This window comes from Pipistrellus kuhlii, unplaced genomic scaffold (assembly GCF_014108245.1).
Source record: "Pipistrellus kuhlii isolate mPipKuh1 unplaced genomic scaffold, mPipKuh1.p scaffold_m20_p_6, whole genome shotgun sequence".
Lineage (NCBI taxonomy): Eukaryota > Metazoa > Chordata > Mammalia > Chiroptera > Vespertilionidae > Pipistrellus > Pipistrellus kuhlii.
In genome coordinates, this window is record NW_023425562.1 from 57,882,073 (window position 1) to 58,025,502 (window position 143,430).

The following is a 143,430-nucleotide window of genomic DNA, read 5'->3' on the forward strand; positions in this document are numbered from 1 at the left end:
ATGTGGGGATCAGACAGGTAAAAGGATGCATCCCCAAACATTTAATTTTAAGGACGGGGACAGCCTGGGTGTTTTCTCCCCTTTCTGTCCATGGAAAAGCCCTGGGTGATGGGTTACAGGAGAAAAACCCAGCCCCTGTCGGTAGAAGGCAGGAAGCAGACGGCACAAGTCTGAGTCAGGAGGCTGTGAGCGGGGGTTTTGGTGGTGACAGCGGAGAAGCCATTCGGGTGGCCCATGGAGCTGCTCACCCAGGGCAATGCCATCTCTGAGCTGGTTCAGGGAGTGGGGGGGAGAATGAAGGAGAAGTCTTGTTCAATTTTGGCCCCTTTTATTCTAGGGCAACCATATCCACTGTCTTAGCTAGCCTGCATTCTCTAAAAAGCAGGCCCCTTCTCCCTCCTAGTCTCTAGCTTTTATCTTCCAGAAATGCCTACATAGCCTTAACAGGAAATCAATCAAAACTCCATTGCCTGAGGCTGGCAGATTCTACCTAATGGAAGTAGGCGGTGGCTTGACTGGTCGGGCCTGAAGTCTTGGGGTCCTCAAAGATCACTGATAAGGGTTCCCAGCTGTCAACAGCCAATAGGGCTGTCCTGCCTCTGGAGTTGCGTGAGTGGGACCTGGGCTTGGTCCTCATGCCTGGGAGAAGCAGCAGAATTTCCCAAGCCAGGCTGCCCACCAGCGGGGCAGGGCCCTGGGGAATAGAACCCGCTTTCCACGTTGAGTCAGTAACGGTCATCAAGCACATCCTAGTGGTGACACCAAGGGAACCAGAAGAGGCAAACACCAGGCTGCCGGCCACGGTGGGGCAGGCCTGGGTGGAGATCTGGGTAGAAATCAGAGGAGGGCCAGGGTGTGGGGAAGGGGTCAATGTGAAGAGCAAACTCAGAAGACCACTGGGAAGAGCAGGGCTGGGGAGGGAGGCTATAGTCCCCTCTGCCCACAGCCAGAGGGAGAGGAGGGAAAATGGCAGGAAGGTGTGCCCGCGCCCTCTGCCCCCGGTCACATTTAGGCAGGTGGGACAGGCCTCAAATCCAGCCATCTGTCTGCTTCCTTCAGGCTTCTTTAATTTTTTTTTTGTTGTGCTTTATTTAATCTTACTTTTCTTCCTTTGTCTGTCTGTCTGTCTCACACACACACCCATCTATGCACATCCCACAAACCCTCATCTCTACATATGAACTGTGGGCCTGGCCCCACCCCAATCTCTAGGGTATTCACTATAGAAGCCTCACACACATAAACATGCACACACATTGCCCTCATCACTCAGACCGCTCCATTTTTCTTCAGAGGTCTTGTGACCTCACAAAGAACTGGAAAGTTCAGCCTGCCCCTCCCCCTGCTCTGGGCTGCCACCAGACCCGAAGGCCCCACCTGTTTTAGCTCTGCTTTCCTGTTCTGTCTTTGGATTAATAGTTGCCCAAATTTGCCCTGGCCAGTTTGGCTCAGTGGATAGAGTGCAGGCCTGCAGACTGAGCGGTCCTGGGTTTGATTCCCTGTTAGGGCACATAACCAGGTTGTGGGCTCAATCCCCAGTAGGTTGCATGCAGGAGGCAGCTGATCAATGATTCTTTCATTGTAGATGTTTCTCTCTCTTCCCTCTCCCTTCCTCTCTAAAATCAATTTTTTAAAAAGTTGCCAAAATTTATTGATTTACTAAGTGCCTAATACACGCCAAGTTTCATCCTGCCCACTTCACACGCTGCCTCACTTGGGAAGGAGATAGGCTGCATGTAACAGAAGCCCCACACAGCAGCTGAACGAAACTGAAGTATGTGTTCCTCACTTAGCAAGAAGGCTCTGTGTGTCTCAGCGACCCAGGCTCTTTCCTGCCTCACTGTCCTTGTTTTGTGTGTGTGTGTGTGTGTGTGTGTGTGTGTGTTTTAATGTGTCCCAGGAATGAAACAGCTCTGGCCACCAACATAGGCATCAAGCTAGGAAGAACTAAGGACTGTACATCCACTCTGCCCCTGGCTGATATAAGAGCCACACCAGCAATCAGGTATCTCCTCGTCCATTGCCAGGGAGGAGAAGTCTGGTGCACGGATTCATGCATGGGAAGGGGAGTGGTCCCTCAGCCTGGCCTGCACCCTCTCACAATCCAGGACCCCTTGGGGGATGTAACAGTGCACCAAGCAGCAGGCGGCCAGGGCGGAGCCCGAGCTGGCACTGCACCACTCATGTTCATCCCGGCCTGCTGCACCTGCCACCACTGCTCAGTAGCACTGCCATGGAGTAGGGGGAGGCTCCCGCTGTCATAGCTGCACTAGCCTGCAGTGAGCCTGGCTTTTGGCTGAGCGGCTCTCTCCCTGTGAGAGCGCACTGACCACCAGGGGGCAGCTCCTTCATTGAGCGTCTGCCCCCTGGTGGTCAGTGTGCACCATAGCAACTGGTCGACCGGAGGTTCTGGTTGTTCAGTCATAATGGTCACTTAGGTTTATATATACAATATATATATATATATATACACACACACACACACACACACACACACACACACATATATATATATATATATATATATATATATATATATATATATATAATTTTTTATTTTATTTTATTTTTTTTTGAAGAGAGGAAGCGGGAGAGACAGAAACATTGATGAGAGGGAAACATCGTCAATCAGCTGCCTCCTAAACCTTCCCTACTAGGGATGGAGCCTGCAACCCAGGCATGTGTCCTGATCAGGAATGGAACCAGTCACCTCTTGGTTCATGGGCAGATGCTCAATCACTGAGCCACACCAGCTGGGCGGCTTTTTAAAATTTTTATTTTATTATTATTTTTTTAAGGAGTCATGCCCCTGTGGCTTTTTTTGTTTGTTTGTTTGTTTTTAATTGATTGTAGAGAAAGGAAGTGGGGAGAGAGGGATAGAAGGAGAGGGGAAGGAGAGAGAGAAAGAGAAACATCACCACATCCATTGGTGGCCTCCCGCACTTGCCCTGACCAGGGATCAAACTCTCAACCTGGGTATGTGCCCTGACCATGAATCGAACATGCCACCTTTTCGGTGTATGGGATGACACTCCAACCAGCTGAGCCACACTGGCCAGAGAGCACATGCTTTTGATTTTAGTGGCATAAGCTGGCTGAGGGGTAAAAAGTCAGGAATGGCACCTGAGACTGCCTACTTATTTGGACACCACCTCATCTGGGTCCCCCCACTGACCTCAGCACAGTGGTTCAGACCAGCTTCTCCCTGTGGTTTCCTCCATGCACCTCACACAGGCCAGCCCCCCAGGGGCCTGGGACTTGGACTGGACTCACTGCCTGAGGAGCAGACAGAGGCCGGTATACTGGATTCCAGATGCCAGATGGCCCCCAGTGACCAGAGCCCTTTGCCAGCTCTCTGCTGTAATCAGCGGGCAGACATGAGTCCTGGCTGAGAGTGATAGGGACTTGGGATCAGGAACTGAGCCAACATCACCCCAGCCTTATGGCTGCGGCCCCACACCCTCTGGGCCTGTCCCTCCATCCACACATAAGTTTGTGTGTTGTACTTGTGGTCAAAATGCCCACATGCCCTGCTCACCCCACAAGACTCCCTTCAGTGGCCCCTGCCCAGGCCTATGGCCAGAAGGGCCCAGAGTGCATGCCCTTGGAGGGTCCTGGCGCCCTGTCCTTCATTTTTTCAGTTGTCAAGGACTGTGTTTGGGTTGGCTCCAGGACTTCCTTGTGCATAGCCCTAGCTGAGTGCCATAGTCAGGCTGGATCCCCATCAGACATCACTACCATAGGCTGACCCTGGGTGCAGAAGGGACACCTGAAGACTAATGGGTTGTTTGGACAGGAAGGCTTCCCTCAGTTTTGGTCTGAGCACATGTTGAAGGATAAAAAGGAGAGGAAAGAGCCTTCCAGGCTGAGGGAACAGCCAGCATGGGGGATGAGGGATGTGTGTTGGTTTTGAGAAATAGAACACTGGGAGACATCTGGGGAGGCGCCAGCAGTTCACAGGCCAAGAGGTAAAGAAAAGGAGTATTTGTATGGGAGAGAATACTGTAGGCTGGCATTGAGACCCAAGTCACCTTGTGGGGCCCCAAACACCTCTCCATCAAGCCCCCACTGGGGCTGTTACTCCATGTAGGGCTTTGGAAGCTGGCATGAGGTGTGCTCCTTTCAAGTTTAAGGTATAAGCCTCTTCACCATGCCTTTGATGACAAGGAGGGAGCTTGTTAGAGGTGGGAGTGGGAAAGGAAGACTGGTCAGCCTAACAAACCCTATGGACTTCACTGGGGCCCAGCGAAGTGACTGACCTGCCAGGGACACACAGCTGGTAACACAGCTGGGACCAGAATTTGAATGATTCTACTCCAAACGGAACCCTAGTTTTAACCCACTGCAGGAACCACAAGTCAAAATCACACCCTAAACCGCACAAATATGCATATTTCCCCCCAGTTATAATTTTCAGGAATCTGCATTTTATTATTTTATTTATTGATTTTTTTTTTCAGAGAGGGAGAAGGATAAAGAGCCAGAAACATCAATCAGCCGCCTCCTGCCTCCCCGCTCCCCAACCAAGGTACATGCCCTTGACTGGAATCCAACCTGGTACCCCCGAGTCTGCAGGCCAACGCTCTATCCACTGAGCCTAACCAGTTTCGGCAGGAGTCTGCATTTTAAAAATCAATTTTTATTGATTTCAGAGAGGAAGGGAGAGGGAGAGAGAGAGAGAGAGAAATATCAATGATAAGAGAATCACTGTCTGGCTGCTTCCTGCAAGCCCCACACTAGAGATCCAGCTGCATCCCACCCCAACCAGGAATGGAACCATGATCTCCTGGTTCATAGGTCCACGCTCAACTACTGATCTGCATTTTATCTGACGTCCCAGTGATTCCCACGCATATCGGTCTGTTTGAGACTAGGGCTCCACGTTCAGGGCCCACCAGCCTCACAGCACAGGGCAGGCCGAGACCCTGGAGTGTGAGCCCCGCCCTCTGGCGATGACTCGGCCACCAGCCTCTTCAAGGTCCACAGGACGGGTCCCTGCGCCCCCTCGCGGCCACCGGAGCCAGTGGCCGATCCCCGCATAGCCCGTCCAGGAGTGACGGGCGTGGGCAACGCCGGGAGCTCGGAGTCTTACGTGGGATTAGGAAGGTCACCCGCGCCGGATGTCCACAAGTGGGGACGCCTGGAACGCCCCCGTCTGGCGCAGGGAGCACCACACCCTACGCCCGTCACCCTCGTGCACGCGCCCGCGCCTCTTGTGCGCAGGCGCCTACAGGCCGCGCAGCCGCCATTGCTCCCCCGCCAGCGAAGCGGCCCGTTAGGAGACTGCGGCCGCTGAAAGAAGGGTAAGTGCGACGCCTTGAGGACAGCGGCAGGGGGCTGATGGGTAGCATACTCAAGGGAGGACACCGCCCCCCATCCCCGCTTAGCCCTGGCCGACTGGAGCAAGGAACTACAACCCCCAAAATGCACTGTGCTGCAGGGTTGCGCGAGGCAGTGACGTAAAGGGTCTTTGCTGCAACCTTTTCTCCGTGGGGGAGGGGGGGGACGCCACGGCGAGGGTTGATGACGCGTTCTTCTTCTGGTTAGAAGGTCAACGGAGGTCAGCACCAGGTCAGCGGGTTCTGAGGGCGCCTTCGCGAGCCTTCTTCCTGTCTGACCAATTTAAGATCGTGCCCAGCCAGTGTTGCTCAGTGGTTGAGCTTTGACCCATGAACCGGGAGGTCACGGGTTGGTTTCCGGTCAGGGCACATGCCTGGGGTGTGGGCTCCGTGCCCAGTAGGGGCGTGCAGGAGGCAGCCCATGGATGTTTCTCTCTCTCCCTCTCTAACTTCCTCTTTCTTAAAACAAAACAAGTTAATAATAAACATATCTTAAGAATAAGAAAAATAAATAAATCGATGTTCTATTTATACTTATCTACAAATATCTGCCTTTGAACCCTGGCTGGCTATTGAGCCAGTCAGACACCATCATGATCATCATCATCATCATCATCATCATCATCACCATTGTTTAGTCTTTATTTTGAAATCTCAAATTTTAAGAATTTTTAAGTAAAGCACTCCCGTGCCCTAGCCATGGTGTGGACCCGCCCATGGGAGGGTCACAGGTTCCATTCCTGGCCAAGGGCAGTGCCTGATGCAGGTTCTGTGCCCCCCACATCCTCTAGGGCACATGAGAAGGCAACTGATTGATGTTTCTCTCTCACATCAAAGTTTTATCTCTCCCCTCTGTCTCCCTCCCCCTCCCTTCCTCCTTTTCACTTTTTCTAAAAAGCAATGGAAAAATATTCTCGGGTGAGGATTAAAAAAAACAAAGAACTCCTGTATCCCCTGTGATAACTAAGTTAGTTACAGATGTGATGCCCCTTTACCTCTATGTTTAGAGGCATATCAGTGTGTATTTTCCTTTTTAACATATTTTTATTTATTTCAGAGAGGTAGGGAGAGTTAAAAACATCAGTGATGAGAGAGAATCATTGATTGGCCATCTCCTGCAAACTAGAGATCTGGCCTGCAACCCTGGACATGTGCCCTGACCAGGAATCCAACCATGATCTCCTGGTTCCATGCTCAATCACTGAGGCATACCGGCCATACCGCCAGTGTAAGTGTGTATTCTCTAAAAAGAAGGACATTACCCAGTGTTCAAAATCAGGAGGTAGTGATCAAAACTATTATCTAACTCATAGTCTGTATTTAAATGCTTCCAGTCGTCCTAATAATGCCCTTTCTTGAAACTGCCTTTCTCTTGGCTCAGGATCCCACCCAGGAACATACTCTGCCTTCTCTTTAGTCTCTTTCAGTCTGGAGCAGCTCTCCAGCTTCCCTGGACTCTCATGACTTTGACACTTTTGCAGATTTCCTGGCCAGTTATTTTGTAGAACTGAATTTGAGATTGTCAGATTTCTTCACCCCCAGGCTGTTATGGGCAGAGGTGGTGCCGACTAGACTGTTCCTCAGAGGCCGGGGCTGTGTCTTGGATGGGTGAGGAGCAGTGACCACCCACACCAGCCTCCATACATACTTCCAGACCTTGCTAGGCCAGACCCTTTCTGTGGTTGCCTCCCCTGTCGGGGATTCCACCCTCATCTCACTGCTGTGTTTGGCTTCCCTGTAGCACCCACCCGGAGCCATGGTCCACGCTTTCCTCATCCACACCTTGAGGGCCCCTCACGCGGAGGACTCGGGCCTTTGCCGGGTGCTCTACTCCTGCGTCTTTGGTGCCGAGAGTTCACCTGATGACCCACGGCCACACGGTGCCGAGAGGGACAGGCTCCTCCGCAAGGAGCAGATTTTGGCTGTGGCCAGGTAAGCGCACAACCTAGTATAGCTCTGTCACTGGTGGAAGTGGGGGATCCCTGTCCTCACTGGGTGCTGCGGGACGGGTCCTTAGATCTCTTGGCAAAAATAATTTTCTGAGGCTCGCCCAGGAGAGGGAGTCACTTTCATTTATGTGGAATTACATCCCTGCATTCCCAAGATCCCATTTCCCTTCACCCAGTCCAAGAAGATGGGCAGCTGGGGGTTCAGCAGAGCTAGAAGCAAGGGCCGTGTCCAGAGTTTCTGTTCCAAGTGGAGCTGGGTCCAGCACACCATTAGGCTGGTTACAGTCCATTAGTCCATTGGGGGAGGGGGGGTCCCCATGGCTGTGAACCGTGTGGGCAAATGCGGGGAGCCAAGAGCAAATCCCCTGCAACAAGAGTCCTGAGCGAACTGAGAGACAAGAGAGGGGACTCCTTTATTTAGGAGCTAAGTATCTTTATATATATATATATATATATATATATATATATACACACACATATAAAAATATTAAAACATTTATATATAAATATATATACATATATAATATATATACACATATGTGTGTATATATATTATATAGACATATATAATATATATACACATATGTGTGTATATATATATATTCATTGATTTCAGAGAGGGAGAGAGATAAAAACATCAGTGATGAGAGAGAATCATTGATCGGCTGCCTCCTGCACGCCCCCTACTGGGGTTGAGCCAGCAACCCGGGCATGTGCCCTTGACCAGAATCGAACCTGGGACCCTTCAGTCCACAGGCCGATGCTCTATCCACTGAGCCAAACCAACTAGGGCAGGAGCTAAATATCTTAAATCTTCCTGTGCTTGCAGTGGCCACACCTACTCTGACCAATGAATTGCTCCTAGCTGTAATTGACAGACTAGACTTTATGTCACCTATACTTTTCTGGGCATGCTCTATTCCTCCCCTGTACAGACTCTTCCCCCAGAGATCTGCGGGGAATAGACCGGTGGCTTTGCAGCTTCCTGGCAAAGCTGCACAAATGGCCCGCTCTTACCATTTGGCTACCCGCCTGCTCCTTTCCTGCTAATTAATAACTGGGTTCATTACAATGGTACCAGCCCCAGAACCTCATTGAATTCATGCCTGATTGTGATAAGTTTTCTGGGGAGCACAAGAGACAGGGGGACTAAGAATCAGAGAGGAAGTTTTAGAGTAGCATTTTCCAAAGAGTCTTTTATAGTTGTTCACAAGTGTTATGTGAAAAAGGGTTAAAGAAACTATTAATGCCTTTATTATTGTTATAGTTAAGATTTATTGAACCTGAAATATGTGCTAAGCATTTATGTCCTGGCATTTCATGTATATGAACTCATAGGTACAGTTATTATCCCCATTTTAGTTACATTTGAATCAACTGAAGTAGGGAGAGTTTAAGGAACTTAACCTACACAAGGTTATGCAGCTAGAAAGCAATGGAGGTGGGATTTGACTATAGGCAGCAAACTCCAGTATAGATTGGACATGCTCTGCAGTGCAAGAATTTTCACTTCCTTCAGTGTGCCTGTAGGTTTCATACATCTCTAAGTAGGAGAGAGAAAATGGTACAAGGGAAATCCTTATGCTCAGAGCCTTCCAAAAGCCTGGGATCTGGAGTACAGTTTGGGAAACACTGTTCTGGTTGGAGTGCCCATCCCAGACTGAGTCAGTGGGTGCCAACATCTGGTCTCTGAGCATTCTGGGAGGAGGGTTAACACTCTGAGACAACTCTGGGTCAGACCTCTGCCATCCTCTGGTTCCTGTGGACCTCTGCCCCCTTCTGTGACACAGAAATCCAAACGTTGCCTTAAGACCAGCCTGTGCATGGCCCACATTGGAGGGCAGTTCAGGGAGCGCCTGCAAAAGCCTGGATGGCCAAGAGAAAGGTCTTCCCTTTCCATTTGGAGAGGCTTGCGGGAGGGGAAGTGGGTGGAGAGTTTGGACAGCCCACGTTGGACGTGGCTTTCACACCGCTTCTCATTGTTTGCTTCCCTCTATGTTGAGGAAGCAGGTGGGTCAGGATTTCTTCCCCTGGTGCCCTTTTTCAGCCCAAGGAATTCTGTTCAAAACCTGCCTTCTCTTGGCCACACTGAGTGAAATGGTTCAGGGCCTGGAGTCTGCAGTCTAGATTTCTGTTCCAGCTCACACTTCCCTCTCTGTGGCCCTGGGCAGGCCACTTAGTCTCTTTGGGGCTCAGTTTCTACATCTGAGTGTGGGGATAACGGAAGCTCCCAGCTCCAAGGAGGGACCGGGGGATGACAGAAGGATGACAGAAGTCGGTGACCCGCCCTCTCTCCCCAGGCAGGCGGAGACCATGTGCCGGCTGCAGCAGCAGGCGTCCGGCAGGCCTGCCGCGGACCTGCAGCCCCAGCCCTCAGATGAGCCGGTGCCCCTCCACGAGGCCCCCCGGGGGGCCTTCCGCCTGGCGGCAGGGGACCCTTTCCGGGAGCCTCGGACAGCGGTGTGGCTGGGCGTGCTCTCCTTCGGCTTCGCCCTGGTGCTGGACGCCCACGAGAACCTGCTGCTGGCAGAGAACACACTTCGGCTGCTGGCGCGCCTTCTCCTCGACCACCTCCGGCTGCTGACCCCTGGCACCAACCTCCTGCTGCGGGCTGACCGCATCGAGGGCATCCTCACCCGCTTCCTGCCCCATGGCCAGCTGCTCTTCCTCAATGACCAGTTTGTCCAGAGTCTGGAGAAGGAATTCAGCGCTGCCCTGCCCCGCTGACCCCTCACTGAACGGGGCTTTGCGAGAGGGCACTGAGGAAAGACAAGGGTGTTGAGACACACAGCCTGTTAAAACTTGGCATCTACCTCCTACCCAGCCTGCTCCCAGCTCTGGTGTGCTGCCACACCCGGGACAAATGGATGGGACAAGCTGGCAGAAAAGGGGGCAGGGCAGAAGGTAGAGGGGAAGAATCACAGAACATTCTGTGCCTGGAGGCGCTTCATGACTTATTCAGACTGCTATCAAGGGCAGCCCCTATTGTCCTTGACTCCACTTTCTCCCATCCCCAGCGGCCAGGCCTCTGCAGTGACCTGCTCCCAGTGCTGGGTGGTGAGGATCAGCGGCCTGGAACTCGGCCCATGTTCTTTTCCCAAACCCACAGTCACCACAACACAAACGGAGTCTGCTGCACCACACTTCACAAATATGTCAGTCACTGCCGGGGACTCTCAGAGACTGACATATTTTGGGCTCAGTCCATGCTCGCCAAGCAGCCTCAAGATGATCTTGGGCAATCCCTGGTCTGCAGGGAGAGAAGGTGCCATCAGGTGGGTACAAGAAATCTGGCCTGGACGATGTTATCTTTCTCATTTTGATTTCATCACTGACCCCCGTGGGTCAGGGACCCAAGATCGTGGTGGTTCTGCTCAGTGTTGCTTGTGCCAATAAAATGAAACTGTTCTGTAAAGTAGGTCAGAGAGTTTATTCTTTGGCCAAGGAATTGAGAAGGATGAGTTGTGCTCAAAAGATCCCTTCTCCCCAATTCTGGAGAGTTAGAAAAATCTTTTTATTTAATTGTTTTTATTTTTATCATCACCATTAATCTCCTCTAGGCCCTCTTCCACCTCTATTCCCTTCCTTCCCTAGGAAAATCTTAAAGGGTTTGGGAGCGGGGAGTAGTTAGGCAGGCTCAAGGAAGGGTGGAGGGTTCTGGGAGCATGCCCAGTTCCCTAACATGCTTGGAACACGCCTAGCCATACATTGCATGTATCATTTTAATGTTACATTTCCATCCCTGGCATGAAGGAAAGTTTGTCAAAGGTAACGTGGGAAGGGGTTTCAGATGCCGTCTTTGAGCCATCCGGCCAGGGCACAGACCCGTTTCTTTGCTGTGGTCCTTGGGTTCCTTATCTGGTTCTAGGCTGCAGGCTTGGCAATCTTCTCTTGAGGAGTTCAACCTCCTTGTGTCTCAACATCTGGTTGACACAGGAATACTGAGTCTGGCTGTTATGTTAGGGAGAATACAAGAAAGTTAATGGAAGTTTAAATAAAGATTAACGATGTGGCACAACCCACTGACCATTTCACCCTCCATTCCTGTGGATTGAAGTGGTGCATATCCGTTCCTCTGGGTAAATGCCTTTCTGTGTGGCCTGAGCTGGGTGTCAGCGTTCATGGTTAAGGATGCCCCCAAGAGGCCTCTTGAGAGGTCTCTGCCTCTTCTCTGCCGCAGCACCTCTGTCTCCTTAGGTGCCTCCTTTGAGGGTAGCTCTTGATTGAGGATTAAACCCCCCCCCCCCAAAAAAAAAAACCACAAAAAAACAAAACACAGAACAAACCACCACATTGTTCTGGCCCATGGATTTTATCAGACAGCCCAAGAAGTCACTGGCCTGAACCAGGCAGGTTAAGCACCACACTCATCTAAAGAAACAGAATAGCCGAAACCGGTTTGGCTTAATGGATAGAGCGTTGGCTTGGGGACTGAAGGGTCCCAGGTTCGATTCCTGTCAAGGGCATGTACCTTGGTTGCGGGCATATCCCCAGTAGGGGGTGTGCAAGAGGCAGCTGATCGATGACTCTCTCTCATCGATGTTTCTAACTATCTCTCTCCCTTCCTCTCTGTACAAAATCAATAAAATATATTTAAAAAAAATAGAAAAGCATTTTTTAAAAAAATAATAAAAAAAATAAAGAAAGAAACAGAACAGCCCCATGTATGAAAGCCCTCCTCTCCGGTCTGTAGAGGCTCTCCTATGGATGAGCCTCCCACTTGGATTCCGCCCTTCCCTCCCCCACCCCCAAAAAAGGGAGCTAGCCAGTAGATGTACTCACAACTTCCTCAGTGCTTTTTATTGCCTCATTTTTAATGCAAAGTTCACCAGACATCTGGGGGAAGCGAAATAAATTAAAAACAGTAAAAATGGTTTCAGAGAAAAACCATGCAAGGGACATGAGAGAATTATTTTTTTTAAAAAGGGTGGTAAAAAAAAATAAATAAAAATTAAAAAGGGTGTTGGGGGCTCTCTAATTACTATTCTCAGTAATTAGATTCAGGAAGATATCACTCCCGTAAAGCAAAGACAGGAAAAGCAGAGAACAAGAATGAATCCTCAGGAAATAAATGTTATTGCTTACATTAAAAATTAGCCCAGCAGGAGTAGCTCAGGGTTTGAGTGTCGACCTATGAACCAGAAGGTCACGGTTTGATTCCCAGTCAGGGCACATATCCGAGTGGTGGACTTGATCCCTACTGGGGCATGCAGGAGTCAGCTGATTGATGATGTTCCAGTCTCATTGATGCTTCTCTCTATCCCTCTCCCTTCCTATCTCTCTAAAAATAAATAAAACATATATTTAGAGAGAGAGAGAGAGAGGGAGCCAACTGATACAGCTGGCTCCCTCTACTTCCCTACAGGGTGCTTTTGTAGAGGCTGGAAAGAAAAAATACTACATTTCCAAGACTCCTTTGTAGCTAGAGTTATGACTATAACCCAAGGTCTGACAATTAGGTGCCCCAGCAGAGATTTGGGGGGTAGAGACCATCTTCCTGCCGTCACTTCTGCTGACAGCAAGGACACAAAGATGTGAGGCTCTAGAGCCAGTTTCAGCAGCCAGACTCAGTATTCCTGTGTCAGCCAGATGTTGAGACAGAGCTATGTGGAGCTGGGGGTGGCAGCAGTGTCCTCCTCACTTCTGACCATGTTTTACTGCGATAGCAGCCTCCAGACTCTGCTGCTCTAGCCTCCTCTCAATTTTGCAACCAACTAACTTCCTATATTAAATTCCTTCCTGTGAAAAAACTATGTCAAGTGTTGGTGAAGAAGAAGAGTGAACTATAGCACCTTGAACCATCAATATACTGCTGGTAGGAGTGTAAAGTGGTACAAACACTTTGCAGAAATGTTTGAAAGCTTCTAATATAAAGCTAAACATGCCCTATCCTATCCTATTTTCCAGCACTTTTTAAATAAGTGCTAACTCCTCAAAAAGACATATATATGAATGTGCATACAGTTTTATTCCTAATAGCCTGAACCTGGAAAAGCCCAAATAGCTCATTAAAATACAGAATGAATAAACACATTGTGATATATTCATACAATGGACTATGATTCAGCATGAAAGCAAATTCCTGACACTTGCAACAACATACATGGATGTCAAAAACATGTTGAGTGAAAGATGCCAGACACAAAATAGTACATGTTATCTGGTTCCATTTATATTAAATTCAGGGACAGATAAAAGTAAACTGTGGTGATGAAATCAGAATAATGATTGGGGGTGTAGATTAATGAACAAGGATTACAAGGGAACTTTCTGGGGAGATGGAAACAGGCCAGATCTTGATCAAAGCGCTGGTCACACAGGTATTCACTTGGATAAAAATTAATCAAATTGCACATTTAACATTGATGTATTTCATGGAATGTAAATTATGCATCATATTAAAAAAACAAAACAAACAACAACACTCTTGCATGCACAAAATACCTAGCGTGGTTTCTGTTTTCTTCACTGAGCTCCAGATCCTGGGGGAAGGGCCCTAAGACAAGAGACAGCAAAGAGGGGCTGAAAGCAGGCAGGGCACCAGCAGTGTGGTAGGAAGCTGGGGCCATGGGAAAAGTCTGCATTGGAGGAAGCCTGGATTTTGGGGATTCTGATATCTAACTTCAAAGTCATGTCCTGCTCATGCACTCCTTTCCGTTTCCCACCAGCCCCGACTTAAACATCTGTTGCCAAGCAACTTATGCCAGTGGTTCTCAGGAATGAATAGCATGATGGCAGCCCCTGAGTGGCTGATGAGGAGGCCATGCTGACCACAAGGGCTGGACAGCTCTGGAAGAGCTGGATGCAGCAGGGACTGGTACCCATGGGCTGAGATGGTCCAAGCCCCTTCCTTCCTTCTTCTGAGACCACTGAGATAGGGCTCATACCATAGACCCTGTCATGACTTGAGCCATCTCATGTGGCTTGTCAAAGCAAGGAGCACTGAAGCCAGAGGAAAAGAAAATACCAGAAGAAAAGACACCAGAGTATCACTAGCAGTTTCTTCTGGGTGGTGGCATTTTGAGTTCAGATTTTTATTTTCTTCATCCAACATGTCTGTTTTCCCTTATATGAACTATATGAGCATATATTAATTCCCCCCCCCAGCTTTATTGAGTACATATATTTACTAACATCTGTATTAAAACTAACTGATGAAAACACAAAAGTTTAAAGAACAGCAGTTTAGAAACTTACCTGAAATGAGATTGTAAAGGCAGGGGTCATATTTTGTTTTTCAGTTATGAATGGTTCCCTGAAGGGACTCGGACATGAGAACATGTCCCTTTTTCGGGCCCTCTGGCACGCTCTGTGGGCCTGACTTGGTTGTCTGGAGGAAATGTGAGCTGGTTGCTGAGTCATCACATGTGAGCCACATGAGCCACAGCCTTCCTTGGAGCACTGGCCTGCAGACCTGGCCACCTGCCTGGGGATGAGCTTTCCTGGGAAGGGGGGGTTCCAAGGCCCTCATTGGGAGGGCATATAGATCACTCTGGATTTGCCCTTCCAGTAATAAATGGGCAATAATAGGGTGGTATGCAATCAACAGTAAAAGATAATATAGCCAGTTCTATTTGACCCGAACACTTGCCATTTTCTGTTTGTTTTAATAATAGTCATCTTAATGATTGCTATCTGCTATAAACTGAGTGTTTATGTTGGTCTGTCCTCCCTACCCCCAAATTCATATATTGAAATCTAATCCCCAATGTGATGGTATTTGGAGATTTGGAGGTGTGATTTGGGTCTTTGGGATGTGATTAGGTCTTAAGAGTGAAGCCTCCAGGAATGGAATTAGTGCTTCCTCCTCCTCCTCCTCCTCCTCTTCTTCTTCTTCTTCAATTGTTTTTAAGGGTTTTTTTTTTAATGATTTTAGAGAGAGTAAGAGAAAGGAGAGAGATATAGAAATACGAATGATGAGAGGGAATAATTGATCGGCTGCCTCCTGCACACCCTCTACTGGGGATTAAGCCCAAAACCAAACCCAGGCATGTGGCCTGACCAGGAACCAAACCAAGACCTCCTGGTTCATGGGTCAACACTCAACTTCCAATCCGCACTGGCTTGTTCTTCTTTTAAAGAAGAACCCAGAAATCCCCCTTGCTCCTTCTGCTATGTGAGGACACAGTGAGAAGACTATGCCTATGAACCAGGAAGCAGACCTTTACCAGACACTGAATCTTGGACTTCCAGACTCCAGAACTGAGAAATAAATGTTTGCTGTTTAAGCAACCCAATCTTTGATATATTTTGTAATATATATATTTTCTATTGATTTCAGAGAGGAGGAGAGAGAGGGAGAGAGAGAGATAGAAATATCAATGATGAGAGAGAACCATTGATGAGCTGCTTCTTGTATGTCTTCCCCCCACCCCCCACAGGGATCAAGCCTGCAACCCAGGCATGTGCCTTTGACTGGAATCGAACCTGGAACCTTTCAGTCCACAGACAGACACTCTATTCACTGAGCCAAATCGGCTGGGGCTATGATATCCTATATAACAAAAGGCTAAACCCTAACTGGTTTGGCCCAGTGGATAGAGCATCGACCTGCAGACTGCAAGGTCCCAGGTTCGATTCCGGTCAAGGGCATGTACCTTGGTTGTGGGCACATCCCCAGTGGGGAGTGTGCAAGAGGCAGCTGATGGATATTTCTCTCTCATTGATATTTCTAACTAACCTTCTCCCTCTCCCTTCCTTTCTGTAAAACATCAATAAAATATATTTAAAAAAATAAAAATAAAAGGCTAATATGTAAATTGTCCCCTCGGGAGTTCGACCACTCACTATAATGAGCACTGACCACCAGGGGGTGGCACAGAACAAAGGAAGGCCCCGGCTGGTGGTTGGCAGCCAGGGGAAGGAAGGCCCGGATTGGCTCTGATCGCCATCCAGGCCTAGGATCCCTACCCGTGCATGAATTTCCTGTATTGGGCCTCTATCTTTTGTTATAACATCCCAAATGGACTAAATATCTCACAGTGTTTTTGAGGAAGCTGTTTCTTTTGTTTTTTAATGTCCTGTGAGGTCCAGCAAAAAATAGGTAATAATTGCATTTGAAAGCAAGTCACCACACTCCTAATGCTCTGCCTGCACGGATTAGATATGAAGTCACTCGATTTGGGGTCAGTAGCAGGCAGGAATAATTTTGGAACCAATCAACATTCACCCTGTCTTGGCTAAACAAGGCAGAGCTGGCTTTATTACAGTTAGTTCAGTTTAGGTGTGATGTTAACATTTTGTAAATGCTGAATGTTGTAAAGTATACACAAAGTTACAAAGTAAGAGGCTAAAATCTCTGAAAAGTGTTCAGGCATCTTCCTACGGTTCGGTTTGGGAGCACTGCTTTAGAGACAGGCATGTACTCAGGCATTTGCGTGTGATCTTGGCCAACACTTTTAACCCCTCAGGCGTGTGTCTTTTTTAAGTTGCAGTATAAAGTGTAATGACCTTAAGCGTACATATGGACCAGCCCATGAACCTAACATTCACATCAAGATACGCAGAATGTCCTTCCCACCAGACGGCTCCCTTGTACCCCACCCTCAACATCCTCAGAGGTAACTAGCGATTTGATTCTTTTTCACCTGAGGACATGTTTAGAGAGAGGAAGGGAGAGCTAGAGGAAGAAACACTGATGTGAGAGAGAAACACATCCATCTGTAGTCCTCCCCACGTGCCTGCCAGGGAACGGACCAGGCAACTCTCCCCACCCGCCTCGTTCACAGGATGACTATCCACCAACCGAGCCACTCCTGGTGGGCTGATTTCTATTTAATATGTAGATGAGTTTTGCCTATTTCTGAACTTTACCTTGTGACTGGGGACAGAGAGCAAGGCTTGGTTAGCCATAGTGCCCATTCATCCTGTGAGTCAGCCATGTTGTGTGTATCAATAGTTTGTTCTGTTTCACTGTTGCATGCTATTCCATGTGAGCACGCCAGAGTTTCTCTCTCCAGTCTCCTACTGATGGATCTTTGGGTTGTTTCCAAAGTTTGCCTATTGCAAATAAAGCCTCTATGGCCTGGCTGGTGTGGCTCAGTGGTTGAAGTTCAACCTACAAACCAGGAGGTCACAGTTCCAATCCTGGTCAGGACACATACCCGGATTGCGGGCTCCATCCCCAGAGGGGGGCGTACAGGAAGCAGCCGATCCATGATTCTCTCTCATCATTGATGTTTCTACCTCCCTCTCCCTCTCTGAAATCAATGAAAAGATACACTTTTTTTTTTTTAAAGCCACTATGAACATTATCTATTGTGTATGTTTCTAGGTGGATGCAAACTCAGGAGTGGTTGCTGAGTGATAGGGTTGGCTCATATTTATAAACTTGAGTATGAACGGCCAAACACATCCCCAAGTCTTTATATTTCTTTTCAAATCAGAAAGCTCCCCCACACCTTTCTATCTGGTTATTGTGAAAGATGTAATGGACCCTAAGATATGGACTTGAGGCCTGTACCTGGAACACAGTAGGCGCTCAAAAGTGCTGGCTTCTGTCTCAGCAGGTGCCCTCTGCCCCATTAGAGGAGGGACAAGGCGGTTGGCAAGCACTCCGGGAGGTACCCACGGGGACCAAGACACCTTTCCCACACGCAGAGTGCCAGGTGAGCCAACCTTGGCGCTCAAGCCCTGCGCCTGGAACCTGCTCCTCCGGGCCCGGCATGAGCTGTTTCCTGGTTGGGCTCTCGCATCCAAGTAAACTTTGCGAGTCACCGGACACTTAGCTGAGCACTAACTGTGTGCCAGGCCCCGGGCGTCACCCCTTAATTTACTCCGCGGGAAGAGGGGGTGCTTCGCGGAGGAAGCGTGGGAACAGAACTGGCCTCGGACCAGGAGGGGGGCCGCCCACTGGGTTTCCAGCCAGACTCTGGACTTCCCCTGAAAGGTGCTCGAGACGCACAAGGGAAGGAAATGACCTGCTCCTTGGAGCCCCAGCAAGAACCTAGGTCGGTCCGGAGCGCGGGTCCAGCGGATCGAGCCCCCGAACCCAGGCGGAGCGCCCGCTGCAGCCGCCCAGCGGCCCGGGAGCCGGGCGCAGCCCCGCCCCCGCCGCCCCCGCCCGGCCCTGGCCCCGCCTCCCCCCTCCCCGCGGGGACAGTTCCGGTGTGGGTGGCGGCGGCGGCGGATCGCCGGGTGCTGGCTCCCCCAGGTAAGATCCTCTGGGATCAGCTCGCTCGGACGCCTTTCGGAGAGGTTTCCCAGGAGGAGGCACGGCCCGGGTTGGACTCGGCGGCCGCCGGGGCGCACGGGGTCCGGGGCGCGCGGGGTCCGGGGCGCGGGGTCGGGATCGGGCACCGAGCGCGCAGGGCTCGGGGCGGCGGGGGCTCAGCGCGCCGCCGCCAGCACCAGGGGGTCGGGGGGGAGGGGGGAGGGGGGTGGGAGGTGGCGCGGGGCCTGCGGTCAGCTGGGCCGGAAGGAGACGGCCCGGGCCGCTGCGCTCCAGGCGCCCGCAGGCTCAGGGTGACCCCCGGGCGGGGCCTACCGACCTCGGGAGCTAGGGCCCTCCTCCAAGACCTGACTGCTTTCGGTGGTGACAGCTACTCAGAAGAGCAGGCCTTCCCGCCCCCCTTGGAACTTGGGTCCGGCTCAGGAATCTGGGGATCGGAGCCGAGGCCGGGCGGCTCACCCCTCCTCCGCGCGAGGGGATGTTTCTGCAGCGACTCAGAGCCCGGGGGCAGGAGGGCCGGACACTCCCTTCGCAGCGTGGGGCTGCAGCACTCCGCCGCCCGTCTTCTCTGAGGCCGGAAAGACGTACCAGGAAAACAAACAAACAAACAAAAAACTCACAAGACAAAACACCCCCAAAACAACCTTCTCCATGTAGATGCAGTGGAGCCTCAAAAACATCTGGAAGGAGAGTCAGCGGCCTGAGAACCTAAATGTTGCATCCTCCCCGGCACACCTCACCTAGCGCCCTGCGCCCTTTTCTTCCCCTCCTTCCTCTCCCCCCCCCCACCCCCCCACCACACCCACACACACACACACTCCGGCTGTGACCTTGGTCCCTCCCTGAAATTGAAGCCGGGGACTGTGAGTCTCGCTGCGGGGCCTCTAATCCTGCAAGGTGCATGGTGAACTGCAGTGAGGCAGTCAGTCCTAGATTCACATCTGCCAGGGCCACGGGTCAAATGGGCAATTTGACATCACTTCTTATCTGGCATTGTGACCAAGATTAAATGAAAGCAATTTAGGATATGCCTGCCTGTAGGGGGCCCTCAATAAATGTGAACAAATATGGACTTTGTTTCTTTAAAAAAAAATTTGCTTAATATTTTTATTTGGAATATTTAGGAATGAACTCAGAGCCATGATTAAGATCTCAAATGTTTTGTTAGAAGTTCTTTAAAAAAATATTTTTCTTTACTTATTCTTTTCTTTATGACTTACCCTTTATATTTAGGACTTATTTATTTGGAGTTTTCTGTTACCCATTGTGTAAAATTAGGATCTAATATTATTTTCTCACAGAGAGCTAGTTTTATGAATAATGTCTTCTAAACAATTTAATCACTATTTAGTGACACTTTTATCACGAATGTCTGATTCTTGTACAGTTCTCTTATTTGTACTATTCTCTATTAATATATTTTATTAATTTTTTTTACAGAGAGGAAGGGAGAGGGATAGAGTGTTAGAAACATCCACGAGAGAGAAACATCAATCAACTGCCTCCTGCACACCCCCTAGTGGGGATGTGCCTGCAACCAAGGCACATGCCCTTGACTGGAATCAAACCTGGGACCCTTGAGTCCACAGGCTGATGCTCTATCCACTGAGCCAACCAATTAGGGCCTTATCTGTACTATTCAGCTCCTGCCTCTGAGGGGAACCTCTGGTAATCACCATACTGTTGTCTGTGTCTGTGAGGGGCTTTTTTTTTTTTTTTTTTTTTTTTTTTTAAGATATTTTATTGATTTTTTACAGAGAGGAAGGGAGATGGAGAGAGAGTTAGAAACATCGATGAGAGAGAAACATCAGTCAGCTGCCTTCTGCACACTCCCCACTGGGGATGTGCCTGCAACCAAGGCACATGCCCTTGACCAAAATCGAACCCGGGACCCCTGAGTCCTCAGGCTGACACTCTATCCACTGAGCCAAACCAGCCAGGGCTGTGAGGTGCTTTTTATTTTTTCCAATGTCTTTGGTTTCTGTTCTTGCTTCAATATTAGTCTTTTTTTAAATATATATATATTTTTATTGATTTCAGAGAGGAAGGGAAAGGGAGATAGTAACATGAATGATGAGAATCATTGATTGGCTGCCTCCTGCATGCCCGCTACTGGGGATTGAGCCCACAACTTCTGCACGTGCCCTTGACCGGAATCCAACCCAGGACCCTTTAGTTCGCAGGCTCTACAGCACTGTCTCCTAGTGGTCTCACTCAAGCCTGGCCTTCTCCCCGGCCCCTTCCCTCCCTGAAAACCCATCTGGACATCCAATAGGATCTCAAGCTTCACTTGTTCAAAAGGGAACTCGGGAAACCCCTGGCACTGCTCCTATCCCTAAATTCCCTGGTTGGCTTAATGCACCATCCATCCACTCAGCGCCCAAGAAGTCATCCTTGATTCTTCTCTCTCTCTCACCTCCCAAGTCCACAACACACCAGGAATCCAGCCATCTCCATGGTTACCATCCTAGCCATACCATCCTCCGTTCGTCCCCTGCGATGGTCTCCTGACTTGTCTCCATGCTTCCATTTGGCCTCTCCACAGTCCAAGGTCCTCACCATCGCCAGAGAGGTCTTAAACATAAAACAAGTCCTCTCCCTTCCCTGCTCAGAACCCTCCAATGGCTCTCTGTTCCACTCTAAATAAAACCCAACATTTTCCCTATAACGCTATATAAAAGCGGCCCTCCTTGACCTTGATCTCTGCCCCTCCCCTAGCTTTCTAAACCTGGACCACCTGGACCTGCTTTCTCTCCTTCAGACATGCCAAGCTCGTTCCCACTTTAGGACTTCTCACTTGCTGTGCCCTCGGCCAGAAACACCACTCTCACAGCCAGGAAAGGGGAGCTCAGCTCAAGTGTGGCTAATGCAGAAAGGCTTCTCAGACCATCCCAGTCCAAGCAGCATACCCTTCCGCATCGGCTCTGTCTCAGTACCCTGCTTTATTTTCTTTGTAACCTTTATTACCACCCGGGATTCTTACTTATATGTACGCTAACTGATTTGTTATCTATCCCACAAAATAAAATATAAATTGGATGATGGTAGAGAAATGCATTTCCCTGCATTTCTCCCCAGGGGGAAGGCAAATAAGAAATGAACGAGTGCATCTACAATTGCAAATTGTGTTAAGTGCTATAGAAGGGACTGGCAGTCATTGCTTGTATTTGAGACCCTTGTACATTTCAAGCTTGTAAGGCAGAACTGCTGTATTATCAGAACAAACTCTCTGAGCCATTTTAGGGGTGAGGACAGGTCTGGAAAAGGCTGGTAACTTGCCGCAGGTCAACAGTGAGTTCAGGGAAGCGGAACTCAGCCTCCTGCTCATAGAACATGTATGGAGCAAGCTGAAAGTGGTAGGCCTGCAGTCATGTTCTGGAAAGAACCTCATCTTTTGCTCTTCCACTAACTAGCAAGCCCCCTTCTTTTCTTAGTACTTAATTTTCTTTACCTTTCAAGTAGAATGGGTCCTGTTATGATCGTGTTGGGCTGCTGCTTCATTTTTCCTCAGTGTGCTTCACAGTAGCAGCACGGTCTAGTCGGAGCCCTCCTGCTGTTGGCAGCTAGGGGCACATGCAGACTGGGGACAATGGCGAGGAGCCAGACCCTTCCCAACACTGACCAGCTTGCAGGGCAGAGATGGGCCCTCTATCTTCTGGATCTGATGTTTGTGGTCATCAATCTGTTTTTAAGCAAATTCCTTGAGGGCCTCTGAGACTCAGGTACAGTAACTGTAAAATAGGATGGTTGGAGAGAAAAGGCCAGAATTCCAGAGCTGAGAAAGAATTGCCTTTTGTCCAGTCCCACTTCCACTCCCGCTGTCATGTGTGGTCTGTTTTCTTCCAGTCGTTTCCCCTCTCTCTCAGCCCCATTGAGTTAGAGCCCTCGTCTGCAGAGCTGGAGAGGGATGACGTTTGCCGAGGAGAAGACTTTCGAGTACATCCGCCGCAATTACCGCAAGTTTCACCATATTCCTGTTCTGGAGATTCTGCCTTACTTGTCTTGCCTCACAACCAGTGACCAGGTGAGCCGGGCCATGGCAGCAGTCCGGCTGGGGGCAGGGCTGCGGAATTCAGAGCCAACTCCCCAGCCAACTCCTTCCTTCCTTGTTGTCTAACCCACTTCCTGTCCTTGCCTCTCTTCTAACTTTCAGAATGAAGTGCGGTTCAGGGTGGCCTTTCCGCCTTCCCTGGGCTCCCTCTGGTGTTGTTTTGGTGCAGTGCCCAACAATATGGCTGTGGCTGCCTCAAATTTCTGGGTTCTGGGCCTCTTTCTTTCTTTCTTTCTTTCTTTCTTTCTTTCTTTCTTTCTTTCTTTCTTTCTTTCTTTCTTTCTTTCTCTCTCTCTCTCTCTCTCTCTCTCTCTCTCTCTCTCTCTCTCTCTCTCTTTCTTTCTTTTCCTTCTTTCCTTTCTTTCTTCTTTCTTTCTTTCTTTCTTTCTTTCTTTCTTTCTTTCTCTTTTCCTTCTTTCTTTCCTTCTTTCTTCTTTCTTTCTTTCTGATAGACACATACTTATTTAAAAAAAAAATATATATATATATATATATTATTGACTTCACAGAGGGAGAGGGAGAAGGATAGAAACATCATCAATGAGAGAGAATCATGAATTGGCCATCTCCTCACGCCTCTTAGTGGGGATCAAGCCTGCAACCCAGGCATGTGCTCTTGACCAGAATCCAATCCGGGATCCTTTGATCCGAAGGCCTATCTACTGAGCTAAACCTGGCCAGGGCCCCACACAAACTTTTATCAGAACCATTTTTCCTTTTCTTTTTCTTTTTTTAAAAGCTATTTTTATTGCCTGGCTGGCATGGCTCAGTGGTTGAGCATCAGCCTATGAACCAGGAGGTCACAGGTTTGATTCAAGTCAGGGCACATGCCCGGGTTGAGGGTTCAATCCCCAGTGTGGAGCATGCTGGAGGCAGACTATGAATGATTCTATCTCATCATTGATCTTTCTATCTCTCCCTCTCCCTTCCTCTCTGAAATCAATAATATATATATATATATATATATATATATACATACATATATATATATATATGTATATATATATATATATATATATATATATATATATATATTTTTTTTTTTTTTTTTTTTAAAGATATTTGTATTGCCGAAACCAGTTTGGCTCAGTGGATAGAGCGTCAGCCTGCGGACTAAAAGGTCCAGGGTTCGATTCTGGTCAAGGGCATGTACCTTGGTTGCGGGCACATCCCCAGTAGGGAGTGTGCAAGAGGTGGCTGATCAATGTTTCTCTCTCATCAATGTTTCTAACTCTCTATCCCTCTCTCTTCCTCTCTGTAAAAAAATCAATAAAATATATATTTTTAAAAAAAGATATTTGTATTGATTTCAGGGACAAAGGGGGGAGGGAGAGGGAGAATCATTGATTGGCTGCCTCCTCTACGCTTCCTACTGGGGATTGAGCCCACAACCAAAGGCATGTGCTCTGACCTGAAATTGAACCATGACCTCCTGGTTCATAGGTCAATGCTCAAACCACTGAGCAACAACTGTGAGTTTTTGTTTCTGCTATCTGGTTGCTTATTTTTATGTGGAAATTCAGGTGGGTTTAAAGCTCTGAAGCTGCTGCTTCATCTCAGAATCTCCCCAGTTCCTCCTCTTCCCTAGTCTGTATTATTGGCCTCTTCTCTTTTCTGTTATGCCTTTCTTCATCTGCGGTTTCCTACACACCTCTCTCTCCTTTGCTAATCTAAACCCTTTTGCCGTGGAGGCTGTATAAACAAACCCCAGGCTTTGGCTTCGGACTCACTGGGTTCAGATCCTGCCTCGCTGCTGAAGTATCTTCGCTGCCTTACTCTGCAAAGCCTCAGCTTCCCCGTCAGCAGAGTAGTCATAATTGCATTAAACAAGATAATTCATGCCGAAACCGGTTTGGCTTAGTGGACAGAGCGTCAGCCTGCAAACTGAAGGGTCCTGGGTTCGATTCCGATCAAGGGCATGTACCTTGGTTGCGGGCACATCCCCAGTAAGGGGGTGTGCAGGAGGCAGCTGATTGATGTTTCTCTCTCATTGATGTTTCTAGCTCTCTATTGATCTCCCTTCCTCTCTGTAAAAAATCAATAATATATATATATATATTTATTTATTTATTTATTTACTTATTTACTTATTTATTTATTTTTTAAGATAATTTATGCAAAGCCCTGAGCTATAGAACCCAGGACACAGTACGAGCCTCTCCTGATAGCTTGAACTCAAACCCTAACTTTGCCCTGGGCTCTGACCCCGTGTCAGATGGCTGCCTCCCTCTTGCGGTTGGGGGCCCTCCCTGCAGCTGTCCCCTCCAGAGTGGGAAAAGGGCCAGGGCCGCCTGGCTTGAGCAGAGCCACGGGCTGTGTCTTCCAGGACCTCCTGCGGGCCCACCTGGATCTCAATGGGAACCGGAACACCATTTGGGATCTCTTCAACAGCCTCCAGCGGCGCAGTGGCTGGGTGGAGTCCCTCATCTGGGCGCTGAGGGCCTGCGAGCTGGCTGCTCTCGCTGACGAAGTGGACCGCGTCTATCAGAGCAACCTGCCCAGTAAGCCCTGCTGCACTGGGAGCCCCTGTGTGTTCCCCTGCCCTCCACTCTCCCTGTCCCCTCACTCCTGGGCCTCCCCTTCCTCTGTCGCCCTCCCTCCCAGCACTCCGGGGCAGTCGACAAACCTGGGTTTAGATCCCAGCTTAGCTACTTAGCTGTGTCCCTTTGGCCAGGTCTCTAATTTCTCGGAACCTCAGTCTTCTCCCCTGTAAAACAGGGCTCATGGCAACATGTACCTCCTGGGCCTGTGGTGGACACCCTGGGATGTCAGCATGTGGGGTGCTTAGGGGGCTGAGCACCGCCCTGTGCTCAGCAGATGGAGCCTCCTCTCATTTTTGTGGCTGTCATGTTTGCTCCTACCCCTGTGCTCACTTTCTCCCGTCTCCTCTTCCTCAGTTCACCTTCTCTCTCTCCACTCTTCTGTCTTTCCCTCCCTTTACTGTCTCCTTTTTCTCCATCATGGGTTTCTTCTTTCCCCCATTTCTTCCCTTCCCTTAGTCTTTTAGGTTACCCACCCAGACACCCACTCAGTACCCCCTGTCAGGCCAAATGCCCTTAGTGTGTTTTGTGAAGTCAGGGTCTGAGGGACTGAAACAGGAAGAAAAGGCAAGCCAGCTCAATTTATAGTTCAGCCTGCTGAGGCTGAACTATAAATTTATAGTTCATTCCTGAAGCCCTGCCTAGATTGATAGCCTTACAGTATCATGCTGTTTGTCTTCTCTCATTTTTCTCTACCTTCTGTCCCTCCCTTCCTTCCACACATGTCTTTTTATTGGTGGAGATTAACAGTGATCCCCTGTGCACAAACCGCTGTGGTGGGGCCAGGGGTAGGTGATTGGGGGAAAGGGGAGGGGTGGAGGAGGAGGCAGCATCAGGTAGAGGGCTCGATGGTGGTGACAGCCACCCACCGGGGGAGAAAGCCACTGAGTCCCAGAATGCCTGGGGACAGTGAAGCTGTGACTGCGACCCAGTCTGGGTGATGTGAGGCCAGAGAGCACCCCACATTCTAACCTTCCGTCTTGCCCCACCTTCCTCTTCTCGTCCTCCCCAACCCCTGCCTCCCTCCCACTTCTGCCTTTCACTCAGTGAAGCGTGTCTCCTCTGAGGAGTGCCAGCCATATCAGGGCAGCTTCTGGAGCTGTGGAGGCTCTACAGCCGTGGCCCTGGGGGTCCAAGAGCCCCTCTCCTGCCACTGCTTAGGTGCTTAGGAACACCTCCGATCCCCCCTTGACATCACTGTCTGTCCTCCAGTGAGCCAGAGACGCCCCCCGGCCCCACCGGAGCCGCCGTCAGTTCCTGCTGAGACACCAGGGCCCCCCACACCCGCTGTGGCTCCCAGTGCCTCTCACAACAGCTACAGAGAAGAGCCAAGTTACCCCATGCCTGTCCAGGACACCCAGTCGCCAGTGTCCCCGGGAGAGGTATGTTCTCACGATCTGCCTTCTGCCCCTGCTTGTGTGTTGCCATCTGCCTACTTCTGCTCACCCAGCCTTCCAGAAGCCCTCTCCTACACCCCATAATCGTGCCTAATCTCTGCTCAGAACCCCAGGGCTCCCCTAGTAGGGATCTGCTCCAGACCAGCTCCCAGACTGTTGGCCAAGGCTTCATTCTATGGCAGCCCAATCCTCTCATCAACCAGTTGTACGGTCACCGTTTGAGGTCTTTGCAATGGTGCATGTGAGGTGTTGAGAGACTAAGGGTTGACCAGATGAGGGGGCGTAAGGTAGTAGGAGGTGATGGGGTGCATGGTGTAGCTGTAATTATTGCCAATGAAGTGAAGTTTGGGGGAAAGATGACTGATTCTATTGGGATAGGATGAATGGGCAGTGGGTGTTCTGGAGACACCAATCCGTGGATTTGAAGCCCAAGACAAGGGTCGGTGCAATGGCTTTCCAGAGGGAGGACCTTTCTACAAGAGCGGAGGGATAGGTAGGGACTCCCCAAGGGATAGTGTGTGTGGGTTCAAAGTCACCTGTTGACAGAGGGTCTGGCTGTAACCGAAGCCAAAGCAGCGGCTCCCTTGTTTCCTGTGGCCGTGGCGTGGGCTGGCCTCGAGGAACTTCTCCCAAGCTCCTGGGAGGAGCAGCTGCCTAATTCACATTTTTCCTCCTGCAGAATTCAAAGAAGTTCCCACCGACAGCCAGCTCTGGGGCTGACCTGAGGAGACCCACTGGCCCCCAGGAGCCCTCCTCTGACATGGCGTCCCTCAGCCCTCTGACATCCAGTGGGCCTCAGGAGCAGGAAGTAGAACTGGGCAGTACCCACGTAACAGGTATGTATAGAATCTGGAGTAGAGGGCCTCTCTGATCTCTAAGTGTGGGTGAGCATTAGAGCTGTTCCTCGGGCTTTCTTAGACAAGAGGCAAGGGTGGGGATAAAGGGAGTTCACCCCCGGGGAGAAACCCAGTTCCTTAGAGGGTGTATTGGTTAGCATTAGCTGTATAACAAAGTCCCCCAAAATTTAATAGCTTAAAATCTGACCATTTATTTAGTTCATGCTTCTGTGGGTCAGCAATTTGGGCTGATACAACTGGTTCAGATCTTGGCTGAACTCTCTCTTGGGTACACATTAGCGTACACATAAGCTCTGCTTGTAGCTGTTGTCTGGGGCACCTTGGTTCTCTTCCATGAGTCTCTTACCCTCCAACAAAAAGCTCGTTTAATGGCAGTTGAGCAGAGTTCTGAGAAAGAGAGGGCTCTTGTAGCATAGGTTCAGAATTGGCCTGGTATTCCTTATGCCTCATTGTATGGGCAAAGAAAGTCATAAGGCCAGCCCAGAGTCAAGGAGTAGGGGACATTACGTTTTTAGGTGATAGGACTGACAAAGTCACATTTCAGAGGGCATGGATACAGGTAGGAGAAGAGAATTGGGGCTATTTCTGCACTCTGCCAAAGGGACTGTATAGGGACCTGCCAGAACCCGGAGGACAGTGCAGAAGGGAGAGTGCAGGGCTAGGGCTGCTGTTGACAGGGGAGCACTTAGGCACTGCCCTGCCCTAAAATGGTCTCAAGCCCCCAGAAAATCATTAAAATTTCTCAGCCCCCAGAGGAAGTATGGCCTTCATCGCCAAAGGCCCAAATCCTCACACTAGACCTCAGTATTCCCCCTTAGGTAGGTAGAGCTGCCCACTGTGACTGTCCAGGCTGGCATCTCTCTGCACCACTATTTCCCAAGCTGTGTTCTACATGACACTGTTGCCTGGCTAGCCCTTGGTGCCCCTGGGACAGCCGTGAGGCACATGAACAGTTAAAGGCTCAGAGAAGCCATCTTAGTGGCCCTAGACTTCTGTCACCTCATACCCTGCCCCAGGCACCCATTTGCATTTTGCAGTGTCAGCCAGCCAGAGGCAACGGGCACTTAGATTTCATTCGTGTGTGGACAGGTTCCACGAGGTTCTGAGGTGTTATATTTGGGGTGGTGGGCACATCAGAAGCACTCCTGGCCTTTTTCAGCTGTAGGGTGTGGGGTGTGCATTCTCAGAGTTCCATAGAAAATCCTGACAAAACTGCCCTATGGATGATCACCAGCTGTTCCCTCTGCTTCCCCCAGGGCAGGCCCTCCTCCAGGGATGGTTTTGTGCCTGCGATCCCTCCTCTCCCCCCCCCCCCCCACCTCCCCTCCCTCCCACACACCTAAGCCCTTAGGCCTCCTAGGAGATTTGCACACACTGGGGGTTTGCTGGGCCTCTGGAACCACACGACTGGTATGAGCTCTTCTGCTTGAGCCACCCTGCTGCCCTGGTCTGGGATTGTCCTGCTGGGGTGGGGCAGGGAGAAAATATGGCGATGGGAGGAACATCTAGGGTTCCACCAGACTAGGGAGGAGATGGAAAAGGCAGACACTGGAGGAAAGGGTGTGTGAACCAGACCGGAGAAGAAGAAGCAGAGCAGATAATTAATGATATTCAAGCCCCTAGAGCACGTGTGTCAAACACAAGGCCCGCAGGCCAAATCCGTCCTGCCAGGCCTTGCAATGTGGCCCGCACCGCGCTGTCATCACTGCACTCCGCTGCGTTTCCATCATAATGACAGTTTATGACTGTTCAGTAAACCATTCGGCCCGCAATTTAGGCTGGATTTTAGATTTTGGCCCCTTCTCTGATTGAGTTCGACACCCCTACCCTAGAGGCTGTTGGAGAGATGGACCATTTCATTTTTGTGAGAGAACAGACTCAGTGCTATAGGTCAAGGACTGAGGATAGACAGGACCAAGATGTGCCTGTAGCTGTTGGGCCTTCAGGCCTAGGAGCAGTGACCAAAGGGACTGGGTAAGAAGTTGGGAAGCCTTGATGCCAGAGAGATGGTGTGAGCTGGGGCAGAGGGACCCTTTTCCAGCTCTCTGATCCCAGCCCTCCCGTGGGTTTGTGTTTCTTCTTTTGTTTTATCACCTGCAGACAATGTCTCCAGCATGACATCATCCCATGGGCCTGTCTCTCCAACTGCCTCCTTCCAGCCCCTGGCCCGTTCTACCCCCCGGGCAAGCCGCTTGCCTGGACCTGCAGTGTCACCTCCGTCTACTGGCACCTTCTCCTCCTCTGCAAGGGGTGCTGAATCGACTGCCTGCTCCAGTGGAGTAGCGGTACCCACCAACTCTGTGACCACCAGCACAGCACCTTCCAAGGTGCCCCGCCACTCAGCACTTACCAGCACAGTGCCTTCCAAGTTGCCCACCAGCTCGAAGACCCCTGGTATAATGTCCTCTAATGTGCCCACCAGCCTAGCACCTTCCAAGTTGCCTGTCAGCTCAACACCTGCTGGCGCAGTGTCACCCAAGGTACCTACTGGCGTGGTGCCTGACCACAGGATGCCCACGAGCCCGGTGTCCAGCAAGGTGCCTGCCACCACAGCACCCACCGTCAGGAGTAGCAGCAGCATACCCTCGGAGGTGAGTCCTCACCCCTCCAAGCAGTGATCCAGGCCCCTTCCATAGTCCTGTTCTTGGACCCTCGCCAGTCTCCATTCTGGTCCAGAGCCTCTTTTTGAGGGCATAGGGTCAGCTGAGAAGGAGCCCCATTCAGACCCCACACCATGTCCTTTAGAGCAGTGGTCACCAACCACTGGGGGTCCGTGAGGTCTGAAAGGTTGGTGACCGCTGGTTTAAGGAAACCTTTGGAGCAGTGGTCGCCAGCTGGTGGTCCACGGCTGCTGCTTTAGGGTGATAACCATCATGAGAGCTCTTCAGGGTGGATACCTAGGAGAGTCAGTCATGGTGGGCCACCCCCACTGGTCACATGCGCTCATCCCTTTAGATCTTCCAGCTCCCCGGTAAGCTTAGTAACTCAGTTTTGCAGAAGAGGAAGCAGTGAGAGAGAGCGGAATGGCCTGTCTGCCTCAACACTTTGCTCTGCCCCTCCATGACCAGGGTTTTACAGACAGCAGCCCCATCCCACTTAGCCTGGGCAGCTACTCTGACCCAGAAGCCCCCCGCAGCTGCCTCTTCCAGCCCCCTATCACCCTCCTGCTGCTCTCTGCCCAGAGGAGCCAAGCCCATGCGGCTGGCCGCTCCATGGTCCTCAGGCCCAGGCCAAACGTTGGTTCAGGATGGGGCTGTCCACACCAAGAGCTCCCGGGGGTGGGGTTGAATTCACAGACAAGCCAGTGAGGAGGGACAGGGCTGCTCTGGAAGAAGTTGCCACTGATGCTGCTGCAGGGCCTGGGTCTCCTCCCCTACTGCTTTCCTAAACTATCGGTGGGTTGACTCTCTAAGGGTGACCTCATGTGTACTATGGGCTGGGAATTACAAGGTTGAGGTGCTAGTTCACACCCTGGCCTAGGAATGGGGCTGTCCAACCTGGCTTGCGATCCCCAGTTCGTTCCATATTCTCTCTCTCTCTCTCTCTCTCTCTCTCTCTCTCTCTCTCTCTCTCTAACTAGCAGATGCCAGTGTCTCCAGCACCCACAAGTGCCACTGCTAGAAGCAGCTCACCTTATGCAGACAGCAGTTCCAACAGCTGGGTCTCAGGGCCAGAGCTGAGCAAGCCAGGCGGGCTGTCTTCCCGGATGGAAAGCCAGCCGTTCTCCGGCTGCTCCGCGGATCTCGCCATCAGCAACAACACGGAGCCAGGACCTGACAACGCCCCGGAGGAGAACGAGTACACGTCAGCGGACATCGTTAGGGTCATCCATGTCGCTGAGGGTCCCAGTGCTGACCTCCTGGCAGGCAATCCCGGGCTTCACAATGCCACCCAGCTCACGGAAGAGAAGGAATTGCCTTGTGATGGGTCGGCTCAGAGGGCTCCGTGGCTGGGGATGGCTGCTGTCGGGGTGCTCCTGGCCACAGTCCTAGGTGTTGTGCTGTACCGGCGGCGCCTACACCAATGAAGCCCTCTGCCCTTCCCACCATGCATCTGCTCTGTTCTCATTTATATATCTTCCTGAGCATGCAGCCAGTCCCCCTCTCCTTGTCCCTTCCTTGGGTCTGGTATCGCTGAGTGCATCCTGGGAGGCAGCTTCCTTACCATCCTTGGCTTTCTGGGCTCTGGGCGGTCCTGTGCCCCCCAGACCTGCTGCCCAGCAATCTGGGTTGTCACCCTTGTCCTCTGGAGGAGGTCCCTCCATCCAGGCCTTATTTATGTTTGCCATGGATCAGGAGGCACTGCTGAAGAGTGCAAAAGGTTAGCCAACCCTAACCCCCTCCTGCCCTGGTCCCTGGCAGCTGACGGGTATCCAGGGAGGGGGACCCACAGGACCTCACTCTGGAGGCCATTGCCCTTGAGAGCAATGAGAGAATGCTGGAGCTGTGTTTTATCCCGTCCCTGGCGTTCTCTGCCCATGCCAGGCAAGGGTGGGGAGGAACTGGAGGACCCTATAGACCCTCGGGAAAGCCCCTTTCCAGTCTTCTCACCCCCTTCTCCGCCTCCCCTTCCTCCTGGTCCCCATCCCCATGCAGGTTGGGGAGGGGCCCTTTGGGGCAGGCTCAGGCCGAAGTTTGAATTTCAGCTTCACCCCTTCCTGGGCTGTGTGGCTTGGGCAAATAGATGATCAAACTGCTGTGGTCTTGCTCTCCCTCATGGACTGTGAGTATCATGGCTCATCCTTCACTGTGTTCTAATGAGACTGAAGCATGCAGGTGTGTGTCAAGTGCCTGGCCCAGAGCAGGTGGCCACTAATTGCTTCTCCCACCGCTCCCCTGCCCACTCTGATAGAGATGAGGGCATGCGAGGCAGAGTGCCCAGAACGTAAGAGTAGCCTAGACCTTGAATCCACTCTGCCTCTCACTCACTCTGTGCTCTTGGGCAAGGTGTTAACTTCTGTGCCTGTTTTATTAGCTGTGAAAGAGGGATGAATAGTAAAAAATAAATAACTAAGTATATATACATATATACATTTCTCCTACTGTTGTTGTGAGGATTAAATAGAATAGTTCCTGGCATTTACTAAGGGTGGGAAACATGTCATCATTCAAATGGGAGGGGCTGGAGCACCTGGCTACAACTTTAGAGGCTGACTCAGACCCTACTGCCTCATTCCCACCCTATTTAAAAAATTTTTTTTAATTGATTTCAGAGAGGAAAGGGAGAGGGAGAGAGAGAGAGAAATATCAATGATGAGAGAGAATCATTGATCAGCTACTTCCTTCAATGACCCCTACTGGGGATTGAGCCTGAAACCCAGGCATATACTCTGACCAGGAATCAAGCCGTGACCTCTTGACTCCATAGGTCAACACTCAACCGCTGAGCACCACCAGGCCCCTCTTGGTTTGTTGGTCTCTGTGGGTGGCATCCAGTTCAGAGTGCAAATAGTACTGGATCGCTGTCTTAGGAGGAGGGGACCAAAGTGTCTTCCTTCATTGGGTGCATATATTCTTTCTGATTGGTGTTTTGGGTTTCTTAGCATATATTCCTAGAAGTGAGATTACTGGGTCAAATGGCAGTTCCATATTTAATTTAAAAAATATTTTTATTGATTTCAGAGAGGAAGGGAAAGGAAGAGAGAGAGATAAGATAGAAACATCAATGATGAGAAAGAATCACTGATTGGCTGCCTCCTATGTGCCCCTCATTAGGGATTGAGTCTACAACCTGGCATATGCCCTTGACCAGAATCAAACCCGGGACCCTTCATTCCCTAGGCTGACGCTTTATCCACTGAGCCAAACCGGCTGGAGTCCATATTTATTTTTTTGAGGAAACTCCATACTGTTTTCCATAATGGCTGCACCAGTCTGCATTCCCACCAGTGGTGTACTAGGTTCCCTTTTCTCCACATCCTCACCACTTGTCATTTGTTGCTTTGTAGATAGTAGCCATTCTGACAGGTGTCATTTTAATTTGCATCTCTCTGATGATCAGTGACTTTGAGGATTTTTTCATATGTCTCTTGAACATCTGTATGTCCACTTTGGAGATATATCTATTTAGGTCCTTTGCCCACTTTTTAATTGGATTGTTTGACTTCCTGTGCAAGGATGTTTCTATGTTCATGATAGCTTTAAACTGCCATCAATTCAAATGTCTATTCACAGTAGAATGAACATGTAAATTGTGGTAAAGTCACACAATAGAATGCTAGTATACAGCCATGAGTATGAATGAACATAGGATGCACAACCATATGGACAAATCTCACAGACCTGACATTGAACAAAAGAAGTAAATATATACAAACATATGCTTACTGTATGATTCTATTCATATAAAAAAACATAGAAATAAGGAAAACTGATCAATGGCATTGAAAGTCAGAATGGTCACCTTTGGGAGGTATAGTGTCACTGACCCCTGCCAGTCAGGGGTCCCAAATTGTGGTTGCTCTATACTGTGTCTCATCAATCACATGAGACAGTATCTGGTAAGGCAAGACAGAAACTATTCCTTAGCCAAGGAATAGAGAAGGATATTGAATGCTCTAGTGATTTATTATCCCTAATTCTAGGGAATTAGGAAAGTAATAAAGAGTCTGGGCCCTAACCAGTTTGGCTCAGTGGATAGATAGAGTGTCAGCCTGTGGACTGAAGGGTCCCAGATATGATTCCGGTCAAGGGCATATGTACCTTGGTTGCAGGAACATCCCCAGTAGGGGGTGTGCAGGAGGCAGCTGACCAGTGTTTCTCTCTCATTGTTTCTAACTATCCCTCTCTCTTCCTCTCTGTAAAAAAAATCAATAAAAATATATTAAACCAATAGAGATTAAATATATATATTTATATTAAAATTAAATATATATTTATATTAAAAATTATATATATATATATATATATATATATATATAGAGAGAGAGAGAGAGAGAGAGAGAAAGAGAGAGAGAGAGAGAGAGAGAGAGAGAGAGAGAGTGTGTGTCTGGGGAGAGATAGGTGGGTTCAAGGGCAGGATTTTTGAGGAAGGGTGGAGGGTTCTCAATTTCCAAGGGAGTATATGCAGTCCTCAAACAGCTTGGAACATGTCTAGCCATATATTGCATGTCTCATTTTAATGTTAAATCTTCACCTCTGAGTGTGAATTTTAGTATGCTAATTAAGAAAATTTCATCAAAAGGTAGCTTGGAAGGGGTTTCAAGTGCTATCTTGGATTTTGAGGGCATAAACTGTTTTTTTTTGTTGGTGGTCCTTGAGTTCTTTTTGTTGTTGTTGTTGTTGTTATTGTTAAGCCTCCCCCAAGGATATTTTCCCATTGGTTTTTAGAGAGAATGGGAGGAGGAGAGACAGAGAGAAACATTGATGTGAGATAGACACATTGATTGGTTGCCTCCGGCACATGCAATCAAGCCTGCAACCAAGATATATGCCCTGGATCAAAATCGAACCCAGGACCCTTCAGTCCAAGACCTACACTTTATCCACTGAGCCAAACTGGATAGGGTGGTTCTTGGGTTCTTTATCTGATTCCTGCTGGCAGGCTTAGCTAGCCCTGGAATTCCCACCTTCCCTTGAGTGCAGCCTGCTTTTGTCAGGGGATGAGTTGGAGAGAATACAAGAAAGTAGAAGTTTAAAGATTAACTATTGATGTGGTTGCACAACCCAGTGACGATAGAACTGGATTTGAGAGTTGGTTTCACACATACATTCACTTTGTGTTCAGACTCCCTGTTGGAGATATGGAAATAAACTGAGATCAGCCAAATGGAACCAACAGAAGCTATTTATTCAGATAGTCAGCTACCATCAAGTGCAGTTAGCAGGGAGGGACTCAAAAGGCAGGAAGTGAAAAAGCTTTCTGGTGAGGAAAGAGAGGGAGGCTCTGACATGCTGAGATTGGAGGTGTTTGCCTAGGACAGTGGTCAGCAAACTCATTAGTCAACAGAGCCAAATATCAACAGTACAACGATTGGAATTTCTTTTGAGAGCCGAAAAACCAACTTCTGCTCACCGGCCATGAAGTTTCAATCACACTGTACATGCACGCCTGCACGTGATATTTTGTGGAAGAGCCACACACAAGGGGCCAAAGAGCCGCATGTGGCTTGCGAGCCTCAGTCTGCCGACCACTGGCCTACGACACTGAAGGGCCTGAGACTAGAAGAGGGGCATTTCTGTGGTTGGTTGGGGAGCATGTTTGGCTTTCTCTGGTTGGTCCTGAGTTGGAAGAGAGGAAGGGGAGTTGCTGGGATTGGGGAGAGGCCGGCAGACATTAACCATGAAGTCCTGACCATCCTGATCGTTCTGGGCCCATTACTACAGAGGTTGTGGTTTGGCTTTCCAGGTTGGTTACTGTGAAAGTTTCAGTCAGAGGTCTTTGTTGCATACGGTCTGGCCACTGACCACTTGATCTCGGCAAGATGATGAGGTCTTGGTTTTTGTCTTCTTGAAGGAAAGATTTCAATCAAGAGACAAAGTATAGCAAGGTAAATAAGAATTTATTGGCCACAGCAAAAACATACTTAGGACAGTAAAACAAGAAAGGATATAGAAGAAGTAACAGGAGAGCCTAGGCTGGGCTGCTTAGGCTCCCTGAGAAGTCAGAGAAAAGGGGACCGTTGAGATAGGTTCAGGGGATTAGCATGTCACTGCTTATTGCTCCCCTGGTTGCAAGTGGACCGTAGAGGGAAGAAGAGGGAAAGGGAGTAGCATGGGCTGCTCCCCTGCCGTTACCTCTCTTTTGCACGTGGAAATCTTAGGGTAGGTCTCAATAGAATGTTCGTCAGTTTTCCAGGGTGCTTTTTCAGGGCTGTGGTCTCCACTGATTGGTCGGCACCAGCAGGGGTCATTAGTCGATGCAGCTGGTCTTGAGGCAGCCACTGTTTCACTTGTCTGATTTTGTTGCTTTTCTGGGCCTGGAGTTGGAATATAACGTGGAACCCGATGTTATCTTTAGGGAGGAAAAGATCAGGGGTCCAAACCACATGACCAGTGAGATGCTAAGGGAGGGGAGGTTAACCTGGGGGCGAGGTACTTGCTTTCCCAGTTTTGCTCCTTGCCAGGCATCCAGGGCTTTCTGCCCTGGAGAGTTTCTGTACCTGGCCCATCGTCCTTGCTCTGCTCATGTCTAAGAGCCTATAACACATTGTGTATTCAGTCTCTCTGAGGGAAGAGCGTGAGCCCTGAGAAGGGCCTCTACTGCTTAAATAGGAGGGGCTGGGCACATACACACTGCCTCCAGCCCTAGGTCTCTTTAGTGGTGCCGCCGTGAGGCCAATGGCTAGAGTGTTCTGCTCCAAGTCATTGCTTAGCTACTACACCTCTAAGGTTCCTTTTTCCTCTAAGGCTTGGCTGCAAGCCCAGCTCCTATTGGAAGATTAGACCCCTTTCATTTATCAGCTTTCCTAGATTGCCATGGCTCACCCCGAACCCTGCAGTGTAAGTCCCCATCTCTTTGCCTGCGTTTTAAAAACCTATTGAACACTGTGGACAAAAAAGTGGCCTCATACTAAAACTGGAGAAGCTCAGAGGAGGCCTGCATGGAGTCTTACCAACTCAGAGACAGAAAGTAACCACACAGATGGTCTGAAATGAAAGCTTTCTAACTAAAATCCAGTTATGGCGTGTAGTCATGTCCTAGGCCCGGATGGTCCTTTACAGGGGTCAATCTTTACCTTTACTGGGCCTGTCTGTTGTCTTCTTTATTTATGAAAACACTAGAGGCCCGATGCACGAAATTCATGCAAAAGCAGGCCTTTCTTCCCCTCGTTGCTGGCACTGGCTTCTGGCACCGGGCCCGGGCTTCCCTAGAAGCCCCAGTTTCATCGGGAAGGACACCCGGTCTAATTAGCATATTATGCTTTTATTATTATAGGTACCTTTGGAATGTCAGGGTAATTTGCTTTTTCCAGACCCCTCAGGGCACAATCACTAAACCAGAAGACCACAGATCCCTTCACTTTTATTGTTAGTGTGTTAATCATGATAAATATCCTATACTCACCAATGTAGGGAGGCTTTGCCTTCTCCCACCTCCCCAACCTGTCACCAATGGATTTCATGTAGCCCCCTGATCTGCTTCTCAGCTTCTCTTTTGATTCTGAGGTTTAAATTAAGTGGCAGAACTGCCATTTCCCGGAACATTTTCTCAATTCCTTGATATTTTTGTTACCAGTTTGGCTCAAATAAACTCATAAAAATTTTCTACAGGTTTGAACATTTCTTATATGGACAGTACCTTCCTTCTACTTAATGCAGTTTCTGTGAAAAACAAACAAACAAAAAAACCCAATAGCAACAAACAAAAAATAAACCCCCTCCCGAAACCCACACCTTTTTTTTTTTTTTTTCTAATCCTCACTGGAGGATATTTTTTCCCATTTATTGTTTAGAGAGAGTAGGAGGAAGGGAGGGGGAGAGAGAGAAGGAGAGAGAGGGAAGGAGAAACATTGATGTGAGAGACACATCAATTATTTAGTTTCAGTTGGTTGCTTCTCACATGGGGCCGGGGATCAAAACTGCACCCAGGTAGGTGCCCTTCGGCTGGAATAGCACCCTTGGGTTGGAGGGCTTGTGCTCTAATCACTGAGAAAAACCAGCCAGGGTCACACCTTTTTATTAAAGTAAAATATACGTACTGAATAGGTACAGATAAGGCAGGGGTGGCAAAAAGAGTAGAAGTGGGGAGAGGAAACGGGAGGGAATGGGAAAGGTGAAGTAGGTGAGGAAGCTCTGGTTTCTGGTTCTGGGTCCAACTCCTGGCATCCTTTACCTTCTTGAACCCATAAACCGTGAGGCTGGACCAGGTGATGTCAAATCCTCCCTCTTGCAAAGCCCTTGAGTGCCCTTGGCACAGATGGACGCTGCAGTGTTTCCTCCTCCTCTTGTGCCTCCTCCCCCACCTGGTGCTATTGCCTTGCCATCTGAATGGCTGATTTCCCAGCAATCAGTGCTGTCTTCTATTTAATCAGTTCTTTTGTATGTAACATAAGAAGAAAGAAAACCCCTTTTATTATAACAAACAGCTGGAAATCAGCTTCTTGCTGGAGGCCTAGCCAAAGGAATTTGGAAAGAGAGAAACTGGTAATTGCTAAAAGAATTACTCTTTTTTTCTATTTGCTATCAGGATATCCTTAGAATTGTGAGTCTAGTGATACTCTTTTGCAGGAAACAGAGGGCAGAATTCAAGGATATAAGCTAGACTTCTCTGGATATACCTTGTCTTATTGACTGGAACCATGTTACTATTTTATCTATACTAATAAAAGGGTAATGTGCTAATTAGACTGGGTTGAGGGGACACCTGACTTCCTTCTGGACAAAGCCATGGTGGCGGAGGACGGAGGCAGAGGTGGTTATGGGCTATCAGGCCGGCAGGGGAGCAAGCAGTTGGGGGTGATCAGGCCGACAGGGGAGGACAATTGGGGGTGATCAGGCAGGCAGATAGAGGCACTTAGGGGTGATCAGGTAGGCAGGCAGGCAGGCAGGCAGGCAGGCAAGCAGTTAGGAGCCAGCAGTCCTGGATTGTGAGAGGGATGTCTGACTGCTGGTTTAGGCCTGATCCCTGCAGACATCCCCTGAAGGGTCCTAGATTGGAGCGGTTGCAGGCCTGGCTGAGGGACACCCCCACCTTGTATGAATTTCATGCACCAGGATTCTAGTATAAATTAAGTAAACATATTTCTTTAAAAATTGAATCAAAATGGTTTAGGCAGATGGCTGATTGCTCAAGCCTTGAATGTGAGATTCTTCTTAGTGGTTCAGGATACTTCAGGCCTCCCCCTGATTCCCACATGGGGGCCTCTTCTCAGGTGACAGCTAGCAGACCAGCCAACATACATTCCACAACCCCCTCCCCGATGACCACAGCAAAACATACCCAGTTCCTTCTCCAGATTTCTCAACCATGTGATACATTCCTCCTCCTATGGTGAGGAAGTTTCCTTACTTTGTACCACACAGGCAGCTGCCTCCTTTGGCACCGGCAGCATCAGCCCCACTGCCTTATGATAGCTGTGCACAAAACAGGAACTCAGTGGCTCTTTAGGTTTGTCAGGTTGATTTGTTAGCTTTCCAGAACCTTAGCTGCCCTAACTTTTGCAGTGTTTGGGAGAGTTAGGCCACTGTGCATACCTTATCCTTCAGTATTGCTAGGTGTTTTGGATTTTTATTTTTATTGATTTTAGAGAGGGAGGAAGGCAGAGAAAAACATCAATTGCCGGAAGCCAATTCCAGCATGTCAGCAGGGCTGAATCATTTGGGAACAGCTAAAAAGCATCTCCCCCAAACCTGAATAGGATAATCATTTGCTGCCAGACAGCTCAAGGCATCATACATCTGCATGTTATTGCCTCCTGTTGGCCAAATACCTGAACAGCTGTAGGCTATTCCCCAACCTAACAATGTTTCTGTAAACCCTACCTTTTGAAACCTTACCCTTTGAAGTGAATGTCTCCATATTGCCTTAGGTCAAATTTGTGTTAATAAACAGCACAGGGTCCTGAGTCAAGGGTAAGTCTTTAGCTTCTTTAGCTGACACTCCTCTGACCCCCAATGCCTTTCCAAACTATCTTTCGTCTTTGAACTCCTTCTTAATGTATACACAGCTCCTTTCTCCAGATTGCAGAACCCTTTGTAATGCTGGAACAAGAACTCCGGCAATCAATGTGAGAAATACAACAACAGTTGCCAACGTATTTACTATAACCCAACCTGGATAAAACTGCAACCTAGGTATGTGCCCTGACCAGGAATTAAAGAATCAAGTTACCCAGGGCAATAGCAATGGTAGTACTATTAACAGAACTAAGGAAAGAGGAACTGTTTAAAGGCAAAGAGGACAAACCTGTTTTCAGAAACTGGTGATCTTTCAGTGCATGGAACAATGCTCCAACCAAGCCACATCAGCCAAGATCCATGTCTTTTTTTTTTTTTTTTTTTTTTTTTTTTTTTTTTACAAATTATTGGATTTGTTCAGAGTTTATAGTTCAGGTCTCACTTATTTAGCTTTTTTTAATTATTGATTTTAGAGAGAGAAAGAAGGGGAGAGAAACATTGATTTGTTCCATTTATTTATGCATTCATTGGTTGATTCTTATATGTGCCTTGACTGGGATGGAACCTACAACTTTGGCATATCAGGATGATACTTTAACCAGCTGAACTACCAAACCAGGGCCATATGAACTTTATAATTTCAAATTTAAGATATTTCAGACAGGGACAATTTGACTTTTCTTTGATTCAGACACTCAATCAAAAGTATTCATTAAAGCCCTAGCTCAGTGGTTGGCAAACTCATTAGTCAACAGAGCTGCATGTGGCTCACGAGCTGCATTTTGCCAACCACTGCCCTAGCTGGTTTGGCTCAGTGGAAAGAGTGTTGGCCTGAGGACCAAAAGGGGCAAATACCTCTGTTGCAGGATCCTCCCCAGCCTGGATCCTGGTCAAGGCACAAGGCACGTGCTGGAGGTGACCAATCAATGTATCTCTCTCACATTGATATTTCTCCCTGTCTTTCCATTCTCTCTAAGAAATCAATGGAAAAATATCCTTGGGTGAGGATTAAAATAAGTAAATAAATACATTCATTAAGAACACTGTGGGAGGCCTTCTGGGCACAGTGACAAATCATGATACAGGGTCCTTGACTCATGGAATTGCAGTCTAGAGGAGAGATGGGCAAATGAGAGGGAAGAATCAAATTACCCAGGGCAATAGCAACGGTGATACTATTAACAGAACTAAGGAAAGAGGAACTGTTTAAAGGAAAAGAGGACAAACCGGTTTTCAGAAAGCAGATGCTTTTACAAAATGTTTATTTAGGAGTGAAATATTAGCTATCAAGCTTTCAAAATTGAAAGAATTATATCTTCATTGCTGTTAATATAACAGAGATGCAAGTAATTTTTATACACAGATGAATTTTCTGCAGTATCTGAGGAACAAATTCTATGAAAAAAGGGTTCATGGTCAGTTACATTTGGAAGATAACTACATATCTGTTTCTTCTTGAAGATTCAACATGGCCTTCAGCATATTAAAAGCTTTAAGAAATTGCTCTAACCCTAGCTGGTTTTGGCTTAGTGCAGTGGTCAGCAAACTCATTAGTCAACAGAGCCAAATATCAACAGTACAATGATTGAAATTTCTTTTGAGAGACAAATTTTTATTTTTATTTTTAAAATATATATTTTATTGATTTTTTACAGAGAGCCAAATTTTTTTAAACTTAAACTTCTTCTAACACAATTTCTTCAAAATAGACTCGCCTAGGCTGTGGTATTTTGTGGAAAAGCCACACTCAAGGAGCCAAAGAGCCACATGTGGCTTGTGAGCCGAAGTTTGTGGACCACAGGCTTAGTGGATAGAGCATTGGCCTGCTTCCTAAAGGGTCCCAGGTTTGCTGGCTCAATCCCCAGTAGGAGGTGTGCAGGAGGCATCCAATCAATGATTCTCATCATTGATGTTTCTCCCTTCCTCTCTGAAATCAATAAAAATATACTAAAAAAAAAATTGCTCGAAACTTTATCTCTTATTTCCCAAGCTTATTTGAGCAGACATTGCTTTTCTAACAATTATTAAAGTGCAAAACTATTAGTGGTTACCTAGTAATAGTATTCAAGTCAGGGATATTCAGTCAAAGATAGGCTTTGTTCTTGAAAACTAAGAAAATTTCAGTCCTTTCAATACTTGGGAAGGAATAGCATTTTCCATATCTAGGAAACTCTGAGGTCTAAACTTGTTATTTCATCTTGAATTTTCTTTCTTTATTCTTCTGAGACAAGTTGAACTTATTTGGGAAAGCGGGCAATAGTACTTTTATATTGCTTGTGAGCTCTGGTGAGGTCATCAGAAAGCCACATGCTAGTTACATACACACACACACACACCTCATTATCTCTATCCTTCATTTTTTTTTTTTTTAATGTTGGATATTTGGTTCTTTTTTTTTTTTAATATTGATATCTTACAGAGAGGAAGAGAGAGAAGAGAGAGAGAGAGCTAGAAAGGTTGATGAGAGAGAAACATCGACCAGCTGCCTCCTGCACACCCCCCACCGGGGATGTGCCCGCAACCAATGTACATGCCCCCAACCAGAATTGAATGCCCCTTCAGTCCACAGACCGAAGTTCCACCACTGAGCCAAACCGGATTCGGCTCTATCCTTCTTCATTTTCATGGTCAGGGCACAGGCCTGGGTTTCAGGCTTGATCCAGCATGTGAAGAGGCAGCTGATCAATGTTTCTCATTGATGCTTCTATCTCTCTCTCCCTTCCTCTCTCTAAAAATCAATGAAAACATATAAAAAAGATAAACTACTATAATACCCACAGAAAAGGAAACCTCTTGATTGCTAATTTCATTTAGAGGCTTTGATAAAACAAACACACACAACCTAAGCTTAGTCATGGATTTACTTTGCTCCAAGGCAAATCTTCAATTTCTCTTGTAAAAAAGTTTTCTTTAAGCATAATACACATACAAGAAAACTTTACACATCAAGTGGACATCTTAATGAAATACTACAGAGCAAACATACCCACGTAACCATCCCCCTACCAAAGAAACTAAACATTACTAACATCTATAAGCCTACTTGCTACCTTCTTATTAGTACTTTCTCCCCTTTCCCCAAGAGCAACCATTATCCTGACTTCTAATATCATTTATTTATTTATTTATTTATTTAAAAATATATTTTATTGATTCTTACAGAGAGGAATTGAGAGGGATAGAGAGTTAGAAACATCGATGAGAGAGATACATCGACCAGCTGCCTCTTGCACACCCCCCACTAGGGATGCCCCCTCAACCAAGGTACGTGTCCTTGACTGGAATCGAACCCGGAACCTTTCAGTCCGCAGGCCAACACTCTATCCACTGAGCCAAACCGGTTTTGGCCTTTTAATTAATTAATTAATTAATTTATTTATTTATTTATTTTAAATTAAAAATATTGTCGAAACCGGTTTGGCTCAATGGATAGAGCGTCGGCTTGGGGACTGAAAGGTCCCAGGTTTGATTCCGGTCAAGGACATGTACCTTGGTTGCGGGCATATCCCCAATAGGGGGTGTGCAAGAGGCAGCTGATCGATGACTCTCTCTCATCGATGTTTCTAACTCTATCTCTCTCCCTTCCTTTCTGTACAAAATCAATAAAATATATTTTTTAAAAAATTAAAAATATTTTATTGATTTTAGAGAAGGAAGAGGAAGAGAGAGATAGAAACATCAATGATGAGAATCATGGATCGGCTGCCTCCTGCACACCCCCCACTGGGGGGACCGAGCCGGAAACTCAGGCATGTGCCTCTGGCCGGAATCCAACCCAGGACCCTTCAGCCCTCAGGCTGACGCTCCATCCACAGAGCCAAACCAGCTAGGGCTATTTTTATTTTTTAAATATATATATTTTTTATTTCAGAGAGGTATAGAAACATTGACGATGAGAATCATTGCAATATCCTTTATGAATGTTAGCCTTCAAATAAATGGAATCACATAGGATACATTCTTTTGTGTCTGGCTTCTTTTGCTCAATTTATTTGCATTGAAAAAAAACTTTTTTTAAAAATGTTTATTTTTTATTGATTTCATAGAGGAAGGGAGAGGGAGAGAGAGAGAAACATCAATGATGAGAATCATTGATTGGGTGCCTCTTGCATGCTCCATACTGGGGACTGAACCCGAAACCTGGGCTTCCTGAGGAACTGGAATTTCTAGTTAGGAAACTGGGGTTCCAGTTATTCTACTCAACCCACAAGAGAAAAGCTCATCTTTCTTGTTCAGTCTGCTACTAGCAGTCATTATGGGAAAATAAGAACTATCAACCAAGAGCCATTAAAATCTCCTAGGGGAGGTACTTATGAAATAAGTAGAGGCCCATTGCATGAAGATTCATGCAATAGGCCTTCCTTCCCCTGACTGCCGGCACTGGTTTCCCTCTGGCACCCAGGACCCAGGTCTTCACTCCAGCCCCAGCGAGGCTTGGCTTCTCTGCTCCCACCACAGTGTAAGCCAAGCCTCTTCAGTCTTTGCTCCATACCTGTGTAAGCAAATTAATCTACCATATTTTGGGTTAATTTGCATACTCCCTCCTGACTGGCTGGAGGGTATATGGAGGTATAGTCAATTTGCATGTATCTTTTATTAGTGTAGATTAGCAAGTAAGATAAACCCACAGTCCTGTTAAACTTGACAGAGTGAGGGAATGCCTTGAAAGTGGGGGCAAGAGGGGGCAGGATCATAACAGGCTTGTGTAACCTCTGCGAGGAGGAGCACTTGGAAGGGCCTTTGGTAGATGTGAGAGGTTGGGATCTCCATACTGGAGGAGACCATGTTCTGGCCCCCAAGAGAGAAGGCAATAAGATGTTAACACCCCCCCCCCCCCCCCCCAAGGCGGCTCCCAAATCTTTCTATGTGACCTAGTGCACTAACCAGAATGGGGGACCAGACTCTCCTTAAAAAGGACAACCATACTTCCCGGTTCCCACATTCTCTCCACTACAGGAGAATGGCGAAGGATTGATAGCCCACCTCGTCCTCCCAGTTGTCATAGAAACCAACCCCATCCCATCCTTCCTTCTGGTCCCGGGAACATTCCTCCATCGCAGGCGGAATGAATGAAGGGGGTTTAGCTCAAACAAGCCAGTGGCGGTGCTGGGGGTGAGGGTGGGTGCTGGGGGTGAGGGTGGTAGGGAAAAACAGCGCAGAGGGGCTGGGGTCCCACACGGCCGCGGAGGAACCTGGCGAGGGACAAAGGCTCCAGTCAGCCGCAGTTCCAGCCCTTCCGTCTGCCCACAGACGCCGCGGGGCACTGCCTGGCGTGGAAGCGCGCGGCGGCATCCCGGGAGAGTTCTGGGTTCCCGGGGCGCCCACCTCTCCACCCGGGGTGGGGGTGGGGGCACTCCACCCACGCGTCCATAGGGCGCCGCCGCCATCACACTCCCCTGTCAGCCACACCGCCTTTTCCTCCTCCGCCGATCCCGGACCCCCACCCCCGGCCCCCTGCGCCGCCCCCGCCCTGAGAGCCTCTCATTGGACGAACGTGCAGTCAATCCGTCTCGAGTCAGGGAGCCGATTGGACACGAGGCCTTCGGGCTTCCCCCAGCCTGCTGGGATTGGCTTGCTGCGCGTTGTCGCAACGGAAGAGGCGGCCGGCCGAGGGTGCGCCTCTGCTCTGGCTGGACTCGCCGAGGAGGCCACCGGGGTCCGGCGCTGAGGGGCTGGCGTGGGCGGCAGCAGCGGCTGCTGCGGATGGGAACGGGCCGGCTGCGTGCGTCCATGGAGCGCCCCGGCAGGGCCGCCGCTCCCTCCGCCCCGTCCACCGGGGAACCGGCGCCCGAGGAGCCAGATGGGCGGGGGCAGGAGCCGCTGCGGCGCCGGGCGAACAGCACGTCGGTCTCCGCGGCCGGGACCTCGGCGGAGGGAGCGAGGCGGGACCGACCCAGCTCGTACAGCAGCGCCGCTGCGGCTTCCCGCCAGCGCCTGGAGAGCCTGAGGAAGAAGCGGCCGCGTAAGTGCCCGGCGGCGGGGCGCCCTCGCGGCTCGCCCTGCCCCCTCCCGGCTCGCGGGCCGCCGTTTTTTCCCGCGCGGCGGCGCGGGGATGGGGCCCCCGCACGGTGGTCCCAGATGGGTGCGTGGGCAGAGGGCGGGTGGGAGGCCTTGGGGGCCTTTGCAAACCGGGGCTTCGGAGTTCGGTCCTCGGGCGCGGTACTTGCTTGTCGGATGGAGGGCGCGTTCCCAGACCCTTCCTTCCTCCCTTCCTCCCTCTTAGCTCCTTGGGCATTCTCCGACCGAGAGGCGGATGATTTTATCTTGGAGAAGGCTTCTTTGGACTCATTTCCCCTGCCGCCCCTCCCCCCAAACCTTTTGGATCCCCAATGTCTGTGTGCTGTGGATTTTCAAAGAGCTGCTCTCCAAGACGTTAAATCTTTTTTTTTTTTTTTTCTGGAAATTTCGCGCTTTAATGGAAAATGCTTAATTGACCCTTGAGTTGCTGCAAGGCTAAACCTGGATTCCGTGTAATAAGGTTTGGCTGTGTATCTCTCGCGGCCCCCCCCCCCCCCCCCCCCGTGAGAATTCGGGTCATCTTTCACCCAGGTATCTCCTCTCTATTCTTTACATCTGTTTGCCGATATTCACAGTTCAGGGTTGAAGCATTCTGAGCATTAAGGCTTTTTTGCTTTTTGTTTTTTTGTTTTGAGGGATTCTAATCTTCCTAAGCTCGCCTTTGGGAGTTACACACGCTCCTCCCACAGAATCGTTTTCTCCCGTTTTATTATTCATTGCTTTTCCCTGTGTTCAGATCCAGCCCAAATATTTTCTCCGCATTATTCGTCTTCAATTCAGGCCGTCTGTCTAGCACCACGGTTGCAGTTGAAAGTATCCACTGTCCTGATACTCTTAATACGAGCATTACAATATAGTAGCATTTTACCTATGCTTAGACCTTTATCTTACTGTTGTAGCCAAATTCCTATTTCAGGACATCAGCTTGTTTCAAATGCAGATTATGACAGTGAAAGTGGCAGGATGAGTGAGGCTTTTATTGGGTGGTCTTGTACCTTGGTCCAACCACCCAGTTGCTTTACTTTCAATTTAATATGATTTGGATGATTAAATGTAGCCTTAATTTGCTATGAAGAGTTTGGGGGAGTTTTCAGTTATTTTGTCTTTTCCTATCCTCTAGATTTGGAACACATCTGCTTTCAACCTATTGCCATTTTTTGAGTGAATTTACCTGGAGTAAATCTATTTACCGTTTTTAGAGTCAATTTATTTTAGAGTCAATTTGTGTTTTGAGGAACACCTTATTTTTAAGCAGTTTATATAAAACATTCGACTCTTAATGGTTTTGTGTATCATTGGATATGGATGCAAATTCCAGAGATCCAGCAAGTAAGAATCATAGCCATATAGACAGCTGTTTGTGGCCATGGGCCACAAGGATTCTAAGTAAGTATGTTTTGAGTGTTGCATGGGTCAGGCACTCTAAAAACTATTTATTTAAAAAAATATATTTTATTAATTTTTTTACAGAGAGGAAGGAAGAAGGATAGAGAGTTAGAAATAGTCATCGATCAGCTGCCTCTTGCACGCCCCCTACTGGGGATGTGCCCTTGACTGGAATCGAACCCAATCGAACCCGGGACCCTTCAGTCCACGGGCACTCTATCCACTGAGCCAAACGGGTTTTGGCTAAAAACTTTATTTTTTAATTAAAAAAATTTTCAGACACTCTTCTGAGAGTTTTAATAACTCAGTAGCCCTTGCAACTCTGAGGTAGGTGGTAGTATTCCATTTTACAGATGAGAAAACTGGTGTCAAATGGCTAGTGAACAGAAATCTAAACTCAAGTATTTTAGCTCCATAGCATCTTTTCTTGACCTCCATGATCTACAGATTGGTAGCTTTTTCATTACTCTTAAGAGCAAGAATAATCGTGATCTTCTGTGCTCAAGGTTTTCTTACTTGAGGTGAAAATTTCTAGTTATAGCGTACTTCCATTTTTAATTCCCCTGGTCATAAAAAATGACCAGGGGAATTAAAAATGCAGATTCCTTGGGTTCAGTTTTTAAAAAAAAATATATATTTTATTGATTTTTTTACAGAGAGGAAGGGAGAGAGAGAGAGAGCTAGAAACGTCCATGAGAAACTTCCACCAGCTGCCTCTTGCACACCCCCTACCGGGGATGTGCCCGCAACCAACCAACGTACATACCCTTGACCAGAATCGAACTTGGGACCTTTCAGTCCGCAGACCGACGCTCTACCACTGAGCCAAACTGGTTTCGGCCAGTTTTTTTTTTTTTTTTTTGAATCCAAATCTTAGGTTATAAGAAGCTCCTATCATTCAGAAACAGGTCACTCAAAGTCCACTCTGAAAAACAATGTTTTAGTAGACAGTATTGGGAGTGGGGTAGCATTATATAAGGTGGTTTTGAAACTGCTTTTAGGAACTAAGACAAATACTCACGTTGTAGGATTTACTTATTTTCGTCTACCGTTTGGTGCTGTCAGGTATTGTTGAAGTATTGTTCTTCCTCCCATTTGCTCTTTCTGTACTATGCCAGAATGCATCTGTTAGAGGGAGAGGCAGGCAGCATGTCATGTCATACTGCTGAACCCTCTAAGAATATACAGTTGATTCTGGAACAACACGGGCTTGGACTGCATGGGTCCACTTACGTGAGGATTTTTTCCAGAAATACTTGTCAGATGCAGAAGACTGACCTGTGTATTCATTGATCTGTGCCATTTTACACTGGGGTCTTGAGCATGCTCACATTTTCGCAACCGGAGGGGGAGGTCTTAGAACCATTCCCTCTTAGATAATGTACAATAGGACAACTTATGTTTTTGAGGAGTCAAGTTATATGGATTTTTGACTGCATGGGGGTCAGCATCACCCAACCCTCATCCCCCTCTCCCGCATGTTGTTCAAGAGGCAACATTGGCCTGGCTGGTGTGCCTCAGTTGGCCGAGTGTTGTCTTGTGCACCAAAAGGTCACCAGTTTGATTCCCACATTCAGGATGTGGGTTTAATCCCTGGTTGGGGCGCATGTGGGAGGCAACCGGTCGATGTTTCTCACATCAATGTCTTCTGTCTCTCAATCTCTTTCTAAAATTAATAAAAACTTTTTTTTTTTTTTTTTTACAGAAGCAACCATATTTTGGTCTTAACTTTTGAGAAAATATAGTAAAGACTAAATCTGTATTTATTATTGGGAGAGTTGGGTATGAGGGGATGCCACTTTCCTTTTCAAACAAAGCAAACCTTGTCCTGACGTTATTACACTAGTCTAAAGGTAGAATACTACTTGTCATTTGAAATTAGAAGGAGCTATTTAATCTTAGGAGTTCTTGTGGGCTCTGGTTATAGTCATGTTCTGCCACACATGTTCCTAGAGGAGTGTGGTTCCCAAAACTGTGCTCATCCCAGACTGAACACATCACAGTCATTAGGGTGAGGCTAGGCATGTATATGTCTAAGAAGTCCTTTATTTTATTTTTGAATAGTGTGTGTGTGTGTGTGTGTGTGTGTGTGTGTTTTAGAGAGAGAGGAAGGGAGAGGGAGTGAGAAACACTGATGTGAGAGTGAAACATCCATTGACTGCCTCCTGTACGTCCCCTACCTGAGACTGAGCCTGAAACCTGGGCATGTGTCCTGCCTAGGAATTGGACGGGCAACCTTTTGGCACAGGATGATGCCCAACTAACTGAGCCACACTGGCCAGGGCTCTAAGAAGTTCTTCAAAAGTTTTAGATTAGGTGAAGTATGTATTTTAGGATTGAGAGAAATACCAAATAAAGATTACTTTAAAATGTTGGAAACAAAGATGCTAATGATGGTAACACAGTGCTTACTTGTTGATGTTAGAAATTATGCCAAATATTTTATAAACATCTCATTTAGGTCTCACAATTATCCTGTGAGGTAAGTATTTTTTTTTAACCCTTTGCACTCCGCTGTCCCCTCTCAGGGGACATTGCAGTTTACTAGTGATTACGGGGAATTGAGTTAATTCAATGCACGTTTCGCAAAGTAGCGTCGAGTAGCTGGTAGCCAATGTCCAGAATGGTTCGGAGTGCAAAGGTTAAATTTCCAGATAAGGAAGTAGGCTCGGTAAAATTGTCCCTTTGTCCAAGGACATGCAGCGAGTTAGTAAGGGAGGTGTGTTTTGGTCCTGGGTGTTTGAATTCAGACCCAGTATTTTTTTTAAAAATATATTTTATTGATTTTTTATAGAGAGGAAGGGAGAGGGATAGAAAGCTAGAAACATCGTTGAGAGAGAAACATCGACCAGCTGCCTCCTGCACACCCCCTACTGGGGATGTGCTCGCAACCAATGTACATGCCCCTGAACGGAATTGAACCTGGGACCTTTCAGTCCGCAGACCAATGCTCTATCCTTTAAGCCAAACCGGTTTTGGCCAGACCCAGTATTCTTGACTTACCCCATTTTGGAATGTGATTTAATCCAGGGCAGTGGTCTGATATAAAATCACTCGGAAGTTTTAAAAAACTCTCAATATGCATCTTTTAATTTTTTAAATTTTAATGAGGTATGATTACATTACAGTAAAGTGCAATTTTGACAAATGCATATACTCATGTAATAGGAGAACATTTCAATCAAAGGCCCCAGTTATGCAGGAGATGTGAGGACCCTGGGATCAGAGTGTTCCATAGCATTGTGGGTATGAGCTGGTTCTTTCAATGACTCCCAAGCGTGTTGTAGTTGTCCTTTGGACTTAACTGGTTTTGGGCTCATCCCAATTATAGAATGTCCTTAACTTCCATTAGTTTAGAAAATAAGGCTTTTTTTTTTTTTTTTTTTTTTTTTTTTTTTTTTTTGTAGCTTGACAGTTTTAAACTAGAAAATGGATTGCTTTTCCTTGGCTTTGGGAAAGCATCCATGTTGGCAGAATGGAACTTGTGCTGGTTCCTGGGCAGACTGTCCTTTAAACAGATGCAGTGTTCTGTTTTCAGTTGGGGAATTAGGAAGGGCTGCCCAATAGAAGCTAGGGAAAAGGTTAAATATCTGTTGCTTTGTAGCCCGTATTTGAGAGACAAATGGGAGAGAATGCTTTTTGGCTTACTAACTTTAAATGAAATCGAAGTAAATATGAACCTCTTTTAGATATATAACATATACAAAACATTAATTAGGGCCTAAAAATAGTCCCATTATGCAACTGCATAAAAAATGATACCGTTTGTTATTTAAGGGACCTTATGTATGAGTCTTGCATTTAGATAATACAGTTATTCAGTGTTGGCATCCCAGACTTCTGTTTATCTGCGGGAACCATAAGCAAGAAGAGAAGTATGCTAGTAAAAGTAATTGGTTAGGCCTGGCTGGTTTGGCTCAATGATTAGATCATGGGCTCTCGGACTGAAAGGTCTTGGGTTTGATTTTGGTCAAGGACACGTACCTGGGTTGTTGGCTCAATCCCTACCCCATCGAGGCTCCTGCAACCAACTGATGTGTCTGTCTCACACCCATGTTTTTTTCTCTCTCCTCCTCCCTTCCAGTCTCTAAAAATAAGTGGAGAAAATAACCTTGGAAGAAGATTTAACAACAATAAAAAGTACTTAAAAACATTTTGAAAGGAAAGACAATAAACAAGATAGTAGACTGTAGGCTGTTGGAGAGGACCTTATTAAGTAGAAAGAATGACTATCTTGTCATTTAAAAGATCAGCGATGTTCCTTGGGGTTAAGTTTATAACTTAGCATTTTTTAGGTTCATAACTTGGGGAATCTTTATGTCTAGGTACTTTTCTTAGTTTATTTCAGTGAAAATGACTAGGATGTGAAAATCCCCTTTTTAAAATAATGGCGTAAGTTTTGTTGTTTAAAACGGGAAGTCATTGCCTTGGCTGGTGTGGTGTGGCACAGCTGGTTGAGCATCCTCCCCTGTAACAAAAGGTCTCCGGTTAGATTCCTGGTTGGGGCACCTGCCCGGGTTTCTGGCTCAATTCCCAGTTGGTGGCATATAAGAGGCTGCCAATTGATATTTTTCTCTTTCCCTCTCTCACTAAAAAAACAACAAAAAAACCCAACAACAACAACAAAAACATTTAAAAGTGAATGTCATCTTGCAGTTTTTAGTTGTCTATTAGGTTTTGTGTGTTTGTATTTTCTAAATGTAACATTTATTATTGAGCCTGCTGATTTTATAGCACAGTATTTTGTGTGTTTTTTTTCTTCAGTTTTTTAAGGTATTACATGTGTACCATTGTCCCCCACCTTACTCCGATACATGCCCTCACCCCCCAGCGTTTTGCGTCTATTGGTTATACTTATATTCATGCATACAAGTCCTTCAGTTGATCTCTTATCTCCCCCACCCCTCCCTAACCTTCCCGCTATAATTTGACAGTCTGTTTGATGCTTTACTGACTCTGTATCTATCTACTTGTTCAACAGTTTATAATGTTCTTTATAATTCATAAATGAGTGAGATCATGTTGTATTTTTCTTTCATGACTGACTTATTTCACTTGGCATAATGTTCTCCAATTTCATCCAGGTTGCTGCAAATGGTAAGAATTCCTTCTTTTTATGGCAGCATAGTATTCCATTGTGTAGATGTACCATAGTTTTCTGATCCACTCATCTGCAGACAGGCATGTAGGCTGTTTCCAAATCTTAGCTGTTGTAAATTGTGCTGCTATGAACATAGGGGTGCATATATCCTTTCTGATTGGTGTTTCTAGTTTCTTGGGATGTATTCCTAGAGGTCGGATCACTGGATCAAATGAGAGCTCCATTTTTAGTTTTTTGAGGAAACTCCATATTGTTCTCCACAGTGGCTGCACCAGTCTGCATTCCCACCAGCAGTGCACGAGGGTTCCTTTTTCTCTACCTCCTTGCCAGCACTGTTGTTTGTTTGTTGATTTGTCTCCTCAGCCCACCAGGGCACCTGCCTCTGGAGTCCCCCAGTCCCCTCAGCCCCTCCAGCTGCCCTGGGCCAGATAGAGGCTGCCCAGAAGATCCTAAAGGTTTTCATGGAAACCATTAGGGACTGATGGTTTTTTATTGTTTTGTTTTGGTATTATATCTTTGCAGTGCTTTTGATTTCTGTGTTTCCCACCTAATTTTAAGCCACATTTTGTACTGTTTTTCTAGCTAATCCGTTGCTTCAGTTTACATTTTAAACTTACTATTCTAAAGTTGTATATAAACTTATTTGGATAATCTGTTATGTATTCTTTCATCTTTTTGTGGTGTTGATTTCCCTTTTGGTGATTCTAGTTTGTAAAGTGTTATCTCTGTTGTGAGGATTGCTATTTTCCTGTCAGAGGATGCAGTATCTGTTTACCAGTCTGTCAGATTGGACTGTAGGGGAGAGATGGGACATATGGCCAGAATTGGACACCTATTTTTTTCTGGGTAATAGATGCGGTCTTAAATCTTGGGCTCAAGTGCCTGTGCTCATTGCCTCTGTTGGCTGGAAGAAGGGGGAGAAGAGGAGTGGTTCTCAGTAGAGGGAAGTGGCTAGCCTGTCCAGTTGTGCCACATTTCCCCACCAGGTCACTCATGGCTGCACCAGAGCTCCTGTTTTCCCATGACAGTCACCCCATCTATAGCTTGGGTGGAACACCCCATGGTCTCCACACCTTCATAGCTGCTGCCAATTATTATAGCATTCCTCTGTTTTAAAAAAAAATATGTATTTCAATTGATTTTAGAGAGAAGAAAGGGGAGGGATAGAGAGAGAGATAGAAATATCAATATCAATATCAATTGGCTGCTTCCTGCATGTCCTCTGCTGGGGATTGAGATTGCAACCTGGGTATGAGCCCTGCCAGGGAATCGAACCTGGACCTTCTGGTTTATGGGTTGACGTTCATCCACTGAGCCACACAGCATTCCTCTTTTGAGGTTTCTAGGCAGTTATTGCCTTTATCAACATAGTTCTGATAGTATCACTTCTTGTTTCCAGAATTATTTTAGAAAAAAATTTATCAATAAGTCTATACCTTTAATTATGCCTGGGGTTTAAAGTGGGAAGGGAAGTCATGTATTAGGTCTAGTAATAATTAATGTCGTTTTCTAATACTTTTTTAAAATCGAATTTATTTAAACAATACAATAAAATTTAATCAACAATATAGTTGCCGTTGTTTTCTACTACTTGTGCCCAACGCTCAGAAAGCATTTTAATCCCTCTGTTGTAAAATTCTTGTGATTTTGATGCAAAAAATTCGGTCAATGCATTTTTGAGGCATTCTTCATTATTAAATTTTTTTCCAAGAAGAAAGTTTTGCAAAGAACGAAACAAATGGTAATCGGAAGGGGCAATATCAGGAGAATATGCAGGTTGAGGGAGAACTTCCCATTCCAACTGGTGCAGTTTTTCAGCAGTGATTCTTGCAGTATGCGGTTGTGCGTTATCGTGGTGAAGAATTACGCCCTTCCGATTAATCAGCGTGGGTTCTTTTTCTCTTAAAGCTTGGGCTAACCTTTCCAATTGGGCACTATACACTGCACTTGTAATGGTTTGGTTAGATGGTAAAAGTTCATAATGAAGAATTCCTTTAAAATTCCACCAAACACACAACATCACTTTTTTCACATGCAAGTCAGGTTTTGGCGTGGGCTGCGGAGCCTCATTTTTGTCCAACCATTGAGGCCACCTTTTCAAATTAACATACAGTACCCATTCTTCATCTCCAGTAACAATTTGCTCTAAAAACGGCAAACGGTTTTGACGAGAGGAGCGAACTGCAAATTGTGACTCTTTGATTACGGTTGTTGTCAGTCAACTCATGAGGAACCCATTTTCCAAACTTTTGGACTTTGCCAAGTGCACGCAATTGATTGGAAATTGTTTTTTGTGGACAATTTAAAGTTGTCGCAAGCTCTTGTTGGGTAATTTGAGGATTTTGCACCAAAAGAGCTTGAAGAGCTTCTTGATCAAAATTGGACACACGGCCTCGACCACTCTTGTCATCTAATGAAAAATTTCTCAAACCAACGCTGGCATTTTCTGGCGCTAACTGCATCTTGACCAAGAGCACTACAGATATTTTTTGCAGCCTCACTTGCTTTTCTTCCTAATTGGAACTCGTAAAGCATGCAGTGCCGAATATGCTCTTCATCCGCCATCTTTTTAGCCCTAGTTTTGCAACAACAACCAAACCAAACACAAACTTTTTCAAGCAAAACTTGTTAATTGCACTTCACACGTTCTGTAGATACCACGTGTTTGAAGGTTATGTCAATACAAGTCAACACCAAGCAAGATTTTAAATGTTAAAAACGACATTAATTATTACTAGACCCAATATATCTGCAGTCCATCTTGATCTCTGAAGGCCATTGTTTGTGGACAGTTTTTTTTTTTTGTAACATTAATTTTGAAACATCTGTTTCACTGAAGTCCATTGAAACCTCTTACGGACATTAGGTTTTGAAAGAAATTGAACACGGAGCTTATTAGTTGGAGTACTAAACCAGAGCTCTGAAAACTTCTAACATTTCTATTTCTTCTCTAAGACACGGGGAAGGATGAAGATTTTTATTCTCAATCTTTTTAAAATTTTTATTTTTTTATTTTATTGATTTCAGAGAAGAATGGAGAGGGAAATAGAAACATCAGTGATGGGAGAGAATCATTGATCAACAGCCTCCTGCATGCCCCCACCAGGAACTAAGTCTGCAACCTGGGCATGTGTCCCGACCAGGAATTGAATTGTGACCTCCTGCTCCATAGGTTGCCTCTCAACCACTGAGCCACACTGGCCAGGCCCCCCAAAGCCTTTTTGTTTATATATTTCTGGGAAACCTCAGGGTATGAAATAAGTTTCTAATCTAATAAGTATAAATTTAGTTTTTATGAAAAAGTTGTTCTGACTTTTTTTTCTTCCCCATTTAGTTTTTCCATGGTTTGGCTTGGATATTGGTGGAACCCTAGTCAAGCTGGTTTATTTTGAACCCAAAGACATCACTGCTGAAGAAGAGGAGGCGGAAGTGGAAAGTCTTAAAAGCATTCGGAAGTACCTGACCTCCAATGTGGCTTATGGGTCCACGGGCATTCGGGACGTGCACCTGGAGCTGAAGGACCTGACTCTGTGTGGACGCAAAGGCAATCTGCACTTTATACGCTTTCCCACTCATGACATGCCTGCTTTTATTCAAATGGGCAGAGATAAAAACTTCTCAAGTCTCCACACTGTCTTTTGTGCCACTGGAGGTGGAGCGTACAAATTTGAGCAGGATTTTCTCACAGTATGCATTTTTTTAGCTTATATACAATTTATGGGAATCTGATTGTTTAAAATAATACCAGTAGCAAGGGGTGGAATCATTTCCATCTCTAATGGGACGTGAATATTCTTTTCAAATTAAGATTAAATATAAATTAGTGATAGGAGTTAGTAATCTAGAGATTTTGTTGTATAGTTTACTTTTTGCACAATTCAGATGAAATGATGAGAATCAGAACTACTAAAAACATAGCCTTTTTATTTTTTACTATAAAAAATAGTGACACTGATAAGCAGAGTAGGTGATTAAATAGGAGGAACAACATCATTAAATCTTTATCTTTTTTTTTAAGATCTTTTTAATTTTTAGAGAGAGAGGAAGGGAGAAGGAGAGAGAGAAAGAAACATCGGCTGCTTCCTGCACACCCCCTTCTGGGAATTGAGCTCGCAACCTGGCCATGTGCCCTCACCAGGCATTGAACTGGCAACCTTTCAGTGCATGGAATGACACCCAACCAACTGAACCACACCAGCAAGACAAGGTCATTAAATCTTGAACATTGAGCCTTATTGGCGTGGCCCAGTGGTTGAGCATCAACCTATGAACCTGGAGGTTGTAGGCTAGATCCCCAGTAGTGGGTGTGCAGGAGGCAGCTGACCTCCCTCCCTCCCAACCTCCCTCACTCCCTCGGAAATCAGTAAAAATAAAAAAGTAAAAACTTGAATACTGAGATTGAAAAATAATTTAAAAAAAATAATGTCATAAAATGGTTTGCAATCTCTTTTTCCTCTACTTTTCTTGTCCCCTTAATTGTTTCTTGGTAAGTTTACTTCAAAAAGCAAAAAACCCAGGAATTTACAAAAAAGAACAAAAAAAGCAAAAAGCCAAGGAACTCTGTTTCAAAGTGGTGATTTTCAGGTCTCAAAACTGGTTGGAGATGGTTTACGGCATAGCCTTCTCTTTCTCCACATATGCCTTCTGCTGTGGTCTGTGCAGCACACTTGTTAACAGGAATCTCTGGACACTAGGGGAGTGGCATTGGGCACCTGATTTTGTTTTCATTCAGTGAACACTTATGTGCAAAACCTTGGGGCTAGGTCCTTTGAAAGTGGATGTGGTTGTAGGTAAGAGATTTGATAACTGAACTGACCAAGACTCTGATCAAAATATCTTCAGTGACCATGTTTTTAATGCCACCAATGAGAATATTCTAGAGATTCTGCCTTTATTTATGTCAGTGTACATTTCTTTTTCCCCTCTGTGTGTCACTGTATGATTTATGACCTTGTTTTCTTTCTTTGTCCTCTCTCTTCTGACTTTCTCCCATAACTGATCATATCATATAGAATTGAATTTAAAAAATGAATTTTTGAACAGGGTTTTATATTCTTTGTTTGAATTTCCCTTGGTTGTTGGTTTTTAGTGGTTTCTTTTTAACCTGTGAGTAGGGGAAAGTAGCAGGAGGAGAGAAGGTTCTCCTTTGTGGAAGGATGATAATGGATGGGTAAAGGAGGAAACATCTATTTCAGGACCCTGCAGCGATGCTCTTTGTAACATATTTGAAAACCGTTCAGGCTATTAACCAGAGATTCAGTTGTATGGTAACTCCAAGGAGAATGTGCAAAGTAGATTTTATTGTTTGTTAATCCTCACCTGAGTATATTTTTTCCATTGTTTTTTATTTTTTTTAAATATATATTTTATTGATTTTGTACAGAGAGGAAGGGAGAGAGAGAGAGAGAGAGAGAGCTAGAAACATCGATGAGAGAGTGTCATCGATCAGCTGCCTCTTGCACACCCCCTACTGGGGATCTGCCCGCAACCAAGGTACATGCCCTTGACCGGAATCGAACCCGGGACCCTTCAGTCCCCAAGCCGACGCTCTATCCATTGAGCCAAACCAGTCCCGGCATTTTTTCCATTGTTTTTTAAAGAGAGTGGAAGGAGGGAAGGGAGAAAGAGAGAGAAACCTTAATGTGAAAGACACACATCAATTGGTTGCCTCCCACATGTGTCCCAACCAAGGCTGGGGATAGAACCTGTAATCCAGGAAAGTGCCCTTAATGGGGAAATGAACCTGTGACCCTTTAGTTCATGGGCTGATGCTCTAAAATAGGGGTGTCGAACTCAATCAGAGAAGGGGCCAAAATCTAAAATCCAGCCTAAATTGCGGGCCGAATGGTTTACTGAACAGTCATAAACTGTCATTGTGATGGAAACGCAGCGGAGTGCAGTGATGACAGCGCGGTGCGGGCCACATTGCAAGGCCTGGCGGGACGGATTTGGCCCGCGGGCCTTGTGTTTGACACATGTGCTCTAAAACCACTGAGCAATATTGGCCAGGGCAAGTAGATTTTAGATGTTAGGAATTTCTTAAGCTGTTGTGGTTTCTCATTTGTATGTACTAGCACTGTCCTTGAGAAGTATGAAAATGAAATGCTTACAATATTCTTTTGTACATTAGACCCGACTAATCCTAATATATAAAAACACTGGGTCCATCACGACTGGAGGCTCGACCAACCGGAAGTCAGTCCTGCAGTCAGTGCTGGGTCGCCACGGCAACCCAGCACTGACTGCTGAGGGGACTGTGAATCAGGCTTGGAGAGAGGCCTGAAGAGAGAACCAGGGTCTGATCTCTAGCCTCTGTGGCAGCTGTTGATCAGCACTTAACTCTCTCTTTCTCTCTGGGCCTGCCAGCAGCCACAACTGTCTAGGAGAAAGCTGTACACTCACAGCTTTTACTCTGATGCCAGACAATTCACTTTCCCCCTATGTCTCTCATGCCTTTTAAGCTGCTGCCCTCATACTGGAGCTTAGAGGAGTGAGTCCAAGGAAGTCCCATGCATGGACCTTTTAGGAGGAACTGCCTGGGACTCTGGCAGCCCTCTACTTCCCTCATCCTCAATCCCCGCTGGTTTTTACAGCCTGAAGCTATGGGGACTTACCTTCCTTGTACTAAAACTTAGGGCTGGAGAAATGGTGTGGGACTGGGATCCCTTGCTCCTTGGGGGCTAGGGGAGGAGATAGAGGCTCTGCAGTGGAGATGGCTGTCCCAGTTTTTATCTGTTACACATGGGTGCATGACCAGCCAGTTCTCTCTGGCTTCTTTATTCCCTAGTTGTATGACTTCCATTCTGTCTGATTTCAGGTAGTTCTGAATGATGGTTGCTCTGTAGTTTAGTTGTAATTTTGATAAGCTTGTGGGAGGAGATGAGTACTGCATTTACCTACACCACTATCTTGACAGGTTGTCAAAGCTTAATCTGGAGTAGTTTTAAAATATTGAATTTACCCTTTAAAAAAAAAGTGAGTCAGATTTCCTCACATTGAGTTTGCATGTTGGTGCAAATCTTACATTTAGTAACTTTAGTTAATGAAATGACTTATACATTGTTATCTATTTATCAATTAGGCTGGGATTCATTAGGAATAATACCACAGTGGGATACTTCAGGATTCTAATAGGTCACCAGTGTAAAATGACAGTGCAAGCCCAGTTGGTATGGCTTAGTTTGCTGAATGTCTTCCCATGCGCCAGGAGATCACTAATTTGATTTCCAGGCAGGGCATATGCCTGGGATTCAGGCTTGATCCCCAGTAGGGATTGTGCATGAAGCAGTGGATGGATGTTTCTCTCTCTCTCTCCCTCTCCTTTCATCTGTCTGAAATCAATAAAAACAGTTAAAAAAAAAAAAAAAAAAAAAAAAAAAAAAGGACTTACCTAAGAAATAAAGATGCTAGAGCTTGAGATTCAATTGTTAGGAAGTCGATATTTAAATTTGTCTTGACAGGAAGGTCTTGAGCAGATGAAATAAAGATAGTGATGAACAATTCAAGGCCCTGGGTTTGGTTAGAGGAGTACCTTAATACATATTTTTTCCTTTTAATCTTCACCTGGGTATATGCTTACTGATTGTATTTACTTTTTAAAAATGTGTCTTTATTGTGTTTGTTTAAAAATAATATGTATTCGTATTGATTTTAGTGAGGAAGGGAGAGGGAGGGAGGGAGAGAAATATCAATGATGAGAGAGAATCACTGATTGGATGTCTCCTGTATGCCACATACTGGGTATGTGCCCTGACCAGTAATCAAATCGTGACCTGTTTCAAAGGTTGACGCTCAACCACTGGGGCCATGCAGACTGAACCTCTTTATGGATTTTAGAGAAAGAGAGAGGAAGTGGGGGAGAGAAATAACATTGAGCCCTAGCTGGTTTGGCTCAATGAATAGAACATTGGCCTGTGGACTGAAGGGTCCCGGGTTTGATTCTGGTTAAGAGTATGTACTCGGGTGTAGGCTCCCAGCCCTGGTCAGGGGCATGTGGGAGGCAACCAATCAATGTGTCTCTCACATCAGTGTTTGTCTCTCTCCCTTCCACTCTTTCTAAAAAATTAATGGGAGAAATATCCTCGAGTGAGGATTAAAAAAACCCACATTGATCGGCTGCCTCCTGTATACACTCCATCTGGGAACTGAACCTGCAACCTGGGCCTGTGCCCTGACTAGGAATCCAACCGCTGGTCTTCTGTTGACATTCAACCTACTGAGCTATACACACTGACTAGGGCTGCGATTGATTATATAGAGAGGAAAGGAGGGAGAGAGAGAAAAATATTGATGTGAGAGAGAAGCATCCATTGGTTGCCTCCAAGGAATCAACCCCACAAACTAGGTATCATGCCCTGATCAGGAATTGAACCCATAACCGTTTTTAAAAAATATATATTTTATTGATTTTTTACAGAGAGGAAAGGAGAGAGATAGAGAGCTAGAAACGTCGATGAGAGAGAAACATTGAACAGCTGCCTCTTGCACACCCCCTACCAGGGATGTACCCACAACCAATGTACATGCCCTTGACCAGAATTGAACCTGGGACCTTTCAGTCCGCAGACCGACGCTCTACCACTGAGCCAAACTGGCTTCGGCCATAACCTTTTTTTTTTTTTTTTTTTTTTTTTTTAACATATACTTTTAAATTGATTTCAGAGAGGAGAGGGAGAAAGAGATAGAAACATCAATGATGAAAGAGAATCATTGATCGGCTGCTTCCTGCAAGCCCCACATTGGGGATTGAGCCCACAATCTGGGCATGTGCCCTGACTGGGAATCATACTGTGACCTCCTGGTTCATAGGTCGATGCTCAACCATTGAGCCATGCCAGGTGTACTTAATAATTTATTTATTTATTATTTAAGTGAAACGAAGTTGTTAGTAAAGATTTAAATTCTGATTCTGTTAAAATTTCCCTGTCCTTCAGAGTCTGTAACTCATTTACATAGTGATAAATCTTACTTTCTAATTGGCGACTTGGAGCCTTTTGGCTTTAGGTTATTGATAATAAAGTGTGGCTTACTTTGTTACTGCTCCATAGCTTTGAAGATGGTCTTTTGGAAGGCAGGTGTCTCCTGCCAAGTGTCACCAGGTACTTGCATCACTTAGATTTTTGGGGGTGCCTGCTTTCTGATAGGGCTGTGACTTGGCTATGTTCCTGCTTCATGCCTGTGAGCAGACATCTTGTTTTCTGCTTGGGTGTGGGCACATTGCTCCAGCTCCTGCAGTGGTTTGCAGGTAGAGTGTATTTGGTCTGTGGGAGCAGGAGTCTGGTCGTATCAGTCCATCCCTGTTTGTTGTCTCCAGATATGTTCTGTAAAGCATGCACAAATATTACACATCCTTGAGAGTTTTTGTGATTAGTTTAATATAGATGGGATGCCTTATTAAATGGAGTTTTTATTTGTTTGGCTTGCTAAAAAGCCTGAAAACATTTTATTTTATTACAGATAGGTGATCTTCAGCTTCGCAAACTTGATGAACTAGATTGCTTAATAAATGGAATTTTATACATTGATTCAGTTGGATTCAATGGACGGTCACAGTGTTATTACTTTGAAAACCCTGCTGATCCTGAAAGTCAGAAGTTGCCGTTTGATTTGAAAAATCCATACCCTCTGCTTCTGGTGAACATTGGCTCTGGAGTTAGCATCTTAGCAGTATATTCCAAAAATAATTACAAGCGCGTCACCGGAACCAGGTAGGTCTTTTATATTCTTGATATCGTGGCTTAACACTTGAGTTTTTAGGTATTGCATGTAATACACCTTTAAGAATCTGTTAAAATTATGTAAAACATAAAACTTTTTCTGGGATTATGCAAACAAATGTTATTTTTCTTTGAAAATTCTGATTTCATGACCTACTTTTCTTTAATCTGTATTGCTCCATGTTTCTTAAAATGTCTCATCAGCAGATTCATAAACCCTTGGTCCCCACCCTCAGATAGTGTATGGTGTGCATATACCATAAAGTAAGCAAAGCTCAATGGAGTCTATAAAGAGAAGGCAAAGCAAGATCCTAGATTTTGCACAAGTGCTCGGGTGCGCGGCCTGAGGATGACATAAGATTTAGGAGTTGAGATATTGAGCAATAGAAAAATGATTGGGGGAGGGTGGTCTGAAAATGGAGAATTAGGTGGCAGATGAGAAAGGAATGCGCTTTAAGGATCAGAGATCACTTGAAGAAAAACTAGGAGGTGGGAATGGGTAAACAAGGTTTTTTAACTGGTATAAGTTAAGGAATGAAAGGAATAATTTCTTTTTGGAAAACACATTCATGGAAGAATTCTCATTGGGTTAGGGGGTTGATGAGCCAGGGTGATAAGATACTTGAATTGGAAAAACAAAAGATGCTTGAGTGAGGATGGCTTAGGGCATGCACTTGAAGAGAGAAAGGGAGGAGGCACCATCGTGGTCCTAGGTGCAATGGGCTGATATACACTGAGTGGCCAGGCTGGCCAGACCCCACCCATGCACGAATTCATGCACCAGGCCTCATGTGTGTGTGTAATATATATATATATATATATATATATATATCTATCTATCTATCTATCTATCTATCTATCTATCTATCTATCTATCTATCTCACACACACACACACACACACACACATTGCACACACTGAGTGGCCAGATTATTATGCATTCAGAGATCATAATAATCAGGCCACTCAATGTATACTAGGTGTAGCAGTTAATGCAGATTTTTTTCAATAGATGGAGTTACACATATGTTGATATATATACCATTTGATATGTATGCTATTTTGTTGACTACAAGCTTTAAAACTTCATATGTCAAATTTGCTGAAAGTGTCAACATATTTTTACACTTAAAAATATAAAAATATTGAATTTCGTGCCAAAAAAGCATTTGCAGAAAGTTTTAATTTATTATTATTATTATTATTATTACTTTTTTTTTAAATCAGGCACTTTTATTTATTTATTTTAAATATATTTTATTGATTTTTGTACAGAGAGGAAGGGAGAGAGATAGAGAGTTAGAAACATCAATGAGAGAGAGTCATCGATCAGCTGCCTCTTGCACCCCCCCACTGGGGATATGCCTGCAACCAAGGTACATGTCCTTGACCCTTCAGCCCCCAAGCCGACGCTCTATCCACTGAGCCAAACCGGTCCTGGCTCATTATTATTTAAAAAAAAAAATATTTTTTATTGATTTTCTTACAGAGAGGAAGGGAGAGAGATAGAGAGCTAGAAACATCGATGAGAGAGAAACATCTACCAGCTGCCTCTTGCACACCCCCTACCGGGGATGTGCCTGCAACCAATGTACATGCCCTTGACCGGAATCGAACCTGGGACCTTTCAGTCCACAGACCGACGCTCTATGGCTGAGCCAAACTGGTTTTGGCTAATTCATTATTTTGAAGAAAAAGTTATTTTATACTTTGGGAAGTTTATGGTGAACATGCTCCATCTCAAGATACTTGTGAACGCTAGTTTAAACGCTTTAAAAGCGATGATTTTGACGTGAAAGAACGTCCAGGTCAACCGAAATAGTTTGAAGACCAACAATTACAAGCATTATTGCATGAAGATGTATGTCAGACTCAAAAACAACTTGCAGAAAGATTAAACATTGCTCAGCAAACAATTTCCAATCATTTACAAACAATGGGAAAGATTTTAAAGGAAGGAAAATGGGTGCTACATCAACTGAAAGAAAGACAAATGGAAAACTGAAAAGTCATCAGTAAAATGTTGCTTCAGTAGTACGAAAGAAAGTCTTTTTTGCATCGAATTGTGACTGGCAATGAAAAGTGGATTAATTTTGAGAATCCCAAATGCACAAAATCATGGGTTGATCCAGATCAACCGTCTACATCGACTGCAAGGCTAAATTGCTTCAGAAAGAAGACAATGCTCTGAGTTTAGTGGGATGAGGAGGTGTGGTGTAGTATGAGCTTCTAAAACCAGATGAAATTGTTAATACTGATTGCTACTGACAACAAATAATCAATTTGAACCATGCTTTGATCGTGAAATGACCAGAATGTGCCAGAAGACACAGCAAAGTAATTTTATTTCATCATGACGCACCATCACACACTTCAAAACCATTTAGCTCTAGCCGGCTTGGCTCAGTGGTTAAGAGTATCTGCCTGCGGACTGAAAGGTCCTAGGTTCGATTCCCGTCAAGGGTATGTGCCTGAGTTGCAGGTTCCATCTCCAGTAGGGAATGTACAGGAGGCAGCTGATCAGTGATTCTCATTATTGATGTTTCTATCTCTCCCTCTCCTCTCTCTGAAATCAATTGTAAAAAAAAAAAAAAATATATATATATATATATATATATATATATATATATTTATATATATATATATATATTTTTTTTTTTTTTTTTAAGAGAAAGACGTGTTAAAAGATCTTGCCTGGAAAGTATTAACCCACATGCTGTATTCACCAGACCTTGCTCCTTCAGATTACAACTTGTTCCGATCGATGGCACACACACTTTCTGAGCAGTATTTCAAAACGTATGAAGAAGTAGAAAATTGGATCTCTGAATAGTTTGGCTCAAAATAAGAAAAGTTCTATTGGGCGGGTATCCACAAATTACCTGAAAGATGGGGAAATGTGTAGCTAGCGATGGACATTACTTTGAATAAAGTTTTGATGTTTCTCTTGAAATTATTGTATTTTCTTTGATTACAAAAATATGCCATTATTAACCAGTACACCTAGTACTTGAGGTTTCTCGAACTTAGCAGACGCCCAGATTGAACTGGAGACATGGGTGGAGAGGTGGGCCCTGTATTTTGCCATGTTGCTTGTTGGTGCACACGAATGCATACCTTCAAGGTGTTTATTAGGGACCTGTTTTTATCTTTCCACAGACTTGTTTCTCACTGGTGTCTTCTGCACGATTGGTTTGAGGCAAGAGTAGATTGACATGTGAATATGATTTTATAGTTCATAAATACTACCTTCCTATTTAAAAAAATGTTATTTTAGCCGAAACCCGTTTGGCTCAGTGGTAGAGCATCGGTCTGCGGACTGAAAGGTCCCAGGTTCGATTCCGGTCAAGGGCATGTACGTTGGCTGCGGGTACATCCCCAGTGGGGGATGTGCAAGAGGCGGCTGGTCGATGTTTCTCTCTCATCAACATTTCTGGCTCTCTATCTCTCTTCCTTCCTCTCTGTAAAAAATCAATAAAATATTTTTAAAAAAATTAAAAAAATGTTATTTTAAATTATTTGCTTTTAATCACAGTCTTGGAGGAGGAACCTTTTTTGGTCTCTGCTGTCTGCTTACTGGATGCACTACTTTTGAAGAAGCTCTTGACATGGCATCTCGTGGGGATAGCACCAAAGTGGACAAACTAGTCCGGGACATTTACGGAGGGGACTATGAGAGGTTTGGACTGCCAGGCTGGACTGTGGCTTCCAGGTAAGGGGACATGTGTTCTCTAAGGGATACAGAAATGAAATATTAAATATTGGGTGTCCTTTCCAGTGTAGCTCACTCACTCAGTTGGTTGGAATGTCATCTATACACCAAAAGGTGGCAGGTTTGATTCTTGCTAGGGCACATACCCAGATTGCGGGTTCCATCCCTGGTTAGGGCACACAGGGGAGCCAATCCACTGATGTTCCTCTCTCACATTGATGCTTCTCTCTCTCTGTCTCTTTCTCTCTCTCCCTCAAATAAAAAAAGAAATTAGGTATGTCTTTTTCCTTTTAAGCAGCTTTACATATTATAAAGTCACCTGTTAAATGTGTCCAATTTATTGATTTCTAGTATATTTACAGATGTACAGTAATCACCATAATCCAATTTCAGAACATTTTTATCACCCCAGAAAAAAACCCTGTATTCACTAGCTGTAACTCCACATTTCCCTACCCCACAGTCCCTCATAAACACTAATCTATTTTCTCTCTCTAGTATTGCCTATTCTGAACACTTCATGTAAACAATATCATACAATGTGTGATTTTTGTGACTGACTTATTTAGCTTAATGTTTTCAAGATTCATCCATGTTGTAGCACGAATCAGTATTTGTTTTTATTGATGGATAATATTTCATTGTATGGATATATGACATTTATATATAGGTTGATAAACATTTGAGTTATTTAAACTTTTTGGTTATTATGAATAATGCTGCTAGGAACATTCATGTACAAGCCGGTGTGGACATATTCTGAATTCTCTTGGGAATATACCTAGGACTGGAATTGCTGGATCATGTGATAACTCCTGTGTTTAATCTTTTGAGGAACTGCCAGACAGTTTTCCACAGTGCCTGCACCATTTTACAACCCTACCTGTAATATAGAAGAATTTAAATTTCTCTACATTCTTGGTGATCCACTTCTTGTTGTCTTTTTGGTTTAAATGGCCTTAATAGGTGTCAAGTGATCTATCCTGGTTTTGATTTGTATTTCCCTAAGGATGACTACAGATGTTGAACATCTGTCTATTCATGTACTTATTGACTATTTGTCTACTTATGGAGAAATGTCTGTTCAAGTCTTTAGCTCCTTTTGTAGTTGAATTATTTGTCTTTTATTATTGAGTTGTAAGAATTCTTATATATTCTAGAAACAAGTACCTTATCAAATACAATTTTGTATTCGCAAATTTGTAATTTGCAAATATTTTTTCCCATTCAGTTAGTTGTCTTCACTTCCTCGATGGTGTCCTTTACAGTAGTGGTTTTCAACCTTTTTAATTCTGCGACCCTTTACTATAGAGTTCCTCATGTTGTGGTGACCACCAACCATAAAGTTATTTTCATTGCTACTTCATAACTGTAATTTTGCTACTGTTAATGAATCGTAATGTAAATATCTGTGTTTTTCAATGGCCATGGTCTTGGGCTCTACAGCTGTGATTCTCAACCTGTGGATTGTGACCCACAGGTTGAGAACTGCTAGCAGGATTACCTGCACCTTCTCCAATCTGGGATCCCTCTTACAATCCAGGACTGCTGGTTCCCAACTGCTCTCCTGCCTGCCTTCCTGATTGCCCCTAACCACTTCTGCCTGCCAGCCTGATCACCCCCTGACACTCCCCTGCCAGCATGTTTGTCCCTATCTGCCCTCTCCTACACGCCTGGTCTTCCCCATCTTCTCTCCCCTGCAGGCCTGCGTCCCCCCCGCAACTGCCCTTCCCTGCAGGCCCAGTTGCCCCCAACTTCCCTCCTCTGCTGACCTGGTCACTCCTAATTGCCCTCCCTTGCTGGCCTGATAGCCTACAACTGTCTTCTCTTGCAGGCCTGGTCCCTCCCAACTGCCCTCTTCTGCTGGCCATCTTGTGGCATCCATCTTTTTTAAAAAAAATATATATTTTATTGATTTTCCACAGAGAGGAAGGAAGAGGGATAGAGTGCTAGAAATGTTGATGAGTGAGAAACATCGACCAGCTGCCTCCTGCACACCCCCTGCCGGGGATGTGCCTGATACCAATGTACATGCCCTTGACCGGAATCGAACCTGGGACCTTTCAGTCCGCAGACCGACGCTCTATACACTGAGCCAAACCGGTTTCGGCATTGTGGCATCCATCTTAATGTCCACATGGGGGCAGGATCTTTGACCACATGAGGGCAGCCATGTTGTGTGTTGGGGTGATTGTCAATTTGCATATTACTCTTATTACGATATATATATCCTAATAAGAGTAATAATTAAACATATTTTTTATTGATTTCAGAGAGGGAGAGGGAGAGAGAAAGAAACATGTCCCCTCCTGGGGGGTAGGAGCCGGTTGAGCCCTCAACCCCGGTATGTGCCCTTGGCCGGAATCGAACTGGGGACCCTTTATTCTGCAGGCTGACACACAACCCACTGAGCCAAACTGGGGCCAGGGCTAAAAAAAAACCAAAACATTTTTACTGATTTCACAGAGGGAGGGAGAGAGAGAGAGAAATATCATTAATCAGCTGCCTCCTGCATGCCTCACGCTGGAGATCGAGCCCTCAACTTGGGCATGAGCTCTGACTGGGGTTCAAACTGTGACCTCCTGGCTCACAGGTCGATACTCAACCACTGAATCACACTGGCTAGGTGAGTTTTATAGTTTGAACCCTTACGTTTAGTTCTGTGATCCATTTTGAATTACTTTTTGTATATGGTATGAGGTGGTGGTCCAAATTCATTCCTGTGTGTATGGATGTACAGTTGTCCCAGCACTATTTGTTGAATAGACTATTCTTTCTCCATTGACTTCTCTTGGCTCCTTTGTTGAAAATAGTTGTTCTTAAATGTATAGTTTATTTCTGAACTCAGTTATGTTCCATTGATGTTTATCATTATGCCTTGATTACTATAGCTTTGTATTGTTTTTTTTTTGAAAAATATATTTTATTGATTTTTTACAGAGAGAAAGAGAGAGAGAGAGAGAGATAGTTAGAAACATCGATGAGAGAGAATCATCAATCAGCTGCCTCTTGCACACCCCCTACTGGGGATGTGCCCACAACCAAGGTACATGCCCTTGACTGGAATCGAACCTGGGACCTTTCAGTCCACAAGCCGACGCTCTTATCCACTGAGCCAAACCGGTTTCGGCTGTATTAAGTTTGAAATTGGGAAGTGTGAGTCCTCCAATATTTTTAAAAGACTGTTTTGGTTCATCTGGGCCCTTCAACTTTTTGTCTGAATTTTAGGATCAGCTTGTCAATATCTGCAAAAAAGGACAGCTAGGATTTTGGTAGGGACTGTATTGAATCTGTAGATCATTTTGGAGAACACTGGATTGTAGCTTGACTGTAGTCTTCTGATTTAAGAAGATGGCATGTCTTTCTGCTTAGTTAGGTATTTGCTTTCTTTCACCATTGTTTTTGTATTATAGTTTTCAGGGTATATATAAGTGTTATACTTTTGTTAAACATATCTCTCAGTATTTTGTTCTCTTTGATGCTATTGTAAGTTGAATTGCTTTATTTTATATTTTGATTGTTTGGAAATAAAATTTTTGTGTGTGCATTGGGGCACATGGGTTTTAATGCTAGAAAAGGCAGTCATATACACATGTTTGTTTACTAATTTTAGGTACTTTGTAAATGCTGTAGATTCCATTTTCTGTGTTTGCAGCATTTGCTTGTTGGTAATTACTTCATTTTCTGACTCATCGGGCTTATTTTCTGGTCACAGCTATTAATGTAGCAGTTGTGCAGGTCAGGTACTTTAAAGCTCTTGACCTAGAGAAATCTGAAACTGTTAGTTTACTCTGGGACTGGTTGGCTATAGTTTGCTTTGCTAGGATAAAGCAGTTTACCAGATTTGAATGTGACCCTTTAACTGAATGGAACAGATGGGCAGTTGGGAGGAATTGCTACTAGAGGTATCTTTCTGGAACTTGCTCTGGTTGCAGAAGGAGTAATGGTGCCTTACAGTGCATCTGATGAGACCTAACAATATGTGCATATCTGGTATCAAAGCTCGATATGTTTCAGTGGAAACCACAGGGAAAGCCATTTGCTCATTCAGAATGCTTGAGGGTTCTCTTTGAAGTGGCATTTCTCTTTGATCCAGATGCTCCTTTATTTCTTTATTTCTGAATTGAAAAGTTAGAAGTTTTGAGGAACATTGTTCTAAAAGTCACTTTTATCTTAGTAAAGTAACATTCACATTCTGTTGGGCTGTGTTGCCTTTAGTTTATCAAAGGGATTTTTTTCGCCCCCAAACAGCTTTGGAAACATGATGAGCAAGGAGAAGCGAGAGGCTGCCAGTAAAGAGGACCTCGCCAGAGCAACTTTGATCACCATCACCAACAACATTGGCTCGATAGCAAGAATGTGTGCCCTTAATGAAGTAAGGGGACATGAATTTCTTTAGTTGCTCTGACAACATCCTAAGTGTGCCCCACCACGTATACAACATTTGTTTTGCCCGAATGGGCCTACTTGTAGTCATATGTGGTGGAGTTCGTTTCATTGGAGAAGTTAAAACTCTTCACATGTAGACTAATCTTAATTGATGATCCCCCCCCCCCCCCCCTTACTGAACATAAACACTGCTACAGTTAGAAGGTAGGAGGGTAGCCAGTATGCCAGATGGTGGGGGGGCTATCATTGGGTGGTGGTGAGGGATAGTGATGCTGAGTCTAGACTCCATGCTCATTGTGGAGCTCTAGAATCCCTGGGGAGGAATCCAGAGGAAGTCATTGAAGCTGGGAGAAGATGGAGCAGGCCAAGCACTGCCCACCCTGCTCCGCCTCCACCGCAGCAGAGCTGTCTTCGTGCTTTCAGCTTCTTTACAGTGCTGCCTTGTAGCATCCAGGTCAAGCAGCATTGTACAGGGCTATGAAAGAACCAAGAATGGCCTTCCCTTGGGGATGCAGCTGGTGCAGCTTTACAGCTTGTCCCCATTTATACATCTTTGTTGAACATTATTCTTTTAAACAGATAAGATAGACATGTGGCTTAAAAAGGAAATCTTAAAAGGTACAAAAGAATTGTTTTATTTTTAATTAAAAGATACTGTATCAGCGTCAAGTAATTAAAAAAAATCTTCATTTGACTATGTTAACACTATTTTCTTTATTGCATGTTCCCTTTCTGTGCTTATGTATTTAAGATTCTAAGATTATTTATTTAAGATTTTAAGATTATGTATTTAAGATTTTAGTTGAGTGCATACCAATTTCTAATTTTTATATAAATATAAATTTCATGGCTGTATAATTTGATTGCTTTTTATATAAGTCATTGGCATTTGGTTGCTTGCCAATGACAGCTCTGTGGTAAAGCATTTTAAATGTGAAAATTTTCCTTGGTTGAATTTTATTCTTGATAAGGGACTTACTCAGGAGCGAGATTTTCATCTAAAGACTATGACTGTGTTATAAATCTTGATAGGTATTGCCAAGGTGTTTTATTTGCACTAGGACTGTACCAATTTAGATAATTTTTGGCAATAAATAAATGGTTCAGTTTTACTACAACTTGACTAATACTGGGGGTAGAATTTCAGTTAGTTGTTTTGCTAATTTATAGGTCTAAATTTTTTATCACTAGTGAGGTTGACTTGATTTTCTGTTATATTTATTGTATAATCTTGCCTATTTGTGTCATTTTCCTTCTTTGAATTGGGTCTTTATTTATTTATTTATTTATTTTTTACTTATCTGTATGAAACTTTAATAGGAATTATTGTTTGTCATATTTAATACACACGTTTTTCCTATCTGTTTTCTTGTGATATTTTCTGGCATGCTTTGAAGTGGGTCCAGAGTTGTGTGGGCATTAAATTAAGTAGTCCTGAATCAATTGGATCAAATATAAAGGCTTTTTTTAAAAATCAGAAGTCAATTTGCTTCTAAAAATTATGCACATGGTCTGTTTGGAGTAGTTTTTAAGAGAGACTGAAATTAAGATGAAAACTAATTGCTTTCTTTTGATGTGCTCAGAATATTAACCAGGTGGTATTTGTTGGAAATTTCTTGAGAATTAATACAATCGCCATGCGGCTTTTGGCATATGCTTTGGATTATTGGTCCAAGGGACAGTTGAAAGCACTTTTTTCGGAACATGAGGTAAGCAGACTTATTTCCTGCAATATGTTACAAGGGCAATCAGTTCACATTGTGTTGTAATTTGAAGTAAAGGTAAAATAATACTTCATATTTTTGTAATTATATGATATTGAGTTTAACTTTGATTGTAGTACTTAAAAGCTCTTTATTATCCATTTCAATGCAAGGTAGATTTTTGGTTCATTTCATTGTGAGCTTCAGCAATATTAAAGAAGTCTTAAAAAAAATATATATATATATATCAATATATAGTATTGATTTCAGAGATGAAGGGAGAGGGAGAGAGAGAAATAGAAACATCAATGATGAGAGAATAATTGGTTGGCTGCCTTCTGCATGCACCCACCAGGAATCGAGCCCGCAACCCGGGCATGTCCCCTTGACTGGAATCGAACAAAAGTGCCCAATTTTCCCATATCAGAAGCTTAAAGTTCAAGACATCTAACTTATTTATTACTTCTAATGTTATATTAATAAATCAGTGCTGAGTTTTTTATACCTTTTACATTTGCTTTTTGTGAACTTTTACTTGTTTTGTTTCATATTAGAATAAAAGTCATACATTGACTTTTATTTAACATGACTTTTCTCCTGAATTTCTATCTCTTATTGAACCTTTTCCTAGGTAAAACCTGAAAATTAATTTATTTTTTATGTTTTTAATCCTTGCCCAAGAATGTTTGTTACTGATTTTAGAGAAAAAGGAAAAGAGAGAGAGCATTGATGTGAGAAACATTGATTTGTCTCTTCCTGATGTGCCCTGACCGGGGATCGAACTTGCAGTCTTTTTGGTGTTTGGGATGAAGCTCCAACCAACTGAGCCACCTGGCTAGGGAGGAGATTAATTTCTTAGGGTAACTTTGTAAAAAATGTTTTAACTTCTATCTTATATATTCAGTTATAATATGAGCCCCTTATGAAATTTTGATTTTTATATTTTATTGCTTGCTGATTTAATTTTCTTCTCTGCTTAGCATCGCTGGTCCATTTGTCTGTTTTCTTTTTTTAAATATATTTTATTGATTTTTTTACAGAGGAAGAGAGAGGGATACATCAATGAGAGAGAAACATCAACCAGCTGCCTCCTGCACACCCCCTACCGGGGATGTGCCCGCAACCAATGTACATGCCCTTGACCGGAATCAAACCTGGGACCTTTCAGTCTGCAGACCGAGGCTCTATCCACTGAGCCAAACCGGTTTCGGCTGTTTTCTATTTGCATTCAGGCTTCTGACTCTAGTGTTGATTTCTGCACATATGGAACTTAGATTATTTTAGGCCCTCTGAAGTCTTGAAATACAATTGACCCTTGAACAATGTGAGTTTGAACTATGCAGATCCATGGATAGGTGCATCTTTTTTCAGTAAATACAGTGGCCTTTTGTACCCATTGGTTTTGCATTCATGGATTTATTAAACTGTGAATCAAAACCAGTATTTCTAAATTACCAAGCATGGGTAAAAAATATTTGGTTCAGCAAATAGGTGCTCAGAAAACGGGTGTCAGGAATTAAGGGCAGTGTTGGCTTTAACACCAGTAATCATATTTATGGTAATTTAAATGATTCTAAGGAGAATTGCTCTTATTTTTTTGTGTGTGTGTTATTTTCTTCAGGGTTATTTTGGAGCCGTTGGAGCACTCCTTGAGCTGTTGAAGATCCCCTGATCCATTACCTGGGGAGGGGGTTCCTGGAACCTTCCACAATGGGATCTGTGAACTTTTCTTTTTTTTTCAAGAGACTTAATTAATTTTCTGATTGTGTATTACCTGAATCAAAGCAAGAAAGGACAAATGGATTTTTTTTAAGTCATCAAGACAAACCCTTAAAAATTCAGCCTAAACTAGTAACCAGTAAGGAATGATATATATGTATATGTGTGTATATATACAGTGTGTATATATATATATAAAGTGGACCATGTTCATGGCAGTGAGGATCGGCTGTAATGCCTGCTATATATTTTTGAAACTCATTGTCACTCACGAGCCACTTAAGAGGAGAGCTGTTCCGTGTTCAGCATACTGTGTTTTAGATCCTGTTGAACTTGCTAAATGTAAGGAAAGCTACTATGTGTTATATAATCTAATCACAATTTTGACAGTATGGCCTTGGAGATCATCTCCTGTACATTAACTCCAGTGTGCATTTAGCCTTTGTGTGAACATATTGAAAAATGTTTTATTTCAAGGTTCTGCAATCTTAATTGGGCAGGTTAGTTCAATACCTGTAACTTGGATAATTAAGAACTTTTAGAAGGACAATTATAGGTTACTTTTCACCATAAATCCTAGGAAGGTCTCTTTGGAAAGACAGGATTTCTTCCGTGGACAGAATTTTCTTGAGTGTTGGGCTGATGGAAGTAAGCTACTACAAAAGATATAATTTGGAAAACTAAAACTAGACAAAAAGGACTTTTTTTTTTCTTCCCCAGGAAACTGGGGAGAGAATCTGGTTACTACTTTTAGGCTAGTAGAAATCAAGGAATTGAGGTGTCCATTAATTCATGGGTGCAGTTGGGGTTCTTCCCACCTTTCTCACCCACCACTGGTCTTGGCACTTAGCAGCCCCCAGGCGCAGTCCTGATTTCTCTGGTAGGCTGGCTCAAAAGGCTGCTTGAGAGACAGGTTTTGAGAGCTGAGTATTGATATAGATTGACTGGACCTTTTTTTTTTCTGCTGTGCAGAATAATTTTTAAAAACCTTCCCCTTAGAGATTGAGCTATGTTTGTGTCTTATTTTGTGTCTTATTTGGTACCTGCATCGCTGTTGAAGGCAGTAAAGATCTGTATAAATGGCTTTGAACTAGAAAGAAACTCCAAGGCTCTGGGGCCGCCTTGCGCTTTCCTCCCTGTGGTTTTAGGCCAGGAAGCTGGCCTGGAGGGTTCTGGGAGGGAAAGTTCGAAGGAAGGGTGCAGAGGGCGGGGTTGGGTCATTGAGGGAGGAGTTGCTTGGGCTGGTGCTCCTCCCTGGTCGACTGGGATCCTGCGGCCTCCCGTGTTGGCCGCGTGGGGGCAGCAGAGGCCCGTGCCCATGGTTTGTGAGGGCATGATCATTTCTCCGATGCTGCCCACTTGCGCAAGGAAGGTTCTGTCACCCGTGGGTTGTGGGTGCTGCTTCCTGATGCAGGCCGCAGAGCTGGAGGGACACTGCAGGGCGAAGAAATTGTAGCCCTTGGGTGGCGTTTGGCTCTTCCTCTGCTGTCCCATGTAGCACTTCCTGAGCCCCTACCCCTTACAACCCAACCTGTCCTCTGTCCTCTGTCGCTTCCAGATACCCACTTGGTGGCTCCACTTTTCCCTCACAGCCACCAACGACAGTGCTGCCACTCCTTCGCTGGTACCATAGTCGTGTTTCTCGGGCCCCTCTTGTCCCAAACTGCCTCTGCTTACTTGGGCGGAGAAGGTAGAGAAGGGGAGGGAGCTTGAGCCATTTCTAGTGGAGACCCAGGCCCCACCTCCTGTGCTGTGGGGCCTGCCTGTGTTTTAGAAGCTGTGCCAGTGCTTTACATGGGTTGTTTCATGCAGCTGTTGTGATCTCCACAATTCAGCAGAAAAGCAAACCCGCCTGAGGTCACACAGGTAGAGTCCCCTCTCCTTTTTTGCATTTGCCTTCTACCTCAGAGAGCCCAGTTGCCACTCACTTTGTGGGTGGTTCTTAGCTCACACTGGTACACCATGAGAGGGCTCTTGATAGTTCCATTGAGTCTTGTTACTAAATCTAACAGACATTTTATGTTCTCACTTTCCTCAGTTCTAACACAGTGCATTTCTTGCTTTTCCTTCTGCCTTCCAGGCCCCTTTGTCTGTGCCAACTTGAGAACAACAGTTTGACATTGCCGGCTTCAGGCACAGTCCTGATTCCCCTAAGCAGTCCTCAGCACTCACCGTGTCTCTGACTTCCAATCTACTGTGCCCAGCACCTCCTCTGAGCTCCAGTTCTAAGGCAGTAACTGCCTTCCCTTCATTCTACTTGTCTATCTCCAAGGCCATCTCTACACAGAAGTATCCACACCCTTTCCCCTGAAACCACCCCCTCCATGGTCTTCACTCCTTCCAGCTTGAGGTGCACGTAAACTCAATCTCCACTCGCCATTGCCACCACCCTACTTTAAACCACTGCCATCTTATCTCGGCAGTGTCCTTCGCAATCTGCCCTCCAGATGGTAGCCTGAGGGCCCCACTCCACACTAGAGGCCTAAACGAAATGGCAGCAAATGGCCCGGTGGGGACAGATGGGTGGTTAGAGGGTTGAGCATTGGGATGTGATGAAGGATATGGGGAGGAAGTTTCTATGAGGGCATACCCTTGTTGTTATTGGGGAGCCTTGGTTTTGAGCTGCAATTGATACCAAATAGCAACTGGATATTTGGGTTGTAGATAACATACCTAAGAATGATAGTGTATGTAGGTAGGCAAACTGTAGGTGGGAATTTAGTGAATACCAGGATAGAGTGAGAATAACAGTTGATGGGCAGAGAAAGTAAAGGCTGCAAAGAAAACTGAAGCGAGGTCAGGGGGCACTGCTAGGGGTCTGTTGCTCAGGAGACGGGAGAGGAGCCATCCAGACACCTGCATTAAGGATTAAGAGGAGTCCCAGAGATGGCCTTGAGAGGAACAGTTTCCCTAAAGCTATGGGGCAGAAGCCGATCGATCTAAGTCCTAGTGAGGGTTGGTAAGGAGAAATGGCAGCTACCACAGGGAACTTTGGACCAAGAGATTTTTTTTCTTTTCTTTTCCTAATAGAAGTTATTTGCAGGTCGGGGGGTCGTGAGAGGTGTGAGGAATGGCCTAGTTCTGACACTTTACTCCCGAGACTAGTGCCTGTATTTCAGAAACTACCTATATTTCGGAAACTAGCTGAGCCTGTGGCAGGTGAGGCCTTGGCTTCTCTGCTTTCTTCCTCCTGTGACCTAGTGCTTCCTCATGTCACTCTGACCTTCACTCCACACCGTGGGGGGACAGACCAGAAGCTCCTTCACCACTGTCACCTTCTGCTGTGCCCTACTCACCTTTCCCACTCCTGCTATGCAAGCTTAAGTGGGGCGTGAGTGTCCATAAGTGGGTCCATGATAAACATTAAGTAGGTTTCAAAATTTGCTCTTTATTTACATTTAAGTCAATTACATGCATGTTTTATTTTTTAAACGAGTAATTAGCAAAAAAATGCATTAAAACTTTAAAATAGCAATTAAATATACAAAAATATAGCTTACAAAAAACTGCGAATGTTTAAAAATATTCTGCTGCAGAATTCTTAGTGTACAAACACGTCTATGAAACCTGAGGCTCAGCATTTCATAAACTTTTTATTGAGGGAGTTACATAATACCTAGTGAGTGAACCTCAATGGGCTATACTACATGCCTAAACTTCCTTCCTTCCTGGCAGCGATCTGTTATCAGATGACAGTGATCAGGAACACTATCTTGGAAGACGGTGTCATCAGGAGGGACTTTTAACACTGGTCCCATCCGCCTTTTTGTCGGAACCTGGGAGGGAAGGAGCAGACGGATGGTGTGCAGCTGGCCCAAGGCGCTGATCCACCAGGCTTGTGCTGGCACAGGGAGCTACATCAAAGTACAGACAAATCCCTTGATAATGGCAGGGCTCCCTTTCTGAGCACATGCCCCAGAGTGGGCAGGGTGCCCTTCTTGTCCCGATAGCCACGGAAGTGAGCCCTGGATTGGTCAGCAAAGAATGCTGATGTTTGGTCTAAAATGGAGAAAACTATTTGCATCTTGAAACAAGTGGGCTCTAAACAACTGGAAAACTGACCAGTCATTCTATGTTCTTGATACTCTCAAATGGAAGCACATTAGTCTTAATCTACTTAAAAAACCATGGCCCAGCATGTCCCACTTGTCAACTGCAAATTTCACCTAAATTTATACACTGTTAATTTAGACCTGTCCTTTACTCAAATTCTTATCAGCTAACATGAAAGACACTAGCCCGGGGCCAGAGATTCATCACATGACCGAAGGGTGGAGGTTCCCGGCAATTCCTTTTCGAGTTTCAGGTCGGGGGCCCCAAAGCACTTTGAATCCTGGGAAACTCGGTGGCAGAACACTGGGGAGGTGGGTGAGGACCCATGGCTGCCTAAAGGAAGCGGCTTCAATATCCATATTTTCTATGGGCAAAAAGGAACTACATTTTTTAAAGAAAAGGTTACTGGTGGGGAAATGTCATTGAGTGGAAAGTATTGGGCTAGAAAACTCAGGGAAGCATTTTTTAGAGTGGGGAGGAAAAGGAGCCTGACCCATGTACCTGAACATCTTTGATTGACTAAGATTGACCACGTACTTGTTCAGCAACATCTGAGACATTTGCCTCACAAGATAGAAAGGTGCCTCAGCCTTCAGTTTCTGCTGCTGCTTGAACTCCTGCCCCAAAAATGGGTGTTCGCCTAAGAAAGCGGGAGTTAACAGACATCGCTGCTGCACTCTGGATTCCCTTGCAAGTGGCCAAGATGGTATGGGGCAGCTTGTCCAGGCGGCTGCTGCAAAATTGCTGGGCCTGCACTGCTACAGCTCTTATGTGTCCTGTCACAGATCAGAAAGTCTAGAAACTATCTGTGCTCCTGTCATCTGGACGTCTGTGGTAGGAGTCAAGGAGGGACTGCAGTTTCTGATTTGTATAGAAAATAATTCCACTGTGCTGCAATCAATAATAAAAATGCCATTTTCAAAAGGAATGTGATTGTAAAAGGATCATCCCCCGTTCTTGGCTCACCTTCTACAGATATTCTGACTTCTGGTACAGCTCTTCCATATGAATAGGAATGTTCCTGAATATAGTATCACATGAGCAAAGGAGAACCCCCCCCCCCCCCATATACACTTGTGTGCACTTGTATATACACACATGACCTCGGGAGGCTACATAAGGAACAAAACTAGGTGCTCAAGGGGTGAGAAGCTGGGCTTGCTGGAGGTCAGGGATACAAGGAAGACTGATTTCAGAGTTAAATTTAAACATCCAACAGTGAGCAACAAATCGGGGAGCACTAGGCAGATGGAGGTGAGAGGAAGAGGAAGGGAGCCCCACATAACCTGCGTGACAAACATTGCCCCTCATGACGTCTGTCACCTGCTAGGCTTGACACAGCTAATCCTTGCAAGAGCCAGCAGATACCATTATACCCTGGGTGATGGATAAGATAACTGGCAGAAAGGCACCTGGCTGGTGAGTGACAAAGATGCTTCAAATCAGTCTGATCACTTTCCAGAGCTCTGGGGATGCCTCCCAGTAATTTCTGTAGTCATTAAGAATAGCTTAGCCCTAACCAGGTTGGCTCAGTGGATAGAGTGTCGGCCTGTAGACTCAAGAGTCCCAGGGTTGATTCCGGTCAGGAGCATGTACCTTGGTTGGCACATCCCCAGTAGAGGGTGTGCAGGAAGCAGGTGATCGATGTTTCTCTCTCATCAATGTTTCTAGCTCTATCCCTCTCTTAAAAAAAAAAAAATTATATATATATATAAATTTTTTTTTTAAAAAAGAATGGCTTAACAGTGGGATCAGGCCATGGAGATGACTTTGGGGCTGTTGGAAAGGGCCTGAGGTTAGGACAGGGGGCGTGGCATTGGGGAAAAGAATTGTGAAGAACTGGCTGTATGACAATGGTGGGAGGCCCCGGGTATCTCAGCCCAGACACCCTCATCCATGGGCCACCTGTTCCAGTCTGTCTTGACCTACTCCCTTTCAGGAATAGGCCTAACCAAATCACAGTGTCAAGGTAAAGATAACCAAGAACCAAGTCAGGCTGGTTTTGTTCCATTTCTAAAACCAGCTGAAGTCTGGGCTGAATTCTATTCCACTAACCCATGGCACACAAGTAATGTCCAATCTTCGAGCTGCTTAAGTAAAAAAAAAAAAAAAAAAAAAAAATCCATGTTATTAGCCAGTGGTCTAAAAGCAGATCAGAGTCCCCACGTGCCTATAGATTATCAAAAGGTCACCCACTTAGACAAGTGTGGACAGCAGCCTCACTGTGAGGTGTGAGCCTGAACCAAGTATATTAAGGGATCCTCGACTCATTCTTTAAAAAAAAAGTGTGGATGGAAATTTACCTTTGTCACACAATGCTGGAACAGCTGCTAGCTGCATGCAGTTACCAGTGCAGTACAGGGAAGTGCCGGAGGAGGACCCAGTGTGGGCGGCAAATGCGTTCAGGTTGTGTTGCTGACTGCCAAGCGACAATGGCTAATGCTGCGAAAGGACGCCACACCAAGAAAGGGGAGAAGACTGAGCAGAGCGGGCACTCGGCACTCAGCCAGCCCCATCTTGGTGGAAATGCTGCATTTTAAAAGCCTCCTCCACATTCACAAGTGTTGAGATCGTTTTAGTGGCACCTCCTGGGACAAAGCAGACCCACTATGGTGCCAAGTGGAGAGTGCAAGCCTCTCAAGCTTCCCTCTAAATTGTTTGGCTTTGCGCCTCTGGCCCAGTGCGTACCCGTGTCCTCTGCTTTCAGCTGTGACACAGGGAAAGGATAATTAGCCTCCCTATCCATACAGGGACAGGGTGAAGCCGTCTCCTTGTTACTGACAAGGACAGAAAAAAGCTACAACTGGAAGGCTATCATCCTACAAAACTGGAGTGGAAGAAATCTGCAGCACAGAGCACAAGCATTCCTCCTCTGAGGGGAAAGAAACTCTCTTATTTGAAGTCCACAACAAGATGACATTTGTCCCAACGCCATTCCAGGGGAAATGGTGGGTTGCTGGTCATTAGTGAGGCTAGTCCAGAAGCAAGCCTACTTGGTCACTAACAATATTTCACTGTAAACTGGGTGCTTTGCAGCATTCAACTCTATTGTGCTAGAGAGAACACAGAAACAGAGGGTGAAAGTCCAAATAGTTCTTTTCATGGGTGCCAAACAGGCTAAGGCTTTCATATAAAAATATTCCACACTTCCCTTGCCCTGTTTAAGAAACAGTCCAGTTGGCATACCATAGGAATACCATACACTAGGTCACACAGGAAACAGCCACTTCTAACCAAGTGGAGTTGTAATTTTCCAAACTGGATTCTGCCCAGCACTTCGCTAGGCTAACAGGAATTTTCCTCATCCTTTGACTGCAGCTACCTGAGCCAAGGGTAGGTTCCCTTTCCCATTCTAAAGCGGTAGAGGCTGGATTCCAGAAAAAGTTCTTGGACAAATGCCATAATCAGAATTGCAAAACTTCATCCTCTCTCCATACCATGCGGGCAGCATCTCCAGAGAGAAACAGCCCCCTCACACCTGTGAGGGAGCAGAGGCAAGCTGACAAGGTACCCATCCCTAGAATGGAAGGAGATGGAGAACAGAGCTGTGGAAAAGAACTACAAAGTTCTCAGCTAATTTATACAATATTCATGAATCTAAAGGATTCTGAGTCACTTCTAGAAAAGTTGGACAGAAAGAGCCAAAGAAAAGCATGCATTTCTCTCCTGTAAAGACACTTGCAATTATTTTTTGCAAGTCCGAATACTGAGGCACACACCAATGAGTGAACAGCCCTCTCGGAGCTTCCTGAAACTATTTACAATTTCAAGTGGGTCCCTGGCTAAAGAATTACAGAGGGATCTTGTTTGGGATGTTTTAAATGGTTAAAAAGTCAATGCCAGCATTTTCTCTGAAGTAGAAAAAGAGAGGGCGAGGAGGGGAGAGGAAAGGGGGCCAGCACCCTCCTGTCTCAGCAGGGCCAGGAGGACTAGCCATGCTCCGCTGTCTGAGGACTCCCAGTGGCTCCCTCCCAAGACCGTGGGCCAAGACCAGCAGCTATGCTGGAACCACACTTCGAATGGGGGAATGTGGGCAGCACTCTGAGGCCCCGGGGCACACACCAACAGCAAGGGCTCAGAGGCCCGGCCCAGGCCCAGGCCCAGGCCCGCTGGGGCCCCTGATGGGCAGCTTGGCTGTGCCTCCCTGGTGAGGTGGATGTGGAATAAGAGGAAATGGCTTCTGACCAGGCCTTTCCAAGCGCATCTGATGTTTTCAGCTTAGGTAACTTGATACGCAGATGTAAAACTGAGGGAGAAGTGATAGTGAGGGGCACTGTAACCAAAGCCCTTGGGTTCCAAGATGATTTTATCAAAGGAATAGAAGGTGACGAGCCTTTGTTGGCACTGTCTCGCCAACCAGGCAACCGGTCATGCTTCGGCTGAGGTAACCGCTGGTTTTCCTTGGCTCAGGGGCTGCCGGGAAGGTTTGCTGCTGCTAAGGCATGCAGAGTCGGCATAGAAGCTCGTCTGTCCACAGGGCAGGGACGTTGGTGGCTTTAAAGACCTGCCCTCAGTTCCTTTCTCTAGCACTTGTGTTTATCTTCCTTTCTGCTTGACAAAAGTCACCGTCCATGGAGATAAGTGTCAGGGAGACAGCATGGAATTGAGTTGGCAAGAGACTCCCATGAAGTTTCTTGAACCAAACCCGCAGGCTCATTGAACTTCTTTTCTCTTGACACAAGGTGCTGTCAGCGTGCTTTGGTTGTCACGTAACCCAGAAGTCTGAGTTCTTAGCTTAGTTGGCCCAAGAGTTTCTCATGAGGCAAAGGAAGTGGCAGCTGGCACCCCAGGTAGAACAGCCACCACAGAGAACACTTGTGTTCCTCTTGCCTCTATGTGGACGTGGAATCCGGCAACAGTGTGATCCTGTGGTGAGCTATACAATGTTCTCTGCCCCTGGCAGGGGCCCCTGTGGGGGTCCACGGTCCTGCTTACTGTGCAACTGGGCCAGCTGCAGAACCGGCATGTTGCACAGTGGACACACTTTCCGAACCTCCAGCCACTTAATAAGGCACCTGCAGAATGAGACACCAGAGGAGGGAAGACATCAGTGCCATGCTCACGGTACATCAGCCCGCCCACCCACCCACCCACCCACACATTTTGCATGTTGAACACATCTGTCGCCCAGAACGGCCAGGTCCTAACGAGCTCCACCCTCAATGGAGGACCCACTTTGCCCTCTGGAGGAGCCAGAGCTCCAAGCCTGCTGCTCCCTCAGTCACCGTGGTTTCCTAAGGAAGTACAGTGAGGGTGGTGCAAAATAGGAGAAATAAAATTTTCTAATAGACATGCAAAATGTACAAAATTGCAAGGGAAGAGGGAATATGAATATGTTTGCAAGAAGAGGGAGGAGAGAGCCCCACACTACCATTTACATTCAGACTCATCTATCTTGCTTTAAAATAACTACGTTTTGATTAACCTAAGATTTTTGAAGTGGGAGCTCTGATTGGAACGTTCCATTAAGCAGTGGTTTTATAGTCTGCGCTCCCAGGAGGTGTGAGTTTGTCTGGCATTCTGCCCAAAGTCCTGCCATGGTGCTCATGTCCCATGTCCCCACTTCCTTCTAGTGCCATGTACACCCCCCTACTCCCCCCACCCCCCCCGGGGTGCTTTCTGCATTGCAGACCAATCATGAAGCCTTCAAGCTTGTCTGGCACTGTTCCAAGCCCACAAGTTGGTTGATGTGCCTCAAACTCAGGTTCCCTTCAATAGTTCATACCAACACTTACTTTCTGTGGAAGGCATGCTTACACGGACAAATCCCCAACTCATCTCGAGGCTTGAAGTCTTCTAGACACACTGCACAGAGCTGGAAGATAAATCCACAGATGAGGAAAAGTGTCTGCTAAGCACTGTCCCAGGTCACAGAGTAAAGTGCAGGCCCCGAGGCCCAGTCATCTGAAGGGATTTGTAATGTCCCACAGTTTAAGCTAGGGGTGTCGAACTCAATCAGAGAAGGGGCCAAAATCTAAAATCCAGCCTAAATCGCGGGCCGAATGGTTTACTGAACAGTCATAAACTGTCATTGTGATGGAAACGCAGCGGAGTGCAGTGATGACAGCGCGGTGCGGGCCACATTGCAAGGCCTGGCGGGACGGATTTGGCCCGCGGCCTTGTGTTTGACACGTGGTTTAAGCGAAAGAAAGAGGCTCGACTGGGCAAGGTCTTCTGAAGAGGAACCTTCTCTCTTTCTATGACATGTCTTCAGAGATGAAGAGCAGGTGGGAGAAGACAGACAGCAAAAGGCAGTTTGCGTTAGTGCGTCAGAAGGGTCTGACTTAGGTTAGTCCTCACTAGCAAGGCTGCACATGATGGAATTCGCCTGTGGTGTGCCAGGGGCTGGCTTTCTGCAGAGGTGCTCTGCCTGCTCAGCTGCATGGCTCTGACAGGGACTGCTCATGCCCCAGGGCGGGCCCTGGCACTCTCCTTTCTCTGGTAACATGCCCTCACTCTGGCACTGTCCTTTTGTCAGTATCTGTCTCTGTCGTGTAAAATGATAAGCCCGGCTGGTGTGGCTCAGTGTGTGAGCGTTGACCATAAACCAGGAGGTCTCAGTTTGATTCCTGATCAGTGCAATGCTTGGGCTGCAGGCTCAATTTCCAGTAAGGGGAGTGCAGGAGGCAGATAAGTCTCATCACTGATGTTTCTACCCCTTCCTCCCTCTCCCTTCCTCTCTCTGAAATCAATAAAAACATTTTTAAAAAATTGTTTAAGATTCTGAATTAGACTTGAGAAAATGTGCAGAAGGGCCAGGGCTGCTGACAGGCGGCCAGGCTCCGCAGCTTTGACCGGGCTTTTCTTTCACACCCACATGTGGGGGGTTCAGCCACCACTCCTGGGCACTTACCAGTGTGCAGGGACACCAACCACCAGCACTTTTACCCACTTTACAGATGAAACAAGCTCAGAGCAATCACATGTTTCCTGAGGCCATGCAGTCGGTGAGTGTGGCTGGGCTGGGTCAAAGGTCTCCTGCACTGAGGTGCTGTATTCCTTCCCTCTTGCTTCCCTGTCCATCACAAGGGTTCCTGGCTCAACTATTAACATTTCTGCCCAGACTGATGACATGGCCTCTCTCTCACTTGTTTATAACCTATGACATGTAACCCAGTCTTCTTAGGTTATGTGACAGGACATGTGGCTCTTGGTGCCCGCGGCCAGTGCCATGAATGCTGGCCTTCCAACACCCTTCCCTCAGGGACTTGTGTACATAGCAGACAGGATCTTCAGGAAGAGGAGAAAGAATGTCTTGTCAGTCTTGGAAATATTGCCAAGACAGCAGGAGAGCAGGGAGGAAGGCAGGACAGACCGCTGGCCTTGGCTTGGACACCCACTAGCTGTGCGATCTCTGCCATTCGGATGCCTCTCAAGCTCTGTTCCTTCATCTATGTAACGTGAGGACCCCACCTGCCCCCCCTCCTTCGGAGGGCTGTTAGCAGCCCAGGCTGGTGGGATCAGGCTGAGGAGCGGTACGGCAGCCTGCCAATATCAGTGGCTTTTACCCAGTGTTGCAATGGGAGCACTATTTTCAAGCCCATTTTATTCTGGCGGAAGTCTGAACATGCTGCTGGTAAAGATGAGACACTAGCTGCTCTAGCTTTGAAGTGACCTCAGCTTCCCACCTGTAAAGGCGGAATGATGTTCCCATCTCCCAGCTGTGTGAATGGGCCCTGTGGCCTTAACCACTCAGCTTCCTCCTGGCAGAGCCTTCTCAAACACGGTCAGGACTCTGCTGGCTCTGACCCAGCACTGATCCTACCAAAGGACAAGAAGTTGATAAGCCACTCATTTTTATTTGCTTATTTTTCCAGGATCCCTAATTCTAAAACCACAGTCACCTGAAAAAAACCCCACAAGATAAATTCTGACACGTTAACTGCTAAAGGGAACAAAAGTCAAGGACAATCACAAAGAGAAAAGGCTTGGATCTGACTTCTTAGAAGCACCCTGAAGGGTCAAACTAATTTTACAACTTTAAAAAATATATATTTTGAGTTTTAGAGAAAAAGTAAGAGGGAGGGAGAGAGAGAAAGAAACATCAAAGTGAGAGAGAATCCAGTTGCCTTCTGTATGTACTCTGATTAGGCCTGTGTCCTGACTGGGAATAAAAATGATGACCTTTTGGTGTATGTGATAATGCTTAATCATCTGAGACACACTTGCTGGGGCCTCATTTTACAACTTCAAAGATCACATTTTGCAAGTAAACTTTATCCAATATGGTGCCGGAGCAACTGGACATCCACAGGCACAGAGCATGATATGACCCCTAAAGCATAGGCAATCAAAAGAAAAAAAAAAAAACGTGACAAATTTGACTTCATCAAATTAAAACTTTTGTTTTGCAAAAGACCCCTTTAGATAAAAGATTGGGATAATTATTTGCAGATATTTTATTTTGTAGGCCTTTATTATTACTGAGCTGTAAAAGTTATTATATATCCTGAATACTAGACTCTTATTAGGCATAAGATTTGCAAATATTTTTCCCTGTGGGTTTTATCAGAAAACCATTGAAAAAAAACCCCAGAAGAAAATGGCACAACATTTAAAAAGTGATGAGAGAAAAGAACTGTCAACCCAGAGGCCTATATATATCCAACAAAAACAACCTTCAGGAATGAAGGTATAAAATAAAGATATTCTCAGATGAAGGCAAACTAATAGATTTCATAGCCAGCAGATCTGCTCTATGAGAATTGTTAAAGGAAGGTCATTGGACAGAAGAAATATGACAAAAAAAGTAAACTTGGAACACTGGGAATGAAGAGCAATGGAAATGATAATTACCTAGATAAACATAATAGACTATTCTTCCTGTCTTAAATTCTCTAAAATATATCTAATGGTTAGAAGTAAAAATATATAACAATGTCTGATGGGATTTCCAATGTATATCAATGTGCTTTGACAGCTATTATATAAAGGGGAAAACATAAAAGGATTTATATGGACATAAGATTTCTACATTCCAATTGAAGTGTGAAAATATTGATTCTTTTTGTAATCTCTAAGCAATCACTTTTATACAAAAAATAGTCCAAATCACAACAGATAAAGTAGAATACTAAAAATGTTCAAATAACTGAACAGAAGGCAGGAAAAGGAAAATAAAGAAATAAAGAGGGGGGAAAGTGGAAGACAAATAATAAAATGGTAGATCTAATTCCAAACATATCAACAATTGCACTGAATGTAAATGCTCTACACACACCGATTAAAAGACAGATTTGCAGAGTAGATAAAAAAACATTTCTCAACTGTGTGCTGCATATAAGAAAACTCAAATAAAATTATACTAGAGCCCGGGGGTGCACAAAATTAGTGCACTGGATGGGGGCAGGAGGGGGGGATCCCTCAGCTTGGCCTGCGCCTTCTTGCAGTTCAGGACCCCTCGGGCTATGTCCCCCTGTCGGTTTAGGCCCACTCCTTCCTGCCTGCCTGCCATGGAGGCTCCTGCCACTGCCGCTGTGCTTGCCAGCCGTCAGCCGGCTTCTGACTGAGCAGCACTCCCCTTGTGGAAGCGCACTGACCACCAGGAGGCAGCTCCTGCATTGAGCATCTGCCCCCTGGTGATCAATGCATGTCATAGTGACCGGTCATCCTGCTGGTCGGTCAATTTGCATATTAGGGTTTTATTATATAGGATATTACTTAAAAAAAAAAAATCCTCACCCAAGGGTATGATTTTCATTGATTCTAAAGAGAAAGGAAGGGAGAAGGAAAGGGAGAAAAAAACCATCAATGTGAGAGAGAAACATTGATCAATTGCCTCCCACATTGGCCCTGACTGGGGATCAGACCCACAACCTGCGTATGTATCTGACCTGGAATCGAATCCAAGATCCTTTGGTGCATGGGACAACACTCCAACCAAGTGAGCCACACTGGCCAGGGTAAGGGATTTTACATTTTGATAAAGAGTCAATTGCCAACAAGACATAAAAATCCTAAATGTGTATGGACCTAACAATGGAACTCCATATACATTTACACCATGAAATATTATGCAGCAGAAAAAAGAGTCTCTTACCTTTTGAGACAGCATGGAGGGGCCTGGAAAGTATTTTGCTAAGTGAAATAAGCCAGTCAGAGAAAGACAAATATCACATGCTCTCACTCATATATGGAATCTAGTGAACAAAATAAACTGCTGAACAAAATAGATTCAGAGACATAGAAGCATGGAACAGACTATCAAATCTCAGAAGGAAGGAGGAGGTGGGTGGGTGGGAAGAGATCAACCAAAGAAGTTGTATGTATATATGCATAACCCATGGACACAGATGAAGGGTGAGGGTTGGGGTGGGGGGCAGGTATGGATTAGAAGAAGATAATAAAGGAAAAAAGGGAACATCTACAATACTTTCAACAATAAGGATAAAAAAAGAAAAGAAATGAGAAGACATATATTTATAAATTAGAAGACTTGACACAGTTAAAGATGCCAATTTCTCCCCAAATGATTTGTAGATTTAATGCAATACTAACCAAAATCCCAGCATGATTTTTTAAGATATAGGCAAGCTGATGCTAATATTTACTTGGAAGAGCAAAGAAACTAGACTAGCTAAAACAGTATTGGAAAAGAAAAATAAAGTTGAAGGAATTATACTACTTGATTTTAAGACTTACTATAAATTTACAGTAATTAAGTCTAAAGAGATAGATAATAAATCAATGGAACAGACTAGAGAATCCAGAAACAGACTCACAGAAATATGGCCATCTGATTTTTGACAAAGATGCAAAATAAATTTAATGTAGAAACAACCACTCATCACAGCCAGAACAGGGGACATTGTGGTGAACAAATTAAAGAATAAGTGCAAATGGAAAGTAGATGATAGACTAATGCCAAGACTCTCAGGTTTTACCTGAAAAGCCCCATATCTGACAACAACTATCTTCCCTATGGCGACAATTAGCTAGAATTGAGTGTTAGCAACCCCTCAACACAGGACCTGCATGTCCCAGTGTGACATAGTTTCCATGGCACCTGTTTCTCTTGATCCCAAGATCCATTAGATGCCATTTATTATCTCACTAGCATGGTTAGAACTAGAAACTAGAAACATGTTTTTTTTTAGATATAGATATAGTGTTCCTCTATATCTATATTTCTGTTAAAAGGTGGAGGAAGAAAAAAAAAAGGGTAAACTGAGTTTTAAGAGAGGATATTTTTCTTTATAGAAGGACAATGTACTATCACTAGAGGCCCGGTGCATGGTGGGGTCTCTCGGAGTGGCCTGCAGGGATCGGGCTGAAACCAGCACCCAACATTCCCCCGAGGGATGTAGTGTGCAGAGTGGTAGGGGCCAGGGAGGAGGCGCTCCTGCCATCCGGGGCCCACTCATCCTGGTCAGCTGAGCATCTGCCCCGTCTTTCATCGCTGCCCCTTGCATCTCCTGGTCTGCCGCACCGGAGCTTCCACGGCCTCGCTGGGGGTGCCGAATGAGGCTCAGAGGAGTGGGGTGAGTGCCCGAGGGTAGCCTCCCTGGAGAGCAGTGGAATTTGGGCTGATGGCCTGGCTTCCCAGTGTGAACTGCAGCTCAGCCCCACCTGCTTGCAATCTTTCATGGACTCAATCACCTGTTTCTCTTTTTGTCTATCCAAGTTGACTCCCCCAGCCACTCGGTGCATGTGTATGCAAACTAACCCACCATCGTTGTTGGGTTAATTTGCATACACACTCCTGATTGGCTGGTGGGCGTCATGAAGGTATGGTCAATTAGCATGTTACTTTTTTATTAGTGTAGATTAGATGCCTGGTGCACAAAATTCGTGCATGGGTGTGTGTGTCCCTCAGCCCAGCCTGCATCCTCTCCAATCTGGGACATCCCTCTCACAATCCAGGACTGCTCACTCCCAACTGCTCGCCTGCTTACCTGCCTGATTGCTCCTAACCGCTTCAGCCTGCCAGCCTGATCACCCCCTAACCACTCCCTTGCCAGCCTGATCGACGCCTAACTGCTCCTCTGCTGGCCTGGTCACCCTTAACTGCCCTCCCCTGCAGGCCTGGTCGCCCCCAACTGCCCTCCTCTGCTGGCTGGTCATCCCTAACTCCCTCCCTTGCCAGCCTGTTCTTCCCTAACTGCCCTCACCCTGCCGGCCTGATTGCCCCTAACTGTCCTCCCCTGCAGGCCTGGTCACCCCCAACAGGTCTCTCCCTCTCTTAGTGGGTGATCTTCCAGTGTATCATGTTTTATTTATTCATTATGCTACTGATGGACACTTAGCTTGTCTCTGATTTTTCACTATAATAATTATTCAATAACAGTATTCATACTGAAATCACTGTATAATTAGGCTACACACACACACACACACACACACACACACACACGCACACGTTTGATAAAAAATAATTTCATTACCAAAAAATGCAGTTGGAAAGAACCAGATGAATTGTGAAAAACGCATAATGCCTCTCAACACAAGCTGTAGAGCAAGGTTAGGTTTTCCAAGCTATAGTTTTAAATAGCAGGGGAAGGGCAGCTCAGTAGCAAGGTCAGACCGAGCAAAATTGAAATTGGTGGGTACAGCTGGGGTATGAACTATGATAGACAATACTGCAACACAATGCGCTTAGGATAAAGACTCTAAACCGATGGGTCAGACCAATAAGGAAGACTTCTATTCCTGTCAAACCTGGTTATTCAATATTGCTAATGGATGTCAGGATTTAATCTTTTAATTTGTGGCCATCAAAGAGACCCTAAGTAGAAAAGGGATCACCTGCTATTACTGCATGCTAATTTTGGCCATGTGCCAAAGTTAACTTTTGGGAAATTTAAAAAATCAAACAGTAATTGATGTTTGAATTTAATTCAAGGTTAGGCCTAAAATGCTGTAACACATCAATTTCTAATGAAAAATATGCAGAAAGAGCAAAGGATTTCAAAGTGTTCAATAATGAAATCATTTTTATTATTATTCAAATAATTTTATAATCTGTCTTTAAAGAAGAGATAGGCAATGTAATTAATTTCTATAATCTAAGAAAACAGATATTACACATGCAACTTTCCAAGTCCTTGTTTAAACACCAACTCAAAACTCAGAAAGAGAAAAGGCCCTAAAATTAAAAATAAAAATTCTGAGCATTTTTAATTAAAGGCAACAAAAGGAAAAATTAGAATCCTTATAGACTATGTGTCTTAAGGTATACATCAGGGCACACACACACGCTTTTGTATTTAAGTTACACAGCATAATCACATAGGGAACACCTATGGACCAACCACCATGCAACCTCAACTCGAGATAATCCCAAGAATATGTCTCTCTCTGTGTGTTCTTCCCTATTCCACCACTCTGCCACATCTCAAACTCCCACCTCCAAGAAATAACCACTGCCCTTTTTGTGCCATTGGTAAGAAAGAACTACTGGGCACATTTTCAAGAGTGAAATTACTGCAAATTCACCTTGAGTAGAAAAACCAACATATCTATCTCCTATTCATAGTGCACTGACAGAAAGCAGCATTCCTGCTGCTATGCAATCTTACACGGGCACCATCCCTACTAAACATATGAGTTACGTTATTATCTTAGTCTTCACACAATTGATTTTTATGACTTCATCCTCAAATATTCTGTTAAACTGACCAAAATAAGCCAAATTTTATTTAGTTAGTTAATCCTCATCTGAGGATATTTTTCCATTGACTTTAAGAGAGAGTGGAAGAGAGAGGGGAAGACAAGAGAGAAATATTGATGTGAAACACATGGATTGGCTGCCTCCTGCATACAACCCGACCAGGCCAGGGCCCAGTCTGTGCCCTTGACCAGAATTGAACCCGGGACCCTTTGGTCTGCAGTCTGACGCTCTAGTCACTGAGCCAAACTGGCTAGGGCTTTCCACTGATTTTTATTTTTAATTTTTATATTTTTATTGATTTTTCACAGAGAGAAAGAGAGAAGGATAGAGAGCCGGAAACATTGAAGAGAGAGAATCATCTATCAGCTGCCTCCTGCACACCCCCCACTGGGGATGTGCCCGCAACCAAGGTACATGCCCTTGACCAGAATTGAACCTGGGACCTTCCAGTCCACAGGCAGACGCTCTATCCACTAAGCCAAACTGGTTTCGGCATTTCCACTGATTTTTAGAGAGAGTGGAAGGGAGGAGGGAACCAGAGAGAGAGAAACATGGATATGAGAGCGATTGATATCAATTGATTGCCTCCTGCATGCACCCTGGGCCCCAACCCGGACGGGGGATTGAACCTGCAACTGAGGTACATGCCCTTGGCTGGAATTGAACCCAAAACTCAAGGGCCAATGCTCTATTCACTGAGCCAAACCGGCTAGGACAAAATAAACCTAATTTAAAAAAAAATCTTCACCTGAGGACATACTTAGAGAGAGGACAGGAGAGAGTGAGAGGCAGAGAACATCAATGTGAGAGAAACACAATGATTGGCTGCCTTTTGTAAATGTCCTGACTAGGGATGGAACTCACAACCTGGGTATGTGCCCTGTCCAGGAATGGAACCTTCAACATTTTGGAGCACAGGGCAATGCTCAACCAACTGAGTTATTCTGACCAGGCTAAATAAACTTAATTTTTTTCAACTTCTGAAAATAAAGATTTTTAAGCATATCACAGCTTATCACTCTATTAGAAAATAGCTCAAAAAAAGACTAAAATACTTATAAGGCAACTTACTTCATGCAAATTCAGTTCTTTTACTTTCTCTTTTAATATAACCTGTAAGACAAAAAGTATGTTTTTATGCCCATTTAAGTCTGTAATTTAAAAAATTTCTCATATTTCTCATTATACTTAAAAATATTTTTCTTTTGTATATATAGTTAATTTCCCCTCTTATTCAGTATTGAAGAGAATTTCTTTTACAGTTTGAGATAGAACATTTTATCAACATTCTTTGAAATTGAACAATGATGCAATATTTTTCTTGAAAGCAGCTTTAAAGTCTCTTTGACAATAGATTAAATTTTGGGAAAAGACATTAACACATGCCCATATAGACTAAGTGCAAACATGGAGTAGGAAATTTACTGCCTTATGGTTCAGTAAAACAGCACTGGCTGAAGGAATTAATTAATAATTACTAAAGATTAAAAAGTAAAATTAATCTTAATTTTAGAAGTTTTGCTCATTATTATACATCACTATGCTCAGAAAACTTTATCTCTAACTAGAGTTATGTAAATAGGCTTAAAACTTATCCAGGTTCTGTTTCTGACTTTAAAGTGACTGGTTATCAGTTAAAAGGAATGCCAAATGATAAGAGGACAAATTGCTGCTTAAATTGCAAAGTTCTGAGAATAAATTTAGCTTATCAGAATTATATGTCATATTCAAGTGAAAAAACAGACAAGTGAAATTTGGGAAAAATCTCTATTTTGAGTATCATATACCTGAATCAAAAATAGTTTTGAGGGCAAATCACATTTTCAGAAACCACAACCAAAAGCTACCATCTAGCTATGCAGAGATGTGTTAAATTTCAAATTCAGTATTTTTAAGGATAATTTTTTACCATGTCTTATGACTTTAATAGTTCTATCAATTAATTTCACCTTTTATTTTATTTATTTATTTATTTATTTATTTATTTTATTTAAAAAAATATATTTTGTTGATTTTGTACAGAGAGGAAGGGAGAGAGATAGAGAGTTAGAAACATCGATGAGAGAGAGTCATTGATCAGCTGCCTCTTGCACACCCCCTACTGGGGATATGCCCGCAATCACGGTACATGCCCTTGACCGGAATCGAACTTGGGACCCTTCAGTCCCCAAGCCGACGCTCTATCCATTGAGCCAAACCGGTCTCGGCTAATTTCACCTTTTATTTTATTTTATTTATTTATTTTTAATATATTTTATTGATTTTGTACAGAGAGGAAGGGAGAGAGATAGAGAGTTAGAAACATTGACAAGAGAGAGTCATCGATCAGCTGCCTCTTGCACATCCCCTACTGGGGATATGCCCACAACCAAGGTACATGCCCCTGACCGGAATCGAACCCGGGACCCTTCAGTCCCCAAGCCGACGGTCTATCCATTGAGCCAAACCGGTCTCGGCTAATTTCACCTTTTAAATGACCAGTAAGGCCAATTTTATTTTAAAAGAATATATTATTGATTTTTTTACAGAGAGGAAGGGAGAGGGATAGTTAGAAACATTGATGAGAGAGAAACATCAATCAACTGCTTCCTATACACTCCCCACTGGGGACGTGCCCGCAAGGTACATGTCCTTGACCAGAATCGAACTCGGGCCAATTTTACTTTTTAGTTAGCTTGTGTGTGTGTGTGTGTGTGTGTGTGTGTGTGTGTGTTTCATACAAATACCTTGTAGGTTGTCAAGATCATGAAAATACTGAGAGAAAAAAAGATTCATTTATTTAGAAAACTAAAACATTCTAGTTTGTGTATGAATCCCACATGAAACACATAGGGCAGAGTGTGGGGTTACCTATGACATCAATGTTGACATCTAAGAAACTTGCTCATGAGCTCAGATTTCAGAGACAAAGGATGGACAAAATGATAAGTAATCCTAAACTGGAGATGGTTCTGTAACATCATGTAATAAAGGTTAAAGACCAAAATAAGCTGGCCGAGACCGGTTTGGCTCAATGGATAGAGCGTCGGCTTGGGGACTGAAGGGACCCGGGTTCGATTCCGGTCAAGGGCATGTACCTTGGCTGCGGGCATATCCCCAGTAGGGGGTGTGCAAGAGGCAGCTGATCGATGACTCTCTCTCATCGATGTTTCTATCTCTCTATCTCTCTCCCTTCCTCTCTGTACAAAATCAATAAAATATATTTAAAAAAAAAAAAAAAAAAAAGACCAAAATAAGCTGAAGCTTGTCCCACCTCTCCCCAAAAAGCTAAGAACAACAAAATAATTTCATGCTTTAGTTTAAAAGAAAAGGAACAACTAGGCCCACTGTTTGGTGTCTGTGATAAAATGTTAATGAATGACACATGTAAGAAAAACGAAATTTTACTTTGCTTTCAAGAAAAGCTAAGTTTATTAAGTTTATTACTTTAAAGAACCAATCAGTAAAGGGTAGGAGTTTCCACATGATCCAAGTAGACTTCTAGGGGTGTGACATTAGCTAACATTTAAAGTACAAAAAAGGAAGGATATGCAATCATTAGAACAGAGCTTGTCGTCTCTAAGGAAGTTGTTTGTTTTTAATGAGGTAAAAAAATTATTTAATGAAATTTCATCTATATATATAAAATGTTAAGTGACCGACTGTACGTCCATCTGACCAACCAACCGGCGGGTACATATGATGCGCACTGGCAATTTAAAAATAAATGTTGACTTGAGCATGTGTGATACATATAAAGCTCTTGCTGGCATCAATCACAGATATGTGTTTTGACCTGTCATTGTTGATCATGAATTTGGTTGTTTTTGTTGACATTCTGAAGCTAAAAGAAAGCAGCTATTATGCCTTTGTTGTTATATCATGATGTTATTTATTTATTAATCAATTTATATATTATTTTCATATACATTTTACTAATTTTCTTTCATCTCTGACATTTCTATTATAGAGAAAGAGTGAATAGTGATATTAAAATATTTCTTTTAATTAATTTCCTTTCAATGTGCGTGAATCCACGCACTGGATTAAGTATTATAAATTACTTAATTTACTATAAATTACTTTAGCAAAATGTTAGCTTAAGTTCCCTGTTAAAACTATATTATTGCATCAGGTGAACTTTCTATAATTAAAAAGAAGTGTACTTAAAGTTGATCTATTTTTACTGAGAACTGGCAAATAAAATGTTAAAATGAACACAAGTCCTAGTTTAAAAAGACTGCAAATCTGAGTCCACATTTTTTGGGTATAAAACACTATCAAAGTCAAGTTGAAGTAAATTTCTCACCTGTTTATAGGCATAAAATTCTTTGTGTGCTTGATGTCTTAGCCTAAAAGACAAATGAACAATGTGATATTGAGATTTCCAACACAACCATTTGAAAAAAATAAGGAAACTGCTAATTTTGGTAACAATTTATATAATTTACAGTTTAAAATCCAGAGTCTTTGTCTTGAAATATACTCAAATGACACATCTGTTACATATCATGAGAAAGTGAACAGTGAACCATGAAATGATATCTAAATATAAATTAAAGTAAAATTTCATTAAAACAAAATCTCATTAATACAACAAATATTTTAATGAAACCTCAATTCTTTTTATGTTGATGATAGTCCACTTGTTTCAATATTTAATATACCATATTTTAAAATTTAAAATTTTAAGTATAATATACATCTAATAGTTACAAAAACCTTAAGAATTCAGCTAATTAAAAAATACAGGTATACATTTATATACACATGTTAACTATCACCTAGTCAAGATACACATTTACAGCACCCCTTCAATGACTTCTCCCAATCAATATCCACCCAAAGAGGTCGCCATTTTCCTGATTTCTCTCAATATAGATTAATGATGCTTGTTTTGAACTCCACATAAGTGAATCATTAGGTACACTCTTTGCCTTGGCTTCTTTCAGTCAACAGTTACTTTTGAAATTTATCTATGTTGTTGCAGTAATTCTCTTTTTGACTGATATATAGTGTTCCATTGTATGAACACTATAAATATAATTTATCTAATCTACTGTTGATATTTAGATTATGTCCAATTTTGGGCTATATTAATAAAGCTGCTACACAAATTCTTCTACATGTCATTTAGCGGACATATACACTAATTTCTGTAGACCTGCTGATCCAAAGTGCTTGCACCAATTTCTACTCCTGTGGGTAAAGCATGAGAGTTATAGTCGTTCCACATCTTTGTCACTGCTTTGTAAGGTTAGTTTAAAAAATTTAAGCCAATCTAGTGGGCATTTAGTGGTATCTCATTTTGGTTTAAATTTGCATTTCCCAAATGGTGTGCAGAACCCTTTCATATGCTTATTCCCAATTGAATATCTTTTATGAAATGCCTGTTTGAGTTTTTTGACCATTAAAAAAAAAAAGAGTTGTCTACCTTTTTCTTATTGATTTATAGGAATTCCTTATATATTTTAGATGTGAGTCCTCTGTTTGGTCTATGTACTGTATCTACTCCTACTCTGGGGCTTTTGCCTTTTCTTTCTCTTAATGGTATCTTCTGATGAACAGACACTTTTATTTTAAATGAAGTCCAATTTATCAACTAGTACCAATAATGTCAGTTCTTTTTGTGTTCAATTAAAAAAAAAAATCTTTGCCTACCTCTAGATCATGAAGATATTCTCTTAAAAACCATTTGTTTCATCTATTACATTTATATATATATATACATATATATACATATATACACACACACACACACACACACACACATATATATATATATATATATATATATATATATGATCTGAAATTACTCTTTATGTATGATTTGAGGTAGAGGTCAAGATTCTTTTCATTGACATGCAGATTTTTGTTTGACTCATTTATTATAAAGATTCTCCTTCCCCACTACATTACAGTGGCACATCTGTTTTAAGTAAGACACAATATGTGAGTCTATTTCAAGAGTTTTTATTATGTTCCATTGGTCTATTTGCCTATATTTATGTACTAGATTGAATAGTGTCCCCTTAAAAATTATATCTAACTGGTACCTTAGGATATAACCCTATCTGGAAACAGTATTTGCAGATTATTTAATTAAAATAAGGTCATATTGGATGTAGGGTGCATATTGGATTTAGGATGGACCCTAAGTCCAATATGACTGACATCCTTAGAAGAGAGGAAATACAGACACAGGGAAGAAAGCCAGGTGAAGAAAGAGACAGAAATGATGCAGCTACAAGAGGCAAGGAAGGATCCTACCCTAGAGTCTTCAGAGGGAGCATGGCCCTGTTGACACCTTGATTCTGAAATTCTAGCCTCCAGATGGGAGATTAAACTTCTGTTATTTTAAGCCACCCAGTTTGTAGTATGTGGTTACAGCAGCTCTGGGAAACTGATGCACCTTGTATCAATACCATGCTAGTTTTGTTTTTTTAATTTGTATTTTAAAACAATTTTAGATTTACAGAAAAGTTGCAAAAAATCAGAGTTCCCATATACCTATCTCCCAGTTTTTCCAATGTTCATATTTCACACAACCGGAGTACAAAAATCAAAGCAAGTACATTAACACTGATATATTGATATTAATGTTGATATATCAACAAAATAAGAGACTATTTAAATCTCACCAGTTTTTTTCACTAATATCCTTTTCCTGTTCTATGACCCAATCCATGTCTCCTTAGCCTTTCCCAATCTGTGGCAGGATCCTTAGTTTTTTTCTTTCAAGATTTTGACATATTAACCATGATCACTTGTTCGTGGAGTGTCTGCTAGGTCTCTCCACTGTAGTTATTATTTTCCTTTTTGAAACTGACCAACACTTTGTGGGAGAGATGTTGAAACCATGCAAAATCCTACTCATTCTCAAGCTTTTGCCCACTGATTTCGCACTCATCTTGCTTGCAACAATTACTGTAGTGTTCGCCTGGTGGTGGCTTGGTAGTTTCCTAATTCCTGCATAATTATTAACTGGAATTCTTCTGTAAGGAACATATGTCCCTTCTTCATTTGTTTATATCACTTTGGACTCATGGATATTTGTTTTAGTCTGTGAGTTAGAGTTCAATATAATCATTATTTATTTTATTGCTCAAATTGATTTAGGTTTGGCCTTTAGGAGCCTCATCGGGTTGACCTCTGTGTCCTTTTAATGTGCCCTCATTTTTTGCCATGAATTTCCTTGCTTATTAGCGCTGAAAGATGTTTCCGGCTCATCTTGTATTTTCCACTCCCCATTTGTGGAATTAGCCACTTCTTTCAAAGAACCTTGGTTCTTTTTACTGGAGAATAGTGTTTAGAAAGCAAGATCTGGGTGCTAGGTGAATAGCACTCTGTTTTTAGTACTGGAGCTCTGTAATAAGTCTTGGGTCTGGCATTAGAAGTCCTCAAGCTTTGTTCCTAATTACTTTCTTGGCTACTCTTGGTCCTCTGCATTTCCATACCAATTTCATGAGCTTGTCATTTCCCACAAAAAATCTGTTGTGATTTTGACTGAGATTGCATGGAAGTTATAGATCAACTACAGAACTGACATCTTTGCAAGATTGAGTTTTCAATCTACGAACCTACTTATTATATCTTAATTTCTCTTTATACATTTCTAGGTAGAATGGTTATATATCTTTCATTAGATTTATTCTTAGGTATTTAGTAAGTTTTGATCTACTATAAATTATAAATTATTTTCATTTTCTAATTAATTGTTGCTATTACATAGAAAAAACAATTTTTTTTAATAAATATTTTATTGATTTTGTACAGAGAGGAAGGGAGAGAGATAGAGAATTAGAAACATCGATGAGAGAGAGTCATCGATCAGCTGCCTCTTGCACACCCCCTACTGGGGATGTGCCCGCAACCAAGATACATGCCCTTGACCGGAATCGAACCCGGGACCCTTCAGTCCCCAAGCCGACACTCTATCCATTGAGCCAAACCGGTCCCGGCGAAAAAAACAATTTTTGTATATTAATCTGTATTTAATGACTTGCTAAGTTCACTTATTATCTTTAAATAGTTTATCTGTAGAATATTTTGAATTTTTTAATATATACAACCTTTCTGTCTACAAATAATGACAGTTTAAACTCTGCCTTTTATAATCTTTAGATATTTTACTTCTTTTTTATTTCATTTCATTTCTTTTATTACTCTTTTTTTCTGCATTGGCTAGGACCTCTAATACAATGGCAAATAAAAGCAGTGGCATCACTATTGGAGGCCAATAGAGGGGAAAAGGGGACATATATAATACTTTCAACAATAAAGATTTAAAAATTTTTTAAATGTGTAAAATAAAATTATATAACTAAAAAAAACCCAACCCATCACTATTTAAGTATGTTTTCTCTAGATTTTTTGTGCATAACCTTGATATAAACTTGTATCCTAGTTTTTGATTTTTAAAAATCATGAATAGGTAATTTTTGTTTTTAAAAAATATGTCACAGATTTGAGAGAGAAAGGGAGAGAGTCAGAGAGAAACATCAATGAGAAACATCAATCCGTAGCCTCTTGTATGTCCCCCGCTGGGTATTGAGTCTGCAAACCATGCATGTACTCTGACCAGAAATTGAACTGGTGACCTCCTGGTTCATGTGTTAATGTTCAACCACTGAGCTCATCAGCGGGACTTTATAAACTTTCCCCTCCATCATTCCCCTGCTCCCCCCTTTTTTTTAAACTGGTAATGTGGCATATTGCATTGATACCTTCATTCCTGGAATAATGTCCACTTCAATATAAAATACTACCATTTTGCATATCCCTGAATTTGATTTACTAATACTTTGTTCATGAGAGACATAAAGTCTATAAGTTCCTTTTTTGTAATGTCCTCGTGAGGCTTTGTATAATTTTAGTCAAAATTATGCTGTCCTCTTTATATATATGAGTTGAGTATTTCTTTTATTCTTTGGAAGTCATTTAAGAGTGGTATTTTCTTCTTTACTGTTTGAAGGACTTCACTGGTGAGGTTACCTGGCTTGGAGTCTCTTTGTGGGAATGCTTTAATAGCACATTCAATTTCTTAGTAGATATATAGTTACTAATATTTTCTATTTATTCTTGAGTTAGTTTTTGTTTTCCTTTAATAACATTTTAAAATATTCCTTTGTTTGTACTCACATAATATAAAATTTAACCATTTTAAATTGTATAATTCAGCGGTGTGTAGTGTGGTCACAATGTTGTGCAACCACCAGCTCTCTCTAGTTCCAAAATTTTTTGTCACCCTCCAAAAACTATGTGATCTCACGAAGTGGTCTCATTAAATAGTCCCCTTCTCCTATCTCATGGTAACCTCTAATCTGCATTCTGTCTTTATGGATTTGCCTATTATGGATAGAAATATGTATGCCTATATAACAAATCACACATATGTGACCTTTTGTGTTTGGCTTTTCACTTAGCATAACGTTTTCAAGGCTCATCCTAATTGTAGTATGCATCAGTTCTTCACTCCTTTTTATGGCTGAAATATGTTATAATTTGTTTATTCACTCATCTGTTGATGGACATCTGGGTTTTATACATGTTTGGACTATTATAACAATGCTGTTATAAGCATTCCTGAATAAGTTTTTGTGTAAGCACATCTCTTCTTTTGTCTTGGGGTATTCACTTAGAAGTGAAATTTCAGGGTCATATAGTAATTCTATGCTTAACTTTTTGAGAAGCTGCTGAGCTCTTCTCCACAACGGCTGTACCATTTTACACTCCTAAAGGCAACATGTGCAGGTTTCTATTTCTCCACATCCTCACCAACATTTGTAATTTTCCATTTTAGGTGTGAAGTGGTATCTCACTGTGGTTTTAATTTCATTTCCTTAATGATCAATAATGTTGAACATCTTTTCATGTGTTTATTGGCTATTTGTACAGGTAGGGGAAAAGTAGGTTAACAGTTGTGAGTATGCAAAACAGTTTATTGTTTTTAAAAATATATATTTTATTGATTTTTTACAGAGAGAAAGAGAGAGGGACAGAGAGTTAGAAACATCGATGAGAGAATCATTGATCAGCTGCCTCTTGCACACCCCCCACTGGGGCAAGGTACATGCCCTTGACCGGAATCAAACCCAGGACCCTTCAGTCCGCAGGCGGATACTCTATCCACTGAGCCAAACTGGTTTCGGCAAAATAGTTTATTCTTATATTATTTATTAATTATTGTATTATCTTCCATATGAAAACTATAAACCTACTTTTGCCCCACCCTGTCTATCTTTTTTTGAAAAATAACTAAGTCATTTGCCTATTTTCAATTCAGTTGTCTTTTTAAAAAATATGTATATTTTTATTGATTTCAGAGAGGAAGGGAGAGGGATAGAAACATCAATGATGAAAGAATCACTGATTAGCTCCCTCCTGCACACCCCCTACTGGGGATCAAGTCCGCAAGCTGGGTATGTGCCCTGACTGGGAATAGAACTGTGACCTCTTTGTTCATAGATTGACGCTCAACCACTGACCCACACAGGCTGGGCAATTCAGTTGTCTTCTTGTTGCTGAGCTGTAAGAGTTTTAAAAAATATATTCTGGGTGTTAATCTCAACCATTCTAAAGGTTGTCTTTTCACCTTCTTGATAATATCCTTTAATGCAAAAATATTTTTAATTTAAGTCCAATTTATCTACGTTTTCTTTTGTTGTTTGGGCTTTTGGTGTCAAATCTGAGAATCTATTACCAGTCCAACTTCCTAAAGATTTACCTATTTTCTTCCAAGAATTTTATAGTTTTAGCTGTTATTTTTAGGTTTATCTATTTTTGAGTTAATTTTTATATAAAATGTGAGGTAGGGGTTCAACTTCATTCTTTCACATGTATTGTATTATTTAGTTGTCCTGCCATCTATTGAAGGGACTATTCTTTTTCCCCACTAAATGGTTTTGGTACTTTTACTGAAAATCAATTGGTCACAGATGTTTGCATTTGTTTCTAGACTCTCAATTCTATTTCATTGGCTTATATGTCTATTTTTATGCTAGTACCACAATGTTTTAATTATTGTAGGAAGCTTTGAAATTAGGACATGTGAATCTTCCTGTTTTTTTGTTGTTCTTGTTGTCCCCCCCCCCCCCCCCCCAATATTGTTTTGGCTACTCAGGGCTCCTTAAAGTTCCAAATAAATTGAGGATCAGTCTCTCCATTTTTGCATAAAAATTGGGATTTTTAAAATCCTTACATGAGGATATGTTTATTGATTTTAGAGAGCAAAAGAGAGGGAGGGTGGAAGAGAGGAAGAGAGACATCAATGTGAGAAACACTGGTGGATGCCTCCTGTCCACAACCCAAATGGAGATAGAACTCACAACTTAAGTGTGTACCCTGACCAGCAATTGAACCTATAACTTTTTCTTTAGTGTATGGGATGATGCTCTAAGCAACCAAGTCACTTGGCTAGGGCAAGACTATTGGAATTTTGATAGGCAATCTGTAGATTGCTTTCAGGAGTACTATCATCCTATCTAATAAAGAGGTAATATGCAAATTGACCATCATTTCAACACACAAAATGGCAGCCCCCAGGTGGACACATGATGGCTGCCACAAGATGGCCTGAAGGGGAGGGCAGTTGTGGGCGATCAGGCCAGCATGGGAGGGCAGTTGGTGGTGACCAGGCCTGCAGGGAAAATAGTTGGGGGGAACTAGGCCTGCAGGGGAGGGTAATTGGGGGTGACCAGGCTGGCAAGGGAGGACAGTTAGGGGTGACCAGGCCAGCAGGGGAGGGCAGTTATGGGCAATCAGGCTGGCAGGGGAGCAGTTAGGCATCAATCAAGCTGGCAGGGGAGTGGTTAGGGATGATCAGGCTGGCAGGCAGAAGTGGTTAGGGGTAATCAGGCAGGTAGGCAGGTGAGCAGTTGGGAGCCAGCAGTCCTGGATTGTGAGAGGGGTATCTGAGGGATCCCAGCTTGGAGCTTTGCCTCAATATAAATTAGCTTTTATCACCCCTATACCCATGCTATTGAAACTTTTATAAGATTATGCATGTAAACCTAACTGTCAAATGTAAAACTGACCCTTGGACAATGCAGGGGTTAGGGATGTTGATTTCCTGCACAATTGAAAAGCCACATATAAATAATAATAAATAAAAACTTAATTACTAATAATCTACTGTTGACCAGAAGCCTTACTGATAATGTAAACAGTTGATTAAAAAATTTCTTGTTTACTAGACCTTCTTGGGAGGAGCTGACACAACTGACTCAATCCACTGTAACCCTACTCGTGGGGAACCTCTCATGATTTTCTTCTTTCTCTTGCTATCCCTTCCTAGTCTCTTTTATGGGCTCTTCTTTTTTTAAAAATAGAACTGAGAGGGGGAAAAAAACAATATCGATTTGTTGTGACACATATTTATGTGTTCATTGGTTGCTTCTTATATGCAGGATCAAACCCACATATTGGTGTATTGGGATGACGTTCCAACCTACTGAGCTACCCGGCCAGGCCAAGGGCTCTTCTTAAATATTCATGTTTCCCTAGGATTTTGTTCTGCATCTATTTTATTTCACTATACACATTCTCTCTAGGGGACATTCTTGGCTTCAGCTTCCACCTATTATTGCATGACCCTCTATTTTCAGACCAGACTTCTAATAAACTTTAGACCTATATATCCAACTATATACTAAACACCTGGACTGTTACACAGGGAAGACAGTTCTCCCATGTGTGAAACAGAAACTTTTATCCTTTCACCCAATTTGGCCATCCATTTTCTATCTCTGTGAAGGGATTGCTATCCAACCAACAGCCAAGGAAAAAATTCTAAGCTCATAATTCTATTGTTCTTAATGCTCAGTCACCAAATTTTGTTCATTTTTACCTCCCCGATATTTTTCACAACCATCCATAACACACATACATTCTAGCTCTGCTGTCATTGTCTTGGTTCAAGACTTTACAGTATCTACTAGATAACTCAATATTTTCCTTCCATTTTTAGTTTTTAATTTTATTCTTATTTTTCAGTGTATAATTAATGACTTCCAACTAGGAACACCATTCTTTCATTTACTCAACAAACATTTATTGAGTACCAATATTGTGCCAGATATTGTTCAGTTTCGGGTGTTTGGGATATAGCAAACAGAAAAGACAAAACTCTATCTGGGGAGAGAGATAAATAACAAACATAAATTAGAATACTATATGATTCATTATAAAATAGGAAAACTCCTAGCAAGGTAAGAGTCCTTTTGTGTTCAGTAGTAATCTATTCATAGCCCTGTCATGGGCAGCAGATTCTGTACTAAAATGTTGTGTAACTGTGGCTGGTAGAGAGTGTCTAGTTTAGATCTAAGCTGTGTTCCTCCAATGGTTCTGATGAGTCTAGCTGTGACTGGAGGGATCTCTCTGCATGAGAACAGAAGAGCCCCCTGGAAAGATGCTGGAGAACTTAAGTTAAAAACTAAGTTGCATAAAATTCGTATATGGGTAGGGTCCGTAGGCCTGGCCAGCGATCAGGGCCTATCTGTGAGGTGAATGGGGCACTCACAAGCCCCAACCCCTGCTGCCACCGGTTGCCTCCCTCTGTGGGGTGACAGATGGGGCAATCATAGCATGAAAACAACTGCTATGATTTTTAAAAAAATCTTTTTGCTTGCTTGATTACTGAAAGAAATACAATGAGGTAAAATAGTGTTTTATAACTTATGTCTCAAAAATTTACCCAGAACACACAATTGGTATATTAGTATTTTTCCTAAAGTAAACAAAAATCAAAGGTGTAATTAATTCTTTGACATGGTAATAAAAACTATACTATGACCTTTATACATTTTAGGATATTTACAAAAGCTCTTCCTTAAGGATTATTTTAAAATATTTTTGTCTTCTTTTAAAAAATAATTTGGTTTCAAATATTAAATCCCCAAATTTGAATTAAGCCAGTATTTATAGAGAAATTTCAAAAAAAAAATTTAGGAAAAAAAAAAATTTAGGAATTTTTTAATGCTATGAAGGAATATTTTAATGCTATGAAGTCCTGTTTAATTATGGCCAATTCCCTAATTAAAAAAAAAATAAAGCTTAATATTTACACAGCATTTATTAAACTATTAATGAAAGAAATGTTAGGAAAAGGAAATTTCTAGTAATAAATAGATTTTTTTAAATTTATTTTTTAATCTTTAATTTTTAATATATTTTATTTATTTTTTACAGAGGAAGAGAGAGAGATAGAGAGTTAGAAACATCAATGAGAGAGAGACGTCGAGCAGCTGCCTCTTGCACACCCCCTACTGGAGATGTGCCCGCAACCAAGGTACATGCCCTTGACCGGAATCGAACCCAGGACCCTTCAGTCCACAGGCAGACGCTCTATCCACTGAGCCAAAACGGTTTCGGCAATAAATAGATTTTTTAAAAAAGTGTTTCCTAAATTCTATAATTATATTAGCTAAGTATTTATTTCTCTAAGCAAGATAAAAAAAAATCATAGGCAGTAACTAATGACTATAAAATACAAGGAGTATTTTATATATTATAAAATACAAGGAGTGATTACATTTTGTGAGCATATCTATAAAATACAAGGAATGATTACATTTTGTGAGAACTTCAAAGAAGATTCATCTTATATGAAGAATATAAATTCCCTTGTTAGAAAATTAGAACTATTCACTAAATTTATTCAGATTTGACTGTCAGTAAATAAGTACCCTGGAACACTGGGGGCAATAATGAACTATTGCTGAAAGATATCTCATGACCATATTTATTTTAACCATAATCATATACTGTACAAACACTAAAAACTATCAGATGTATAGCTGCTTAATAAAATTTAATTTGCTATTATTTTATTCCATAAAGCTCTTTGAATAATACACTATAAAATTTTTTATAGTCTGAGGTTTAATTAGACCAGCTGAAAGAGCCTAGAAGAGGAAATTTTCTTCCTTCCCAACAATACTTACAAATTGTTTTTAACCTAAGGGGAGAAAGATAATTTATTATTGATTAACATATTCTAAAGTAACACAGAATGAAAATTGATTACCTTATCAAGTAGCAACAGAAGAGTAAACTAAGGATGAAGACAAATATAGCAGTTCCAAAAACCACAATATATATGTTGAGAGGCAGATTCTGGAATCCAATATTAGGCATCCTGAAGTTGTAATGTGGGAAATCTGAGCTCATGGATGAACTGTGGGGGGGAAAAAAGAATTTAAAAAATTAGGTTATAAAGACCAAGAACCAAGACAGCATCATCTTTGTACATGTACAGTAGTACTTCTTTATCTTTGGGGTATACTATTCATTCCAAGACCCTTAGTGGATTCCTGAAGGGTACCAAACCCTATCCTATCTAATAAAAGAGTAATATGAAAACTGACTGTGCCTCTGCTACACCCACAAACCACGCCCACCAGCCAATCAGGAGCAAGTATGCAAATTAACCCAACCAAGATGGCTGCAGCCACAGAGAGAGCAGAAGGCTTGGGTTTCCCCAGCAATGGAGGAAGCCAAGCTCCTGCAGCCCTGGCCTCCAGTGAAGGCTACAAAGTTTCAATTATACCGTGTTTCCCTGAAAATAAGACATCCTCCGAAAACAAGACCTACTTATAGGTTTCCTTCTGAGCGAAATATAAGGCATCCCCCGAAAATAAGGACCCCCCCTAGGCTAAACATGAGAGATTTGGTCCACTTATTCTGAAAGAAATGGAGTCACAAGAAATTCACCAGGAAATTCAGGAATTGGATTGTTATGATGATGTTCCAGAAGATGATGACATGATTGCCATTGAATAAATGAGTAAATTCTTGATACTGTAGGGTTCACAGTTTGTCTGGTTTGTGTTGACAACTACGGCACCGTACTACCGTACCGTATACAGGTAAGAAATTTCCTTTATTTTCATTTAACAATAAATGTGTACCGTATTCTTCTTCATAGAAAAATAAGACATCCCCTGAAAATAAGACCTAGCGCATCTTTGGGAGCAAAAATTAATATAAGACCCTGTCTTATTTTTGGGGAAACAGGGTAGAAGATAAATAAGTCCCAGATATCAGGGCCTCTGCTTGGGTCACTGGGGGGGCGTAGTCGGCTTAATAAAATTTAATTTGCTATTATTTTATTCCATAGGCCCCTCACCCAGGCCACCCCACATTTCAAGGGAACCTCCACCCTCATCTGGGACACCCTTCAGGGCATACCAGCTGGTCCAGGCCTCTATCCTATCTAATAAAAGAGTAACATGCAAATTGACCATCACTCCAACACAAGATGGCTGACCCCATGTGGACACAAGATTGCTACCATAAAATGGCATACAGGGGAGGGCAGCTAGGAGGGACCAGATCTGCAAGGGAGGCAGTTGGGGGCAATCAAGCCTGCAGGGGAGGGCAGTTAGAGGTGACCAGGCTGGCAGAGAAGGAAAGATGAGGGTGACTGGGCCTTCAGGGAAGGGCAGTTGGGGGGGGGGGACCCAGGCCTGCAGGGGAGCAGTTAGACATCAATCAGACTGGCAGGGGAGTTGTTAGGGGGTGATCAGGCTGGCAGGCAGAAGTGGTCAGGGGTGCAGGCAGGTGAGCAGTTGAGAGCCAGCAGTCCTGGATTGTGAGAGGGATTTCTGACTGCCCATTTGGCCCAATCCTAGCGGAAGAGTCCCAGATTGGAAAGAGTGCAGGCTGGGCTGAGTGACACCCCCCCACCCCCCAATGTATGAATTTTGTGCACTGGGCCTCTAGTACTATCTAATAAAAAAGTAATATGGAAATTGACCATCACTCCAACACATAAGATGGATGCCCCATGTGGACACAAGATGGCCACCACAAGATGGCCAACAAGGGAGGGGGGCAGTTGGGAGGGACCAGGTTGGCAGAGGAGGGAAGTTGGGGGCAACTGGGCCTGCAAGGAAAGGCAGTTGGGTGGGACCCAGGCCTGCAGGGGAGAGTAGTTGGGGGGGACCAGGCCTTCAGGGGAGGGCAGTTAGGGGCAATCAGGCTGGCAGGGGAGCAGTTAGGCATCAATCAGACTGGCAAGGAAGTGGTTAGAGCACATGTGTCAAACACAAGGCCCGCGGGCCAAATCTGTCCCGCCAGGCCTTGCAATGTGGCCCGCACCGCGCTGTCATCACTGCACTCCGCTGCGTTTCCATCACAATGACAGTTTATGACTGTTCAGTAAACCATTCGGCCCGCAATTTAGGCTGGATTTTAGATTTTGGCCCCTTCTCTGATTGAGTTCGACACCCCTAGGTTAGAGGGTGATCAGGTTGGCAGGCAGAAGCGGTTAGGGGCAATCAGGAAGGCAGGAAGGCAAGTAGTTGGGAGCCAGCAGTCCTGGATGTGAAAGGGATCCCAGATTGGAGAGGGTGTAGGCTGGGCTGAGGGACAGACCCCCATTTCCGCCCCCCCCCGCGCATGAATTTTGTGCACCGGGCCTCTAGTATATTTATATAAACTCTGTTTTTTTTGGATACATGCATACCCATGATAAAGTTTAATTTACAAATTAGGCACAGTAAGAGATTAATAGATTAACAACAATAAGTAATATATTAAAAAATGAAAAAGAGAAAAACTGTATGCTGAGATTAAAATAAAAAAATCTATAGAATTCATTTAAATGTATGATTTTGTAATAATACAAATAAGCAAAACTGGCTCAAGAAAAAAAATCCTGAAAATATAAAACTCTATCTTCACAAAAAGGCCTCAGACCCTGAGGGCAATGGATGTGGAAGTCAAGCTAAAATTCTATAGATAATTTCTCTGTTAATCCAGAGAGGGAGGTTTGGGGACAGGGGGGAAGGAAAGTGTCTCAACTCATTTTAAGTGGCAAGCATAATCCTGAAACCAAAAGTAAAACTATACAGCCAGAGTTCATTAACTCTGGGGCCTTAAGAATATATTTTGTTTTGCCTACACAATTAAAAAAAATTGTTTTTTGGGGGGGCAGAAGAGGGAAGAGAGGAGAGGTTAACTGGGGGGAAAGGAGACATGTAATACTTAAAAAAAAAAAAAAAAAAAAAAAAAAGGAAGACAACCACGGAGGATAAATATTGATTTGAGAGAGAGATAGAAACATCCATGAGAGACATCCATTGGCTAGCTCCTACTTGGGATAGAGCCAGGACATGTGCTTGATCAGGAATTGAACAGGTGAACTCTTTTACTTTATTTGTTGTTAATCCTCACCAGAGGATATTTTTCCATTAATTTTTAGAGAGAGTGAAAGGGAGGGAAGAAGGGAGGCAGAGAGAAACATTGGTCCAGGGCCGGGGATTGAGCCTGCAACTGAGGTATGTGCCCTTGACCTGAATTGAACTCAGAACCCATCAGCCTACGGGCTGCTACTCTATCCACTGAACCAAACTGGTTAGGACTGAACTAGTGAACTCTTGGTTCATGGCTGGATGCTCAACCACTGAGCCACACCTATGCAAAGTTTTAACAACTGAGATAACAGTTTAAATTTGGGATATTTAACATAAAATTTGCAATTTTCAGCATTACATGGGAAAAGCTCAGATGATCTGATAACTCTGAGGCTTCATTCTTTCATGGCAACAATATAGGAGCACCCAAATACATAAAAAAAAAACTTCTGGAGGATATCAAGGAAGAGATTGACAGCAATACAGACATAGAAGGGGACTTTAACACCCCACTAACACCACTGAACAAATCCTCTAAACAAAAAAAATAGCAAACAAACATCAATCCTAAATGACTCAATAGGTCAGATGTAATAAATTGACATCTTCAGAACATTTTACCCCAAAGCCACAAAATATACATTCTTCTCAAGTGCACATGGGTCATTTTCAAAAATAAACTATACATTGGGACACAGGCAAATTCTCTTCAAATTCAACAAGATAGAAATCTTATCAAGCATCTTCTCAGATCACCAACTTACACCAAACACAAAACAAACTCAAAATGGCTAAAGGATTTGAATGTAAAACAGGAAACCATAAAAATATACAGATACTAGGGCAAGAGAGATTAAGGAGAAAATAAACAAATGAGACTACATAAAAAGGTTCTGCACAACAAAAGAAACCATCAACAAAACAACAAGAAAGCCTTCTGGGAGAACATATTTGTCAATGTTTCTCTGATAAGGATTTAATCTCCAACATTTACAGGGAATTCATACAACTTAACAAAAGGAAGATAAACAATCCAATCAAAAAATGGGCAAAGGATCTAAATAGATACTTTTTGAAAGAGGATATTCAGAAAGCCAAGAAACATATAAAAATATGCTCAAAGTCACTAATCATCAAGAGATGCAAATCAAAACAACAATGAGGTACCATCTCCACACTTGTCAGAATGGCTTTCATCAACAAATCAACAAATGACAAGTGTTGGAGAGGATGCAGAGAAAAAGGAACCCTTCTCACTGCTGGTGGGAATGCGGACTGGTGCAGTCATTGTGAAAAACAGTACGGCATTTCCTAAAAAATTAAAAATGGAACTGCCATTTGACCCAGTAATACCACTTCTAGAAATATATACCAAGAAAACAAACACCAATCAGAAAGGATAGATGTACCCCTATGTTCACAGCAGCACAATTTACAATAGCTAAGATCTGGAAACAGCCTAAATGCCCACCAGCAGATGAATGGATTAGAAAACTATGGTACATCTGCTCAATGCAATACTACACTGCCATAAAAAGGAGGACTTTTTTATTTTTTACTTTTACCATTTGCAGCAACATGGTTGGAACTGGAGAGCATTATGCTAAGTGAGATAAGCCAGTCAGTGAAAGAAAAATACCATATGATCTCATTCATTTATGGATAATAAAGAACATTATAGCCTGATGAACAAAAAAATAGATACAGAGGCAGAGAAGCATTGAACAGACTATCAAATTACAGTGGGAAGTCTGGGAAGGGTTGGGGTGGGGAGGTAAGAGATCAACCGAAGGACTTGTATGCATGCATATAAGCATAACCAATGGACGCAAGACTTTGGGGGTGGGGGCGGGGTGAAGTCATGTGCTGGGGGATAGGGGAGGTCGGGGGAAGGTCAATGGAGGGAAAAAGGAGACATATGTACTACTGTGTCATACTTTAATAAAATAAAGTTAAAAAACAAAAAAACCTGATATTCACAGTGTGTTGTGTTGCCAGTGTTTTTTTAATGTATTTTGTGGTTGTTTCTTTAAAAATATGTTTTTTATTGATTTCAGAGAGGAAGGGAGGAGAGAAATAGAAACATCAATGATGAGAGAGAATTATTAATTGGCTGCCTTTATACACCCCACACTGGAGATCAAGCCCACCACCCAGGACTGTACCCAGACTGGAATCAAATCATGACTTCCTCGTTCCTAGATAGATGCTCAACCACTGAGCCATGCTGGCTGGGCATGTTTTGTGTTTTTACACCTCATCATGTCTACAAAATGCCTATCTGTGTCTCTGCTGCTGGTAAAAGGAAGACAATTACGCCTGAGATGAAACTCAAGATAATTGCACAACTGAAGGTTAATGTAAATGTTATAAGCAGGTTTGAGGTAGGGTAGGCTTAGCTATGATGTTCAGTAAGTTAGGTGTATTAAATGCATTTTTTACTTACGATACTTTCAATTTATGAAGGGTTAATTGGGATGTAAGTCCATTGTAAGTCAAGGGGCATCTGTATTTATTTTGGATCGAACCTAGAAAAATTTTTTTAGGAAAGATACAACCAACTGCCTCATACAAATAAATCTTTAAAAAGAACTGACAGAACACTCAGCTCTGAGCAGTAAGCACTCTAAGAAAAAAATAGCTGCAAAATATACACTAAGACAACTGAACTAAACACAGTGACTTTAAAAAAAAATAAATCTTTATTGTTTAGATTATTGCAATTGTCCCCCCCCCCCCCCATAGCTCCCCTCCATCCGGTTCCCACCCCACCCTCTGCCCTTATTCCCCATCACTATCCTCATCCTTAGGTGTACGATTTGTGTCCAGTCTCTTCCCACACCTCTTTCCCCCTAAGAATTGTCAGTCTACTCCCTTTCTACGCCCCTGATTCTATTATATTCACCAGTTTATTCTGCTCCTCAGATTTTTAATTCACTTGACTTTTAGATTCATTTGTTGATAGTTATTTGTAGTTCATAATTTTTATCTTCACCTTTTTCTTCATCTTCCTCTTCTTAAAGAATACCTTTCAGCATTTCCTATAATATTGGTTTGGTGGTGATGAACTCCTTTAGCTTTTTCTTATCTGTGAAGCTCTTTATCTGCCCTTCAATTCTGAATAACTTTGCTGGGTAGAATAATCTTGGTTGTGGGTCCTTGCTATTCATCACTTTGAATATTTCTTGCCACTTCCATCTGGCCTGCATAGTTTCTGTTGAGAAATCAGCTGAACAATGGTATGGGTACTCCCTTGTAGGTAACTGTTTTTCTCTTGCTGCTTTTAATATGCTGTCTTTTGCCCTTGGCATTTTAATTATGATGTGTCTTGGTGTGGTCCTCTTTGGATTGCTTTTATTTGGGGTTCTGTGCGCTTCCTGGACTTGTAAGTCTATTTCTTTCACCAGGTGGGGGAAATTTCTGGTCATTATTTCTTCAGATAGGTTTTCAGTATCTTGCTCTCTTCGTCTTCTAGCACCCCCATAATTTGGATATTGGTAAGCTTGAAGTTGTCCCAGAAGCTCCTGACCCTACTGCAATAACCTGAGCTTAAAGAATTAGATGGAAGTTTATATGATGGTATTAACAATCAGGGGTAGATGTGAAGCCTCTGCAGCTCAGCCCACAGCATCATGTCACTGATAAAACTACTAACATCTATTTAAAAAATATATATATGCAGGCCGACGCTCTATCCACTGAGCCAAACTGGTTTTGGCTACTAACATCTATTACTAGTTGGATTTGATAGATATCACTACTAAAGAATACAAAAAGTTGCTTAAATGTACATAAACTATCCCTGAAAGAATATTTAAGAATTGATAATGCAAGCTGCTTTTGGTGAGAGGACAAGGGAGGACTGTCATATCTATAGATATATCCTTTTGTATTTAAAATAATTTAAAGTGATGTACTTGACCGATATTTGCCTAAATATTTACATAAAAGCTATAGAGACAATAGTATTAAATGATTTTATATATATATATATATATATAATTATTATTATTAATTTTTTACAGAGAGGAAGGGAGAGAGATAGAGAGCTAGAAACGTCGATGACAGAGAAACATTGATCAGCTGCCTCTTGCACACCCCCAACTGGGGATGTGCCCACAACCAACATACATGCCCCTGACTGGAATTGAACCTGGGACCTTTCAGTCTGCAGACCGACGCTCTACCGCTGAGCCAAACTGGTTTTGGCAGTATTAAATGATTTAAAAGGAGCTGGTATTAGTACATATCTGTCTGTAGAGAAGCAGAGATTATATGTATACATTCCCTGCCATAGCCAGGGTATGCTGGTGAATGTCAAATACTAAGACAGTACAGGCCTGCTAGAAAGCACTATACCAGGGAAGAATACTTCAACAGTAGCAGAGAAACACTTCTTAAAATCACTTTGTTAATCCTCATGCCAGGCCATTTTTCCATTGATTTTTAGGGGGAGGGGAAGAGAGAGGGAAAGACAGAGAGAAATATCAATGCGAGAGAAACACATCGATTGGTTGCCTCCTATACCAGCTCCGACTAGAGCCCGGGCCGGGGAGGAGCCTGCAACCAAAGTACGTGCCCTTGACCAGAATCAAACCCAGGACCCTTTGGTCAGCAGGCTGATGCTTTATACACTGAGCCAAACTGGCTAGGGCTTATAACCACTTCTTTATTCTAACTCTAAATTCGCCAAAATAATACAATGATATTAATCTGTTTTACCCATGTGACAGAATGTAAAAATTTTACTCATGCTTAATCAAGGTTTAAACTCACCTGAAAATTCTATTTCTCATGACAAATCTATAAATTGGCAGTCTTGACAGCTTTGGTTAGCAATGTTTGCCTAGGCCCTGTTTATATCCTTGAGTTCAGAGGTCCAGACCCTGAAATATACCTGGAGTGCAGGTACAGATCCTGCACTGAGAAGTTCTGTGCCCAAATACATAACTAAGCTGCTAGTCATGGATGATTTCACTATCTCACTTTCTCCCAAGTACTACAGTCTCTGCCACTTACATTTCAGAAGTTTCCTCTGCATTTCTTTTGTAATCTTCTCTAGTACTTGGTTATTGGAAATTCTTCTAAGGTATCAGGATTCAAAATCTTTTATCTTCAAAAGGCAGACAGCTAGACAAGATAAATTGGCTGGTATTTCGTAAATGTTTCCCTAAATGCATCTTCTCTCTCTATAACCCAAATTGCAAAGAATGAAGTCATTCTTATCTTTTATTCTCCAGTGGATAGTTTTTCCTTATTTTCAGTTTTAAGAAACTGAAAAGTAGGTCTAATATCATTAAGTGCCAAATCTGGGAAATAAGTATTTCACAGACTCTCAATCTGTAGGCAAAGGTCTACTATTCTCTATAATAACATCCTCAAGTTCTCCTTTTCTTAAGTATCCTATTTACAACACTTCTCACCCCCTTGGGAAGCTGTAAGAGCAAAAAACTAGATCCATAGGATTTGTTACGACCCATATGTTCCATCTGTATTTTATTCTGGATCTCTCCATTAAGCCTTAATTTTACTGACCACCTCATTATTTTGATACAATTCCCCCCCCCCCCCCTTAAGGTATGTTATAAATTTATTTATACTTTTTATCACAATCTTTAAGGTTTCTTTTTCTTAAATTCTAACCAGTTTCTTTTAATAATATTTGTATCTCTTATCATTTTCCACCCTATTATTGGCACTTCCATTTTCTGCAGGTTTTTTCCCTTCCTGTTCTCTATTCCTATTGTTTTCTCTGGATCTGTGCTCAGCTTTTCTCTTTCTTGGTGTTACAAAAGTTCTAAATCAAGTCTGAGGTGCTATCTTTGCTATCACACTTGAAGTTTGTCTTCTAAAACATCATTTTATTTCAGATGTTTGTTATTTTGTAATTATTCTGTATTGGTTCTATAAAGACTTTTTGTCTAATTTTTTTAAGTTTATATATATATATATATATATATATATATATATATATATATATATATACTTTTATTGATTTTGTACAGAGAGGAAGGGAGAGAGATAGTTAAAAACATCGATGAGAGTCATCGATCAGCTGCCTCTTGCAAACCCCCTACTATAATATATATATTAAAGCCAGGGAACTGGTATGCCAGAATGACCGGAACAACTAGAATGACTGGTTGCTATGACATGTACTGCAGCCAGCCAACCAGCCCAATCCAGGGGTAACCCTTACCCCCGATCAGCTCTCCCACCACACACCCTGATCAGAGGCGGGGTCAGCCAACCAACCTCCTGTGTCCCCTCCCCCACATCAGATAAGCTTCCATGTTGGGGGCCGGCTGCACCTTACCTGTACACAAATTCATGCTCCAGGCCTCTAGTATCATAATAAAGCATAGTGCCTTATATTTGTATTGTGTTTTACAGTTAAAAAAAAATAAGAGAGAAGAAAATAGCAAATAAAAATGACAGTGGTGCAACAGTTTTAGTTAAAATAGACCTGTAGAATTACATATTATTATTAACAGTGAAAGATGTACAAATAATCATGACATTATTCATGTACACAAATGGCATAAATCTTTTCCACATTCTACACTAGAACACCATTCTTTGGTTTGCAACTATAGTAGATGTTTATAGGACTTTTCTCATCTTTGCGACTGGGACACCAGTTATGGGATTCAGCCAACTTTATTAAAAAAAAAAAAAAAGAGTCACTTCATCACTTCTTTCTACAGGATAGGTCAGTGTCCCTCTGAGCACCTTAATATGACAAAAAGAGAACATGGGTAGACCTTAAAAATATCATGCTAGGTAAAAGAAGCCAGTCACAAAGGACCACATATTATATGATTCCATTTTGAAAGATCCAAAATAGGCAAATCTATAGAGACTGAACAAGTAGATTAGTGATGGCTTAGAGCAGAAAAGGAGTGGCAAGATTTGGGAGTGATGGCTAGGGAAGTAGGATTTCTTTTTGGGAAAATGATAAAGAGAATGTTCTAAACTTTAATTTTTAATTTTTTGTTAATCTTTCCCGAGGAAAATATCCATTGATTTTTAGAAGGAGTGAAAAGGTGAGGGAGAGACAGAGAGAGAAACATAGATTAGTTGCCTCTAGCACTTGCCCAGACCAGTGCAAGGGAAAGTGGGGGTTGGGGAGGAATAGAACCTGCAACCAAGGTACCTTGACTGAAATAAAATCTGGGACCCTTCAGTTACAGGCTGACACTTAATCCACTGAGCCAAACTGGCTAGGGCAAAAATGTTCTAAAATTGCTTGTGGTAATGAATATACAATTCTATAAATATACACTGTATACCTTAAATGGGTGAACTATATGTAATCTAAACTAAGTCTCAATAAAGCTATTAAAAAAAAAAAAAGTGTGGGGGGGAAGAACTGACTTAAGACAACCATCAAAAATGATATATCCAGAGGATCCAAGATGGCTGCACAGGTAAACACCTAACCGCAGCCGCACACAACAATTTCAATAAAATACAACCAAAATATAAAATGGACATTGCCCAGAGCTACAGGAAGTCCACTGACTGAAAATTCTACAACAAGAAGGAAAGAGAAAACCAGAAAGAAAATCAGAGGAGCCGTAAAAGCCTAAGGTACGGAGACATGCTGCGCACGCACAGAGAGGACGGAGCTGGAGAGGAGGGGGAGGCTGAGTTCCTTGCTGGCGTTCCCTAGCAGGAAGGAAATAAAAGCTCCAGACTGGGCTGAACCCCAGAACCAACAGCGCTGAACTCCAGTTTTAGGCCAGACCCTGGGGACCCAGGCTCAAACAGAGGGAGACGGGGCTGTGAGGCAGAATCCCAGGGGAGCGGCGAAAGGCAGAGCCCCCGGAGTTGCGCACAATGCGCCCACAGGACGGTCTGTTGACTCTGATGCTAGATTGCCCTAGCAGGAAGGAGACAAAAACTCCAGTCTGGGAAGAACGCGATGAGGAGCGGGAGCTGCTGCTGGGCACCAGCAAGCTGGGCGCCAGCAAGGAGCCAGGCGACAGGGCCCCTGGGGGGGAGGTGCCGCTGGCCCCTCGACCGCTGATTGTGGGCCACGGAGCCGAGGCCGGGGGCTGCTTCCTGGGTGGCGCTGACCCCGGCAACAGGCTGAAGCCGCGCAGAAGGCTGCGGAGAACTAAGGGGTGCCACAGGCCAGCCTGCTGAGCTTCCAGGACGAGGAGGAAGAAACCAAAGAAGTTTTCAATGTGAAGAAATCAAGTTATAGCAAAAGATAGTAACATTACTTAAGAAAGAATAAAAAGATCATGAAAAAGCGAAGATTAAGACAGAACTCAACTCAACAGCCAACATTGCAACATAAATGCGTTTAAAAAAAAAAAAGAATGTTGGAGCAGTGGCGGCAAGGCCCAGAGTGGCCAGGCCCAGGGCAGTGGCAGCTAGGCCCTGGAGCAACAGCAGCCAGAACCAGAACAGCAGCAGCCAGGCCCGGAGCAGTTGGGTCGGGAGCAGACAGGCGCAGAGCAGCAGCAGCCAAGCCCGGAGCAGCCAGGCTGGAAGCGGCCGGGCCTGGAGCAGCCGGGTTGGGAGCAGCCAAGCCCAGAGCAGCAGCATCCAGGCCTGGAGCGGCAGCGGCCAGATCCGGAGCAGCTGATTGTGGAGCGGACCAGAGCAACAGAGGCCAGGCCTGAAGCAGCCAGGCCCGGAACAGCTCGCTCCTCGCCTGCCCGTGCCCCAGGGCTGCCTCTCAGACATGGCTGGAAACTTTTGGGGGAACTTGAGGGTCTGCTGAATCAAGTGTTGAAGGCTTAGATCTGGAGGTGTTGAGTTATTATAGCGCTGGGGTGTTGAACTGTGAGTGCCTTGTGTGGGGTCTGGATGAGGTTGGTTGATCTATTTGGAAGTGTCTTTTGTGTGAAGTGTATCCTTGGGCATGTGGAGGTATTATTGATTTGAGAAAATACTAAGTAATTGATCTACTACCTGAAAAATTTAAAGTTCTGAAAGTTTAAGGTCTCTTGCCAAAAAGAGGTTTTAAAGCTAACACCTTAATTTCAATGGAGAAAGGGGAAGGACAAGCCCTTCCCACCCAGAACAGGTAATCCAATTCCAGCAAGCAGCTATCTTTAAACAATGTGTCCATTTACACTTGAATGGCTACACCTTTTGATAGCCTAAGGGCAAGTTTACATGTAAACAAGTTTGCTTCTCAGTTCCCAGGGCAGAAAAAACAAGGTTTAAAATTATTAGATTTTAAAATTTATTTTTTTAATTTATTTATTTATTTTTACATATTTTAATGATTTTTTAAAAAATTTATTCTTAAAAATATAAAAGTTTATTAATTAAAAAAAAACCCAAGTAAATTAAAAAACCTGATGAACAATATTAACTGTTGATTATAATAGAATCAGAGATACGGGAGGGGAGTGGACTAACAATTCTCGTGGGGGGGTGGGGAGTGGTGGATGCGGGAAGAGACGGAACATAAATTGTGCACCTATGGGTGAGGACAATGGGGGGTGGGGAAAGGACAGAGGGTGGGGTGGGAACCTGGTGGAGGGGGGAAGAAATGAGGAATCTTTGTAATAATATGAACAATAAAGATTGATTAAAAAAAAAATATATATATATATATCCAGCCCGGCCAGCATGGCTCAGTGATTGAGTGTGAACCAGGAGGTCATGGTTCGATTTCCCGGACAGAACACATGGCCAGGTTGAGGGCTCAATCCCCAGTGTGGGACATGCAGGAGGTAGCCGATCAATGATCTCTTTCATCATTGATGTCTCTCTCCCTTCACCTCTGAAATCAAAAAAAATATACTTTAAAAAATTATATATCCACAAATTCCTAAAAAGCAAGTATGTAGAGCAGTTAAGTAGTCATAACTTTTTACATCATCTGACCATTAGTGCAATAGAACCTGTAACCAGCCACAGCTCAGCAGCCAGACCAAGCTGGCTGCATAACTGACCTCATATTTGTGAAAATGAGAGAACTGAGATGTAGCAGAGATTGTTTTTGTTTTCACCTTCTCATTGTCCCATCCCTTGCCTAACAACAGCCATTACAGGGGCACTTTATTAAAGGAGATAAGTTACACTCACAATAACCTTTAAGTTATTCAATTATAATAAATTCAATAACTATGAAGTATTCCCATTATAAATATGTCTATTTGAAGCTAAGAGAGGCAGTGACTCACCAAGGTCATAATATTAACTAATAGTAGGGCCAGAACTTAATCAAATCCCAGAACTTATTAAGAGCTGGGAGTTAGTCAGTCTGAATAAAATCTAAATACAAGCTCCATTCATTGCACTTGTGATGAGTTATCTTAGCAATGAGTTATCATTGCACTTAAAGGAGTTATAAGAGAGTTCTTCATGAGGAGCCAGTTTTCTTCAGCTTTACAAGATCTTTTAAGTGAGATTATATGTAAAATTTCCAGAAGAACAATATTAAAATTACAACCTCAGATCTAATAAATCCACAAGTGAACTATATATCTTAACTTTATTAACTGTAGTGGTTTTAATTTCATTAATAATAAAGTTTCTTACCACAAGATATGGAATGCCTATAAACTCAGATTGAACAATACCTGGCACTTAAAAGATATTCAGTAAATTGGTATTAATATGAATAAAGATGGTAAATCCAAGCAGCATACTGGATGAAATAATTGAAATATCTCTAAACAGACAAAAACCATTCTTGTTTCTGGCAGAGGACAGAAAAGGAGAATATATGTTTTGGGGCCTCCAAAGGGGAGAGCTTCAACCCCAATAATCCCTGTGCTCACCACTCTCTAGCCCACTTAACAAGAAAATAGGACAAAGGCTGCATGATTAAGCCAAGCCCAGAAACTATTGGCTGTATTAAGTTAGGATGAGACAACATAGTTGAAACACAACTTTTAGAGGTCTCTTTCCATCTTCAGTCAAATATTGCAATCAACTCTACTACTGCACACTTAGCTTAATGACTCGCACATAGTAGGTGTTCTACAAGCATCTGCTTAATTCAACAGGAAATGTAATTTTCAGCACTAAAACCATTTTAGTGTCCCAGTGAGGAATAATCAGCTTTTATGCTTAATCAGCTTTATGATCTTATTATAAGATCATAAATACTGTTATTTATGATCTTTTGAGATCTATGAATATCTCAAAAGATCATAAATAAGAACAGTATAATTATACATAAAATAAGTATACTGTTCTTATTTATGATCTTTTGAGATATTCCTTTATAATGACATTCTTTATCATTCAGAAAAGACCCATAGTATTATCATTTTTAAACAAACAGCATAATCATAGCAAAAGTTTACCTAAGGAGAAATCACACTAGCATATATTTTTAATGGCCTTCTTAAATAATGTTTAGAGGTTGACCTGAAATGGTCACTAATCTAAGAACACTGACCTGTTTAATTTTCATGATATCAACTTTACTTTTCCCAGAATACACAAATTCAGAAGATGACTAAAAACTAATTTGTCTAAGATACAATGAAAGCCAAATAAGTAAGGCTTTATTTAGCATAACTTATTCAGTAATTGTGCTGAATAAAAATGTGAAGCCAGAACAATAAAGATTTGTTTTTTTTTTAAAAGTGAAGCCACCAAGTTAAACAAGAGGTATTATGAGAAACTATGATCATTAGAACTTTCTCCGATAAAGTGTAATTTAAGTTAAAAGAATATTCAGTAGAGAATTCTCCCTTACTTTAAACATTGTAAGCATTAATTTCATAACACCTAATCTTGTTTTCTTTAGTCTACAAATAACTTCATGAAAACACTGACAATATTTTATATATCCCTCACCCCAGTCTATGCAGAATGAATGGATCAGACATTTAGGAGTTGAGCCAAATTAGCTCTAGAGATCTCTCAGTTTTTTAATTCCAAATCTAGTATTCTTTCCTCTCCACTGCTTGATTCCAGTATAAAAGTTTTTATATATCTCCATCTTTAACTTTTAGAGCAATGGGTAAACACATCTCATTTGTAAAGAAAAGCAATCATCCACATTTTGCTGTAGTACTCAGAATTTTATCGTAACACCAATTAAAACAAAAGGTAAATTCAATTCCTTTTATTCTGATTCAAACTCATTATCCTTTATCAAGAACACAATAGAATAAAATTACTTGGCAGTCCCTCATACAAAATGTATTTCAGATGAAGTAAAGGTCTTCTTTATAGAACTGCTAATAAATGTGGAAGAAATGTTAAAATAAGAAAATAACCATTTTGCCACTTAGGAGGAAACAAATGATACTGACATGACTATCACTAGGGTTTTTTAACTTCAAAAGAAGTGGGATAGCCAGACACAGCAGACCTCCTAAGCATTCTTGCCAAAAAAACTTAAATCTGATTTAATTATTTTAAAATTTTTATTGTTTAAGGTATTACAACTAGTGGTACATATGTCCCTTCTTCCCCACCTCCCCAAAAACCTCCCCCCGATATCCCCTACCCCCCCCCCCCCCACCACCAGAACTTGCCCTCGTCCCCCTGCCCCCAGTGTCTTGCATCTGTTGCTGGTGCTTACATGTATGCATTTGTCCTTCAGTTGATCTCTTACCCCCCAACCCTCCCCTACCTTTCCACTGTAGTTTGACAGTCTGTTCAATGCCTCTTGCCTCTATTTTTGTTCAAAGGTTTGTAATGTTTTTTATTAACCATAAATGAGTGAGATCGTGTGGTATTTATCTTTCGATGACTGGCTTATTTCACTTAGCATAATGCTCTCCAGATCCATCCATTCTATTGAAATGGTAAGAATTCATTCTTTTTTACAGCAGCATAGTATTCCATTGTGTAGATGTACCACAGTTTTCTAATCCATTCATCTGTTGATAAGCATCTAGGCCGTTTCCAAATTTTAGCTATTGTAAATTGCGCTGATATGAACATAGGGGTACACTTATCCTTTCTGATTGGTGTTTCTGTTTTCTTGTATATATTGTATATTCCTAGAATTGGTATTACTGGGTCAAATGGCAGTTCCATTTTTAATTTTTTAAGAAAATGCCATATTGTTTTACACGGTGGCTGCAACAGTCTGCATTCCCACCAGCAGTGAAGAAGGGTTTCTTTTTCTCAGAATCCTTGCCAGCACTTGTTATTTGTTGATTTGTTGATGATAGCCATTCTGACAGATGTGAGATGGTACCTCATTGTTGTTTTGATTTGCATCTCTTGGATAATTAGTGACTTTGAGTATGTTTTCATATGTCTCTTGGCTTTCTAAATGTCCTCTTTCAAAAAGTATTTATTTAGGTCCTTTGCCCACTTTTTGATTGGATTGTTTATCTTCCTTTTGTTAAGTTGTATGAGTTCCTTGTAAACGTTGGAGATTAAACCCTTATCAGAGATAACATTGGCAAATATGTTTTCCCACACAGTGGGCTTTCTTGTTTTGTTGATGGTTTCTTTTGCTTTGCAAAAGCTTTTTATTTTTATGTAGTCCCATTGTTTATTTTCTCTTTAGTTTCCATTGCTCTGGGACAGTGGTCGGCAAACTCATTAGTCAACAGAGCCAAATATCAACAGTAAAACGATTGAAATATCTTTAGAGAGCCACATTTTTTAAACTTAAACTATATAAGTAGGCACATTGTTATTAACTTAATTAGGGTACTCCTAAACTGGCCTTTGCTGAAAATGTCCTCAATCTGACTGAGGTATGTTCGCTGAGGTCGACCCCTTCCAACTCTCCCACCCACACTTGTCTTGTATACTTGTTTCATCTATCTCCTTTCATTCATCCTCTCTCTATATCCAAACCATCTCAACATCTCTCTCAATCCTCAACACTACATCTTCTTCACTCCACAACGTTCCCTAAAATTAACTTAATAAACTTTACTTAAAGTTTTAAGTCTTAAACTATAGGTATGTTGGATAAAATTTGATATCATACTTAATAATAATATTATTTATTGATAAAATTAAATTCCTTACAATATCAAACACTAATGTGAACAACGGCCTTGCATCTCCTTGAAAAGTTTGGGTAAGTCAGGTTTGCATGTTGTTGTTTTTAATTTTAGGTACGATTTCAGGTTCTCATCAATAAGACGACTTCTCAATTTACTCTTGATAAGATTCATGCTTGAAAATGATTGTTTGCATAAATATGTAGACCCAAATAAGGAAAGAACAGCAAACGTTAGTTTTTTCAGTTGATTATGTGTCAGAAATACTATTCCAGGTGTTAAAAACCAACATATATTCCTTCTCCAGGTCTTTCAAAGCAGACCACTGTGCTGTGTACTAAGTTCACATTTGTTTTTCTCCAATATTTCTATATCAGCACAAAGAAGTTCAAATTTTGAGCTTCACAATTCTGTTTTTTAATCCAGCAATTGCATTTCAAAGTTGCCAATATCAATATTAAAGGGAGAAAAATTTAATTCTGTTACAGTAGCATTAAGAGGTTTTTTAACAAAGGCTAACGTTGCTTTGCTGTTTCTGAATTCCTGAAACCTGTTGAGAAAAGCTTCCCTCATATTTAAAAGTGTTGTTTTGAAATAGCAAATGTCAATATCAGAATTATTTTCTTGGCAATGTTTCAACGGGCTTGGAAAGTGAATCAAAGTTTCTCTTTCAAAATCTTGAGCAAAAAGAGATAATTTGTTTTTGAATGAAATAACTTCTTCCAACATCGAAAAAATTGTGTTTCCTTTCCCCTGTAGATTACTATTGTATTAAGCTGATTTAGATAAGACGTAACGTCTACCATGAAATAAAATTTTGGGGTCCACTAATCGTTAGTTCTGGATAGTGAACACCCTTCTCAAGGAGAAATGCTTTAATTTCTGTTAGTAAGGAAGCAAAACATTTCAAAACATTTCCTTTTGATAACCAACTACCTTGTCATGCAGAAGATCTGTGTACTCACTCTTCATTTTAACTAAAAATTCTTTAAATTGGTGATGATTAAGAGCTTTAGCTATAATGGAGTTGATGTTAATCACCAATTCCATAACTTTGCAAATTTCTTCTGGAAATGTTTGCACACAAAGCGCTTCTTGATAAATGATGCAATGGTAAGTATCTTGTGATTAATTTTTTCTTTCAAAATAGCAACACACCTGTTTCTTATGCCGGTCATACTTTTCGACCCTCTGTTGAAATTGAGACAATTTTATCGAGTGGAATATGATGTTTTTCAATGCACTCAATTACAGCATTTGCTATGTCCTCTCCACGTATGACTTTTGAGTGGCAATAATCCTAAAAGTTCTTCTTTAGGACCTTTAAATGAAATAAATAGTACAAAAAGTGAAACTTGAGCTGTATCATTTATGTCACAAGATTTGTCAACTGCTATTGGTAAAGCTGGAACCAATTTAAGATCTTCGACTTGCTGGTAGGTTATATTCGAAGACATTTTGACTGTTCTATCTTTCACTATTTTAGCAGACAATGGGAACTCTTTAATTTTTTTAGACTATCTGCTTTGTTCTTAAAATCCCGAAATAGCTCTTCAGATGCATTTATAAAACAACTTTTTATGTATTTGCCATCTGTATATGGTCCTCTCTTAGCAATCTCTTGACTAATTAAAAAACTTGCGATATTAACATTGTTGGAAGATTGCATCCAGTAATTAGATACAGAACTTGATTTTTCTTGACTCTTCTGAAGTTCCTCAACTGCTTTCTTCCTTGCATCACCGACAGGATATTTAGTACTAAATGACACGTGTTTAGTTGTAAAATCTCCAAATTTGATTTCTTGTTATGTGCCAATTTTTCCTGACAAATAAGACAGGTTGGAAGGCCATTTAAATTTTGAATAAACACGAAAGTTTCGGTCCATTCAACTTTAAATTCACAGCTTTCGTCTTCTGGGTTTTTTTTTGTTTCTTCTTGGTAGTCATGTAAAACAGGGCACCTAAAAAAAGTTTCATTTTATAATAATAAAGCCACCAACACAAAATAATTACAATTCTTAAACTGATGACAAAAATACCTATAGGATTTGCAACTGGTTGGAAAAATACAGGTAACTTTATGCTTCGAGTAGACACTTTTGACACCTGTGCTTGATTTGCGGATGCGACTAGCTCTAACCACTGTACAATGAGACTGCTGACTGACTGGCTCATTCAACTAATGCATGAATTGCATGCACCTCCCCCCACGCTGTGTATCCCGTCGCCTGGCTGTGGCGGGTCGCCTGTTGCCCAACTGACCCACATCCTCACTTCTTCTAACGCCATTTCTTCAAAATAGACTCGCCGAGGCTGAAAACTGACTTCTACACATGGGTCACGGTTTCAATTGACCACACGTGGTATTCTGTGGAAGAGCCACACTCAAGGGGCCAAAGAGCCACATGTGGCTCTCGTCGAGCCGCAGTTTGCCGACCACTGCCCTAGGCACTTACAACAAATGTCTGCAATTTTGTTGCCTATGGCTTCTTCTAAGATTTTTATGGTTTCCCATCTTATGTTTAAGTCCTTTATCCATTTTGAGTTTATTTTTGTGTATGGTGTAAATTGGTGGTCTAGTTTCATTTTTTTGCAAGTATATGTCCAGTTTTTCCAACACCATTTATTGAATCCTGATTTTAATCAAGCCTCTAAAGTTAACTTCCATTTGTAAGAAACAAAGAGAACAGAGCAACAAACTGACACCATGATGAAGCAAACAGACAAATCCTAAATGTGAGAAGTTCCACAGGACTACTGACCTGGTTCCTGCAACTTCATGGCACAAACAAAAAGGTGGAGAGAAAAGGAGGGAAGAGAAACTGCCCTAGATCAAAATAGACATGAGAGACAAAATGACCAGTTATGATCTATGGACTATGAATCCCACTGTGAACAAACCATCTCTAAAAAGATATTCTTGAGACAATTGCGCAAGCCTGAATAGGATCTACTATTAGATGATATCAAGGTGTAATTGTTACTTTTATTAGGTGTGAGAATGATATTTTAATTCTATTAGGCAATATCCTTATTTTTTAGAGATGCATATAGAAATATGTCAGGGTATATATATAGAAATGCCCAGGATTTGCTTAAAATACCTCAGCAAAGAAAGATTAAAAAAAAAAATGAAACAAATATGGCAAAATCTTGATAGAGAGATGGGCATATAGGGGTGTGTTGAACTATCTACTTTTGAGTGTATTTAGAGTGTTTTGTAATAAATTTTTTTTTAAATTAGAGAAGCCTAAAAAAAAGTACAGGTAAATCAATTAAGTAATATTAATCTCAGGTAGGCTATAAATAGATCAGTGAAAAAATTAACACAGCAATTGATTATTTAGAAATTGAGTCAGTTGTATGGAAAACATCAATTTTCTCCTTGTATCGTATGGTCAGTGCTACTGACTAAAAGTTTGTGTCCCCCCCCCACCCCTCAAATTCATATACTGAAACCTAAATCCCAGTGTGATATCTGGAGGTGATTAGGTCACAAGGGTGGAGCCCACACGAATGGGATTAGTGCCCTATAAAGTGGCCCCAGATACCTTCCCTATCCCTTTCCCCACTTGAGGACAAACAAAAAGTACCATCTATGCACCAAGAAGTGGGTCCTCACCAGCCACAGAATCTGCCAGGGCCTTGATCTTGGACTTCCCAGCCTCTAGAACTGTGAGAAATTTTTGTTGTTTGTAAGGCACCCAGACTATGATATTCTGTTATAGCAGCCTGATCGGACTAAAACAGTTGGACAGCAGCATAATATATAGTTTTATTCCACTGAAAACCCATAGTAGATAACAAGCAGTTTAAAAAAATATATGAGAAGAACTTTTAGAAATGCAGCTGTTTTCTCCCTTTAGAACTGTGCTATGATTTTATATAATTCTGTATTTCTAAATGGATGGTGGTAGTGAAGTAAAATGGAGAAAACTGAGACAAAGAAAAGAAGTCATAGCTGCATTTTGAAATGAATGCTGTTTTTCTTTTTGTGTAATAATTTGATCAGTTTTCTATGAACACAGGACCTACTTCACATCCCTCCTGAGAGTATTTTAACTTTTAGTATACAAAATTTATAACATATTCCACAGTTAGTGTTTTTTATTTTATTTTATTATTTATTTATTTTATTGATTATGATATCACATAATTGTCCTCATCCCCCCATTCCCATCCCAAACCCCTCCCCAAATATACCCCCACCCCCTGTTGTCCATGGCCACTGGCTAGGCACATATGCATACACATAAGTCCTTTGGTTGATCTCTTCCCTTTACCCACACCTTCCCCTACTTTCCCTCTGAGGTTTGAAAGTCTGATTGCTGCTTTTCTTTCTCTGGGTCTCTTATTGTTCATCAGTTTATGTTGTTCATTATTTTCTCTAGATGTGTGAGATTACGTGATCCAGGAAATACCCCTGTAAGAACCGAAACTGAGACAAGCCATAATGGATATGCTGAGAGGCAAATGAATCAGTCTGTAGTAAGTTCCTTTCTGGGCCAACAGTTCTTTTGAGTCCCAATTTTAATGTCAAAGAGTACCTTCCACAGTTAGTGTTGACTGAGACTCTTTGAAGCTCCATTTTCAAATTATCACCGAAACCGGTTTGGCTCAGTGGACAGAGCGTCAGCCTGCGGACTGAAAGGTCCCAGGTTTGATTCCGGTCAGGGGCATGTACCTTGATTGTGGGCACATCCCGGGTGGGGGGTGTGCAGGAGGCAGCTGATGGATGTTTCTAACTCTCTATCTCTCTCCCTTCCTCTCTGTAAAAAAAATCAATAAAATATATTTTTAAAAAAATTATCTTCCAAGTAAAGTAAATAAAACAGAAAACCAATAATCTTCCAGAGACATCTTTCAAAGCATAAAGCAACATTTTATTTCTAATGGAGCAGTGGTTCTTAACCTGAAAATCTTTCTATAGAAACAAACAAACAAACACACTACATTATTTTTCAAAGGGTTTTATATTAGCTATGAAGGCCTGTTAGAAACCCGTGTAATACATGCTCTAGATAAGCGACTCTAAACAAAGTACACATTTATCTACTAACATAAAAGCCCTCCTAGGAATTGGCTTAGGCTATTCAACTCTATTCTCCACTATTTCTCGAAGGACCACTCTTTAGTCAAATGAAGAAGGCTCCTTATCTTTGCAACTACTACTATCTGCATATTCCAGGCCACCCCAACCATCTGATAAAAGTCTATCTATCCTTCAAGATCTATCACAAGCAATACAGTCTCTATGAAGCCTTCCTTGACTCCACTAACCTTCCTCTGAACTTCTATACTTCCAATACCTTTCCCCATCTTGTATTCTGGCCTACTGAATACCTGTCTAATATGGGATTCTGTGTGATGCAGCAGTCAAAATGAAAATCACTAAGGAAATGCTTATCACTACAGTGGGTTGAGTGGTAACTCTTCTCCCCTATCTCTCCCCGCCCCCCACCCCCTTAACAAAGACCTCAAAAAATATATATATGTTCATGCCCAAAAACCTGTGAATGTAACCTTATTTTGGAAATAAGGTTTTTGAAGATGTAATTAAGTGAAAGATCTAGAGATGCTACAAATAGGTTTTCAGTATCTTGCTCTCTCTTTCACTTAATTACATCTTCAGACTGCTTTGAACGCCACCTCCAACTCCACTTCCAACTGAACTGAGCCCCAATACCGTGCTCATTGGGGGAGAGCATAGACTGTTTGGTAGCAGGCAAAAATCGAGGGCACCTTTCTCTCAGAGGCGCCGGCAGCGAGCACTGAAGGACCCGCACAGGGCAGGGCTGACGGAAGCCAAAGCTGTAGGCTCCACTCTGAAACCCCGTACCATCTGTAACTGCGAAATGTGACAACAAAATAGATTACAAACGAAAGAAATGGAGGACAAAAAGCGTCTGGATATAGAGTTCAAATCTACGCTTATAAGGTTTTTCAAGAATTTCCTAGAAAAGATGGATAAGACCTATGAGGATATGAAAAGAGATCAACTAGAATTAATAAGGAGTCATCAAGAAATGATAAGGGATCAAGAAATAAAAAATACATTCTCTGAAATAAAAAATATTATACAGAGTCCTAAAAACAGAATGGAAGATCGCAAGAATCAAGTCAAAGATTTGGAACATACAGAGCCAGAAGACACTCCTCCACAGAAGCTAGAAGGCAAGAGAATCCAGAAAATTGAAGATAATGTAAGAAACCTCTGGGACAACTTCAAGCGAACCAACATCAGAATTATGGGGGTCCCAGAAGATGAGAGAGAGCAAGATATGGAAAACATACTGAAAGAAATAGTGACAGAAAACTTCCCCCACCTGGTGAAAGAATTAGACTTACAAGTCCAGGAAGCGCACAGAACTCCAAACAAAAGAAATCCAAAAAAGACCATACCAAGACACATCATACTTAAAATTCCAAGAGCAAAAGACAGAGAATATTAAAAGAAGCAAGAGCAAAGAAGGTAGTTACCTATAAAGGAGCACCTATACGATTATCAGCTGACTTCTCAACAGAAACCATGCAGCCAGATGGGAATGGCAAGAAATATTCAAGGTGATGAATAGTAAGAACCTACAGCCAAAGATAATCTATCCAGCAAAGCTATCACTCAGAATCGAAGGTCAGATAAAGAGCTTCACTAATAAAAAAAAGCTAAAGGAGTTCATCAACACCAAACCAGAATTATATGAATTGCTGAAGGGGGTTCTTTCAGAAGAGAAAGTAAACAAAGATAAAAATTATGAACAACAAATACGTAACTATCAACAAGTGAATCTAAAAACCAAGGGAATTAAAAAAAAAATCTGATGAACAATAGTAACTGTTGAATATAATAGAATCAGAGGTATGGAAGGGGAGTGAACTGACGATTCTTGGGGAAAAGGGGAGAGGGGGGCGTGGGAAGAGACTGAACATAAACTGTGCACCTATGGATGAGGACAATGGGGAGTGGGGAAAGGGCAGAGGGTGGGGTGGGAACCTGGTGGAGGAGAGCAATGGTTGGGGGAAAAAAAGGAACATTTGTAATAATATGAACAATAAACACTTATTAAAAAAAATAAAAATAAAAATAATAATAAAAAAAAAACCCCGTCAATAAAAGAGCGCTGACGTCGTCACACATGATGTAGGCCGACCAATACAAAAAAAAAAAAAAAAAAAAAAAAAATCGTACACCTATGGATGAGGACAGTGGGGGTGGGGTGAGGTAATGGCAGAGGGTGGGGTGGGAACCGGGTGGAGGGGAGCTATGGAGGTTGGGGGAAAGGTGAAACAATTTTAATAATTTGAACAATATTTATCAAATTAAAAAAATAAAAATAAAAACAAATAAAATGGGGATAGGCTAAAACAAACCTTTTAACATGCAGAAAAGTTGTAAGAATTCCTTAAGGTTTCAAGAATTGCTTGAGGTTAACAGGACATGACTTTTCCTACTTTGAACTTCTACAGAGCCTGTCTTTACACATCATGTGGCCCTCATAGTGGATTTTGTTTTGCTACAGATATTTATCTTCCCACCTAACTAGTAAATAAAAACAACAATGTCTTATAGCTACTTTAAAAAAAAAATCTGTTGATGATGTATTGCATTTCCAGAAATAAGAAAACTTAATGTGGAATAACATGAAAACGAACCTCATTCCTAGGCAAGCCAAATAAAGAACAGGGCTTGGCTTGAAATAATATTTTATCAAGTGATCAAAATGATTAATCAAATGATCAAACTGCTGGGAAGTGCTACATGGTGCTCATGTGTCAACTTAGATCATTTTACCCATCTATCACCTGGGATAATTTGTGTAATAGAGAGGAAAGGAATCAGAAAAAAACAAACATAAAACTAAAAACAGCTGAATCACATTTAAAGCCAACATACTCTAAAACCGTGGTCGGCAAACTGCAGTTCACGAGCCACATGCGGCTCTTTGGCCCTTGAGTGTGGCTCTTACACAAAATACCACGGCCTGGGTGAGTCTATTTTGAAGAAGAGGCATTAAAAGAAGTTTAAGTTTAAAAAATTTGGCTCTCAAAAGAAATTTCAATTGTTGTACTGTTGATATTTGGCTCTATTGACTAATGAGTTTGCTGGCCACTTCTCTAGAAGATATAAGTAATCTGGACAAAAATATTACAGTGAATAAGTCAGATCAAATATTATAAATTGAAGAAGGATATACAAATAACTAGAATTATCTTTCATATTAGATTTACACCCACATCAAGTACTGAGTTTAGCATTTACCTTTTTTGATCCACATAACAAACAAGTACTGAGTTTAGCATTTACATGTTACCTTTTTTGATCCACATAACAAACAAGTACTGAGTTTAGCATTTACATGCTATCTTATTTGATCCACATAACAAACAAGCAGTACTACTACTCTTGCTTCCATCTTGCAGATGAGGAAACTTACCAAGGTCACATGGCAAAAAGTAAAAAAAGCTAAAATTCAACTCCAACCAGTCTAATTCCAGAATCCAGGTGCAAGACTATCAATTAAATTACGTTTATGAAAGAATTAAATGTAATATAATGTAGGGAAAAATTCAATCATTAATATAATCTTCATAATTTTTCACTCTAAGTGTAGCAAAAAGTGGTCAATAATTAAAAAATAAAACTTGCTAAAAAATAAAATCAGAAAATAAAATAATAATAAAACTTGCCCTAGCCAGTTTGGCTCAGTGGATAAGGTTCGATTCTGGTCAAGGGCACATGCCTGGGTTGCGGGCTCGATCCACCGTGCAAGGGGCAGCCAGTCAATGATTCCCTCTTATCATTGATGTTTCTTTCTCTTTCTTCCTCTCCCTTCCTCTCTGAAATCAATAAAAATATATTTTTGTAAAAACTTGACTTCGTTAGAAAAACTTAAAAAGAAAGAGCTATTAATTTTACCAGATTAAAAATGTCAGTTGTGCTTTCTTTTGCCATTATAATTGAGTAGGTAGTTGTGCCAGTTGCTGTCCTAAGGGACACAGTGGGAACAGATAAGATTCTTGCCTTCCTGAAGCTGACCTTTCAATGGGGGTAAGAGGCAAAAAAATCAGCAAACAACAGATTTTCAGAGAGTGCTATGTATTATATTATACAGGAGGTAGGGAGGGAATATAGACTTCTCTTTTGAGACATATAACCATGAAAGTAAACTGAAGGAGATGAATGGGAGGTCAGAGAAAAGTTGTTTGTTGTAATTTTTTCTTCTGCTTTAAAAGAGGGGCAATAGCAGAGCATGTGTGTATGTTATGAATCGTACCCTGGAAAGTTGCTAATGCTAGAAAGGGCGAAAATACAGCAGTCAAGTCCTTGAGTAGCTATGAAGAAATACAGTTGGAGGGAAGTTAGCCTCTGATAAAAACAGAAAACATGAGTGTTAAGGAAGGTAAATTTCTAGATTTAGTGATGAAAAGCCTCTGATAAAAACAGAAAACATGAGTGTTAAGGAAGGTAAATTTCTAGATTTAGTGATGAAAAGATGAGGGTATCTGTCTGATAACTTCTAAACCCTCACTGAAGTATGAGGCCTGCTTATCAGTATGGAAAGGGGTGGGCTGTGCATGAGTTTCAAGAGAAGAAATTATTAAATAGTCATTGGCAAAAATATCTTATTAGGAATCTTGTCCAATGGACACAGACAACAAGGGGTTGAAGACATGAATGGGGGGAGATGGAAGGGTAATGAGGGAATAAGGACACATATGTAATATCTTAATCAATAAATTTTTTTTTAATCTATCAGATAAACACAAAGTCATTGACAATGTCCAATCAAGCCATAGTCTACATAGTTCCATTTGTCTATCTTCTCATCACAGAAATTCTAGCAAATAATACATGTCATAATTAGTCGTGACATATTTAATTGTGAAGCTTAAAGAGTGTTTCTTTTTTGGCCATGAATGGTTTTGCCACTCCCTACAGTAGATTTTTAAAAATGAACCTGGTAGTCTTTGTGTTGATTCCAAAGGTGACTGCATTTCACTGCTTGAAGAAATTTTCTCTGTTGTTGACATTTTTAGTGATGATTCCATTTAAAAGTAAAAAAAGAAAGAAAAAAAAAAGATATCCCCTACCTCCTACACACACACACACAAGGCGCATGCTCTTGACCATTTTGCTGTGCCCTTAAATTATGATTTTGTTTTAAGACCTAACATTCTGGAGAGCATTTATGTCTACACATGTTCAAAGAGAGGCAACAAAGACCCTACCTTTTGATGGAGGCATGTCAACACCATAAAGAATAGTATGTTGGATGAGATGGGACATGTGAATGTGTTTACATAGATATATATATCATATAGTCATTTGGGAAAAAACGTTATCTGCCCCATGGCAAAAAAATGTTTTCAGAAACACCATGAAATGTCAGAATTCCAGGGATAAACAAACAGAGAGAGAGGAAAAAGGAAATGGGGATTAAAATGGCATTGGACTTCTCAAGAGCAATACTAGCCCTGGCTGGTTGGTTCAGTGGATAGAGTGTAGACACTTAAGGGTCTCAGGTTTGATTCTGGTCAAGGGCATGTACCTTGGTTGCAGGCTCCTCCCCTGGCCTGGGCCCTGGTCAGGGCCATGCAGGAGGCAACCAATCAATGTGTTTCTCTCACACTGACATTTTTCTGTCTTTTCCTCTCTCTTCCACTCTCTCTAAAAATCAATGAAAAAATATCCTCAGGTGAGGGTTTTAAAAAAAGAGCAATACTGGAAGCTAATGGAACAATGCTTTCAAAAGAGGGACACTAATTTTCAATCTAGAATTCAATATCCAGTTAAACCACTATTCAAGTGTGAGGGTAAAATGACATTTCCAGACATGCAACTGCTGAATTTAGGAAGGTATTTCAGAGTTTGTATGTGCCCTTTCTCCGGAAGCTACTAAAGAAGGAAGGAGACACAGGATTCAGGAATAAAGGACCTAACACAGGAAGAAGGCAAAGGGAATTCCCAAAATGATAACGAAGGAAAGTCTCAGATGACAGCTAGAAAAAAGAATGAAACAGATTATTTGAAAATATTGAAGGACTATTCTGTCATAGAATTTTAGGATGAATTTGTAACTGCTATATAGAAAATTAAGCAAATGAAAAACAAACAAAAGAGGTAATTATGTAATTCAGGAGAAACAAAAGTTATTCAAGAAAGAAAATGTAATCTTAGACCCTACCTGGCTCATCTGTAAATAACAGGTACATTGTCACAGTCATATAAATACTGAAAACTGACTTAACTGGGAACTGTAAAGCTTAAGTATGAGTAGGGGGTGGAAAGACTTCTAAAAGAGGTACTATCCAAATATCCAAAGGTGAAAAATAAAGAACTATCAGTTTAAACATTAAAAATGAAATAGAAATAAAGGTAAATACCAGAAGGAATTGCTGAGAGTTGAAAGTGGTTGAACCATATAAAATTGCTGATTTTTTACTACTCCCCAATCTAAAAAAATGCTCAACAGAAAAAAATATTCTACTTTTTATTATCAGACATTGGTGGGAGGATAATGTACCCAGTTTTGGGTAACTGTCACCATACTTGCTATTATTATCACTGACATAACAATATTGATATTTCTAATGAATATAAAAAATATATTTACTACTAAAACAGCACTTAACATAATTTAATCTACTTTGATGATACAGAAATTACTTTAGAATTATTTTTTTAATCATCATACTATAGGAAATGCTCAACTATGGTTTGGTAAAGATTTAGTTAACAGAATGCTGAACAAGATCAGGATGTTTTTAGGTTCCTTTGTTGATTCAAACAATAGCTAAGTCACTCTTGCAAAATTAAAGTTCCACAATATTGTGGTACTATGCAAGCCAGTTTCAGTGACAATTCCGGTTATACTACTTTGTTTATCTAGGACTTCCCCTTATAGTTTGTTTTAAGGGGATTCCTTAAAAAAAATTTTATATATATATATATATATATATATTGAATGTGGGCAGTTTATAAAATTATTGGAGTTGCTTCAATATTAGTGATACTAGTTAAGGAAATTAACAAAGCCCTTGTTTTTAAGGTAACTTATTTTGAGTAAAATTCATTGATATTAAAATTTTATTTCATAAAACCAAAACTCCAAATTGAAAAGTCAACTTTTACTAATTTTAACAGTTACAAAAAAAGAATTTGACCATACTAACATAAGAAATTTACCAAGAATAATGGATCCCAATACAACTGATGGAAAACTTCCCCTTCAAATTAAAAGCAAATGTTTTTAATATTAATAGACGGAATAAACAATGCGGTGGAAGATTGCTTAATTTACATTTTATTTTGTACTGAAAACTACCACAAATTAAAATACGCGTGATTAAAAAAGAATCTTCAAGAGAATCTTAAAACTGAACCTATTCAAGTACTCATAACATCCAGTAAGCCCTTCTAAATATTTTCACCATCACTATTTTGAATCGAAGGTCATCATAAAAATATATTTTGGAGGTGTGTTTCTTACAACCAACTTTAACTAATTTCCCATCATTTTGCAAAATTATAAGGGTAAAACTCAATTATAAAAAATATTTTAAAAACTAATGCAACCAACTATTTTCTAAAGCTTATAAAACCTGGCCTAAAAAGAGAAGAAAAAAAAAAGTCCAAAGGAAATAGCAAGGAATAGCTGGCGCTATTAGAACTGCTTCCTTTTAAATGGTCTGCATCAACCTGAAACTTGTGGTCTTCTAACTTCAGGAAGACAAGAAAGTCAGGCAGTTCGTCTCACTGACCAAGTCAAAGTCTGTGGGAACCTGGAGTTTCCCTCCCTCTCCGGGGAGGAGGACAATGATAAAAGGTGCTCTGTTTCCCAGTAGTCCGGTAAGAGGAGCCATTGAGCTGGGCTGCACAACCAGACAGCCAGAACACAAGAAAATCCAGATCAAAGCAAGGGCACATGCCAGGGTAATATGCAATAAAACCGGGTGCCAAAGCATTAAGAACAAAAGCCAAGGTGGACAGAACCTGCTGGGCCACCTTCTCGTCAATACAGGGCAGGAAGAAACAAAATCTTCCCGTGCCGAGGAGCTGAGAAAACAGGGTCCTGCATACACTGGAGTACTTCTGCATCCATGTACAGGATGAGTACAGGGACACAGTGCGAACGAACTAAACCTGTATGGACTGGAGCATTCCCCTGCACAAACACAGTTGTGTTTGGCCATGAACTAAAACCCTCCAAACAAAAGTGTCCTCTAGATATGACTAGCATAGAGATCCAGGAGAATAGAGACATACACTTTCAATTACTGTTAACGAAACCCACTGGTTTTGCAGGAAGAAACAAACAAAATGCTGTTTGCAAGAACATGAGGGACAGAATTGGGTAAAAGTCTGATGAAGGAATAAGTCTCCCCCCCCCTCCCCCAGATCCTTTTTAATGATCTCGGATTCATTTCATAGGGCACACACACACACACCATTAGGTTTCTGCAAACAAAGAAGGGTCCTTCACGCTCCGGCGTGTGCGAGCACCCGCGCTCCCCACCCACAGCCGGAGGCCGCCCCCTGACTCTGACTGAGAAAGCCGAGGCGAGAGCTCGCACCTCAGACCGCGGCTAACACACGGCGACAAACGACCACAAGACAAAACGCCACAAAGAAAGGGGAGGAGCGGCCGGGGACCAGGAAAACACTGCCACGCCGGGCTCCCCGGGGCGCGCTCCCACAGCCGGCCAGCGCGGACGGAGGCGGCAGCGGCGCTCGCCATCCCCGCCTCCCGCACATCCCCGCCGCCTCCCGCTCCCGGGGGCCGCGCCGGGCTCCGGCGTGCGGAGCGTGCGGGGCGACACGGACCTCCCCGCGGGGGCCTCCCGGTGACAGCCCGCGCGCGCCGCCCTTTTGTGCCGGGCTCCCCCGCCGACCCCGGGCGGGCGGACCCTCCTCCGCGTCCCGCGCCGCCGGGGCCGCCATCCCGCTCCTCCCCGCCCCCCTCCGGAGCGGACGGACGGACGGACGGAGTGTGTGTGTGTGTGGGAGGCTGGCGCGGGGGCGCGGGCCCGCGGTCCCCTCAGCATCCCGAACCCGGACCCGCCCGGCCCCCTACGCCCCCAGCCCGGGGGCGACGGGCCTCGCTCGCTCGGCGCCCGGCCCCCGCCCGTTCACTCACTCGGGAGCGCCGGCGGAGGCAGCGGCGGGCGTGCGGGACCGTCAGAGCCGAGCGGCGGGGCTGTGGGTGGAGAGCGGCGGGCCGGACCTAGTGCAGCTGAGGTGGCGGCGGCGGCGGACTGCGCGGGGCGGCCCGGGCGAGGGGCGGGCCCGGCGGGGGAGGGGCGGGCGCCGCGCCTCTCATTCAAGCGGCGGGGCGGGGTGAGGGACCCGGATGCCCCGGCATCCCCCGCCCACCTCCGCGCCGAGGACGCCCGGGCCTCAGGGTCTGCAGTGCGCAGGCGCCGTGCTGCTGCTGGGCTGGTCTCCGTCCCGTCTCGCCCCGCTGGGGAAATCCCACGGGCGGAGTAGCTGCCGCGACTGGATCCTCTCGCTTAATCTTTAGTACTTTTCGCATGTCCTGTAAGCATTTTTTTAAAGTGAAACCTTGGAACGCCATCTGCTTCCTAGCATCCAGTCTGCCAGCCCCCAGGGCACAGGTGTTCCCATTAGTCTGATGGAAAGAACGTGCTCGCCGCCCCCTTCCTCCATCTGTCTCTCCTGCAGCAGGTCCTTGCGGGCTGAGTGCTGGCACCTCGGTGATGAATGAGATCCAGGATCTGCCCAGATAGTGGAAAGTATGCAGGAAAAAGAGAACATTGCTTTGTTATTTGCATTGGCCTAGTCCCCTCAGCCCCAGCTTCCCATTCCACAGGGCAGTCAAGAAACTGACCTTGGTTCAGCCCTTGTCTAATTCTAAGACAGCTTGAGGGGCTAGGGAAGTATCTCTGGAAGACAGTGTATTCTGCGGAGGCACTCTCCTGTTTCCAAACCCTTTGCAATGTCAGTCTTGGGCTAAAAAAAAGTCTTTGGTGATTCTGGGAGCCTCCTGCAGGCTTACAGCTATTCCCTCTGAGACTCCTCAGCTGAGAGTGTAGGCTCCCAGCTCAGGGCTTACGAAACGATTGTCTCTTTTTCTTAGTCTCCTTGTGCCTCTTGCGGTTCTCCTTCCTTCTCCTACCTTCCAGGCCTCTCACATGAACCATAGACAGCTCAGTGACTTAATGTCATCATGGAAAGGGCCTGCAGGCAAGTTCCTTCTGCTTTGGCAAACCATAAACCTCCAAAGCAAGGGGGAAGTAAAGACAAATATCAAGAAGTTACCCACTTGTCACAGTCCCCAAAGTGAGAGACGGATGAAGGCATGTGCTAGGTAGAGTATGGCAAAAGGAAAGATGTGGGAGATGCATTCTTCCTCTAACGTTGCCTGTCAACACCTATCCTCCCTGCCATTCAAGCCAAGAACCTCAGGGTCCTTTTCCCTTCTCCCCCTCATCCTAGCTCTCATTTGGAGCAGGTGGGCCTTCTCAACTCTGATTTACTGGCACTTCTCACTCTGTCTAAACCGGGCCTCCTCTTCTCTCTCTAGAGCACATGTGTCAAACACAAGGCCCGCAGGCCAAATCCGTCCCGCCAGGCCTTGCAATATGGCCCGCACCGCGCTGTCATCACTGCACTCCGCTGCGTTTCTATCACAATGACAGTTTATGACTGTTCAGTAAACCATTCGGCCCGCAATTTAGGCTGGATTTTAGATTTTGGCCCCTTCTCTGATTGAGTTCGACACCCCTACTCTAGAGCTATTGCTGAAGTCAAATCAACTTACAGGATATGCACATGTTCCCATGTTTCTGTCCTTTTCCCTTTTCCTGACTCACTTGCCACTTTGATTCTGATTTTCCAGCCATTTCCAGAGCAGTACCATGATGTTCACCCTTAGTGCCTGTGTTCTTGCTGTTCTCTTTAATATGAAAGCACCATTTATCTTGGAACACTGAAAACTCACTTTTCAAATGAAGTCTTCCTTCCCGTTCCCACCTTGTTGACAGACTTTTGGAATCCTCACCTGTGCCTTGTACCAACTTTTCTCTCAGCACTATGCACTCTTAGGGTCCTACACGTTTGGACGTTTTCCTTCTCAACCAGAATGTGAGCCCTTCAATAGTAAGAACAACGTTTCCTCGAGACCTCAAAGGTGACTAATGCACAGTGGAAATGCAATGGTTACTGGGAGAGGTGATGTTCACGGGCGAGTGAAGGAGGCTCCACAGAGGAGAGAGAGACTGAGCTTCCTTTTCTTTTTAAAAATATTTTATTGATTTTTAAAATATATATATATATATATTTTATTGATTCTTTACAGAGAGGAAGGGAGAGGGATAGAGAGCTAGAAACATCGCTGAGAGAGATACATCGACCAACTGCCTCTTGCACACCCCCCACCGGGGATGTGTCTGCAACCAATGTACATGCCCTTGACCGGAATCGAACCTGGGACCTTTCAGTCCACAGACCGACGCTCTATCCACTGATCCAAACCGGTTTCGGCTGAGCTTCCTTTTCTTTCTCCTCCCTTCTGGTGGCTTCCTTCCCCTGACCAGTGTTTTGAAACCTGTTTTGTTTGCTTAGGAAGCTTGGCTAGAAACTCACTAGTCCAAATAGGCTGTAGATGAACGGGTAGAGTGGCTCCAGCTTCATGTTCTTTGTCCTTGTGAAAATCAGGGCAGAGAGAGAGAAAAGAGAGAGAGAGAGAGAGAGAGAGAGAGAGAGAGCAAGGATGTAAGGAGTAGGTCTGTGTTCAGTTGCTATTTTCAGGGCAGCCCATCTTATGAAAATTTTGTTGAGGCATCAGCTGGCCCAATGGCCCATTGAGTCGGTGAGAAAGTCTCCCCTTGGGACTGGACAGGTGAAACCTGGCCTCACAGTTTCTATAATACATGTGACAGGATCCTGCCATTCTGTCCTCAGTAGTGGATTGTTCTTTATCCCCCTTGAGATAGAAGTCAGCATTTTTGGTCTGGTATCTCTGGCTGGAGGTTCACTTGCTAGTCCATGATCCTATTTGCTTTTATTCCCCCCTCACCACTTCCAAACCCCACTCTCTAGGCAAATGCATAGGGGGTGAGGGATGTGGGTTTATTAATGTCAGTTTAGGTGGGTACCCCAACACAGCAGACATCCAGGAACTTGAAGTAGTTGCTTTCTCAGCTAACATGTTCCCTTGTTCCACATGATGGGGGTGGGAGGAGGAGGAAAAGACTTCACTGTTGAGGTTTTCAGAGGATGTCCCTCTTTCTCTCTATCTTCCCTCCCCCAATTTTCTCTCATCTTCTCCCTGCATTACATTTCCTTTAAAGCATTTTCGTTATCCACAATCCATTTCTCAGAAAACTCTGCCCCTACCCACATGATCAGAAGTCATTTAAGACTCCTTATCTTCTGGGAAAGAAATGATATCTAATTTTAAATGAAATGTCTATGACTAATTTTGGAATAGCAGCTTTTAAATAATAACTATAGTGGGAGCAGAGGCTGAGTTTATTAATCTTGGTACTCAATACAGGTTTTTGTTTTTTTTAGAGAGAGGGAGGGAGGGAGGGAGGGAGGGAGAGAGAGAGAGAGAGAGAGAGAACACATTGATATGAGAAATGTAGCATAGATTGGTTGCCTCCCACATGCACCCCAACTAGGGATCAAACTCACAACTTGACTACATGCCCTGACCTGAAATCAAACCTGCCACTTTATGGTGTATAGGATGATGCTCCAACCAACTGAATCATACCGGCCAGGTTTTTGAATGACTGTTTAACCGATAAAGGCAAAAAAATCAGTCTTTCATACAAAAGCTAGAAATCAAAGGTTGTCTGTTGCCCAACTCCTCTACTTGTCCTCCCTACCTAATGGGGTCTATTTAATGTTGAGTGCTGGGCACTATCTCAGAAAAACATCCTTTGTATTGGCCAATCAATAAAATATAATTAAAAAAAAAAGAATACCCTTCAATATTTCCTGTAATTTTGGCTTGGTGGTAATGAACTCCTTTAGCTTTTCCTTCTCTGGGAAACTCTTTATCTGACCTTCAAATCTAAAAGATAGCTCTGCTGGGTAAAGTAATCTTTGTTGTAGGTTCCTGCTTTTCATCACTGAATATTTCTTGCCACTCCCTTCTGGCCTGCAAAGTTTCTGTTGAGAAACCAACTGAAGGATATATGGGTGCTCCTTTGTAGGTAACTAACTGCTTTTTTCTTGCTGCTTTTAAGATTCTCTCTTTGTCTTTAACCCTTTGCATTTTAATTATGTGTCTTGGTGTGGGCCTCTTTGGGTTTCTCTTATTTGGGGTTCTTTGCGATTCCTGGACTTGTAAGTCTATTTCTTTCACCAGGTGGAGGAAGCTTTCTATCATTATTTCTTCAAGTAGGTTTTCACTATCTTGTTCTGTATATTAGTTGTAATTTTGATGTGGTGGTGGGAGGCAGTGAGTACGGCGTTTACCTGCCATCTTGGTTCTCCCAATCTTTTTTCCATTGGGGAACTTTCAAGTTACATCTGTGCAGCAAGGAGAGCTGCCTAACTCAGCTCCTCCTGCTATCAGCTACACAGCCTTTACCACTATCTACCAGAATTCCTGCCTCTCCTAAGTTCTTCCACCCAATTGTGTCACTGCCTTTTCCCTTTTTTGAGGTTCTTAGGTCTGAGACTGAAGGAGGAAGTGAAGTGGGATAATATCTTTGCCCACAACCATTCCAGGAAAAAATAATTGTGGTTTATTTCTTTCCTCTTTTCAACCTATCCAATCTATTCAAATAGCTTGCAGCCACATCACCATACCCTAAAGCAAGGGACAGTAAAGAGGGAGGGCAAGAACACAGTCAGACTTTCTGGAATGACTTCTGGCCTCATAGAGTCACAGAAGCAGAGCTAGAAGGGATGAACTCTCTCATTAGGAAGATGAAACCTCTGCCCTTAGCAGCCAGGCCCGAAGCAGCCAGGTCTGGTGCAGCCAGGCCCGGAGCAGCAGCTTCCAGGCTGGGAGCTGCCAGGCCCGGAGCAGCCGGGTCGTGTGCGGCCAGGCCCGGAGCAGCGGCTGCCAGGCTGGGAGCGGCCAGGCCTGGAGCAGCTGGGCCCGGAGCAACCGGGTCGGATGCAGCCAGGCCCGGAGCAGCAGCAGCCAAGTCCAGAGCAACTAGGTCGGGAGCAGCAATGACCAGACCCAGAGCAGCTGGTTGTGGAATGAACCAGAGCAACAGAGGCCAGGCCTGGAGCAGCCAGGCCCGGAACAGCTCACTTCTCGCCTACCCCTGCCACACAGCTGCCTCTCAGACATGGCTGGAAACTTTTGTGGGAACTTGAGGATCTGCTGAATCAAGTGATGAAGGCTTAGATCTGGATGTGTTGAGTTAGTATAGCGCTGGGGTGTTGATCTGTGAGTGCCTTGGGTGGGGCCTGGATGAGGTAGGTTGACCTATTTGGAAATGTCTTTTGTGTGAAGTGTATCATTGGGCATGTGGAGGTATTATTGATATGAGAAAATGCTAAGTAACTGATTTACTATCTGAAAAGGGATTTACTATCGGGGAAAGGGAGGGAGGAAGAGACTGAACATAAATTGTGCACCTATGGATGAGGACAATGGGGGATTGGGAAGGGGTGGAGGGTGGGGTGGGAACCTGATGGAGGGGGGAAGAAATGAGGAACCTTTGTAATAATATGAACAATAAAGATTGATTAAAAAAAAAAAAAACAACAGAAAAAAAAAGAAAAAAAGAAACCACGGCCCTTGCCAGTGTGGCTTGATTGGTTGAACATTGTCCTGTGCACTGAAAGATCACCAGTTTGAATCCTAGTCAGGCCTGAAGGTTTGATACCTGGTAGGGTCCCTGGTAGGGATATTTCTCTCACATCGATGTTTCTCTCCCTTTCCCTCTCCCTTCCTCTCTTTCTGAAATCAGTAAGGACATATTTTTTTTTTTTTTTTAAAGAAGAAAAAAGATGAGACCCTGTATCTAGTGCTTCTCCCATTAATGCAGCACTTCCTTTTGGCAGACTTACCCAGTTTATCTTGGTTTTCTGTCCTTCCAACCTACTTGGTCATAATTTGGACTCAGCCTTTGTGCCCTCAGAAGCTGGTGAAGGTAATGATTGGGGAAAGAAGCTTGAACTCTATAGGGGAGAGTCTCCTCCAT

General features: G+C 43.1%; 4 protein-coding genes, 2 long non-coding RNA genes and 1 pseudogene across 14 annotated transcripts; 3 read left to right on the forward strand and 4 right to left on the reverse strand.

Moving 5' to 3' along the window:
• Positions 1-1,887: 1,887 nt before the first annotated feature.
• Positions 1,888-2,032, reverse strand: LOC118708568 (annotated as a pseudogene).
• Positions 2,033-4,640: 2,608 nt separating this feature from the next.
• On the forward strand, positions 4,641-11,523 carry AP5S1 (adaptor related protein complex 5 subunit sigma 1). 2 transcript variants are annotated; one of them, XM_045574206.1, is made up of 3 exons: positions 4,641-5,302; positions 7,081-7,271; positions 9,589-11,523. In XM_045574206.1, the coding sequence occupies exons 2-3, from the start codon at positions 7,096-7,098 to the stop codon at positions 10,013-10,015; spliced, it is 603 nt and encodes a 200-aa protein (XP_045430162.1). In that variant the 5' UTR covers positions 4,641-5,302; positions 7,081-7,095; the 3' UTR covers positions 10,016-11,523. The 2 variants fall into 2 exon arrangements, with proteins under 2 accessions (XP_045430162.1, XP_045430161.1); XM_045574205.1 differs by lacking the exon at positions 4,641-5,302 and adding an exon at positions 6,397-6,567.
• On the forward strand, positions 7,183-32,331 carry MAVS (mitochondrial antiviral signaling protein). Of its 5 annotated transcripts, none has more exons than XM_036417869.2 (7): positions 7,183-7,271; positions 22,305-22,482; positions 24,836-25,010; positions 26,262-26,431; positions 27,126-27,282; positions 29,404-29,894; positions 30,884-32,331. In XM_036417869.2, the coding sequence occupies exons 2-7, from the start codon at positions 22,366-22,368 to the stop codon at positions 31,328-31,330; spliced, it is 1,557 nt and encodes a 518-aa protein (XP_036273762.1). In that variant the 5' UTR covers positions 7,183-7,271; positions 22,305-22,365; the 3' UTR covers positions 31,331-32,331. The 5 variants fall into 5 exon arrangements, with proteins under 5 accessions (XP_036273762.1, XP_036273761.1, XP_045430158.1 ...); XM_036417868.2 differs by lacking the exon at positions 7,183-7,271 and adding an exon at positions 18,351-18,440; XM_045574202.1 differs by lacking the exon at positions 7,183-7,271 and adding an exon at positions 18,381-18,440 and having other exon boundaries at positions 22,325-22,482.
• Positions 10,801-12,946, reverse strand: LOC123651483. Its single transcript, XR_006740239.1, has 2 exons — positions 12,374-12,946; positions 10,801-11,196 (listed from the first exon to the last, which is right to left on the reverse strand). It is a non-coding gene; the product is annotated as an uncharacterized LOC123651483 (long non-coding RNA).
• A 2,985-nt stretch (positions 32,332-35,316) lies between the features above and the next one.
• On the reverse strand, positions 35,317-45,296 carry LOC123651507. Of its 2 annotated transcripts, XR_006740281.1 has the most exons (3): positions 45,186-45,296; positions 37,309-37,565; positions 35,317-36,220 (listed from the first exon to the last, which is right to left on the reverse strand). It is a non-coding gene; the product is annotated as an uncharacterized LOC123651507 (long non-coding RNA). The 2 variants fall into 2 exon arrangements; XR_006740280.1 differs by lacking the exon at positions 35,317-36,220 and having other exon boundaries at positions 36,681-37,565.
• Positions 45,197-78,585, forward strand: PANK2 (pantothenate kinase 2). 3 transcript variants are annotated; one of them, XM_036417870.2, is made up of 7 exons: positions 45,197-45,822; positions 55,700-56,052; positions 61,822-62,072; positions 65,617-65,793; positions 70,045-70,168; positions 71,766-71,891; positions 73,507-78,585. In XM_036417870.2, exons 1-7 carry the CDS (start codon positions 45,564-45,566, stop codon positions 73,555-73,557), a joined length of 1,341 nt encoding a protein of 446 aa, XP_036273763.1. In that variant the 5' UTR covers positions 45,197-45,563; the 3' UTR covers positions 73,558-78,585. The 3 variants fall into 3 exon arrangements, with proteins under 3 accessions (XP_036273763.1, XP_036273764.1, XP_045430383.1); XM_036417871.2 differs by lacking the exon at positions 71,766-71,891 and having other exon boundaries at positions 45,455-45,822; XM_045574427.1 differs by lacking the exon at positions 55,700-56,052 and having other exon boundaries at positions 45,693-45,822.
• Positions 78,586-80,530: 1,945 nt separating this feature from the next.
• RNF24 (ring finger protein 24) lies at positions 80,531-137,572 on the reverse strand. The gene is made up of 6 exons (XM_036417880.2): positions 137,427-137,572; positions 106,271-106,420; positions 95,555-95,597; positions 92,338-92,379; positions 83,393-83,472; positions 80,531-82,672 (listed from the first exon to the last, which is right to left on the reverse strand). The coding sequence occupies exons 2-6, from the start codon at positions 106,411-106,413 to the stop codon at positions 82,534-82,536; spliced, it is 447 nt and encodes a 148-aa protein (XP_036273773.1). The 5' UTR covers positions 106,414-106,420; positions 137,427-137,572; the 3' UTR covers positions 80,531-82,533.
• Between the last annotated feature and the right edge of the window lie 5,858 nt (positions 137,573-143,430).

Coding starts and splice junctions, on each gene's coding strand:
- AP5S1 (XM_045574205.1), top strand. CDS start 6,514: ATGATCTCCTGGTTCCATGCTCAATCACTGAGGCATACCGGCCATACC. Junction 6,568..7,080: donor ATACCGGCCATACCGCCAGT/GTAAGTGTGTAT, acceptor GCTTCCCTGTAG/CACCCACCCGGAGCCATGGT. Junction 7,272..9,588: donor CAGATTTTGGCTGTGGCCAG/GTAAGCGCACAA, acceptor CTCTCTCCCCAG/GCAGGCGGAGACCATGTGCC.
- MAVS (XM_036417869.2), top strand. CDS start 22,366: ATGACGTTTGCCGAGGAGAAGACTTTCGAGTACATCCGCCGCAATTAC. Junction 26,432..27,125: donor CGCCAGTGTCCCCGGGAGAG/GTATGTTCTCAC, acceptor TTCCTCCTGCAG/AATTCAAAGAAGTTCCCACC. Junction 29,895..30,883: donor GCAGCAGCATACCCTCGGAG/GTGAGTCCTCAC, acceptor CTCTCTAACTAG/CAGATGCCAGTGTCTCCAGC.
- PANK2 (XM_036417870.2), top strand. CDS start 45,564: ATGGGAACGGGCCGGCTGCGTGCGTCCATGGAGCGCCCCGGCAGGGCC. Junction 62,073..65,616: donor AAGCGCGTCACCGGAACCAG/GTAGGTCTTTTA, acceptor TTTTAATCACAG/TCTTGGAGGAGGAACCTTTT. Junction 70,169..71,765: donor GAATGTGTGCCCTTAATGAA/GTAAGGGGACAT, acceptor TGATGTGCTCAG/AATATTAACCAGGTGGTATT.
- RNF24 (XM_036417880.2), bottom strand. CDS start 106,413: ATGAGCTCAGATTTCCCACATTACAACTTCAGGATGCCTAATATTGGA. Junction 92,380..95,554: donor AATTTTATGCCTATAAACAG/GTGAGAAATTTA, acceptor TTTGTCTTACAG/GTTATATTAAAAGAGAAAGT. Junction 82,673..83,392: donor AAGCATGCCTTCCACAGAAA/GTAAGTGTTGGT, acceptor CTCATTCTGCAG/GTGCCTTATTAAGTGGCTGG.